This window comes from Oryzias latipes, chromosome 13, assembly GCF_002234675.1.
Source record: "Oryzias latipes chromosome 13, ASM223467v1".
NCBI classification, from domain to species: Eukaryota; Metazoa; Chordata; class Actinopteri; order Beloniformes; family Adrianichthyidae; genus Oryzias; species Oryzias latipes.
In genome coordinates this window covers 30,657,059-30,799,417 of record NC_019871.2, presented here as the reverse complement: position 1 = coordinate 30,799,417, position 142,359 = coordinate 30,657,059, and the positions used below count along the sequence as shown (strand labels likewise).

Sequence of the window (142,359 nt, the reverse complement as noted above, 5' to 3'; positions counted from 1 at the left end):
TCGCCCTCTTTTTGTCGCAGTTGTGTTCATGTCATCAATCCGAGCCTTTTAAGGGGATTCCAGGTCTGGTCAGAGAAAACCAACCTCAGAGGAACAAGCTGGTTGGGGCAGAAGCTGTAGAAAAAGTAGCAGGAGTAAAGCTGAAGTCCATCCTGATCCTGAGCTGCAGAGTGTTTGTGGACATCAACAGTCTGGGGTTCACTGTGGAGAGAAAGCGTGCTCACAAGAGGAAAGGCATCCCTCCTCCAGCTGGCAGAGGGAGGACCAGACTAACTCCAGAGCTGAACTGTGACAGCAGAATCACAAAGTGACCCAGTGAGAGAAGTCTGACAAAGGTCTCTAGAAGAATGACAGGTTCTTAAAACTTCACCTGAACGACCTCTAGACTTGTGGGAAGACATTCTGCAGACGCATCACGCCAAAGAGGACAAACAACGGAGAGGCACAGTGGTGGAGGGCTGATGATGTGCAGGAATGCACAGCTAACAGATTTACAAAAGACTGTGTGGCTGCAGATCCACGGTTTGCTGCGCTTCTGACAAGACGGACAAACGAAAGACAGACGATGCAGAAAGGATCCAGCTGAATGGAGCCGTGACAAAGACGTGCAACGCAAGGACTGGCTGGGTTGGTGGTCCCGCTACACGAGACCATTAACCTCACTTTTCCTCTGTCGTCATTCATCTGAGGCTGGTTTTCACAATTCCTGTCCTTGCAGGTCTCTGGAGAAATTGTGGAGTTGGTTTATCTCGGACTGTGTTCTAAAACCGCAGATTCACACTCGGTGCAGGACGCTCTTGCTTTCATTCAGCATCCTGACTCTGGAAGCAGAACAACATCCAAGGACCACACAACCAAACCCGTACAAGCTCAGAAGATCAATGTGCAGCAGAGGAAATGCTACCATCTGCTGGAGGAAGCAGACATCGTCTGCTGTTCAGGAAGATGAGAACACTTAAGAGGAAGCCGGTTCAGGAACAGGAACCATCTGATCATTGCAATAGCATTGTTCCAGGAAAGCGTTAATGCAGGGAGGGCAGCTCCCTCATTTGGAAAGTAACTGTGGGTTGTGATGCAGAGATGATGCAGTCAGAGCTGCTTCCTCCCCCAGGAAGGAAGGCGGCAGGTTCCAATCAGAGCCTCACGTCAGTACAGCTGGAATGAGGGCGGGGCCAGTCTGGACAGGAAGAACTGCAAAGGCACCACCCATGCTTCACGCTGCGTCTCCATGGAAACGTAGATATGGAGAATCTGTAGAGAGAAGTTATCACACAAGCTTCAGGACATCAGAGGAGACTCGTTGTCTTACCTCCCATCAGAACTTTGGATCAGAACTGAAATATTAGCACACGGCACATATTAGCACACGTCATATTTTAGCACACGTCATATTTTAGCACACGTCATATTTTAGCACACGTCAAATCTTGGCACATTGGAATTCCAACGGTTCTGGTAGAAAGGTCACTTTTTATTCAGGATTGTTTCAAAGGTCTCACTACGTTTAAAGGAAACCCTTCCTGGGGTAGGACCCCCCATTGGCCTACGCTTTCACCATCATCACTGGAGACACTTGACTCCCCCTCCCCTCTAAAGCCGTACTGAGTCTATGAGGAGGGCGGGGCTACTCACCATGACACAGGCTCCGCCTCCTCCTGAGGGTTGCTTCTTCTGGGCCGAGCGTCGTCCTCTGAAAGAAGAGCAGCGTTTAGCCTCACAGCTCCAACCGTGTCTTTCGTTTCCACCGTCATGCTGTGACACTTTTCACGTCAGAGTTTGTGTCGGGACTGGCTTCACGGCGCATGACGTGGAGCTTGGAGGGTCTCCTGAGGAGAGCGGCTCAGGCACAGCAGCTTTCCCCACCAACACACGTGAAGGTGAGGCTCGTGGGTCTTAAAGAATGCACTCCCCAGAATGCGGACTCTCTGAACTTGTCTTGAGGTGGAGGCAGAAGATGGTTGGATTTGCAGCTCCTTCCTCGTGTGTGGACAGAAAGGGAGCTGATAGAGAAACCCCTCGGGGACAAACTCAGACCCAGCCGGCTGATGCCAGGGTTGCCTCTGCAGACAAAGACTCTTCATCACTCCTGATTGCGGCACATGCACAAACGGCGTGGGCGTCAGAAACATTCCGGTTTGTCTCATCTGAGCCTTTCAAACCGTCTCCCAGGTGCAACAGCTTTTTCTAACATCCCAGCTTTATTGTTTGACTTAGCATGTAGAAACTAAATGATTGCAAAAAAACAGGCAGGGTGAAATGCTAATAGTGAATCATGCTAACAGCCTGCAGGTGTTAGCTTTAACAAGTCTCTGCCGTCTCCTCAGGAAGCCCAGACCACAAATCTCTACAGCTCCTCTTCTGCCACGGACCTACTACTGCACACATTCTCTATGGGACTGAAGCTTTGTGTGGGCCTGTCACTAACCTTGGTCTTCTGAAGGTCGCTCTTCACCAGGAGCGCCGTGGGTTTGGAAGACAAAGTGACGGCCCGGACCCAGTTTGGTGCCGACTGCTTGGTGTTTTCAAATTCTTCACGATTCCTCTCAGTTACAGACACGCTGAAGCTTCCCCCCACAGCATCATACTTCCACCACCATGTTTGGGTGTTCTTTGGGTTGTCCTCTCCCTTCTTCCTCCAACAGGTGGTCCTGTGGCTTGAAGGGGTCTTTTCTGCAGAAGGGCAGATTCCGGTCCAGTCCAGTGCAGAGCTACAGTGATGGTCTTTGTTGAGACTACGATTCCTGATTTGGCCAAGTCACTGACCGGTGTGTTGGCAGTTGTTCAGGGTTTGTAGACACATCTCTGACTGGTTTCCTTTCCAGAGTGCCGGCCTTGTTCTGTACTGTGAGGCTCTCACTCCAGTCCTTGACACTTGGAGTCACTGTGCTACCTTTCCTTCTCCTGCCATGTGAGCGTCAACACTCCTTTTTCTTTTTTTTTTGTTGTTTTCCCAGTGACAGTTAAAACCTGTATGAGGTTTTTATACGGTGTGTGCACAGCAGCAGTTACCGGGATGGACACTTACCAGACGGGTTCACCTCGACTTCCTCCAGAAGGTTGGCTGTAGAGTTGGCGGTTCCCAGTCTGCCAGCAGAGTTAAGGCAAGTTCATTCAGTGAGGTTTTCTGAACGGCCTCCACCCTTGAAGGTGGTGTTTGGTGAAGGATACAAATGATGCTTCAGGAGCAGCCGCTTCTTTGCCTTTCTCCTCTTGGTCCTCTCAGAAAAGGTCCTGGCGATTTCAAACAGCTTCTTCCGTGTTGCTGCAGGAGAAAGACAGTTGGATCACCACCGGAACGGCACGCCGCCGGGCCCCAGCAGAGGTGGCCGCAGTAACCCCAGCTTACATTTGCCCATGAGCTTGAGCTTGTCCCTGAACAGGGCGTCCTCTGAGGCAGCCTCCACTGACGCTGCAGAGCACTGATGCCCTGTAGACACACAACAGCACTGACTACACAAAAAACACAACCACACAAACCGAGTCGCAGCAGATCCGCAGAAACCAGAGAAAGCTGAATGAGCGATATCTACCTGGGAAACTCTCCAAGCTGGATGAGTGATGGGACTTTGCTTTCTTTGACTCATACTTCAAGCGATCTAGAACGGAGAGAGCAAACGTCATGGTGGCCGATGGCGTGATGCTACAGGGATGGGCAGCAGAACGGCAACATGCGTCTGAGCCTGCTCATTCATTCAATTGCACACAAAAAAGTCCTCAGAGCAGCAGAACACATTTTTCTGTTTCTGGATTTTAAGCTCCAGTTAAAGACAGACAAAAACCTAAAAACATTTTAAGAAGCCAACAGTTTAGCATCATCAAAGACTTCTGTCAATCTGTGTTTCTGAAAGTTTCTGTTATTAAAATAGTGTTTCTCAAATAGTGGGGTGCGCCCCCCTGGCAGTAGTGGCGGTTTTAGGGACAGGTAATGCGGGCAATTGCCCGGGGCGCAAATTTAACGGGGGGCGATGGTGACAGTGGCTCAGTGCTTGGAAAAAAATCTGGTCCACTATTGGTTTCCTATTATCTGTTCTATCACAGAGTTTGTAAAAGCCTGAAACTGTGAATTACCGTCCCTGCAGTTGCGTGTTCCCGTCTCCTGCGTGTGTGAGAACGAAAAGGGAGGGGTGGGGGGCACAGGCTGCAGGTGGAATGGGGCACACGGAGAGCTGGAAAGTGCAACACCAGGATCATCATGTGCCTTTAGATGACTCAGCTCATGCTTATATTGTCATTCTTTATGAACTATTGTAGACCTTTTGGTGACGTCTTTATTTTCCATCAGTGTATTCTTTGTCTGCCTGTGGTTTCGTTGGTGTCAGTACTTGACATACAGACAGCAGATAATGCAGGAAAACAGCTGCACTTTATGAGATCAGAAATAAACAATCCATTGTTTATTCATTTAGAAAGAAAAAATCAGCACATTGTTTTTTATCTATTTCTTCAGACTAAAAACATTAAATATATTGGTGCTGCTGTTTTAATGTTTCAGATCAATTTACATTTAATATTTATTGTTTGAATTATGTTTCTCAGCATCAAATGGTTCAGTTGGTCAAAATGTTTCTAGTTTAAATAAAAGACCGAAAGATTTTTTACTATTTTTACTATTTAAGCTTCTTTTCTGCTTTAGACTATTACAGGGTTTCTGTGTGGCTAAATAAAGTTAATATTTGTTGAAAGTAGATTTATATTCTGTTTTTCTTTTGTTAATGTTAAAAGATACAATTTTAGGTATACTTACACAATGTTTATAGATCCTAACCTATATATTGTCACCGTGCAAGAGTGTGGGGGTGTGTGCGTGTGTGTGTGGGGGGTTAGGGGGGGCGCAAAACATTTTCTTTTTCCTGGGGGGGGCCTTGCAAAAAATAATTGAGAAGCACTGTACAAAAGGGACATCAGCCTTTCGCTGCCTCCAATTCAAAGCAGGTGACATGTTACCCACTGCTGGAGTCCAGGGGGAGGAGCTGTCTGAAGGGGCGGGGCCTGGTCTAGGTAAACGTGTAAACAGGACTCAGTGAGGAGACAAACTGGACTGACTCAGGAACAGCTCTGTTTCAGCGCTACGGCTGCTTGTGCTGAAGCTCTGAGGCTTCGTTAGCAGACAAGCACAGGTGATGAAACCCCCTCCGTCGGCGGCGGCGGAGGCAGACTCCGTGACAGCTTCTCTGGTGAACAGCACATGTTCTCTGGTTTCTTGTGGATCAGCTGTCAGACTACAGGACTACAGGAGCTGCAGAAGGTCAGTTCTCAGACAGACTCTGCGGGGTTTTGGGAAACTATCAAAGATTAAAGCTCCTCAAGAAAAACTTCCAACAGCACACCTCTACCAAACTCAATCTAAAGGGGAAAAAAAAGTCTTATTTTCTGTCTAGCAAGAAATATAATCTTATCAAGAAAGTTTTTAATAGCAAAACATGTCTCAGTTCTATTAACCCTGAACCCTCCGATTCTATAGCAGAGAAAACCAGCCTTGCACTGATATGCAACACTTTAGAGTCACACAACCAACGTAAACCCTTTGTTAGAAAAGTGCTGCATAACGGCACAAAGCAGCTCTTCTCGTTTTGGATGTTATGTTTTGAAGAGTTACAGCAGCTCAAAGAGTGTGTGTCATTTTGGTGTTGCCAGCCAGATTTCCATTATTAAAGGGCTCAAACTTGTTGACATCCTGAAGTTCTTTCAGGAGCATCTCCAGACCCTGCAGAGTTAAACCTGTCGGAACTGCAACACCTCTGGGTGCTCAACCTCTGTGGTTTTTTCAGACTGCCGGTTCGGTGCTGAAAAAAAGTCTCCAACAGAAAACCTCCCCAGTCTTCCATGGTTGGACCATGAAGCTCCTCTTTCTACATCAACATGAACTCCGGCTGAACCTCTACCTTTCTCCAAGGCCATGAGGAAGTCGCGGTTCCTCTGCAGTTCTCTCATGAACTCCTCGTTCTGCAAGAACAGGGCGATGCGCTCGTCCTCCAGGTACTGCTTCAGTTTCTCGTCCTGCCCCACAGCTCCGGGCAAACCTAGCCCTCCAGTGCTCCCTGCAGCTCCAGACCCAGAGCGAGATGCCCGCTGGCTTATGGAGGACATCGAAGAGGAGGAGGATGAGGGGCGAGATGGGCTGCTTTGTAAGCTCTGCAGAAAGACAGACAAGTCACTGAGATCTGCAGTCCACAGCAACAAAGCTGCAAGACCCGAAAGACCTTCAGCACACCCGAAAAGACGGAACAATGTTCAACAATAGTGAACATGAACAGCAGCCATTATTTAGTACAACATTGCTGTAAACAGGATCAAAAATGAATAAGTCAAGTAGCTGCAGGCACATTGGTATTAACTCTTGAAAAACAAAGCCATAGCCATCGCATTATTTAAAAAATAGTTGTAAATCAGATATTCACTCAGTGAACTAATTCTAGTGTCTTTGTTAAAAATAAATGAACCATTTAGTGCAAATGTGGTGGAAACAAAAATCAAGTAGCTAGGAACTTTCCTTTAAGTTATTTATGAAATAAACTACTTTAAAAATAAATGACCAGGGATAAAATCCATGAACTTAAAGTGCATCTAAAAGCAGGGCTCCAGACTAACTTTTTTCACTAGCAGCACAGTGGCGCATAACTGAAAATTTTAGGGGCACAACCAGAAAATTTAGGGGCGCATACCGTAAATCAACCTGCTAACCAAATCTACTAATTTCCACTGTATTACTAATAAATACTTTAATAATAGATGCAGAAATTACAATGTGCCGTTTCAAATTCAGTGTCACATTTTATTCTTCACTTTTGAAAATGCAACAAGAAGGTAAACTGACAGCACCATCGCTGTCATGACAGTACAAATAAGTAAAGAAAACGGATGGAAATTTATCTTTGTGACACCAAATAGGTGCAGCCAAGATGCACAATAAGCGTGTTTGAGATCACCCAGGTGAACTCGACGCTGCACAGATCACCTGGTGTGAGACATATATTTTTGTTTTTGCTCCAACATCACCTGTCAATCATCACAAAGATATAGCGAGAAAGGGGTGGGAGCAAGGGGCAAACCTACCCGGACACAGCTGGAAACTGAACTGACTGAAAGCTGCCCTACAGACTACAAAACAATGCATTATGGGACATGTGTCCTGATGGTTTTTGTAGTGGAGTGATTAATTAAAATAATTTAAAATACCAATTCATTAAAAAAGGCTACATACATCACAAAACATTAAAATAATCATAAAATATATAATAACACAGATCATACTAAGGGGGAGAAGAATATTAAAACTAAATTGAATGTTAAGGACAACTCCAATTTCCTGTTCTCTTTCAGTCTTGCTGCAGATTCGCTTTCATCTCACAGCCCCCCCGCCTGGTGTCCCCAACGATCCAGGCGAGGTGCCGGTTCGTCTGAAACACGTCTATCGTTGCATTTTCCCCACGTATTTTCAGTGTGTCTAAGACTAATGTTGTTTTTGCTCGAGCGTGTTTAAAGTTCAAGCCCCGTTAGCTGTCACGCATGTACGCGTGGGACATTTATTCTCCTCAGCTGACCCGACTCCCGCGGGACGGTGAGCTGCCGTAACAGCCGTGCATAACCGTTTGATGCGCCGCCGTAACCGTCACCAAAACCTAAACCTTCCTCCGGTTCTGTGCGGCCCAGAGAAAAGTTCAGCACGGACTGCATGTATTTAGAAAATTACGAGCGAATAAATACGTTCTAAAGGAAAGTAAGGAACTCCTTAATGTGGTCCGGGGAGGGAGGGGGCTGTCAGGTTTCCTGCTTTCAAGCCCTGTCATTGTCACACCCCCAAGAGTCATTTACCCCACTGTGATTGGTTGGTCATCTCCGCACACGACAATGAAAAAGTGTCATTCATACAAACTGGCGGGCTGCAGTAACATTAAACCTTCATATTAAGGCGGGGACCGCAAAATATCATCTTGGGGGCAGCAAATAGCCTGCGGGCCGCGAGTTTGAGACCCCTGCTGTACACTCTGGCACTGGTACACTAGCTGCAGGTCGGAAGAACGAATCAATAGTTCGCTTGCTCATAGCTCAGACGCACATATCAGGTTGTGATGATATTTGTCTCCGTTTCCTTCCCACAGATGTTTACGCGCGCTCGATTATCTCTAGGCCCCTCCCCCTCCACGCATTTTAGCCACTCACAGTGGCTTTCCCTATTCTTCTCACACGCAGTGGCCGCCTCACACACAGGCATCACGCGAGAGTGTACGTGCTCGCGTTTCATAAGTATGTGCGCGAGTGTGTGTGTGTGTTTGCGTGCGTGTGCGCTCGCGTCTCATTGATTATTTCATTGATCATTGACGTGCCCCTTCCAAGTTTAATGTATCAAAAAATACGTAGGGTGGGGGAGGCAAATTTGCTGGTTGCGCATGTGCGACTGGATGTAAAATTCAGTCGCACACTCTCAAATTTTGGTCGCAAAATGCGACCAATTGCTCGCAGTCTGGAGCCCTGAAAAGTAAACATCTTTGTGAACAACACGTTTGGGGAAAAGCTGCATGTGATGTATGTTTATATGTTCATGTTTTTCTGGAGAACCACAGGCTTTTTAGCCTCAAGTCGCTCGTCTACCTCTTGAGGAGAAGGGGGGTCTAAGGGCAGGGATGCCCCTCTTTCTGCTGTTTCCATGTCAACCATAGCTCTGGTCTGGGCGTACAGTGCAGGGATCATTGTTTCAGTATTTCTGAGAGGGAATGTCAAAGCGTGGCTCTGATGCATTCAATAAAAACCCAAACCCCTGGTTCTCCACCTGCTGCAGGGACGGAGCCCCTTGTTCATGTAAACAGCAATCCCGTTTGTTATTGCCTCTGCTCTGGCAGAAGACGGTGGTAGCTTCTCCTGGATAAAGGTATCCATGCCGGGCTGTGTCGGATTCAGGCCAGCAACAACCACGGCTTTCTCACACAACTCCGTTGATGCAGCTTCAGTACTGCTGGCACGTCTTTTAACTTGCTGCTCTCAGTATTCTCCTTGTTTTTCCCCTCCGCCATCTTTGTTTGAATGTGTATTCTTCTTCGTTCGCCCGCGACAGCCAATCTCACAACAAGCGCCCCCTATCGACCCTCTGAAGAATCGTTTTACCAAAGGATGGTTAATGTAACGTTTTACAGGGTCTTCAAACGTAAATAAAAGGTCGATACTTGACGAAGACGCATCGAGAATCAATCACGGGACTAAATATCACGATATATCACCATATAGATATTTTGGCACACCCCTAATATTAGGGTAAAACATGTACAGCTTAACACATTAACATAAATACAAGTGGTCCGGACATGTGCGAACAGTCACTTTCTGACTGACATTAGTGAAAAGCAGTCAGAAACACAGAAATGTTCCATTTCTGTGAGGAAGGGACTGGACCAAATGAAGAAGCCCTCAGGATCGCCTGGTTTCCCTCCCACAAATGACCCCAGTGAACCCTTCCCAGCGGTTACCTTCATGCTGTCCAACTGCTGTGGCAGGATCCTCAGGAAGTCCTCTGGAAGGTTCCCGAGCAGGGGGGGGTTCCAGTTCCTGTAGCTCCGAGCCTGCTGATGGCCTTCTGCTTCAGGAGCTTCAAACCTACAAGAGTTCACAGACAACACTGGCAGCTCCTCACCAATCACCTTCATAGGTGGCCTCATCAGTAGTGTTATAGAAGGTCTTGCACACCAGTCAGTGCTGGTGTACCACAAAGCTCTATGCTTGGCCTCTTCCTTTTCAGTTTGTGAGCCTAAAGCTCTTAGACAGATCAACAGTTTATTGGAACTGGACACAAACAGTGAGGCCAACAAAGTAATTGGCAGTAAATAATTTAGTAAGTTCTCCCTCGAAAATGAGGAGGTCTGTAATGTCCTTCATAGATACACTACAACGTAGACGGACAAAAAAAAGAATCTGGTAAATCCCATTGTTAGATCGGTTTACATATTACTTTGTATAATGGTGCAGAAAATAAGCAGTTGGTTATCAACAAATGTTCACTTCAACACTTTGAAATGTAACTGGTTTCAGTGACAAGAGGTCAAATGTTTCCTCCAAGTCTTTACCAGACTATAGCTGCCATTGTGGTCCATTCCTCCATACAGATCTCCTCAAGAGCGGTGCTGTTTTGGGGTCATCGCTGGCCACAGATTCTCTATTGGATTGAGGTTCAGGGGCTTGTTGGGACACTGCTGAACCTTAAAATGCTGTTAACGTGGCCACTCCTTTGTCCCCCAGGTGACGTGGTCAGGATCATTGTCACACTGGAAGATGCAGCCATGTTTTATCCTCCATGCTCTCACTGATGGTTTTGCCCAGGATTTCACTATACATGCCCCCACTCATGCTTTACCCAACACAGATCCATTGTCCGGTCCCCCTTTCAGAAAAGCAACCCCAAAACATGATGTTTTCACCCCCGTGTTTCACAGTGGGAATGCTGTTTATTCTCAGCATTCTTCCACTTCCAAACACAACAAGTAACGAGTTTCACTTTGGTCTCATTTGACCAAATGTCCTCTGGACCATCCAGATGGTCTCTGGCAGACTTTTGCCGGGCCTGGACATGAGCTGGTTACGCTTTAGGACACTGTGGGAGTTTAACCCAGAACCTTTGCTACTGTGGTCCCAGCTCTCTTCAGGTCATTGACCAATCCACTTGTGTCGTTCTGGGCAATTTCCTCAAGGAAGTAGTAACAGGTCTGTGAGGGCCAGAACTCCTCCTCATATTAGCTGCTAAACAGTCTTTTTCCAGCAGCAGACTCTACTTCCTGAGGACACAAAGGTCCTTCAACGTGTGCAGCAGGATGCTAGAGATTTTCTACCAGTCTGTTATTCTCATTAATAGACTGAACAAACTGATCAGAAGAGCTGGCTCCGTAATCGGATGTAAAATGGACACATTTGAAGCTGTGATGGAGAGGAGGACTTTAAATAAGCTGGTATCCATCATGGATAATCCGGAGCATTCTCTCCATCCTGTTCTTGACAGTCAGTGGAGCTCCTTTTCATAGAGGCTTGGGCAGCTTCACTGTCACACCAACCGCTACAGGAGACCATTCCGACCTCACTCCATTGGACTCTAGAACTCGTCATCCATTTGCAATAGATAAACTCATTTAAGCCTGTCTGTTTTTCTCCAGAGCTGTCATGCAATACAACTGTTTTTCACTGATGTTTCTATTTCTGATCGATTGATCTGTTCTCTCTTGTCACCCATTGTTTGTGTGTTTGTATCTTGAGCCTAACGCTGACACTGCAACAACCCAGTTTCCCAAGCTGGGATCAACAAAGTATCTTTATCTTGCACCAATACACAGATCAATTCTTTAAAAATAAACATGTATTTTCCTGCATTAGAACTAGCACCAATGGGATTAGCTCATAACGAAGACAAGACCTCCTTCTCACCTTGGCGGCGGTGTAGGCGGAGCCTCTGGGTACTTCCTGTCGTAAATGTGCATGTCATACGATGGTGGGGAGTAAACAGGTGGTGGTTCTTCATCTGAACTATCAGGTTCCAGACTTCGCTCTAAAATCTGGGAAGAAAACCATCTTTGTTTAGTGCCATCGTCTTCAGCCTTAGGCCTGACATCCTTTGGATGCAGTCTTCTCCACCTTCCACCAGAGTCAACATCACACAAAACCACAATTAACCTTCATACAAGCTGCTTGTATCTCAAGTGGTATGCACTGCAGTGTGGTCACACGTCTTCCCATTGATACATTGAGAATTACTTGGAGGGTATTCATGGTTTCAATCCCTTGTTGACTTTGTCCATTTAAATGTAAGACTTAAAAACTTTGGGAAATGTTTTAGTCCTTCTTCCTGGTCTTCATTCCCAGTGGGCCCAGGAGAAGACCACCAGACCTACATCCGTCTGGACTTCTGCTGTCTGAATGCCACGAGGCAAAATGCAGTTCTGGTTTTAGAAACAAGAGGACCTTTTTGTTTATAGGCCAGTGATTTTCCGTGGTGCTCAACCCTGAATAGAAGCGTCACCAAGGAGCTCAGAGGGACTTCACCAGAACAAAGAGTCCATGATCAGCCGTCACAGCTGGAAGGACGACAGGTCTTCAAATATCAACACCTTATCTGCACCAAAACAGAAATGATATGGGGCTGCACTTCAAAGCAGATCTGGTTCTGTGGACCGGTGAGGTCCAGAGGCCAGGACGACGAGGCACTCACATCCAGTCCTCAAATGCCCCCTTTTTCTCTCCATACAGCGCCCACACTTCCTGCCTGTAATGGAATCATACAGGATCCACCGGGGATCCAGGTTTTACGGCAGAACTAACAGAGAGATGACTTAACCCTTGTGCTATCGTAGCCACTTTATCATTGGGAGTTGGGTCATCTAGACCCACTAGACAGTGCTCTAAACCTTTTTTCTTCAATGATTTGTGATCTTCACTGGTGTCCATGGATTACATGAAATCTTTCCACCTTTATCCACCTTTGTCATGGTAGGGAGAACACGTCAATGTAAGGGGGGGGGTCATCTGAGACAGCACAAGGGTTAAAAGTATTTCAGGAACTCGCTGTGTTCAGATCCAGATGGAACTCCACACTAAATGATGCTCCTAAAAGAAATCTGTTTTAAAGAGGTTTATAGGAGTTCTCTTCAGGTCAGAGTGGCATGGATTTTAAACTCTGTGCTTCCTCTAACGGGGATGAGGAAGACCTCTGCTATCTAATTTAATCCTGAACTCTCATTCTGAGCATTTTCCACGGTCTGTACTAAATGTTTGGTGGTCTGCCACAGATCCGCTGCGCTCTGAAGATCAGCCAGCGTCAGCAAAGCAACTTTATGTTTATTTTTTAAGGTGTAAAGTTGACTACGGGTTCTGATCAGTGTGGAGGGGGTCCCGAGCTGAAAGCCTTCCCCCTGACCTCTGCTGGGATGCTGTCATCCGAGTCGGAGCTGTCGTCGGAGCCCTGTCCGTCGATGCTCATCTGCAGCAGCTGGTCGATGGTTGCGTCCACGGCGCCGTTGTTGGAGCGCAGCACGCACTCAATCACCTCATAGTCCATGGAGGGGAACATAGTCTTGAAGTCTTCCATGGCCTGGTTGAACTCCAGCCGTCTGACCTGCCGGTTGGGCCTGCTGTTGTTGAGCTGTCCCGGGGTGCCGCCGCCCCCTCCACCCCCACCGCTGCGAGAACCTCCATTGCTGCTGCGCCTGAACAGGCTGGTCATGCTCTGGCCGTGGTGCTGCCGACCGACCAACAGGATGGCTCCTCTGACGTCTTCAGCAGAGCTCACGGCTGCTCGCTCATCTGAGCTCCTCTAACTTCCCCTGACGCTTTCCGAGTCCAGCATGGCCGTGTCCTGATGGAGCGCAGAATAAGGAGGACCTGTGCTGATGCTGGGTATAGTTGTCGAGCACGGCTCAGAGCCTAGCCAAAGGGGCGAAGCCAATAACACTCCAGTGCTGGTTAGAGGACAGCTGCATTCTCACCCCGCGGTCATCACCTGCAGAGAGAGCAGACAGGAAGTGAGGCAGGAAGCAGCATGTGGGCTACTTCCTTTCATCGGGGTCACCCACAGAAGCCCGGCTCTGTCAGAAAGCTGACCTGTTCCCAACATTCAGCAAAGGTTAGCCCACGTATGGCGGACCCGTCCTGCCCGGCAGGGTCCAACCGTCTCCAGCACCACATGTCCCGACTGAGCTCCTCAGGTCTGCACTCCGATTCTTTCTGTACGCATCACTACAGGGGCTCTGCCCCCCAACAAATGTCTGCTCATCACCTTCCTTAGAAAACTTCTATGTTCAGGCTTTCTGATTTTGGTAGTTTCTCTTATGTTTAAATGCTTGAGGTTTGCCTTTTCGATGTGAAATATGGCGTAAAGTTTCTTAAAGAATATAAGTCATTTTTCTTTTAAACAGGAAGGACTCCACATCCTCTGGACTGTGAAGAAAACAGTGTTAGCGCCACCTGTGGACAGATCTTCTGGGCTTCACAAATGTAATGAACAGAAGTCCACACAGTTATTTGGGACGCCTTCATTCAAAAATGGTCCTTACATCGGTTTAAAACAGTTAAACATCTCCTAAAAAAAGAATTGTTTCACATCTGACAGAAGCAGTCTGTAAGAAAATTCGAGATGAGTCACCAAAAGGTTAAAAACATCTGGACAAACATCTGCATCTGAAGCAGACAACAGGTCAAGGATCACCTGAAAGACACTGCGTTGCTGCTGTCACAGATGCCCGACTGGACCGGTGCTGGTTCAGAACGGAGGTTCTGGTGTCAGTGAGGGCAAAATGTTTTCCCTTCTTTCCGTGGGGCCGAGCATCACTGCTAAAATACTAGGGGTGTTATATATCGCGATAGTCCATTTGATGATACTTGTTTGGATTCCAAATTCTGTCAGGATGATATTCATTTAATTATTTCTGAGCGTCCTTCAGTGTCTGACTCTTGTCTTCACTTCAACCTCCAACCACTAGTTGGCAGCAGAGAACATGGAGCCTCTTTGAGCAGCTCTACACCACAAAACTACAAGACCTCAGAGAAGCAGCTGGTTCTGTTGCTATCAGACATGAACGACTTTGTTTTTACTTAGAATGGATACAGAACCCAAACTCTGTTCCATGTTGCTGTCAGTATCGTATGAAAACACGGATTGTGGTTCTTTGGACAAAATGCTGTCTGCAAAGCGGGCCAAAGTTCTGCAGAACCTCCCAGCAATAGATTCTAGTTCTGATAGATCAGAGTGATGTGTCCAATCGTCGTGGCGATGAGCGTTAAAGTCCGTGTTTACTTCCACGTGTGAGAAAGTGCAGCTGCAGAGCAGACTGTCATGGAAATAAAGCATCTTAGCCACATTAAAGCTCTTCATCCTGTCGTGCTGCCTCATCATCACTTTGTTTGTTCCCCCCTTTATATTTGAAGTTCCATTCAGACTCCTGAACTGTTTAAAAATATTGGAGAAGCTACATTAAGCGATACTGAAAATAAACAGCACTTTATTGACTCAATCATACTTTTACAACCTTATTGGTTAAGAAACAGTCATAGGAGAAGAAGAATTTTCTTGTTGAAATCAGACAATGCTGACTGTTCCCTTTCTATATTTAAAGTTACCAAAATAAAAGCCCTATGAGTTTGTTTGGGCAAAACTTCTATATGAGATACAGTTGCAGTGCTTAACATCGTTAAATAAACGGAATTTGAGAATTTTATTAAAATGGGAGACGTATTGAAATTCAGGTAGAGTTTTTCTAAGTCGTGTTTTTTATGAAAAAGAAAGAAAAAGTGTTCCGGTACGATATCGGGATACGTATCGGATCACCAGACTCTTGCCAGTTCACACCCCTATAAAATACTGACTTGATCCCAATTAGGATTCAACTGAATCTGGTTTGAATTTCAATGCAGAACTCCAACAAAGGAGAGGCTCTCTTGAATAAATGGACTCATTCTCACATCAGGGACACAAAAGCTGGTTGTTTCTGTCCAGTTCCTGAGCATTTTTGATCATTGATGGAATCCGCTATGATCGTGTTGGTTTTTTTCTGCTGGATGACAGAGCTAAAGTGGATCCTGGTCCACTTCAACCACCAGAACCTCCCATCAGTCTGGATAGAGGAGCACACATGCAGGGACGCCGTCCCACCTGCAGCAGCCCCTCAAACCACCACACCTCCTCTTTAAAGCGCCTCCTCCTGTGTTCACCACTATGGGGTCAAAGGTCAAAGTGACTTAAGAAGCTCCACAGAAATTCTGGTGAAGAAGCTCTGGAATCTTTCACTCTCGTCTCCTTTGGAATCCTCTGCACTTTCACAGCTCTGACCTTCAGATCAAGTCCTGCTATCTAGAACCGCGGGCTCCGGTTCTGCTCCGCACTAAACAAAGGACTCGTGGAAACGTCACGCACACGTACGCGCGCGCACGCACACACACACACACACACACACACACACACACACACATACATAATCACTGTTCGGTCATGTGTTCCCCGCTACGTTACTCCTGGACACTGGGTCGCGTTCGGTTTGATCATAGATTGGGTTCGACCCGAAGCACATTATGTTAGCGGGCTAACGGTCCGTTCCGGAGCGGCTCCAGACGGACCAACGGTCCGGTCCGGAGCGGCTCAAGGCGGGCTAACGGTCCGCAGGGGAGGAAATCCACGCACGTTTTTCACGGCGTTCAACATTATGAACTCCGTCGCAAGAACGGCTCCGGTGCCGCCGTGTTAGCTTCCGGCTAACTAATCAGAACCAGACCCGGCCGGTGCTCCGAGTCCGGTAAGGCCTTCCTACGTCCTCACACCGACGCACGCAGCGAAGCGATCCCGAAGGACGAAAAACAACCATTTCCGTTCAACAAAACAAGCTGACCCACTTTCCCGCCGCGGCGTCGTTGTGTTGACGGTGGGGGCAGCTGCCCGGACCGGACCACCATGACGCCGAGCCCCGCGCTCGGAGCCGGGGGGGAGCAGAGCGGCGTCCGTCCGTGTTTGTCTCACCTGCTGAGGAGCGACCAGCCACGGAGCCGCTCCCGGCTCGGGGGCCTTAGTCTTGCAGAAAGCGTTCAGGGAAGACCGCGAGTCGGAGCAGGACAGTACCGGGAGGACCCGCTGAGGGACAGTGATCCAAACTCACCAGCCCGGAAGTGCACCGGTGGCCTTCAAAATAAAACACCAGTGGAAGCTGTGATTGTTCACTTTCAAAACAAAAGTCTGTTTTTATGTCTTAATTACAAATTGTGTAATAATACAATAATCCAATAATACATGAAATATATATTTAAAAAATGAAATAAATACCTTGCATTTGGGATATTACTGAAGCTATAAAGTAGGAACATGTGCATTTTGTACATTTAGAGAAAAATGGACTATGAAAGATTATGCAAAAGTACCCAATTTCATCTCAAGTGCATTGATTTGTTGATTCAGCAGTTTGCTGGCACACTAAAGCAAAAGTGTTTGTTTATAGTAGGGGGGGGGAAATGTGGAATTCCCTGGAGAATCAGTTAAAAGGCTTTCAAAGTATTATTCAGTTTAAACGGATATATAAAACTAAACAATTAGATTGTACAAACTTGACTGTTGAATGGAAAGTTTGGAATGTATGTACTGAATGAATGGAGCGTATTTACCGTGTTTATTTAAAATGTATATGGTGACACTTGGGCACAGGTGATGGTGTGAGAAATGTTAAAATTACGCAATGTTTAAAAGGGAGTAGACAATTATAAGAATAGATTTCGTCAATTCTGCTACTTTCCAATCGTAAAAATGTTCAATAATGAACAACAAACGTGTAAACATATTTGACAATCAACAATTTTCATGAAAGGAACAAATAAATAAATAAACAACACTGTTGAATTCTTTCAGCTACAGGTAACTGCAGACCATTTTTTCAAACATTTTTTGTGTAAACTGCATTTGTAGTGCCGTAAAAGATAAACACTGGAACGTCTGTATTTAGACATTTCTATAAACCCCTTTTGTATTTGAGGCTAAGCCTTATTTATAACCATATCTATATACATCTCCCCCGTGAACCACCACCTTAACATGGTGGGGGAGTTTGAGAGCTTGAGTGATCCCAGGAGCTCAGCTGTCTGGGGCTTAAGACCCTGGTAGGGTCTCCCATGGCAGACAGGCCCCCTCCTGGCCTGTCTGCCACCAAGTTATGTTGCCCGGATTGGCGACATAACTGGAGTCAGGCCTGGGGTTGGGGCTTGCAGGCGAGCGCCTGGTGACTGGGGTTCTTCTCACGGGCCCCAGTCGGGCTCAGCCTGAAGAAGTGACATGGAACCACCCTCACATGGGCCCACCACTAGTAGGAGACCTCAAAGGGGGCCGGTGAAATGTGGTTTGGGTGGCAGTCGACGGCGGATGCCCTTGCGGCCCAAACCCCGGTCATGGAACTTGGCTTTTGGGACATGGAATGTCACCTCTCGGGGAGGGAAGGAGCCTGAGCTGGTGCGAGAGGTTGAGAGATACCGTCTAGATATAGTCGGGCTCACCTCCACACATAGCCTGGACTCTGAAACTCAGTCCTTAGAGAGGGGTTGGACTCTCTACCACTCTGAAGTTGCTCATGGTTGGTAGAAACATACTTTAGGATAATTTATTAGGTTCTTAAAATGTAAAAACTAGACAGTGGTTTCATAGATGATGTTTTGAAAACAAGACAAAAAGTTTTTCCTCTTTATTATTCTTATTGGATGTTTTTTTTCCTCGACATGATTGAAAACTTCCTCACAGCTTTGCTCTGAGGCAGACAGCCATCAGGTCAGGTGACGGTTTCTTCATCTACAGAATTGTCGGTGGTTAATGTTTTGAAAAATAACTTCATTTTGTTCAGATCTGATCCTGACCCACATTTCCTTTTGGGTGTCTTTGCATCAATGTAAATAAACAGAGGAGAGGTCGCTCAAATGTTAAGATTTCTCTTTTTATTGAGTCCCACACTGCAGCAGGAGTCGTCTAAGTATTTCTCATCAAACATTTTTCTGCCTTTTAAATGTTGGATTGTCTAAGTCTATAGATCCACTCACCACAACAAGACGCAGACCGAGAGAACACAGAGAACAAGACAATAAGAAAAAAATGAAAATAAGTTAAATTAAAATAAATGCTGTTGGAGTAGACTGAAGGTTTTCTGTAAGTCTACTTAAAGCATCTGGATCAGCTGAGTGACGTTTGTCACTTTATGAGATTCTGTGTTACTGTAGCTTTTCTGAATCCTGTCCTTATATAGTATGAACTCAACAAAAGAAAAGAACAAATTAAATACGGAAAAACGTCAATGTGTTAACATGAAAATAATAAAGATATTAATGTGAAGACATCTTGAAAACCTTTAAATCGAATTACTGGAAATAACAAATGACCACTGCATTTATTCATGGTTTATTTTATTTAAATATAAAGTCTCTTTAGTATTTACGGATAAAAACAGATAACAGGTTCTCCCAGTTTACAGCCCAACACAAATCAAATGAGTGTAGACGCTAAAGCCCACTATGAACTACATCAGCGGTCACTCCAACTGATCCAGAGACTGACGTGGAGCTGACATTTGCTATTGTTGTATTGTAAACGTGTTATGATAAATGTGGCGGTGGTGGTACCCCCCCCCCCCCCACATACACACACCACAAAGATGCACACTAGTCTTTGAATAGCTTTATTCTTTCCTAGTACATCTGTACAATCCACAAAGCAGCCGAGGACTAACAAAATCTCAACTGTACACAGCAGACGCCTTGGGGCACTCCTGCTTACAGCCACTTAAATAACCGGGCAGACGTCGTGGGGCCACACGACACCCGACAGCATCAGCTGGAGGACAGACATGGGGGCGGGGGGCTCAAGCCGAAGCAAAACTCAGTTCCCTTTAGAGCACTTTGTCATAGAAAAGTTCAGTCAGTGGTTTATTTACAAAGAAGGGGTAGGGCTTATCACAAGGTGGGTGTGGCTCTGGGTTTAGGGCTGGAGGTGAGACAAAAGACCCCAGTGGCGGTCAAAGCGAGGAGCTGATCTCCAATGTTTTTTCAGTAAAAGTTCAGCTGCCCTGAAACAGGTCCATGGATGCCCCTCCCCTAACCAGAGACGGGTCAGAAAGCTGCCCTCCTGCCCCCATCAGCAGGAACCATTTGAATGGGGGCATCAACGGTGTGATGAGTGTGAACTTCAACCCCACATGGAGGGCAAATAACTATCTGATGAGTTGGAAAGAAAATGAAGCACTGTAGAGAACGGAAGGCAAAGACACGCTGCAGAGACGGAGCGAGACAAGGACAGGATCGGGATTGATATGACAGATGAAAACTACAACTACTAGAATGCATTTATTGTGAGGAATGAAGACCTGACTAATGTGAAAAGTCCCAGATCCAGACGTCTGGATGAAAATGAGATTGTCATGTTTGCAGATGATGCCGTCTTCTGACTTTAAACATCCGTGTCTTGACTGAATGGATACAGATGCTGCCAACGGAGCTAAAACCAGAGGAACAACACTAAAGTGTGCAAACCAGAGTCAAAGCTGGGAAAGGATGGAGGGGCAGAAGGAAAGGACTCTGGGATATTTTGGTTCATGATTCCTTCTGCAGATCAAAAGCCACACTTCAATTCATACAAACTAGGTGCGGTTAGGTTCCTCTCGGATTCTGGTAAATGAAATGCCTCTGACAGACATGATCCCTTAAAGCTGTTTTCTTCTACTATCACCTGTGCAGGTGGCGTTTGTGGCCCCGCCCTCTGCTGGATACCCTGAGGTTGCACAATGTAGTAATGACTGAAGTCCTTCATCTGCCTAAAAGTCACAACAGCAGGTCATTGTGGTTCTGATCAGCCTGCTCATTGATGGGTCCAAGTGTGACACCCCCCCACCCCCAGGCCTGTCTGTGCTGTCCTTCCTCTGAAGATGTGCATCAGACCCGTTCAGGGCAGCAGAACTTCCACCCAACAGCCAAGTTTCAGCTCAGAACCAACCTGGCCCACTACAGCCAGTACAGTCAGGGCTGAGGGGGGAGGGTCACAGTGTGCAAAGGCCCAGAGCAAACATGAGCGCAGGACGGGGGCTAAAAAAATATTTGACCATCCTTTATTATGTTACAATAGAGTTTTTTGTAAAAACGACCTCGTCCCTTTTTCTTAGTGTTTGTGAACAACAAGGGAGAGCGGCCTCGGCAGGTTCTGCCCGAAAACAAAGTTTAATTTCTTTTCCAAAGAATAAGTGGGGAGGGGGGAGAAAACAAAAAAACAAAAAACAAAGAGACAATCCTCTCAGACCCAGTGGTAGTGGGGTCGGGTCCTCAGGACAGCCTGGACCCTCTCTGGTGACCACTGGAAGCAGCGGGAGGAGTGTGTGGAACTGGAACCACATCCCGGTTCAGAACCCGTCCACCCAAACAGCCAGGCCGCGCTCCGCCAACGTCCGGTTCACGGAGACCACCTGCAGGACACGCACAGCATCAGACGGGGGTCTGCATAAGACCTACACAACACAGAACCAGGGGAGCCGGGCTCATCCAGGAGTGTTCCTCCGTGTACCTGGACGAGCCAAAACTAGCTTTACCATGTCCGTCAGACGGCCTGCTGTGTGAGAAGAATGGCTCCTGTAATCCTCTGCATCCCAGAACCTCTGCCGAACGTCACAGACGGCAGGGTTCTGTCTCATTCTCCTTCTAAAGGAGGATCTTTCCTGTGTGACGTGACCCAGAAGTGTGTCCCTTTTGCTGACGCCATTACCTCCTTTAGAGCAAACGCCGTGCCCCTTCTCCAAAAGGAGAAAGTAAAGTCCGCTTCCAGGAGTCTTTCTGGTCACAACACTGAACACCGATGAGACAGAAGAATTGTAGACATGCAGACATACAAGCACACATGCTGTAGTCTTCATCGTATGTCTGGATGCAGTTAAGTGCTTCCTGGTCTAGAAGCTGTCAAAGAACCCCTTTACAATCAGGAGTCACTGATAACAGTTGTGTTCTGACTGTCTCACCTCCTGTACCTTACAGCCTGAAAACTATGGGAACTGTTACAGCTGGACTGAACTGACTGGTGAGGTTATTTTATACACTTTATATGGTCCAGGATGCCATATTTCCATGTTGCAGCTTTAAATAGTCCATCGGTCTCCATCGATAACGTATAGAGAGCTCATCTATCCACTGTCGCCCTGCATATAGCTGTGGGAAAGTCCCATTCTGCACACGGACCGGAAGACCTTCTTCAGGATCTCTGCTGACATTTACCGCTGGAGGCCAAAGGTCAGGAAACAGGACAATGTTTGCCTGACAATAAGTGGCAGCGGAGGGGATTTGGATGCAGCTGCTGCAAACTCTCCTCGTCAGACTGATGTCGCTTTTCTCCTCAACCTTAAAATATCTTCAGTCATTCAGACTCAAATTTAGCCTGGTGCTACAGGCCACCAGAGCATTGGTCCTGTGAGGACGGAGGCAGGAGCTAGGCGTGTGTGCACAGCCACACATGGCTCTCTGCCTCTATGGGAGGGCTCTCAGCATCACCTCAAGGAGCCATACCTCTTCTCCAAGCATGTTCCACAGGTGGACCAGCGGCAGCCCCGTGTTGTTGTCATAGTTGGATACCTTCACACAGAGCAGAGGATCGGGCCGTTACATGAAGCCGGTCTGGTGAGGCTTCAGTCGGGCGCTTGTCTCACCTGTGCCAGCAGGGCCACACCTCTGGTGATTTCCTCAAAGGCCGACGTGGCCTCTGAGGAGAAACGGTCCTCCCCTGATGGAGAAGATCACAAACGTTACACAGCTGGTGGTTCCACGAGAAAACAAGCTGCCTGCTGGGAAAACCACCAGCAGACGGCGAGGCTGAGGCAGCCAAAGAAAATGCCACCACTTCTTTGAAAAAGGATCGAATATGAACGTCCCGACTCCAATTCAGAGATTTGACTGAAGAAAAAAGTTAAAGTGACCAGCAAGGTACCTGGGAGAGGGGCGATGTTGTCCAGCAGCACCTCTGCACCTTGAAATGGTAGAGTCACAAAGTCGGATCTAAAGATAAGAAACACCACAGAGGTAGAGGTTAATGAGGGTCAGACTCTTTTGGACTTCACCTGCACACAATCACAAGAAGCAATGACACACTGAATGATGGAAGAACAAAAGGGGAACGTAATGCACAGTTCTGTCCCAAAACGCCATCCGTGCTGCTCTGTAGAGGACAGCTGAAGACCCAGTCCCATAACCTAACGTTGGCATTTTTCTCATTGATAAAGAAAATTCATCCTAAAAGTGCTTTTCTGACCATCTCTTCCGATGGTTGATGAAAAAGCCTTGTAGTAGAAAACATGCTCTCACAAAACTGAAGGGGGCGGGGTCGCTCTGTGCAAACCCAGAGGAATATCTAATGAACTCATACTGCTCTGCAGAAACTAAGTCCAAGAAAACGTTTATTATGGCTAAAAACGGCATAACCATAACTAAAGAGCACTATACGCTTTGAGATGGATTAAAGGTGAACGGAGTGGGATTCCTACAGCCTGTATATATGGCTGTTTTGGGAAACAGAACAGAATCATTTACCATAATTTAGGATTTTACCTTTACCTCATGTTTGCCTTTTTTAAAGGACATTTAAGGATTACACACATACACCCACAGTAGCACACTCTGTTTATGTCCATAAAGGTGCTCATGCATCCTGCTGACCACGTCTTAAAGTTGAGTCGGGGCAGCTGGACCTCAAGTCCAAGTGTGAACGGACCAGCCTCCTGGCCTGACAAAGGCCGGGGAACTGACCGCTTCACCTGCAGTCTGTCACTAGATGAACCTGAACCTGCTGACTCCATCAAGGTCCAGACCAGATGCTAGAGAGCAGAGGACCGCCCACAAACGGCCCGGTGGCACTCGCCTGATCTGCCGTAGAGCATCGATCTTGACTCGGTCGTAGCCTCCGTAGTCCACGTATCTGATCTCCACCTCGTTGGTCTCCTTGTAGAAGGTGATGACCTGAGCTCTCCACCAGGCTCCTTCGCCTGCAGGAGCTGCACAGATGACACCGACTGCAGGAGAGAGGAGAGCAGGTGAGCTGCCACAGGCACACTAGAGGAGGTCCGGATGCTGGGACAGGAACCCACCTTCAGCAGGGGACGGCAGCGCCGGCGTGCCGGGCTGCGAGTAGCACAGAAACATCTGCTGGTCCAGGCTCCTCAGGGCGTGGTAGGTGGGGTGGGTGTGCTGCTGGACAAAGATGTGGCCCGCTGACACGATGTTGACCACGATCACCTCCACCGTCACGCCGCTGGGCAGAAGCAGCTGTAGAGACGAGCACACAGGACAGGCCTCAACATCCCTCTTCAGCGTCCCAGACTGCCAGCGCAGAGCTCGTCCTTACCCAGGACGTCATGGGGAGCGAGGGCAGCGTGAGCGGTGGTGGAGGGGGCGCGTACAAGTTGGTCAGGTCCAGGTCTTTGAACTTTTTGCCGATAAGTGAGAGGGCTTTGTCCACCTGCTGCTGCTCACCTGGAGAGAAGTGAAGGGGTCAGAGGCTCATGGGGAGTCCAGGTGTGTCCCTGTAACACTGCCTCACCCTCAATGTGACAGATCTGGAAGTCTTGTGTGTACGGCAGGGTGGAGATGTAGATCTTTGCACCAGAGCTCTGCTTCAGGTAGCTTACGTATCTCCCCTGCTTTCCGATCAGCCGCCCCACAAAACGCTGGAAGAGAAAGTTGGCGAGGTCAGGACGCCGCTCCGTCTGCAGCCTTTAACGCCCGGAGGTTCTACTCACATTTGGCACTTCGATCTCCCAGATGACGAGTCCTGAGCTGGAGGAGGCGGCGCCGCTCGCCTGGCCCTCTGCAGCCCCCATGGTGCAGCCGCTGTCCACAGAGTCCATGCTGTTGACGTCAGAACCTGGACACAGAGACGCAGGAGAACATGCAGGCTGTCCTTCAGATCCCATCCTGAGTTTGTTTGAAACTTCAACTCTTAAGCTCTAGTTCTGCTGGTCTCATGAGTGGGAAGTTACAGGAGGACAGGTGAGACAAACGTGATCATCACCACGGCAACTGTCAGGGCAGCAGTTCCAGAGCCACAAACGCAGTCTGCTATTAGGAATCCAGGCAGAACTGGGCTCAAACGGAAGTTCTGAAGGGACGTTTCAGATCAAATGTCTGTCTCTTCATTGCCGACTCTGCAAATCGTTTGAAATCTCCCTTTTCTCCTGGACCCCACCCTTCTATGTCTTCTCTCAGACTGCATACCCCATCCCTTCTTTTGGGGTTTAACCCTGACCCGGGTCAGCACAGGTGAGCCTGGGTCATGCTGCTGTAACCTATTTGGTTACTACCTCTGGGGTAGTTTAGCCTCTGCTACCCCATGCACCACCTGCGCTACACCTGCCCTATGGATCCTCTGTTGCTCTCCCCAACATGACTTAAAATTACCCATCAGCCCCCAGCCACAGCAGGGCCGAGCCCTCCCCTCACCTCCGGACTGGTCCGTGTCTGCCTCACAGGTGATGTGTGCTCCGTTTTTGAGGCCGAGCCCATTCAGCCTCTTGATGGCGCTGTCCTCGGTGCTGCTGTCAGGCTGGGACGAGCCGCCGTCCTCTGACAGGTGGCTCACCTGGACGGCCTCGGCCGGTCTGTCGAAGGCGCTGCTCTGCAACTCCTCGCTGCTGACGCCGTCCTCAGAGTGGCATGTGCTGCAGGCGGAGTCCTCCGCCAGCGCCACTCCCTCTCCGCCTTTCTCTTTGGTGTTTAAAGGGGGAGGGGCTTGGTGGGAGGGTGAAGACCAGCCGTCGCTACGGACCTCATCTGTCCGAGGAATACTGGCCCCACCAGCGCCCCATCCTGCTGTTGAGGAGCAGCCATTGTGGAGCTGCTCCTCTGCTACGCCTCCTGGCGACGAGCTCGTCAGGACTTGACAGTGAAGTGACACCCCCGCCTCCTCCTCCTGTAGGCGTGGCTCCTCGCCGGTCCGGCCGCGGTCCGGCTCCCTGCAGCTGGAGACCCCGAGGACCTCCTGAGTGGCTGCAGAGATGACCTCGGTTATAAGTCCAGCTGCCAGGAGCTCCAGCTCCTCCGCGCCTCCCTGGAGGGCGTTTTCTGCTGAAAAGGTGGGGCACGTGGGCGTGCTGGTCAGGATGTGTTGATGTAAATTCTGCACAGATGGGGGGGGCGTCTCCAGAGGGTCAGCCTCTGACGGGGTGCCCCCGGAGCCTTTGGGGGGGGTGTGCGGGCAGATGAACTCGTGTTGCGAATGGACAAAACCCTGATGCTTCGCAACTTCACCCTCTGGCTCTGGTCGCTCCGCGTCAGTCAGAGGCGCCGCTGTGCACGAGATGCTGACATCACAAGCCTGGGGGGGCAGGTAGGCCCCCCCGGAGGCTCCTGAAGCGACTCCTGAGTCTTCATCTGGACGTCTCTCCAACGAAGCAAACAGGGAGCCCCCCTCTGGCTCCGTGTGCTCCTTCAACAGTCGCTCTGAGAACTCCTGATCTTCATGAGAAGCCAGAGGAGAGTCTGGGGCCTCAAACTCCCCCAGGCCTGTTCTGCAGGGGGGCGGCGAAGCATCTTCACAACCTAGGTCCAGTGAAGGTGCTGTTTTAGAGTCCTGGGAGCCCCCCTCATGCTGTGAGCTCAAGTCATTGACCCCTGCAGGTCTGAGGGTGGGGCAGTCTGCTTCCTGTGGGCAGTGCACAGTGCCTTTTTCAACCAAACCATTGCTGCCTTCAGCCTGACATGCTTTAAGGCTCACAGGGGTGGGAGGGGCCTCTGACGCGCCCTGGCCGACCAGCCGCTCTTTCTTCCGGGAGGTGAACCACCACCAGCCGATCAGAACCAGGACCCCAGGCAGCGTGTAGGGAACCACAGAGCGAAACCTCAGAGGCATTTCCTCGGTAGTCCGACAGCTGAAAGACAGAGAGACCCCCCCATCAGGAGAGCAAAGACACAAACGACCGCCATGCAGACGACGATCATGCAGACAACCACGCAGACGACCACCACGACAATCACAACCAAGCTGACGACAACCACGCAGAGGACAATCACGTAGCTAACAGACAATCAAGCTAACATTGGCAGTGCTGCAGTAAATGGAGATCTATCAGTTCTGATCCAAATTCCAGCTCAGACTAGAAAAACAAAGACGTTCATGGATCTATTGGTCTGCAGGTGGATGATCAGAATGGGGGAAGCCACAGAGAAGGTAGACTATGGCCCCGCCCACCGTATTTTCTACGTTACAAATACGCTTTTTTTTCTCAACTGCTCCCGATTATCAACAACTGGAATAGAAAAATACTAAGGAATGTCGTTTTTAATCTTTAATCATGTCCATCACGAGAAAAGGCTCCCAGAAGACGTTAAAAACACAGAAATGGTTTCCATCGGAGTCTGTAACAAGCTTCATTCTAACCGCTATCGGATGACAATTACGACTTTTGATTGACTTGTCCTCCCAGTGCGCTCTGGTCTCAGAGAGACTAGAGGGGAGGGGGCTTAGCTGGTCCAGTGGAGGCCCGTCCGGCCTCTGAGAAAGCCCACTCCGCCTGGAGGAGCTTCAGGGTGGAGCGGTTCAAGCCGGACTCGGACCCCCAAGGCCTTACATGAGTTCTGGGGCCTCACTAGACCACCACCCTGTGATCCAGTGTAGCTCGGTCCGGATCCGTCATGTTGGTTCAGTGACAGTCTGTAAGATCATGCAAAATCCTCCATCTGCTTTAAACTATCCAGTTCCAGGTTCTCCTCCGTGAACATCTACAGATGACCAAGTGAAGGAATCTGAATCCAGCCTCAACCTTCCAGCTGCGTTCAATGAGTGTTGTTTGCCCCCAAGTTAGCGCTGGACTGCAACAGGAGCTGCAGAAACATGGACAGCGCTCTAAAACCGGGTTAAGTTAGATTATTTATCCGTTTTACGACCAGCAGCCTTTGCAAGCCCATAAACATTCCCGATAAACTCCCACATCAGCTCCCTTCACCGTCAGCACGCTGGAAAAAGCACGGGGGCTGAACACCTCCTGCTGCGTTCAGGTGCAGCTCGGACAGAAGCGTAAAATGGTGGTGCGGCACAGGTTCACCTTGAACAAGGGTACGGCACACGACCGAAGCCCAGCCCGCCGTCACACCAACGTCTAGCTGCACTCCTCGTGACCTTCACACGAACACGCGCCGTGACTTCAGAGCCCCGCGTGGAGGCGTGGCCGAGCTCTGTCCTCGAACTACAATCTCATCATAGCGACCCGAACAGCCGAAGCGAAGGAGGCCGAGCCGTCCGTGAACGTTCCTCGTGCAGCAAATGCAGGTCACCAAGTGAGCAGCACGTGCAAATTAAAAAAAAAAAAAATACAAGCACGCGGGACTGTCCGTTTGACGGTCAGCTACTGAACTCGAACCACGAACCACACATCATCCTCTCACAGTTAAATCCCGCCGCCGCGCCAAGCTCGGCTGTCCGACACGGAGTCTAACTGCGGACACGGAGCCGCTGCTCGTGCTGCGTTCACGGACATGCGCGCCTGCTGGGTCAGTAGTCCTCCCTGCAGCTGCCAGTCGGGACAAAAATAAAACACTAGTGACCACATGTCCCGTCACTCGCCGTGCTGAACACCAGACCCACGGAGCCCGGGCCACAGCCGGCTCGCGACAGGCAGCCGGTGTCCGCCGCGGTGCACAGGCCCTGACCGGTTTAGCACTCACAGCTCGGCACCTGGTGAGAGGGGTTACCTGCTCGCTCCGGAGAACTAATATGACGTCACAGCGCACCTGAGAATTAAAATCTGCACGTGCTCTCAGCGGCATCCCCTCTGCACCGGGGTGACTGCTCCGTTACGTCATCGTGACCTCGTGTGGGGGCAGCTCCGACCCTCGCGGACCCCCGGGTCTGGAAGGAGCCCCTCACGGCCGGGAGCACGTGCGTGCGTCACGCACAGTCAGAGGACGTCTTCTGAGTGCGCCGCGCGGGCCTCAGTCCTTCAGGCTAGCATGCTAACGGTCCTAGCACCGAAGCCCCGAGCCTGCGCCCGCGCACCGAGACCGGACCGGGTTCGGTCCAGGTGCAAACGGGCTCAGTGCTCGATGGGTCCGAGCCGTAACGGGACTCGAAAAACAGCGCCTGCACTTTCAGTAACACAACAGGGACAAAGGCTAGCTCGCTGCAGCTCCGCCGGTGCAGCGAGCGGGCACGCGGGTCAATGACACGGGAGCGCCGCTGTCAAGCCGGAGTCCGCGCGCACTCCGGAGGGACGGACGGACGCCGGTGGTGCCCATGACCGCAGCACTGCCCCGCAGCCAGGACGCAAGCTGGAGCCGGACTCGGAGTGGACCAGAGTCCGACTCTGCGGATGATGAGAAGCTCTGGCCGCAGCTCCGCGCGCGTCCGTACTCACCGTTAGACAGGAGCGTCAGAGCCGCCACGGTGACGGCGGAGCGGATGGCAGAGCTATGTAGACGGTCCGAGTGCCGCTCTCCTCCCCACGTGCTGCACGACCTGCACCAGTCTGAAAACATCGACCAAACAGCTGGTTAAATCTCGCGATACTAGACAACGGAGTCTCACGAGAAGCGAGGGTACAGTCATTCGAGCCCGTGTCAAACACGCACGCGCATGTGTAAAGCTGCTCTTCCTGGGATTTCTGTCTATGGAAGCATTTCTGTAGCATAAATACAAATAAAAGTCAATGCCAGAAATACTTTTTCATTTTAACAATGTAACTGCATCAAATGACTCAAATGTAAAATTAAAGATCAATCCTTGAAACTTATTTTTCATTTTCTACTTCAACTGTGACAAAATTTAAGCGAAAATGCAAAGATGGGATTGCATTTTTGTTTTCACATCCAGCGTGCAAAAAGTGTAACATCATTCAATTGCAGTTAGCATTTCCATGAGGGAGGGAGACACAGACATGTCTCTGAGCGGAGCAGCCAGGCTTGTAGCTTCATGTTAGCGGCAGGGGAGGGTGCTTTGTTACTCTGTGCGCTCCTGATTGTTTACACTGTTTCTCAGTTCTGCGCAGCAGCATTTCTGCGTTCTGTGGCCCTGAGCTTCGGACCGCAGCTGGACGCCCCGTGGGTCAAAGCTTCCCCCGGACTAGCTTCATCTTTGGACGGCGATACCGTATCAAAGCACCCTTAAGCTAGTTCGAAGCTCCGGACCACAAAAGGGGAAATGCTGCTACGCAGACTGACAAACCATGCAAACAACCACATGAATTTGGTTTCCAGTGGTGTCCAGACAAAATAAAGGCTGATGTAATTCCCACATATTTACATCCAAGATGTTAATTGCTGCATTACCCGCATAGAGTTCAAGTTCATCCACGGCTAAATGTTGTTAGCGCGTATTAGCCTAATGCTAACCCGTCTTCTGGGTCCTTGCACCCAAGAATAAAGCACTGACCACATGGATTTAAAAATTATGAGTGAGAAGGTCCTTAATAATAATCATAACACCAATAAGAAGATCCTCTCCTGATATTTTCCGCTGATCTTGCTGTTTGAGGACAGCTGCAGCCCCATAAACAGCGCTAGCACATATTTCGCAATGCTGAACTTTTGCCGTTTGCTGGTTGGACCAACAACGCACTGACGTCATCGCCCCGCCTCCTTCCTGGAAATGCTGACTGGAAATTAATAATGCAACACTTTTTGCGTGGTGCATGTGAAAATGAAAACCCATCTTTGGATTTTTTCTTTAATTATGTCACAGAATCAGCAGTGTTAAAGAAAAAACTGAAAAAGTATTTTGGAGGATTTAATTTTCGTCTTAGTTTTGTGTCATTTGATGCAGTGACATTTTGAAAATGAAAAAGTATTTCTGGTATTAAATTTTATTTTTAATTATACTACAGAAATGCTTCTGCCTGGTTTCTATTGCTCTATTCTAACTGTCAGCTGTAACTGCCTGCTGTTGAAACTAGGGGTGTGAACTGGCAAGAATCTGATGATCCGATACGTATCACGATATTGCAGCGGAACACTTTTTCTTTCTTTTTTATAAAAAACATGACTTAGAAAAACTCTACCTGAATTTTAATACGTCTTCCATTGTAATAAAATTGTCAAATTCCGTTTATTTAATGATGTTAAGCACTGCAACTGTATCTCATTTAGAAGTTGGTTTTACCCAAACAAATTCATGGAGCTTTTATTTTCGGAACTTTAAATATAGAAAGGGAACAGTCAGCATTGTCTGATTTCCACAAGAAAATATTTTTCCACACCACTCGCAGGGCTAGCAGCGGTGGGGCTGACAGAGGCGGGGCTATCGGTACGGTCCCTCTGACCATTACCGGGACATTCATACACATTCACATACCAGTGGAGACACACTGGAGGCAGGGGAGGAGGAATTGTCTTGCCCAAGGACACAATGACAGAAGACTGGGGAGAGTGGGGATCGAACCACTGACCCTTTGATCATTGGACGACCTACTGAGACACTGCCTCCTATTATCTCACTGTGCCTGATAACGAACACAAAATTAACACTCAAAACATCTGTAACATCTGTATAGAATGCCTGACATTCTCCCAATACCATGAACTCACCATCAGTGCTGACAAATATTTAAAAAACTGGAGGCCTAATTGTTGAAGGGAAAAAATGCATTTGAATCAACGACTGAGCAGGTAAACCATCATTATTGTTCTTGAAAACAAGCATTTTGCTCAGAAGGTAAACATCCATTTTGTTATTTGTGGGTTACAAACTGAAAGTGATTTCAGTTTTTAGGCCAGAAAGCCAACCACAGATAAAATCTGGATTATACATGGGGAGATCCTGACAGATTATTGGGATGATCGGTGAGGAGACATGACGGTCTTTGGGACTCTAATCTTGGATGTATTCATGGCTCCCAGATCCACTGACAAGCTGCAAGAGTTTAAATCTGCAAAGAATACAACAGTACTGATAGTACAGAAAGTAAAGTAACTTTTGATCTCCAGGGGCCTCATTTATAAAACTTTGCGTAGGATTTGTGTCAGAAGTGGCGTACGGATGAAACATAGGATGTGCGTACGCACAGAAATATTCGGAGTTATAAAACCGTGCGCACGCACATCCTACGCATCTTTCTCTTAATAAATCACAACCAATTCTAAATGCAGTGCAGCTTTTGCGGCTTCATGACACGCCCATAGTTGCCCATAAATAGTCCGTGAAACGCCCACAAATTAATATTCATTGATTGGGAAACCATGGCAAACACAGAGAGGAAATCAAAAAAACTTCACTCAATGTGAAGTAGAAGTTATCGTTGGCGAGGTGGAAAAGAGGAGAAAAGTGTTGTTTGGAGGGCACAGCGTGGGCATTACTAATGCCAAAAAGGCACTTGAGTGGCAAACGGTGGCAGACGCCGTAAATGCTGTAGCCTCACAACCTCGGACCGTGAGTGCTCCGGTAACGCCGGGCCCAAAAGCCCGCAGAGGTCCAACAGGACGGCTCGAGGGAGTCGGAACCGGCTCATAAGGGACTACTTTCTATTCTTGTCCTGTTAGACCTCAGTGCAGCCTTTGACACTATCGACCACGGTATTTTACTCCATAGACTAGAGCAGGACATAGGGATCAGAGGATCTGCTCTCCAGTGGTTTAAATCCTATCTTTCCGATAGGTATCAGTTCGTTCATGTAAATGGCCATTCCTCTCGGTGCACTCGAGTCAACTATGGAGTCCCACAGGGCTCAGTCTTGGGACCGATCCTGTTTACGCTTTATATGCTACCCCTAGGAAACATAATCAGGAAACACAGCATTAATTTTCATTGTTATGCCGACGATACGCAGTTGTTTTTATCCATGAAGCCTGACCAGAATGACCAGATAGAGAAACTGAACGCCTGCATCAGTGACATCAAGACCTGGATGACAATTAATTACCTCCTCTTGAACCCAGAAAAAACTGAGGTCATTATACTTGGTCCTAAAAACCTGAGAGATGCTCTGTCTGCTCAGATAGTCTCCCTGGATGGCATAAGTATAGCCCCTAATTCCACAGTTAGAAACCTTGGGGTTTTATTTGACCAGGATTAATCATTTAAGGCTCACAAATCTCAGGCGTGTAGAACTGCCTTTTTTCACCTGCGGAATATTAATAAGATCAGAAATCTACTTTCTAAGAGTGATGCTGAAAAACTCATCCATGCATTTGTTACGTCGAGGCTGGATTACTGTAACTCCTTGTTAGCAGCGTGTCCTAAGAGTTCCTTAAGAAGTCTCCAGCTTGTTCAGAACGCAGCAGCTAGATTGTTAGCTGGAACTAGCAGAAGAGATCACATCACTCCTGTGTTAGTTTCGCTCCATTGGCTCCCAGTTGATTCTAGAATTAAGTTCAAGATCCTCCTGTTAACCTATAAGGCCTTACATGGAATGGCCCCGTCCTATGTTAAGGACCTCATAGTCCCTTACCATCCAATGAGAACACTTCGCTCGCAAAACGCAGGACTGCTTGTGGTTCCTAGAATTAGTAAAAGTACGGTTGGAGGTAGAGCGTTTAGCCACCAAGCCCCTGTCTTATGGAATAAACTCCCAGCTCATGTAAGAGAGGCCGACTCAGTTTCTACATTCAAAGCTAGACTTAAAACATTCCTCTTTGGACAGGCTTATTGTCAGACTAGTTAGTATTCAGAGATTATTTAACTTAATGTTAATTTGTTTAAATTAAACTTAATAATAACTATTTCTTTTAAAAGGCTGCTAGAAGTTGAAGCTGGGGTAACTATGGTGCACTGGGGTTCTGTCCTCTTTCCTTTTTTACTTCTACCCTTCCTCTCCTCTATTCTTGATCATAATTTATCATTTAGTTCTCCATGCCTCTGTCTGGTGCAGTGCGATTCATGTATTGTCCCTCTTTTCCTCTCCCCTCCTGGGGAGTGGGAGTGCTTCCAGACTCCTGTTGGTTCATCCGTGCTCCAGTTCCTGACCGTTTACCTCGCCTTTGCTCCTGCTCCTACACCTGGCTGTGGATCCTGCCTCTGGCTCATCTCTGGCTCGTCTCTGCTCTGTGCCTGACCGAGTACCTCGTCTCTGCTCCTGCTCCTACACCTGGCTGTGGTTCCTGTCTCCGGCTCGACTCGCGCCTTTGACTGTCCCCACAACCACGGCTGGATGAAGCTCGTCTGCTGGACTTTATATATGTAGCTGTAGTTTTCGATTAGTTAATTCTTCTCTAAGAGTTCTCATAAATTGCCTGTCCGTCCTGGGGGAGGATCCCTCATTCATGTGGGCACCCCTGAATTTTCTTCGTTTTTTCCGGAATCCGGTTTTTTGGAGTTTTTCCTTACCGCGAAGGGGGGTCTAAGGGCAGTGATGCCAGTATAGCTTAGTCAGTTTGTTAGTTCATTTTAGTATTTTCCTATTGAACTCTTTGTATTCATGATCCTTCTGAGTTCATGTTTCACTTCGAAGCCCATCGAGACGACTGTTGTGATTTTGGGCTATACAAATAAAATTGAATTGAATTGAATAAGCCACTCATAAGCAAGTCTTCTTGCTGTCTAAAGATGCGTTCACTCCGAATTCTTCCATTTGCCACATCTTCTAAGAGCGCAAGATCAGCCATTGTGCGTCATTACGCATTGTGATGGGGCATTTTATTTCCCTCCATTTAATTACATCTGACAAGCTACAGATGTCGGTAATAATCCACGTGGAAATGGGAAATTGTTCAGCGCAAATGTAATTTCTTGTTGCTTTCTGAATGGTTGAGACATACGCCATACATTGTTTTATCAAAAATAAAACAAACTAAAGGCATATGCATGAATACCATAATTCTGTAGCTTATGAAGAAATGTTTTAATATGAAAACAACTTTCCCCAGTGGACAATTAATGCATCTCTCTATCTATCCATCTGTCTGTCTGTCTGCACCTATATCTGCTCCGCCAGACGGACACATTGACGAGAATATCAGTTTTGTACATTATTTCGTTCTGTTAACTATATTATTTATGAGGATGAATTGCACAACATGCCAATACTGCAGAACATATTTCACTTTTCTTTTTCCAAATAAGTGTTCATTTGAATTTCTGTTGTAATTTTCGTTTGATTTTTTTTATTTGTTTCACTGCTGATCGATCAAACGGGTGTTCGTGTAGCTGTTAATTGTAAGACTTGCTTTGTGAAGTCTTCATGTTATTTCTGAGAGGCAGTATTGTCATTTTCACTTTCACGTGTTTCTTCCATCTGCTGACGGCGTCGCCGTTTCTCATTTCACCCGTTTTTGTGCGTACGCCTGGGTCAGAGCTTGCGTGAAGGACCGCACATTTTCCCGTCAAGTTAGCTTTTTATAAATCTCAACTACTGAGTAGAGAGTGGCGTACGCTTTTTTTTGTGCGTACGGAACCTTTATAAATGAGGCCCCAGGTAGTAGAAACAGCTGGGGGTGGAGGGTGGGTGCTTCCTGTCATGATAAAGACCCCTTAGAACAGTTTTTTTCAACCAATGTGCCGTGGGAAATTGCCCTCATTCACTGATCTAAAAACATTTCGCATCTCCAGGATATCAGATCTGTTCATCCAAACAGGCCCTGATAAAACACTGAGTAGTTAGGAATATGAAAGATCATAAAATACTTTTTACTTTGTGTTTATTTTATTCTATTAAAGACATTTTGATAAGAATGACGGTACCACGATTCAGCTGCAGCTTCAGCTCTTTTTTCAGAAAAGTCCCGCCCCCTTTAACTGTCTCCACCAATCATTCTTGGAGGTTTAATCACATGTCATCAGTCTGACCAATCAGAAGTGGTTAAAGTCTTCACTTCCTTGTTCCGATTCTACACATAAAGTCGTTCAGTTCCAACAAAAATACCAGCTACAGCTCGTCTATAGCGGTGCAGCTTTCCACAGAACCGGTATCAGACCGTGGAACAAGTGAACAAAACAATGAAGCTCCGAAAACCGATCTCCAGCCGTATTATGCACTACATCTCCCATGATGCATTGGGTTAAAGTGCGTCTTAGCACACAATGAGCCTTTCTTTCACGTCTTGAAACAACAACGAACACACATCAACCAGTTTTTAAATCTTCTAACTTATTTCATCTTTTAGAAAAAACAGCTGCAACTTCCAGCTTTTTCTGCCACAATTATCACAAAAATGTATGTGAGATTGTGGAGGGACTGTAGATCAATACAGACTATGAGTTTCTCCTTTTTTTAAATTTTGGATGCTGGTGTGCTGCTGGATTTTTGTCAAGATTAAAGTGTGCCGTAGCTTCAAAAAAAGGTTGAAAAAACTGCCTTAGAAGTCCACCACTACATGTTCTTAAGAGAAGCTCAGTGCTGGTTCTGGTTAAGGGGCAAACAACAGGAACATCTACAGGCCGGTTTTGACCATCTTGGTTCTGGTCGTCCGTCATGCAGGACCTCCCGCCTCCACACAGGTCAACACAGACTCAGGCCGAGGGGCAAAACATTTTATTACCAACACTGGAATAGTTCCATTTTGTGTATTATTATACAGAAACTAAGGGCTTTACAAAACCAAAATGATACAATATCACAGCTATGTACAGTGTAGTAAATATACCATCTCAAATTGTACACAAAGTATTTACAGTCGTCACACACGGCATTAAAAACAAAACGGACCAGAACTCTACAGACGTTAGATTTTGCATAACATCAAATAAAACATGCCACATTTTACAAACCAGACGGTTCTTAAATTAGTGCAAGTGGACCGCCTGTCTCCAGGCGTCCCGCTGTCCAACATGGCGAGCCTTCAGGCGCTGAACGTCAGTGAAGCCGCGGCGAGGAACCGACTTTCTACAAGCCCAAACTCAAATCTATCAGACCTGTAGATTTCCACAAGCCAATCCCCATGCAGCATCCCAGCTGAGTGGGCGGAGCTGTGGCCAGAACTGACTTCCACGTCTCTGAAGAGTCCTCCGTACGTGCTCTGACCTCCGACCTCCACGAGACATCCTCTCGGTCGGCATACTCCTCTCTGATTGGTCGAGAAGCAGGAAGTGCTCTGTAGACCAAACCCAGTCATAGGTCCAGAACGCCATCAGCTGTGCACACCTGTGGGAGGGCCGGCGCTGTCAGGTGAAGAATGGAAGATACCTGAAGACCGCAGACAGTGAGGCTCCTGAGGACGGAGGCCAAGGTTGTCCATGACGTGGTGACAGTTCTGGCTGCGGGGGTGGGGGCAGTCAGAGCAAATGAGAGACGTGAACACTCTTCTCGCCATCAGCAGCAGGCGTGTTTTACTGCAGCAGGAGTGATGAGCGCAACCGTGACGAGGTGTGATGATGTCAATACTTCAGTCACAGCATGTGGGTTGAGGAATAAAAAGGAAGTTACAACAGGAATTTACAGACAAATACTGCAGGGGGCGCTGCCGTGAGCAGGCGGGGGCGCTGCCGTGAGCAGGCGGGGGCGCTGCCGTGAGCAGGCGGGGGCGCCGCCGTGCTCCTGCCCGATCTTCCCATAAAATGCACACGTGGAAGCCCCGACACACCCACGGGGCGTGGACGTCCATCTATGTACACAGCCAGCTGCTCGTTGCTGCTTCCTGAGCTCCGCCCACATGTCAAAGGTCAGCCTCTGTCTGCTGTTGATTGGCCACCTCCTGGGTTCTCCCATCAGCAGAAACATTTACAGCGCGGCCTCTACACGCGCCGCACTGTCCCAAACTAAAGACAGGAAAGGAAAAATCCCCAGCAGAGCCACTCGACTTCGTCCTCTGCCACGTTCCTCGGCATAAAAGTCCCACCGCCGCCGCTTTTTCCAGAGCAACGACCACGAGGAACCAGAAGATGAAGAGCAGAGAGAGCCACGTCTGCTGCCCTTCACACCATCTTCTTGATACTGGGCCTCTTGAAGCTGCCGGCGCTGCGCTGCTTTTGCACCTGACTTGCTGAGCCGTGGCGAGTGCGGCCCCCGCTTGAAAGGGCGGAGCTGGGGGACAGCTGGACGTTTTCTTTGTCCACACCTGCAGAACAGCACAACAGCCAAATATTACTATGAGGCCCACCAGGACCGGACTGCTGGACAGAAAAAAGTCCCCCCCCAAACCAGAGTCTCTTTGGACCTGGACTGCAGGGTCTGGACGGGTTTCCCGATGATGAAGCTCTGCTCCGTGCATGAGACCCTCCTTTGATAAGATGTAGAGCATTTGCAGCAGAAACATATCACAGTTTAGCGGAAGAAGCTCTAGTCACACCTCCAAAGCAGTCAAGCAGGCGCTTCCAGCAAGAAGTCTGTGCTTATGCACAATTAGGGCTTTAGTTTTCAAAACTTTTGCATTTCTTACTGTGGAAAACACAAGTTTCTGCACCTGTTTTTGGGCTCTACATACACAGTTCGTTTTATTTTCAGGGTCAAGGGTCAGTGCCTGTTTTTGGGCAACATTGCTACTGAGAGATGCCGTCTGCTGCAGCAACAAACTAGACTGAGTTCATGTTGGCGCAGCAGAAAAGGGAGGGGCCGCCGTTCTTATTTTCTCATGATGGGGGGGGGGGGGGGGGGGTCCATCACATTTACGTTAACTGGTTAAAAGTGAGAGCCCTAGCTGCTACTAGTGTGACTAGCAGAGGACTGAAGCATGGTTTCAGACCCGCGGGACAGAGCGGCTGCACCTGAAACCAAAGCACAGTTTAGCATCAGCAGATAAAAATAACCACAGCCAACAGTCTGCCCCGACTGCCCCGACAGCCCTGATCAATACCCCTGTTCTGTAGGGGTCCCTCAGCATTTCGGTGCAGGAATGCACAAGCCCGCTCTCCTACTTTGACCTCTGCAGAAACGTTTCTGTGTAGGCCTCACAGACAGAACCAAGGGTCCCTCTGTTCTGGATCACTGAAACAAACACTTTAAGACTGAGGAAACACCTGGTGAGTGTTGGGACGTGGCCAGTGAGGTCATGGAGTTGGACAGGTTGAGGTTGGCAGTGATGCTCAGTTGGCTCTGGCTGGAGGGGGGGTAGGGAGAGGTGGGCGTCCTCAGTTGCTCCTCCCCTCGCTCCTCATCCGCTGCCGGCAGGTAGCTGTCGATCAGCGCCTCCAGGAACTTGACGATCAGCTCGGCGTAGTCTGGGATTTGGGTTTGCTGCATTGGAGGGGCAGAGCAGCCGTTTCAGAACACAAACGGGTCTGCGGAACCACGTCAGCAGGGAACAGCTCTCACCTTGGAGAAGGGTCCAGCAAACCTCCAGAGTCCGTTAAAGCCAAAGCCTGGGGACACAAACGGGTGGGTCAGAGCTGAGTCAGCAGAAACCCGAGTCCAAACGGGCTCAGCAGTACACTCACTCTGTAAGTAAGAAGGCTGGTACTGGGGGGGCGACTCTTCATGGTAGACCACGCTCTGGACGATGCCATGGACGGGGTTCAGGAGGTTGGTGTCCTGGCACATGGTCAGCACAGTGTTGATTTTGGAGTCCAGCAAGTTGTATCTGAAGAACAGACAGACGGATGCAGTCCTCACATCTGCACACAGCTGGTTCACACTCAGCAGCACGCCACAAAACCTCGCGTGAACTGGAAGTCATGGCTTCGGGTGCTCAGTCCTGACGGGTCACACGCCTTTGAACTTTGAGACAGTCAGGTGCACATCACCTGAAGCAGGTGATGTGCAAAGGCAGAGTGTGGAGTGATGAGTGCCACACCAGCAACACACAGGCGGCTGTGTGAATGCAGTGAACCGTGGAAGCAGAGGAATCAGGAAAGTGACTCAAAGATTCAGTGTTCAGAGCAGAATCTGCAGCATCTGTTCGTTTGTTTGCAGCTGGAGGACTTCCTCATGTCCGTTACAAGTCTTTGGGTTTGTCATAACAACAATAAACTATTACTAGATTTAACGATTTATCAATAATTCAACTTCAATTCCTACGATCCAACCAGATCGGTCCGTCTTTGGCCTATACCATGTGATCAAGTCATGTGACCAACCAGTGTGCTAGAATGTTCTAAGAATGTTCCCTTTGGATTCTTTGGATGTGGAAAAACTAACCATGACTTCAAAACGGCACAAACCGTACGCACAAACCCTTAAATAGAATGCACCAATCCTTAAATAGTACACACCAGTCCTTACATAGTACACACCAATCCCTAAATCTTCCTCTTCTTTCTCTTTCGGCTTTTCCCATCAGGGGTCGCCACAGCGAACGAGTCGCATGGTAAACTTGGCAATGTTTTACGCCAGATGCCCTTCCTGACGCAACCCTCTCAAAGCAACCGGGCTTGGGACCGGTGTAGAAGTAGAGAAGGGAACAGGGAGCAGCCCGGATTTGAACCCTGGTTTCACGGATTAAAGGCGCCGCAAACCAGCACGAGCTAAACCGGCTCCACACACCAATCCCTAAATAGTATGCATAAAACCCTTAAATAGTACACACCAACCCTTAAATAATACACACCATTCCATAAATAGTATGCATAAACCCTTAAATAGTATGCAGAAACCCTAAGATAGCACGCACAAGCCCTTAAATAGTACACACCAATCCTTAAATTGTATTCACTAATCCTTAAATAGTACGCAAAAACCCTTAAATAGTATGCACTAATCCTTAAATAGTACGTCTAATCCCTCAAATAGTACGTCTAATCCCTCAAATAGTACGTCTAATCCCTCAGATAGTAAGCACAAACCCTCAAATAGTATGCACAAACACTTAAATAGCATGCAGTAATACTTTAATAGTACGCACCAATCCTCAAATAATTCGCACCAATCCTTACATAGAACATACAAACCCCTAAATAGTACGCACAATATTTTACACAATATTATGTGACAATATTTCACAGACCAGGTTTTAAGACGTTTCAAATAAATACACCAAAATTAATTCATAGAATATTCACAACAGAAATATATTTCATAAATATCATAACAGAAATTGTTTCTCTTTTGGCTTTTTCCCCATCAGGGGTTGCCACAGCGAACAAGTCGCATGGAAAACTTGGCACTGTTTTACGCCGGATGCCCTTCCTGACGCAACCTTCTCAAACCGGGCTTGGGACCGGCACAGAGGTAGAGAAGGGAACAGGGAGCAGCCTGGATTCGAACCTGGGTTTCACGGATGGAAGGTGCCGCAAACCAGCACGAGCTAAACCGGCTCCCAAATATCATAACAGAAATTAAGTTTTATTAAGAGCGCCGGTGTGGTTCTGAAAAAGCCTCCTTGTTCCTTTACTGTCATTGACATAATGACAAGAGTCCACAACACTGATCTCTAGCTGGTTCAGACCACCACAGCTCTCCTCATGGGGGCCTTTTTCAGTAGTGCTGTGCTAAAGAGAAGAACAGTACAAGATGCTTCATAGACTATGTGAAAACACCAAGAGCAGAGAGCAAAGACGGAGAAGAAATCAATAAAGAAGTTAGAAACTTTGGCTGATAACAATTCTCTGCATGTCTAGTGTTTCTATCAATTCTCTTCATGTCTAGTGTTTCTAGCGTTTCTATATACAAATACAATTATTTGTAAGTTTTGTTAAAAAAGGAAAAGGGGGGAGAAAATATCAAGTTTGGTTTTAACAAATCTGAGATCTTATTTTGGGCCGTATCGCCCTGTCCTACTATTACACATTGGAAGCAACACTGTCCAGCCATACCTGCCAGAAGTGGCGTGTCAGAGCACACATAGGGTGCTCCAGCTATCATTTAAGCAAAACAGCTTTGGTAACATTTTTGTGAAGGTGAGGCCCCTGATCAGGATGAAGGAGCGGCACGACTCACACAACTGGAAAGACCTTCGGGAAGACGACGCTGGCTTCAGCCAAGTACTCGTACAGAATCCGCTGGTCAAAGTCGTCGGTGCTGTACTTCACCTGGGTGGCCTTAAAAACAGAGCAAAGCCTCGATCAACATTTGCACACGTGTCATTGCCTTGAAAAGCACAGAGGTTGGCGGGTTCCCACCAGCACAGTGAGCAGCAGAGCCTGAATCTTTGGGTCCGTGAGAACTTCCTCGTCCAGCAGGACATTGGACTCTGACACAGACACTTTGCGAAGGTGAGAGTTTCCGATTCGTTGGGTCTCTGGAAAAGTAGCGAGGACAGATTTCATAAACAAACCAAGCTGGCATTCAGGTCAGGACACCTGGACCGGGTCAGGTCGTCTCACCTATGGCAAAGTCGTTCTCTGCCACACGCCTCATCTTGGGAGGGGTGGTCATTCCAGACTCCATCTCTGGTCTCTTTGGTGCCTTGAGGTCAGACATAAGGTGATCGAAGCTCTTCCTGGTGCCTGTCCAACACACAAACCAGCAACCGGGTCATCTGGAAGTTCTCCTCAGCTGAGGCTACCTGATGAATGAGGGAGGCCCTTACCCAGCAGCTTCTTGGTGTTCGCCTGGGATGGCTGGCCCATGTCCAGGCTCATGGATTTGCGTGTTCGTGGACTGATTTGACCAACTGTTGAGTACTGATGGGCTGAAAGGTAGCAGCGATCTGACACCTGAGGCGACGGCCACGGCTGAGGCTCGTGTAGAGTCCTGCCAAGTCACAAAGTCAAAGGCTGTTGTTGATAGTGACCCAACGTGGCGTTTGTTCACAACCAGCAGTTTCCTTTTAGATATTCAGAACATGAGTGTTCAAAGGTCCAACAGCAGCTCCTTTGGCTTCGATCTGCATGCCGTTCCCCAGCTCACCTGCAGGTGGCATCTGGGATATGACTGGAGTACGTGTCCATTGGCACTGGATCCATGGAGAGGTCTGAGATGAGCAGGGACTTTCGGTGCTTGAGGCTGCAGCGGCTCCTCACCTCCTCTGACACAGTGAGGAGAGCTGCACACAGAGAAGGAGGATGTGAGAGAACCGGAACCACAAGAGGTTCGGACACCAAGTCTGCGCAGCTGAGGCTGTTGCTCTGACTTTAAACCGTCAGTCTTTTTGGGTGCAACGTCCGTGCTCCGCAAATCCATGAGACAAAAGTGTTCCCTCCATAGACATGCAGGGTAGCACTCCACCACATGCTGCAGGAAATACTGTGCTAAACAAGCTAGCTACAGAAGACGATGCATTAGCCACTAAACCTGCAATGGAAGTTGCGGAAAGGTTATTGAAATGACCCCAAAAAAGAAGCTGACAGTCATGGCGCCACTCGCAAAAGAAAAAACATTTGACCAAAATACAATCCTGAATGAATAAAGTTTACCGTATTTTCATGACCATAGGGCGCACCAGGTTATAGGGCCCGGTCTCAGTTACGGGGGATTTTTCAGTCTTTGACACAAACAAAAGGCGCAGTGGGCGTTAAGGCGTGGGCACGTCCTGTTCAGGGCCTCCAGAGTGGGTTAATAAAAGAACCAGTCTCAGTTGTTTTAGAAGAAACCTTTGTTTTTACTGTTCCCCCTAACTGAGTAGCACAAAGCTGATTGCGACTCACAGACTCAGTTGCGCTTAGTGCCTGACCCCCCTCCTTGTTCCTCAGGGGGGAGCGCGGGACGCCGCTCTGCTTTACACACACGCTGGCGGAAAGACAGCTTAAGCACACACACAAACACTCACTGTGTGCTTAAAAAATGCAGCAGGAGCAAATCTGAGTTAGTTTTAAATTATTTTTTTTTAGTCACAAAACAGCATCTAAAAATCCATCAATCCGCACAGCTGATAGCTGCAGTTGAAACAGGGCTTCAGCCATTTTGTTAACAATGCTGTGGGGACCCGGGACTTAGCCCCGCCCATGGTCACTAAGACTCATGGGAAGTGTTGATTCCCACACCATGAGTTAGGGAGCTGTGAAGAGAAGTGGGGCTGATGTTGTTACGGATTTATTTATTGTGTGTTCAATGGAAATGGACTGTACTTCTGTAAACAAATGTGAGCAAATTACTCCTCTGGTTTTCCAGAAAGCCTGCCTCATCTCCTGCTGATCACCTGGATCAGGTGCGTTTAGCCAATAAGGAGCTTCAATGGCCGGTTGGTTGGAAAACATGCTGGACACCAGACTCTGGAATCTGACGCCCCTGGGCTAAAAATCCAGGAAAAGACCAATTGCGTCTCCTATCAGTAACTCTAAATGCGCTTTAAAAACCAGCAGACAGAGGAAGAAAGCATTCCCAAAAGTCGAGGGAGTGTTGCAGTTTTGGAAACGAGATAATCGGAGAAGCTACTGCCCAAAAGCTGCAGACTCTTCCTCCGTCGATGACATTGCAAGTCAGCGTATCGCCGACCCGGCAGCAGCCACTCAGCAGCAGCTGTGCTCTGCAGTGTGATGAATCCACTGATGTCAAAAATGCTGCTGGTCTATTGATGGAACAGCAGTTTGACCGTAGACATTCTATTTTGTGGAACGCTACCACCATGAACTACAACCCAGGACTTTTTCCACCGCTTACACAAAAGCCTTGCTGCCGTGGCAACGATCAACACAGTTTTAGCTCCTTCAACTGTACAGAGAGCTTTCAAGACAGGAGTGATCAAACAAACTGGTGAAGTGGGTCATGGATCAGTAAAGTTGGGTCATGAGGTCAAAGGGTTAGGAACTACATCTGCTGGACTGAAAGGTAACGCAGCTGCATACCGGCGAGGTAAGCCACGCTCTGGGTGTTGACCTCAAACTTGTCACACTTCAAGTGTTTGCTGATCAGAGACAACAGCGTGTGCAGGATCCGCACAGTCCTCGCCACGGTGGTGGGGGATGGGTGTCTGTAGCCTGCAGAGACCAGAAAAGAGAGGAAACAGCAGTGAAGGGCTGGAGCACTGCTCCCACCTGGAGACCACCACGCAGCCTTACCTTTGAGCAGGTGGCCCACCAGAGCAAAGTTGAAGTTGGCTCCAAAGTTAAGGCCCACAAAATGATCCATTTGCTTGCAGTGCCATTCCAGGGGGCACCGGATCTCCATGAACACCTCCTCTGGACTCTGAAGGAGCAAAGGAGAGCATGTTGGTGTGAAGCTCCTGTGTGTGCAGAGGCTGAACATGGAGTCCCACCTCTGCAGGAGCTCAGGGTCCTCTGAGAAACTCTGAACGGACCCAATGTTGACCCCGAACTAGGAGTGTGACGATAACCACATGTATTCATTTCCATTACAAGTTGCGTGCGTTCTTGAGTGCGGCACGCGGCCGCTTGGGTGTGTGTGTGTGTTAACTACGACATCGCGCCTCCTGCTGCTTTATTACCGCGGTGATCAAAAATGTACGGGGAGAAACTTTCCAAAAGCTTTGATAACCCAACACTCCAGAGTAATCACATGAGAGGCACTAGGCAGCAGTGGCGCTGATCTTCAAAGGGTCAGCGGTTCCATCCCCGCTCCCCCCAGCCAACCGTCGTTATGTCCTTGGGAAAGACACTTCCTCCTCCTGCCTCCGGTGCGGCTCCACTGGTGTGTGAATGTGCATGAATGTCCGGTGATGATCAGAGGGACCATAGGCAGCCACGCCTCTGTCAGTCTGCCCCAGGGCAGCTGTGCTACATCAGTGGTTACAAAGGTTGCACGATAATATCGGATACCGATAATTATCGGCCGATAGTGTACAGTAGGACGTCTTGCCGATAATTCCAATAAGAAAGTAATTTGCCGATAAAATGGACATAACTAAAAGCTTAACTGACGTCTCTTCCTCACTCACCACTCTGTATTTAGTTGTGCCAGCACTGTGCCTGCTCACCCCTCATATTAGGGCTGGGAATCACTGGGTACCTCAGAATACGATACAATTTGCGATACATTGCTCACTTGATTGCTCACTCTGTTCACATTGATAACGATACTATCACGATATGGCGATAATGTGATAATCAATATATATCGTCTCTAACAACTCACGATATATCAAACGATATATCAAACTTTAAGAAAGAAAAACTTGGAAAACTGTTTTTTGGAAAATATTTCCCATTTTATATATTTCGTTTTTCAACACAATGATAATAAACAACTTGTGTCCTATTTGGTGTAATGAATAACAGACTTTTGTGTAATATTGCTGAAATCAGTTATACTCTGTCTTTGACAAAAAATGACAATTTTCCTTTGGAAATATCTATAAAATTCAGTGTAAACAATAGTGAACATGAACAGCAGCCATTATTTAGTACAACATTGCTGTAAACAGGATCAAAAATGAATAAGCCAAGTAGCTGCAGGCACATTGGTATTAACTTTTAAAAAACAAAGCCATAGCCATTGCTCAATTAGAAAAATAACTGTAAATCAGATAATTCTAGTGTCTTTGTTAAAAATAAATGAACCATTTAGTGCAAATGTGGTGGAAACAAAAATCAAGTAGCTAGGAACTTTCCTTTAAGTTATTTATGAAATAAACTACTTTATCTCCTGGATAAAGGTATCCATGCCGGGCTGTGTCGGATTCAGGCCAGCAACAACCACGGCTTTCTCACACAACTCCGTTGATGCAGCTTCAGTGCTGCTGGCACGTCTTTTAACTTGCTGCTCTCACTATTCTCCTTGTTTTTCCCCTCCGCCATCTTTGTTTGAATGTGTATTCTTCTTTGTCCACCTGCGACAGCCAATCTCACAACGAGCGCCCCCTCCTTACCAAAGGATGATTAATATAATGTTTTACGGGGTCTTCAAACGTAAATAAAAGGTAGATACTTGATGAAGACGCATCAAGAATCAATAACGGGACTAAATATCACGATATATCACCATATCGATATTTTGGCACACCCCTAACTCCCATCCTGCAAGCTTCTGTAGCGTGTTAGTGACATCACCTCTCAGCGCCTGCTCTGTCTGCAACATGGCGCAGCTCTCACCCATGTGGGCTTATTTTACCGTGTCTGAGACCAACGACTCACTCGCTGATTGGTAAATTTGTTCAACAGAAGTGTCACAAAGAGGGAAAAAAGGTAGAGCTTTAACACCACAAATCTCACAAGCTATTGAAAAATTCACCACCGCCATGTGTGGAAAGAATATGAAGCTGCTGTCTAAGCGCTAGCGCTCATTCTGGAAAAAAAAATGGGGGGCCTGCATGGAAATATCTGTCAGCGTCCTGCACTAGCATTGATAGTTTTTTTTTCTTCTGCTGCAAATGTTGGATGAAAAAAATCAACATCTAACCTGTCAGAAAGCAGGGATGCTACTTGCTGTCAGGATAAATGTCCCGTTGATCCAACCACAGTTAAAAACAAGAAATGAAATGTCATTGTGGTGGTTTATTTCATTTTGTCATTCTGGTTTGTAAAATGCTTTTGAAAAGTTTATTTTCTATGAGCAACCACTTATTTTGCACATCAGTTAAAAACTTTATAGTTATTATTCTGCACTTCAGTTTCAATCAAAACAATATTTTTTGCACTTTAAGATTAAACTATTTCTTTTGCAGGTTATTATATCAGGCATTATTTAAAAATGTACTTGTTACATTGCTATTTCAGTTAAAGTCTGAGTATTTGTTCTGACCATTGAAATGCACTTTCTCTGTTCACAGATGTATGACAGACGGAAAAGGCTAATAAAGTGTTTGTACAATCTGTTCTATTTCTTTGCAGGTAAAACTAGTTCTGCAAATTTGTTTAATACATAAGAGCCATTTGCTGTTACTTTGTACACACTAATATTTTTTCTTAAGTATTTAAAATTGGTATCGACTACAACACTAAAAAGGAAAAAGCTGATCCAACTTAATTGAATCACTTCAATTGGGAACACGTAATTGAATTAAGTTTATTCAATTCAATTTAATGTGTTGATCCAACTTAATTTTTTATTTTGTTTATACAACATCAGTTGACACATTTACCAAATTTCTACCAATGGGCCTTGTACTTTCCACATCAAAGACATGAATGACCCAGCAATGTCTCGCTTTACAAGGCAGGAGCTCACGTGTCGTTAATGTTGGGATATACGGTGCTTTTCCGCACAAGGGGGTTGGTCATCATCCTCTCCCAAACTAACTCATGGTGCAGAAATGAATAAACATAACTGTTGGAATTACTAGTTCAAACAGAGTAAACAGCTAGACAACAAAACACATGGATAAAAACTCACACTCAAACCCCAATCTGTCCAGACAGGCAAAGAAAATGGTATCCCATGATTCCTTGCGCCTCCTTACGTTATGACGTCATGACGCGTTAACAGCTTCACACCAAAGTTACACCAACTTAATTGAATTAAGTTGATTGAAAGTAAAATAACGCAGACAACTACGTGTTATTTTTTAGTCGAATGAACTAAAAAAAAAAAGATTAATTTTCACCAAACCATATAATTAAGTTAGATCAATGTAAAAAAGTTTATCTTTCCAACTACAGCCCAAATACTCTTTTTAGAGTGAAGAGCCAGGAAAATTAAGGTATTGGTATCTGTTGTAAACAGTCCTCATCGTGCAGCACTAGTAGTTACTATCACCAAGTATGAATGATTAATGGACACATCGGAAGAACTTTGAGAGAAATCCATTATTATTATTATTTAGATGCAGCGTGATAGAGTGCAGCGCTGCTCTCTTCCTGCAGGGGACGCTGTTGCCCTGCTTCAAAGCTGATCTCAGTCTAATGCACATGAGCACAGGTGAGTGTCGGTACCTTGTCATTGAAGACGCGCATGGTGTCCAGAGTGTGCAGGTTCTGCTCCAAAAGAGCAGTTCCAGCAGAGTACAGGTTCACCTCATCCAGCTGCAGGACGGCCACAGCCACCCAGAACAGAGCTTTGTGCATGGGGGAGTCCTGCAAACACAGGACACACATTCAGGAAGGCAAGGAGGCAAGCAGTCACTGCTGACAGACCCAGTCACATCGGAACCAAACCCCGGCAGAACGCCTCACCCACTTCCCATGATCCTCCTCAACAACTGCAGTAGCCTGTTTTGACCAGGAGGTGGTGCTAGAGCACACAGGGCTTGTCCCATCCCAGTGTTAGGCAGTTTTATGAAAACCTGCAGCCTTTAGGAACTCTGTTTGCTGCTTCACTGCTCAGATATCCTGAAATCTGTTACAGTGCCTAGTGTTCTAACCGAAACCCTTCAAAATACACACACGCTGTCTTTTCTGTAGGAATATAAACACAGAAACCTAGAGTCCTAAAACACGTCTGCAGATGAACAGGAAGACGCCGCCACGTATTCTAAAACAACCACACCTTGTCTGCCTGGTTTTGGGTTTGGAATTGGACCAGCAAATCAGCATTTACTGGAATATGGGGATTAGAATCATGGATTAGAACAGAACCTATGTTGGCAGTAACCGTCCCGGTACAGCAGACTGACGTTTGGTGTGAAAGCTGAGTGACAGGAGAACTTTTGCATGTTAGGAGCAGCGTCTGATGGGTGCAGGTCTCACTAGTTTGACTGTTTGGAAGCTGGAGCAGGAAGTCTGCAGGAAGGTTCTGCAGTGGTTCTGCAGCGGCTCTCACCTTGCTGAGGAGCGGCTGCAGCTTGGTCAGAGCGATGACGGTGGCCTCAATCAGAACCTGGCTGTTGTAGTTGTCTGGACCCTTCAGGCAGCTCTCCAGACCCTGAGGGGGGAGGACAGAGCAGATTTAGGCCGCTGTGCGTCTGACCTGAACTGGATGTGTTTAAAGAGTGGCTGCTGGTTTACCAGGGGGAGACCAACAGTAATTAAGGGACTAGGATGGTTTTCGTCCACACTGAAGGGGAGATCCAATCCTTTGACATATTTCACATCCAAAAAACCTTAGCTGGGTTTCTGAAAACAATCTGATCATTTTCACATGATTTCCTACTCCTTTGTTCATAACAGCCCAAGTTCCCTCTAAAGAGGAGCGACTTTTATTACAGTAAGAAGTTTAGGAACAGGAAAAGAGGGGAGGACTCCAAAGGGGCCCCTAAAGTGGCCCCTCACCTCACTCTACCTCAAAGTCCTCTTCCATTGGAGGACTAAGAGGTTAAAAAAAGAGAAAAAGAAGAAGAATGATTCATGACTTCTTCCTCTTCCTTCTCTCTGGTAAATCTAAAATGAGTGAACGGGGTTCAGGTCATTGAAGGGAGACGAACGTTTCCTGTTTTATGACACACAAACTTTAATGATCCTTAAAAAGTGAAATGCACCTTTATTTAGGATTCAAAGGTGCAAACATGCCTGAGTGAAACAGTAGCAATGATCCAAAACCTCAGAGAAAATGTCAATTTGGAATTGAGGATGGTTATTGCCTTGGGGAAGAAGCCGTTTTTGAGTCTGTTTGTTTTGCTTCTGATGCCTCTGGTAGAAAGGTGCTACACACCTATTAGTGCAAACCAATTACAAGAAAAACTGAAATCAGAACGGAATTGACTTTTTGGGATCAAGTAAGTGTGGTATTGACCGCAGTCAAATGCTGCTTTCCAAACAGGGCTCCAGACTAACTTTTTTCACTAGGAGCATAGTGGCCCCTAACTGAAAAATTTAGGGGCGCAACCAGAAAATTTAGGGGCGCATACCGTAAATCAACATGCTAACCAAATCTACTAATTTCCACTGTATTACTAATAAATACTTTAATAATAGATGCAGAAATTACAATGTGCTGTTTCAAATTCAGTGTCACATTTTATTCTGCACTTTTGAAAATGCAACAACAAGGTAAACTGACAGCACCATCGCTGTCATGACAGTACAAATAAGTAAAGAAAATGGATGGAAATTTATCTTTGTGACACCAAATAGGTGCAGCCAAGATGCACAATAAGCGTGTTTGAGATCACCCAGGTGAACTCAACGCTGCGCATTTCACCTGGTGTGTGACCTATATTTTTGTTTTTGCTCCAACATCACCTGTCAATCATCACAAAGATATAGCGAGAAAGGGGTGAGAGCAAGGGGCAAACCTACCCGGACACAGCTGGAAACTAGAGACTACAAAACAATGCATTATGGGACATGTGTCCTGATGGTTTTTGTAGTGGAGTGATTAATTAAAATAATTTAAAATACCAATTCATTAAAAAAGGCTACATACATCACAAAACATTAAAATAATCATAAAATATATAATAACACAGATCATACTAAGGGGGAGAAGAATATTAAAACTAAATTGAATGTTAAGGACAACTCCAATTTCCTGTTCTCCTTCAGTCTTGCTGCAGATTCGCTTTCATCTCTCAGCCCCCCCGCCTGGTGTCCCCAACGATCCAGGCGAGGTGCCGGTTCATCTCAAACACGTCTATCGTTGCATTTTCCCCACGTATTTTCAGTGTGTCTAAAACTAATGTTGTTTTTGCCCGCACGTGTTTAAAGTTCAAGCCCCGTTAGCTGTCACGCATGTAGGTGTGGGACATTTATTCTCCTCAGCTGACCCGACTCCCGCGGGACGGGAGCGGTGTGCTGCCGTAACCCGTTTGATGCGCCGCCGTAACCAAAACCTAAACCTTCCTCCGGGTCTGTGTGGCCCAGAGAAAAGTTCAGCACGGACTGCATGTATGTAGAAAATTACGAGCGAATAAATACGTTCTAAAGGAAAGTAAGGAACTTCTTAATGTGGCCCGGGGAGGGAGGGGGCTGTCAGGTTTCCTGCTTTCAAGCCCTGTCATTGTCCCGCCCCCAAGAGTCATTTACCCCACTGTGATTAGTTGGTCAGCTCCGTGCACGACAATGAAAAAGTGTCATTCATACAAACTGGCGGGTTGCAGTTACATTAAACCTTCATATTAAGGCGGGGACCGCAAAATATCATCTTGGGGGCAGCAAATAGCCCGCCGGCCGCGAGTTTGAGACCCCTGCTGTACACTCTGGCACTGGTACACTAGCCGCAGGTCGGAAGAACGAATCAATAGTTCGCTTACCCATAGCTCAGACGCACATATCAGGTTGTGATATTTGTCTCAGTTTCCTTCCCACAGATGTTTACGCGCGCTCGATTATCTCTAGGCCCCGCCCCCTCCACGCATTTTAGCCACTCACAGTGGCTTTCCCTATTCTTCTCACACGCAGTGGCCGCCTCACACACAGGTATCACGCGAGAGTGTACGTGCTCGCGTTTCATGAGTATGTGCGCGAGTGTGTGTGTCTGCCTGCGTCCGTGTGGCTTGCGTCTCATTGATTATTTCATTGATCATTGACGTGCCCCTTCCACGTTTAATGTATAAAAAATACGAAGGGTGGGGGAGGCAAATTTACTGGTCGCACATGTGCGACTGGATGTAAAATTCAGTCGCACACTCTCAAATTTTGGTCGCAAAATGCGACCAATTGCTCGCAGTCTGGAGCCCTGCCAAACGTTTTTTTCATATTTGGATGGATGTGGCGCAGATGGAGGAAGCCTTCGTTTAGTCTGGGAACAAACTCCTATGCAAAATAAACATCACATTGCAGGAGAATATGGGTCGCTTCAGACTGTTAATGAATCATGTGATGCGCTACTCTCTCATTGGTTCGAGACCACACAGAGCGTGTGCGTCACGGATGGCGTCATGGGTGAGAACAGAAGCGACTCACCCGGTCTATGCTGAGCAGCGGGCTGGCTTTACTCAGGATCCGGATGATCTGCTTGATCTGGCTGTGGGTCACCCTCTTGCTGATGCAGCCAAACACCACCAGCGCTCGGGGCTGCAGGGACGGGTTGTACTGGAAGGCAAACCTGCCGTCCAAACACACACATTTGTAGACCTTTGGCATATGCACTGCAGAAACAGAAGATGAGGGAGAGGTTCGTACTTCTGAGCCAACTCTGTCCACTGGTCCAACCACTTGCAGGAAGGGATGTCCCGCATACAGGCCTGGAAGACATGGACACATCAGAAACCAGAGCAGTGGACACAGGAGACCAGGAAATGTCGACGTTTGGACAAACGGGTCACAATCGGCTGTTCTCTGATGCTTCATTCCTGGAAGAGCTGCTGTGTCTCCGGCTCTCAAACCAACAAAACACGTCAAATCTGACACATTGACCTCTGGTATGACCGCCCACGCCAGTGACATCACAACATGAGGGAGGGGTTACAGACCTCCATGATCTCCAACAGGGCCTCGGTGACCGTCTCCAGTGAGGACAGAGCAAACGTCTCTCTCTCGTAGGACCCCGGGGAAAAGGAGCGGTCTCTGTAGCTGGAGCGGAAGGCGATGACGGCGGCCGACTTGACTTTGCTGATCCCAAAGAGCAGGTAGAACTTGGGCAGCGAGAACTCGGTCAGGCTGAGCCTCAGGACCTGCTTCGTCTCCTCTGTGACCATCACAAGAGCAGAAAGCATCGTCAGACAGAAAAGTCTCCAACAAAGAATTGTGTTTGATGCACGGACAGACTTGGACATGAGGACCTGCTGAACGTGGTGTTGTTGAGTTTTATTGAATGTGTGTCTGTGCATTTGAACACAGACCTGGACACAATGCCCTTTTGTGACTGTGCTGCTTGTCCTTCAGCTTAAACTGACTCATTCCACGGACTGGGTGAATACTTGATTCTGATTGGCTGCTGGGTGTGCATTAAAAAGTGATAATCCACAGTGATAACCGCATGTCTAAAAAAAGAAGTTCTGGTCACATATCTTAAATGTTCTGTATCACCGCTACGGCTTCTTTAGAACAACCTTTATCTTCATCATCTGGACAAAAACAAGTGGTAAGAGAAGAACTTTCTCTCTGAATGATGCTTTATTGAACCATCGTGACCGTCAGCATAGATATCGCGTTGCTTTGTTGCTGCAGTCCAGGTCCGTGCCGGCTCATTCGGCGCCTTGTAGTGTTAGCGTGACACTACGCCGCACCCCCTAACAAATAGTCCACTTTTTGTGAAAAAAAAGATCCAAACAAAAAAAATAAATAACAAGAATAAAGGACTAAAAACTGGCTAAATACTTTTCTCTTTTGTAAGTGATCATGGTATAAGTAGGTGTAACCCTGGTGCTATCCTAGGCACTTTAACATTGGGAGTTGGGTCATCTAGATCCACTAGACAGTGCTCTGAACCTTTTTTCTTCAATGATTGTGATCTTCACTGGTGTCCATGGATGTCATGGTAGGAATAACACGTCAATGTGAGCATCGGGTCATCTGGACCCCATAGAATAGCACAAGGGTTAATGGCTGACGAAGTGTGCATTATTAGAATGAATGCATGCTGTGGAAGCCTGAACCGTCCAACGTTAATTCCTCATAATGAGCACTTCGTGGCCATTGAGCATTACTTCAAGCTGTAAAAGGCTGCCTGGCTGAGTCCTTACCACTGAAGTTGAGCTGTGAGCACGTGCAGAGGGAGTGGATGATGTTTATGACTAGGCCGTGAGTGGACGCCCTCAGGGACAGCGGCCCTGTGGCTACGAGCAGGGTCACCACGTGGAACAGGTATGGCAGGTGTGCTGCCACATCCAGAGAGTTGTTGAAGGACAGCATGAGCATGTAGCGTGCAAGGATGGCGATGTCGTCCCACATTAGGTGCTGCTCCAGGGTTGGCGTTGGCGACAGGCAGGTCTTGTCGATGATCTTACACATGCGCCCGATAACCTGTCCCGGGCAAGAGCACAGGAGCACAGTTTTAGAGCCAAGCGCTTGGCCCTGAAACACTGAATGATGGGGCCGTATAAACGAATAAGACCTGCATCTGTAAAAAAGGAGCTAAGCAAGAATACAAGCAGGCTGCTGTAGTAGGTCTCACCAGTTTCTCAGTTCAATAAAAGCCTCCAATAAAGGAAGGAAAAGGGTTTGAATACAGTTTTGTACTATAACCTCTGTAACAGATTTCAGGATATCTGAACAAAGAGAAATAATGCATTTTCAGAAGTACACTCCAGTATGACAGGAATTCTGATGTGGCCAACTGATAAGAGCACCTCAAAAGCCAAGAACGGCTACCTTCTTTTATTTCCCTATATTCTCGTGAAAACGACATCTACAATGTCGTTATCAAAAGAAAACACGTCCTTTTCCCAAGGACACGCAGTCCTTCCAGCCAGATCCTTCTGTAACCGTGTAGACGGCCTGACCCCGTCATCTGGTCACTAATGGATTGACACCAACAGCAGGACTGAACTGCAGCCGTCTGCGCAGCTGCAGCTGGGCAAACCTCCTCAAATGACGATTCTTCTGTTATTCGACTCTTTCTCTGGCAAACTGCTTTGTTTTGCTGCAGATTGCAGGCAAAGCTGTGTGGCTGTTGGGGTTTGCTGATGTTTGTGGTTCTGGAGCTCAGTGGACGAATCAGGCAGAGATGCTTGGTGGGCCTGGACTCTGTCATTCAACCTGTGGTCAGGGGTTTGGGCTTATAGGGTCCAGTTATGGGCGGAATAAGGGAAATGGGCGGGACAAATTCAATTTTTTCGTAAAACAACATCCACCATCTCTTTATCATGAGAATAAAAAAGGAAGGAAGGCCATTCTCGGCTTCCTCAGAGCACAGAGGACGCGGTTTGAATTTGGCTCCTGTGTCCCAACATGAGCATGGGCAGACATGTAGTGGTCAAATCCATTGGGATACCTTTATCCCCTTTCAGGCCATAATTTATTTCCAGGTGTGCTAAAATCCATTTCATTTATGTTTTGGCTTTGACATGGATGTTAAATTAAGGCACATTGGTTGAAGAAGTGGTTTGATGCATATCTGCGTCAACATGGCAAACAGTTAAAAACTGTAGAAATTGACAGGAAACTCAGGAAACATGATGGACGTCATTTTGGGATCAGCAGCAGGTGAGAAATATAACCTGGAGTGGAAAGATGGCATCATTTGCCGTCTGTTTTGATGAAGACGTTTGACCTTAACGCCTCATTGGCTGCTCATCTGAAGCCCCACCCATGAGCAAGCAGACCCCAGCAGGTGTAGGGCTGCTTTAGGGCCAGCTGCTGCGTGCCGTCGCTGCCACACCTGGACTGCAGTGCAGATGTCTGGTCAGTGAGAGGAGCACCTCTGAGGCTGAAATGCTGCGCGTCAGCAGCCTCCACAAAGACCTGCATTCATTGGGAGCTGCCATAATCGGAGCCAGGCCCTGGCTATTCTATTGTGCCAGCCTGTCTGAGTTGTGTTTGTTTCTCTGAGCAGCGGCTGGACTGGGACCAGCGCCTCAGATGATGGATGGTGAGTGGATGAGTCCGTCTCTTCAGAGTCTCTACGTCAGCCGCGATTCGTAGCTTTGGAGTGTTTTCCTGCACTAACACGTAAGTAAAGTTGACCATTTGTGCAGATTTATTCACATTAGTTTTAATCCTACAAGCCAGCTGAACCTGAAGAAAAGCCATGTTTTCCTTTGGTATCCAGTGTGTTTGTCTTTGTGGCTTTTCGTAAGTTTTTCAGAGAGCCTCTTGAGAGTTTAGAAGACGGTGTTTTGCGTCCCAGCTGATCCCATTGATGGTGACTCTGACCAGTTAGACGTGTCTTGAAGGAGCGAGTCTTCAGCTAAGCAACCAGACAGTCATAACTCAACACTCCAGTCTCTTTAGGAGAGCTTCCAGCCACAAGACTGCTGCTGAGGATCTGGAGATGGTTCTCCAGCAAATGTACACAGTCCTGATCCTATTAGTACTCCAGAGTGTGATGGTCTTGGGGGAACCACAAAAATCAGAGGAATTGGACCTACACTCAAATGTTCTGTAAAATCAGGGCTAACAGAGGACTGCAACATGTTTCCTATAGAACTGCAAAGAGGAATGCTTCATCAGAGGGCTGATGGGTCCAACAGGCCACCGATGGAAATGTGTAATGTACAGAATTAAAGATTTGACTTAAAACCAACAGCAGCGGTACGGATGTTTGGAAAGTTCTAGAAGACCGGGATGTTTGTCTTTAGCCAGTTGCAGTTACTTATGGTGTTCACAAGTCTGAACGTTGGCCTGTGGTTTTATCTATGACTTGATGGTATTCAGCGCTGTTACCTTCTTTGTTAAACACGGAACCAAAGAAAACGGAACACGTGTGTGTTGTGACAGGGTCATGTGTAAGTATGTCAGAGACCAAAGCGTGGTTAGCGTCTTGTGAGGTTTTTCTTTTTACTGACTGATCAGACCTGAGTGTTTCCAAGCAAAACAAACATCCCTGAGGGAAAAAGGCAGAGGGATTCAACAGAAAAAGAGTTTTAAGAAAAACAAAAGAATGAAAGGCCTTCAGACGGTCTGACCCACAGATGACCTTCAGCTTGGTCTTCCACTGTGGACAGCCTTACCTTGTTGGAGACTAGTTTGACATTGCCTGAGGCCAAAGCCACAGCAGTGTCAGCCATGACTTCTGCTTTGATGGAGCCCAGACCTCCGGTGGCACTGGTCTTAATGAAGCTGTCCAACACCACATCCAGCAGGTCCGTTATCTGAGGACAAGAGCAGACGATTGCAGGTCACACAAGCCCCACTGGTCTTGGTTGCATGTGTGGGTCTGGAGGACTCACCTGGCCCAGGCTTCCCCAGATCTTGGCCTGAATGGAGGGATACATCTGTTTCTCATTGATTGTCATGGTAATGAGCTTGTCGAGGATGGCAGTGACACGTTGGCGCTTGGCGTCATCGTTATGTTTGCAGAAGCGGACGAGGTTTAGCAGCCAGGGTGTCATGTACTCAAGGCAGAGGTGCTTCAGTTCAATACCTGTAGGAGGAATACATCTGAGTGCACAGCTCCAATGGACTTTTGGCTACACAAGTGCTGCTCGCAGGAATTCTAGGATCCTTATTGACTCACAACAGTCTTTTAAATGGTTATGAGGACACTGAAAACCATTTATCTTCCTTTTATTACGTTTTTATCAAGCGTCTCTCCCCTGCCACCAGTGCAATGGAAGACTAGCGTCTTTGAGGTGGTGCAGAAAACTTACTGGACTTGCTGAAGCCGGAGATGCACTCCTCCAGAAACTCAAGCGTCAGATGGGGCTCATTGGCTGCCAGAGTCTTGCTGATGGAGACGATGAAGAGGGTGTTGTTGGCTGGGATGCACAGGCCGGACGTCTCCAACAGCTGGCCCTCAATCTTCAGGTTGAAGGTGCAAGTCAGAGCGCACAGCAGATTGTAAGCTGCAGATCTGAGTGTGGGACACGTGACAGGTCAGAGAAGTGAAAAAAAAACCCACCAGGTCCTCAGGTTCATCCAGACTAAACCAAAACAAAGCCCTTCAATTTGAAGAAATAGGTCAATCAAAGAACAGAGTTCATTCATGTGTTGAATCTCCACATGTTTTGGTCTTCAGAGAGAGATGCTACATGGACAAGAGCATTTTCCTTTTCTTGCACCCCCTTCCACCCCCCCACCAATGAACTGGAGCTTTTGCTGGTAAAAGACCAGTACCTGCCACCTTAAAGGACTGACCTGAGGCTGGGGTCAGAGCTGCCCAGGTTGAGTAAGGCGATGTTGAGCAGAGTCCCAGGTACATCTTTGGGTCGAATTTTCGTGTGCTGCGGGATTGAGTCGGGCTGAGACAACTCCCAGCGAGTCCGGATGTGAATTATGGACTGCACGATGGCATCGCACTCCTGATGCATGAAGGTGAGAGGCGTGCCCTGGTTGGCCATGGTGAGGGTAAACTGGCTCTCATCCACCAGACAGATTTCCTCGATCTCTGAGGCGTAGTAAACGTCGTTGAGGAAGACCGGTTGACCGAGTACCCGGGTCCGCTCAGCTGAGGTCACCTGAACTGCCGTGGAGCCCACCTGATCAGAGACAACCCCTCGGTTTATAAAAAACAACTACGCTCGCAGACCTCAACCATCTCTTTTGAGGAGAAACCCTTTCAGCTTCGTCCTCACCTTTATTGACACCTTGGTGTCTTTGTGAGCCAGCTTGAGAGCATTGTGGAACACTTTGAGGTCTTCTTCTAGGGTCAGCGTGGCTGCAGGTAGTTTCTGCTGCTCCGGCTCAATGTGCTCAGCCAGCTTTGCAGGGGAGTCAATAAACTGCAGCCGCTTGCTGCCTTTGAGCCCCGTCAGAAGACGTTCATGATACTTGGTGTATTCTCTCACCCAGGTGTTGCAGTTGTAGACATAAACAGCTGCCACATTCTCATATGCAAAGCCAGGAAACACCACAAACCATTTGGAAAGGAAATCAGTCTTGAAGCGATTGCTGGGCCCAACATGAGTCAAATCCACCACGATCTCATAGGGTTTGGCATAATAGGGTTTGAGGGTCAGGAGAACGTGGTAGATGAGAAGGTCCCCATTGATCTGGCCAGTCTTAAACCTATAGATAAGAGACATGCAAAGACAGAATGAATGAAAAATCGTGCTGTGGAAAACTTAAACTACCAGCATATTATCATCTGTTTTGAAACATTTCGTATCTGAGAAATGACGCCAGCTCACTTGTTTTTTCTGTTTCTCTTAGAGGTTCTCAGCCTCTCTGGTCGCAAAACCAAGCAGCTGGTTGAGAAAAACGTCCCAGAAAGGTGTCAGGACTGAGTTCAGAGCAAACCGTGTCCTTTCCCCCAGCTCTATCCCACCACAGGTCCAGGTGACTTCTTCTGGTAAGGCTTTTACATGATTTAGTCTCCCTCTTCTGTTCCTTTGGGTGTTTCCCTTCAGGGGCCGCCACAGCCAATCAGCTTCCTCCATCTAACCCTGTCTTCTGCATCCTCCAACGCCAGCGACCTTCATGTTTTCCTTCACTACATCCAGAAACCTCCTCTTTGGTCTTTTCCACAATTAAGTCTATTTAGGTTTTTCTATGACCAACCAACAGGTGTTTGGAGGAATGCAAAAATAAAAACTTGACTCTCTACAACTCAACTGCTAGCTGTAAATGTCCAAGCTGTACGTGATGTCTGGTGTATTTTTTATTCCAGACATGATGGACACCTCAGGAGTCCTCCTCCTGCTACTGCTTCTCGACCCTCTAACCCTCACTGTCATAGATGCAGACCATCAACCTTCTACCGAGCAGACCTACGCAGCCATGTCTGATGACCACGGTGTCCACACAACATCTGTAGAGTCCAGCCCAGCGACCACGGACCACCCAGACTCCATCAGCAGCACTGAACCCTATCGCGGTGACTGCTTGATTGACACCGAGATGGGTTTGATAGCTGTTGGGTCAGCGGGGGGGTTGATCTTCTGCCTGCTGGTGGCAGTTATGGTGCTGACATATCAGGTCTGCGTCCTTCAGCGCCGTGTTTACGTCCCCCGAACCTCGAGGTCCAACATGGACCTGGTGAGCTCTGCAGGGTACTGGGCCACAGATGGAAGAGGGGACGGAGGCATCGTTGGGCCGTGTGACACCAGCGTCATACTTGAGGAAGTCCGAGCTGACAGCAGCACTGAGGAAGAGCGGCAGGCGGATGTACAGGCGGCTGGACACAGCGGAGGCTCCACAACAAAGCCGCTCCTTCCAGAGGAGGAGGCCCTGCTGACGCCCACCTCCAGGGATTCCTGCTTGGAGATCCCCCGAGATTTGGAAGACACCCCCCTCGTTGTTTAACGGGGGAACTTCCTCCTGGGGAGACCTAACCGCCCTTCTGTTCTGATGCCCCTCTATGTTAACCTCGCATACCTCCCTTTCTGTTTCCAGCCGGTTCATCTCAGAGGATGGCTGAAGTGGAGCTACACACTAAACCAGTGTGCACACAGAAATGTATTCATCTACTGCGAACAGCATTCACACACCAGAAAGGCTGGATAGAATTGCACAGTTTAGATCAGCAAATGTTTGTCTGAGACAGCGATTAAATGACATTTCTGATGTAAGATGAGCAAAGACATGGTTTCAGACCTGGAAAAGTCCTGTTTACTCCTTGTTTACACAAGTTTCATTTAAAAACCAGATAAAAATCCATGTCTGTCACCACTGACTGAAGGTTTCTGCTGTGAATATGACATCTGCGTGTTTTGAATTGATAAAAGAACAAGAAGCACATTTCAGAAAGTGCAGTTTGATCAGGATGCAACAGAAAAACAGTGTTTTGCTTGTTGCACATTGTTGTTCCAGCACAGCTGAAGTGGCAGAAAACAACAGGGCCCTTATGAGCCACGGAGCTCCATTCACAGAGTGTCTTCACTGATGAGCTGAGAGCCAAAGCCTGCAGGAAAACAGACCTTCAACAAAGATCCTCTCCTTACCGCTGCCTTTTTTTAACATCTCTGCTCCTCATAACCTCACAAAGGGCCTGTTGCACCATCAGGTTTCAAATAAATGCATTTTTTTTAAAATGGTATCTATGCCTGCTGCTTTGAATCACCATCACACACAGTTTTCATGATTGATCTTTATAAAATGACAGCAAGCATGTTTGAAGACGAGAAATCCAAGCAACCAAAGCTGACTGAAGTAAAAAGCTAGACATTTCCAAAGGTTTCTTAGATCCGGCCTGCTAGCGCAGTCGTCACGACCTTAAAATAAATCTAAAAGCAGGAGACGGGTTGCTGAAAAAGGTTTGCTTGTGCCACAAAGCAGGGAGCACCGTTACCAGACAAACCCGAAGACGGGATTCTCCAGCCAAATGTTTCTACATGCAGATCAGGAAGGTTCGTTTCCACGTCCTCGTTTCACAGGCTGGAAATCTGCACCTTTAAAGCGGCGCTGGGACTTGGTTCGAGATCTCTCGACGGCCACTAAGGTTGTGAAATAATCTTAATCCCAAAGCAACGTTAAATAACCTGAACGGCTCACGGCCTTTGGGCTGTGGAGGTTCTTCCTAAAGTGCTACACTTTGATACTTCATCTGACACTAATTGTGAAATCCAGTCTGCACACGCATGACCTCTACTTCTTTTTACAGTTCATAGTTTTAAATTTAATGAATAAATTCAGCATTTTTAAGGCTTATTATTAATGTATCAAAAAACAAATGTAAGTTACGTTGAGATTCTTATAAGTTTCTTTTTGTCTCTGATGGCTACTTTTTTATTTTACATGATCTATGTATAAAAAATAAATTTAAATAGATTGCAATCCTTCATTTTAACAGCTGTTTATGCATGGCTTAATGATAACAGAAACAGGTCTCAAACACATTCCCTCCACCACACGGATCCCCTTTTGCCAACATTTGGACGTTTCATCAATGGTCCAAGCTGGTGGCTGAATCTTTTCACCATTTCAACCCCAAGAATAAATCAGAGGTCCAAATTAAATGGCAACATCAGCACTGTTTTGTGTTTGTACTGATGTTTGAGTGTGTGGTTGTGCACAAATATCCTCCCCTCTTTAAAGAGAAAAAAGCAAATAAAACTAGCCTCAAATACCAAAAAGGTGAATGCAATTATCTCCTCTTTCAGCCAAAGACAACGCACCCTCTTCTGTGTTTGGACAGACTATACATGGAGCAAAGATGTGTCGACCAGTCTGGATCAGTTGAGTCATTGACTTCACAGATTTGACTTCCTGTGAATAAGACGAGAGGCGGTTTCTGCGGCACTTCCTGCTTTCACTCCTTTGAGAGGAGAACTGCAGCAAACACACCCTGGAAGGTGGCAGCGCGACCACTCAGCCCTGGACCGCTACCAGTAAGTCTGTAGAGTTTGTTTAGACCTTTACTAATGCAATCCATTTGTTTAAGCGGAGAGGGGACGCTCACAAATGTCTAACACATTTCTAAAATATAGCCGCTGTCTTCTTTCTGAAAAGGTCGCTTTTAAAAGTAATCTGAAATAAAAGCACATTTAACAGACTTAATGTGCTTCTAGGCAAAATAAATGAATGAACGTTCCCTTTGTCAATGGATGTTACTTGGCTAAAAACCAGAACAACCAATATAGAAGGATGGAGTCATGTCTATTTGAAGGTGCGTTTTGAGGAAATGACCAAGCAGCAGAAAATATTTCACAAGTTTAGTTTTTTTTGTTTGAATTTGAGCGCGACACTTCCTCATCTGAGGCTTAAGTTTCAAGAGCATGGTTGGCATCTTTGCTAAAACAAATTTGAATTTTACAGCAACAACTAAAAAAAAAAAAAGCTGAAGGACAGAAGAGGATGAAGACGTTGGATTTCAACAGCCTGGTCTTCGTGTGGCTACTGCCTCTGGCAGCTAGCGATGCTCTGACAACTGGTTGGCACAACATGGTCACTGACTACTCAACCAATCAGAGCCAGCCGACCACCCACACGCCAGTCTCACTGACCCCCACAAACCCACTGGAGAAGAAAAGCCCTCCTTCACTGCAATCAGTGACAACCCCAGAGAGCACGAGACCCTCGGCCCCAGAGAGCTCCACGAGCCAAGAGTCCAGTGGCTCACTGAAGCCTGAGATAGCATCCACAGCAGCACCTTCAAGCAGCCAACCTCCAACTGCCCCACCAATGCAGAGCACGTCCACCAACACCCAAGACGCAGAGACGTCCCCCACCTCTCAGATCAGCACCTCTAACACGACCTCCTCACTGACGCCCCCATCAGAGATTTTCACCTCCCATCTAACCACATCAGTCAAGACAGAAGACAGCAATTCTACAAGTACACAAGCAACTGCGAGTACTAAGACGCTACTGCCCTACAGAACTTCCACTTTCAGATCAACCAGTCAAACCACCAAGAGGGCTAAACTACAAGAAAAGAAGGAGTCCAACTCTGGCCAAATCGTAGCAGGGTTGATCGGTGGGGCTCTGGCTCTGATGATGGCGGGCTTCTTGGCCATCTATATCACGAAACGGAGGATTCAGAAGCAGCAGATCATGGTGACAGACTGGGCTGGCCCTTCACCTTTTCTACAGGATGAAGGAGATGGTGGCCAGGTCACACAAAGGCCAGCCAACCGCATTTCCATCGCCAGCTTTCTGCCTCACAGACTGTCCAAAAGACTGTCCCTGCTTCATGACATGGACCAGGAGTTGAAGGACATGGCTCCCGCCGTCACATTTGGTCATGAAATGCAAGTAAAAGATGCAAAAGACAGCAATAGCTTATCTGCTTCAGACGCTAAAAGCCTGAGTGAAGCTGGAGCGCCTACAGAAAGCCCATCATCTGTTGTCTCTTCAAAAGCCGACAAAGCTGCACCTGAAGATCAGGCGGACGACCCTGCTACCTCTGCAAACGCTTGATCAGAAAAAAAAAACAGACTGAAAATGGATGGGAACACCTCGTGGCACCAGAACCGAGTGAATAAATGCCCATGTCGTCGTCGTGCTTCTCTGCTTCTCGCTGCCAGAAAACAGGAAGTGGACTCGTGGTTTTAATGAAGAAATGGTGATGAGACATTGTGACATTTCCCCTGGAGTCAACGGATACCATTTACAGGCAGAGCTAATATATTCTAAACGTGCTTTCTTCAGACCGGCACTTCCATACAGCTGCAGTTCAAGGGAAGCTAAAGCTCACGGCTTCATGCAGAAACTGCAGACTCCAAGGACTTTTTGAATGTTTGTTAATGTATTTTTGGATGGGAATCAGAGCTTGGTTTCAGGTTCATTTGGGTAATTTCAATAGAAAAAACCTCCGGATCCAAGGGCACGTGTCTTTATTCATTTAAGGTACCAGTTGTGGTTAAACCTAAAGCTTTAGGGTAGGTTTATGTTTGCCTGACATTGAACCTGCAATGGTTAAAGAGGGTAGCTCTGCTGCAGGATGTGAGGTTAACCACACGTGGCTCCCAGGGGCCACAGACAAATGAAGAACTTTACAAAGCTGCAATTTCAATATTCTGTGCCTCAGAAAAAGTACAACGGTCTCTGTGAAAACGGTCATTTAACCCTTGTCACGTGGTTTACTACAGAACTGTTCAAAAGTCTTAAGCGTGTCTCTGTTTAAACATCCCGTTGAAGTTTCTTGTAATCCCTAAAAGATTATCAGTTCTGCAGGTTTCTTTCAAAGTTGATCACAGATTTTTTTCACTCTTTTAGGCTGAGCATCTTCAGAAAGACTTAAGTCTCTTAGCTTAATGCTTCACGTGAAACAAGCAGACTAACAAAAGGGTCAAAACCTTGTTCTTGAGGAGAACTGAACCCAGTCTCAAAGGCTCTTTGGTGAGCCAGCTCTGAAACTGTAATCGTCTGGCAGCCATAGGTCCTGAACTAATCAGATCAATAAAAATGTAAAATATGACCAGAAAGTCTAAATGTTTCAATGACAACTACAATAACTATTTGAATGTGCTAAACTGTGACTGTGGCAGCAGCACTCTTCTCTGTGCTCATCGGTCATGGTGTCAGCGGTCCTTCACAGAGACTCAAACCTCTACGGTTGGAAGACTGGCTCACCTGTCTGCTGGTGGTCAGAGTGGGTTGCCATACGTGCAGAGATGGCCTGAACCAAAGCATGCATGCATCTCACTTCCTGTTTTCACCTCGAGACCTTTTATTACCACTGTAATAAAAGAGTCCTACTTTCTGATCTGCATACATGTGCAGAAAGGATTCTGTTAGTGCAGCTCGCACCATCTTTCAGCAGGACGGAGGATGTTTCTCCCATTTGTTTTAGCACATACGGTCAAGCTGTACAAGAAGGAAACCGCCAAAACAAAGCTTGGTTTTATCACACTATGTATCCGTCATCCTTCACAGAAAAAGGAAGAAACATGAAACACTTAGGAGTTTACGCTCAATTTTAACCAATCAGACTAATCTTTGATCATTTAATATTTTCTGAGGTAAAACGAGTAGTAGCAGTCTTCCTCAGTTGTTTTTATGAATGTCTATCGTACGGGGCAGTTGTGATGGGTAGAGCGGTCGACCTCTGAACGGAGAATACAGGTTCGGTTCCCGCCTTGCCCGCCCGGTGTTGAAGTGTGACACTGAGCCCCACGTTGCTCCTGGTGGTTACGGGTTGGCGCCAGTGTACAGTGCTTTGGGTCTTAAAGGAATGTAGTAACGTGCTACGTAAGTATACGCCATTGGTTAGCCCGATCCAGGGGGCTCATAGTTATTCTCTGAGAAAGTCGTGAGCTCCTCTTCCAGCATCTGTCCAGACTGAATTCTTCCAGCAGTTCTCCTCGTCTTTGGGCAGTGACAAAGGTGCACATCTGATTTAAAAGCATCATGTTCCTGTTCCCAACATGATTTGGTTCTGCTGTCAGATCGCCACCAAACACCTCTGTTATTTACAGACAGAAACTGACTTTTTCATGGGAACATCTACATTTGCATTACAATGTGCTTTAATCCAGGGTTGTGTGTTCTAGGAAGGGAAAGCTGCTTGTGCTGCATACACACACTAACAGAAAACGCACACACACGCAGCTCAGATCCTGCTTGCCTCATCAGAAGCTGCTCTCTGCTGCAATGCTCTCTCTCTCTGTTCATTCTGCCTCCCTTCACTGGGAGCTCCATCAGAAGCCTGCAGACCAGCAGCTGGTGGGGAGCATGCTCACACTCTCAACCGGACCACCAGACACCAGGAGATGCAGCGGCAGGGAGGAGGCGACCGCGGAGCACAGGGACGAACACAAACTCAGATCAGAATAAGGTGAGCCATTCAAAAGGGACAGTGTATACAAATATAAAAGGGAGAACAAAACTAACGCACAGGAACGTGCTGTAAACGGACCAGCTGAGCAGATTTTTCCATGGAGGAAACCAAAGCAGCCTTTAAACTATCCGAGCCAACAAAGGGGGCATCGCATTCCTTAGCTATGTTTATGTGAAGGGTGGCGCTTCTGGACATACTGAAGTCCCCGTGTTACACCTGCAGACTTCATCTGCAAATATCCATCAGTTCAAAGCCACATGTCCCATGTCAGGGCATGGAGTACAGCAGCTCATGATGGGGCCAGCAATCCAGCTGTTTGATCGCTTCATGGCACCCCTGACCACTGCACCAGCTGGCGCTTGGGGTCGGCATGCCACTCTAGAACTCCCCTCTTTTCTCATCAATAAATGAAGCTGCTCATTCACCATTGTAGTCTCCCTGCAGAGCCAGGACCATGCCTGTGAGTCCAGCCCCTCTGCTTGTCCTGCTGCTCTGTGACTTTCTGGGATGTGGGGTGCTGTCCGTCTGTCCATCGGTGTGCTCCTGCAGCAGCGGTCACCGAGTCGTGGACTGCTCCTCCAGAGGCTTAACTAAGCTCCCGCCTGGTCTGCAGCACAACATTCACTTCCTCAATCTGTCCTTCAACAGGTGAGCGGGTCGAACTGCAGCAGGATTTTCCAAAGGAACACTAAGTCTTGGTGTTGACACGCTGGGGCTGTAACACATGAGCTACAAAAAATGTATGATGAAAAGAACTCAAACTGAAACTCCATCCTCTTGGATTTCTCCATCCTCCAACACAAAGACCTTTTAGCTTCTGACATTGTCAAGTTTTTTTCTGTTAGCTGCAAATGTTGGCAGATAAATACTAACAGCCTCTTTTCCTCCACCAGCATGCAGAGCCTGGACAGCCATCTAAGCCGCTACGGGCACCTACGAACCCTGGATCTGTCCTTCAACCGGCTGGTGCGCCTACCGTCTGCCTTACCGCGGTCCCTTTGGGATGTCAGAGCAGTGGGGAACCACCTGCACTCGCTGGACAAGAATGACACGGCGTACCACTGGAACCTGAGAGAGCTGGATTTGTCTGACAATGAGTTGGAGAGAGTGGTCTTCATCAACAACACCCTACTGAACCTCAGAGGTCTGAACCTGAGTCACAACAGGTTTTGGACTGTGCCCACTAATATGCCACACAACCTGGAGGTGATTGATCTGTCCCATAATTATATGGTAAAGATCCTCCCAGGATCACTGGACAGGCTCCCCCGGTTGCTCCGCCTCTACATGCATGCTAACCGCTTCTCCTGGTTGCCTAAGGGCATTTTTGACAAGCTGAACAGGCTGGAGATCATAACGCTTGGAGATAACCCCTGGGCATGTGAAGAAGAAGAAAACATCACGGGACTGCTCAGATGGTCGGAGGAAACGCGAACGACCGTCTTTGGTTGCCCCTGTTATACCACAGCAATCTGTGGACGGACCCGCCTGGTACCAACAGGGAGGGAGCATTCCTCTGCTTTGCTGACAGAACCTCCACTTTGGGTTGGTAGGGCTGATGGGGGGTACGGTCAATCCCCAGCAAGGACTGCAGCCGTCACTTCAAAGTACCAGGCTAGACCTGCCCTGCATGACACTGCCATCTACCGGGACAAGGGGGGGGAGGCGACAGAGCCTGTCGACTGGGAATTGCTGCTTTGGACCTCGTCTCCAGGTTCCCACAGTCCAACTCCCCACACAAGCACAACTGCTCGCCTGCAGGCTTCCAGACAACCCAAGATGGATAGCTCCCAGAGCGACGGCTGTGCGGTCCAGACCCACACCGTTGTGCTAACGGCTGCTTTTATAACCACTTTCACCGTCTTCTGAGCCCCCCCAAAGCTGCATGGCTGCACTGTACTTACCACTGATGATGCTTCTAAAGTCTGGCTGCATGTTCAGAACCACAAATGCTGTACACACATAGAGAGGTGGGGGTGGGGAGGTGAGAAAGGTGCTGAACTGGGACCCCTGGAAAACCTGGACTCGGCAGAAACGGTAGGATTTTGCGTTTATTTCCCACTCCGGCAGGACAGTAGATGAGCAGTAGAATAACGTTTGACTGATTAGTAGAGCACATGGCTTCACTGTGGGCGTCAACAGCTTTGGCCGTTAATGACTTCAGCAAAGACAAAGACAGTAAACAAAGGACTATATCCAGAGATGATTTTCTACCAAATGTACATCAAAGCTGTGGTCACATCGCCGCCCTCCTCTGCACCACTAGATCCGGTCACCCGACGGAGAGGCGCCATAAACTGAGACTGAATGGGCGTGCTGCTTGGATGCCCTTTGACATTGTAAAGGAAAATGCTTCCGGTTCAAAGAAAACTGTAACCGTGAACCCCACAGAGCTGATGAAAGGCCCACAGCTTACACGGGAGGCAGGTATGGCTGATGTCCATTCAGACTTTCAAAAGGCCCAAGATTCAATCGTTCTGTTTGACCACCTGCTTCAGTATGACAGAAGAAGTCCTTCAGTCTCTGAGACCAGAATCTTTGGGCTCTGCAGACCGAACTCCACAGAGGAGTGACAGAAGACCTCTGAGTTGTTGTGCTGCCGGTCTGTATGGAGGAACTTTACTGCCTTAAGAGGGAGGATGGTTCAGACTTGACTGTGTAATTTTAATTCTTACCTGACTCAGACTGTTCACAAAGTAAAAGTCAATAAACATATTGATGCTGAATGCTTGTAAAGGGTGTAGACATGACTTCCAGGACAATCACAGACATTTTTCTGGTAAAACAAAAACATGCAGAGTTCATTTACACCCAAAATAGTTTAATCCTCATCACGCAAAACTTCAGGATTCCGACAGAGTCCTAGGCTTAATGCAGGCACAGACAGGAAGGAGCCTCGAGTCCTGAACCATGGGAGGATGTTTGACGCACACAAACGTGGACAAAAGCAAGCAGTTCAACAAACCTGGCTGGGTCTGAGCTGAGCTCTTATAGAGAACCCTCAAGCCCATTTTTAAAGCTGGAGATTTCATCCGACGGCTAATCAGGTGGACGATGATCTGTGCAAAGCATTAAAAACTACCTGAGAATGTCTGAAGTGTCAGTGAATTCATGTTGCCACGGTCCATTAAGGGATTTTTCAGACCGATCTGGTTACTGTTTGGTCAGAAATCGGACTCAGTACCGGTTTCAAGGATTTTCACTTCCACTGAATCCAAGCTCTTCAGAGTGTTTTTTAACCGGGACATCTCCATGCTAGGCCAGAATGGATGTTGGGGGCGTGGTTACATGGCCAAATACAGAGTGCTTCCAGTTCCTGTCGGAGCACTTTCCATTCGTTGTTGTTGTTGGTGGTGGCTGTCAAACTGATCAGAGGTGGTGAACTGCCACCTTTGATACGCCGGCTCCAGGGTGGTACTGCATTTGCTTTTCAAAGTGTGTTTGGTTTGACATGAGATGAGGCATTTTCTGCTGCATCTCTGGTTTCAAATCAGAACAGATCACCTAAGAAGGGGTTTTCTTTAGAACCAGTGCAGGACTACAGGGTCTCCTGGGACTCAAAGTCTTTGTCCCTGGTTCTTCAGTCAGATGTCATTGTTTCCATGTGTCCACCCCCCTCTAAAACATGACCACAAATCAGTTCTCATTACACGCTGCAGACAGCTTTCCTATCAAACAAGGGCAGGCAGTCCCTGCAGACTGCAGCCACCTGCAATGCAGAGCAGGTCCTTCTCAGGAAGGACAGTAGCTCCTCCCATCATGCTTTTCTCAGGAGCTACTATTCTACCCTGTGCATGATCTGTGGAAGCACAGCTTTGTCTAAAGCAGGGGTGTCCAATGTCTTAGAAACCAGTTTAATTTAAATAAGAGTCAAAATACGTTAAATTATAGTCCCAATGACCCTAGACAACATAGTAGGCGAGCATCTGACATAAAAGGGCTCCATCTGATTAGTCCAGTGGGCAGGAGTGGTCTTCTACCGGGGACTTGACGTGCTGTGGGGCAGGTAGCGACTTTCTGATGACAGAATTGGCGCTCAGTGTATTTAAACACGCATGTGCAGTGACGTATGAATAAAGGATGTTCGATTGGCCGTTCTGCATGTCAATCAAGTCACGTACTTCTTGGTGAGGATTTTGATTTGCTGACGGATCTTTTAGAAGTACATTTTTATTTTTTTTGGTTATTTGATTGATTTGCTTTATTGTCATTGTCCGTTGAACAATGAAATTGAAGCATCACCATTTCAGTGCAAGAATAGCAAGGAATAACGATATATATACAAGTGTTCAAATATAAACTGTAATAAAGAATGTGCAAAATGTGTGTGCAAAATTGCGTATAAAAATTGTGTGTAAACATGTCAAGACATGTCAGATGTGCCAGATTATTTATCTTTGCTGGCCTGCGATCTACCCTCATGTCCTTGAAGATCGACCGGTGGATCGCGATCGATGTAACGAGCACCCCTGCTCTAAAGGAAAAGGCCTCGCACACATGCGCAACTTTCAGCCCCGTACCTGCGAGCTACGTAGTAGAAGACCGGGTTCCCATTCTTGGAGGTTCCCGCCTGGTAGAAAATATTGAGCGTCTTTAACGCCTTGAACTCCTCCTTCTCATGGACCTGGTGCCTGTCGGACAAAAACATGGAAAGCTCGTTGAGAACCTAGTGCTTGGAAAACAGCAGCCTTGTTTCCACAGAGCGGTCCGGTCCAGTCCAGTTTAGAACCGTCCAGACAATTCAGGTGAGCGTTTGCACTCAAAGATGGACTGTCGTGGTGCATGCTGGGTGAAGCTAACAACAACGGAGGTTGTCCAGCAGCTCGTTTCCTTCCGGCTTTTGGTCTCCTGACCAAAGCATTTCATGTTGTTTGAGAGAAGACTGCAGGCGGAGAAGAGGAAAACAGACGCTTTCTTTTGTGGTAATGACCTTCAGCCAATCAACGGGTTTCAACAGTAGCTCCGCCCTACAGTCAGCTAAAAGCTCTCCTTACTTCTTCTATGCCTGAGTGTGTCTTAGTGGGTTTTACCTGGGTTAGACACCTTGTGCCATGTTATTTCTCTGATTTTAGATTGTTTTAAGAATGTGAAGCACTTTGTGAGTTCTCTGAGAAAAGTGCTATGTAAATACAGATTTACTTACTTCCATTTTTCTATGGACCTACAAAAAACGAGGACCCAGACGTTGAACGGTTTGGTCCGGCCTGATGGGTCCATTTAATAATGCTCAAAATACCGGACAGGTAATAGATCAGACTGCTCAGTGGAGAGCATCAACTTTCCTCCTACAGCTGTTTCAACTAAACATCCAGTCCCACATGGACGACCCTCTCCCGGTCAGAAAGTCTGCCTAACTTTGGTCAAACTAGCAAAGCAGGTAAGTCAGTTAAATCTGCGACTTGGGATGCAATCTTAATCCTCTCAGAATGAAGTGTTTCTCAGCCACTGCAATATTTGTCAGACCCAAACTGTTCCTAAAACAAATTCAGTGTCAGTGGGAAAAGTCATTCTCTTCATTAAATGGATGTTTTCACAGACACACACCAGTCTGGCCCTTCAGCAGACCAGCAACTTTCTTACCTGGTCATGAACTCCTCAAACTTAGAGCTGGTCAAATTGAGACTGGACCAGTGAGTGTCTGCCACCGGTTTGTGCTCTGGGGGCCCCAGATAGGCCAGCAGGGTCGCCATCTTGTCAAAAGGTCGCCTGCCGACAGCCTTGTGGTCTCTGCAACAACATAAGGGTTAGTTCCCTCAGAGAATGGTTGGGGCAGGAACGCTAACGGGACCACTCTGACCTGTTACTGGAGAGGTACTGGCCAATCCTCTCCTGGTTGTTCCACAGCAGCCGGTGGAGGGCCAGCACGTTCCCGTCGCTGATGAAGGACAGGCTGTGGTTGACCGAGTCGCTGGGTGGAGAGTCCGAAGCTATGTCTAGGAAGAACCTGCAGACAGAGGAGCGCGGTCACTCCACCTGGCCGCAGCAGCCTCAGGCACGTGCCCGCTCTGAAACAGCCAGAGCTCGCCGTTACCTCCTTGCTGAATCAAAGTTGCTCTTCACAAAGTCATTGAAAGGCCTCATGTGCTCCTCCTTCGTGAACAACACGTGGTTGGCAATGCTCTGCAGAATCTGGAGGACACAGACACTTTTACTGATCATCAGCTCTACACCTGACTGTTCATCCTAACAGCTGGCAAGATGGAAATCGCTGTGGAATTCCAAGATTCACAGCAAGAGGAAGGTTTGGTTTAACAGCAAGTCAGCTGTAAATGTTGGGGGGGCTAACAGCGAGGAGCTGATCTGCCTCAGTGCAGCCCTCAGATCGACACATCCTAATGTAACCTGCAGTCTTTCCAGGAGAAATCAACCCTCTGAGATAGTTCCTGAAGTCCACTGGACTCACTTCTCTGATCTGTAACATTTACAATGAATCCACGTTCTTTGTAACTTTATCCTAAAAGGCTAAATGTTCATTTCTCTAAGAAAACAATTGAAAAAAACCTTTAAAAGTGCAGTTGAGTCTTGAAACTTTGTACACTTACATTACCTTTCAGGTCTACTCTAACATTTGTGTTTGAGTGAAAAGCACAAATGTCCAAACATGAGGCAAACAGGAGGTGAATGTTAAGAAACAGAAGCTGTGAGGAAAGTTTGCTTTAAAAAGCCCTCAGGTCTCAGCAGGGGGGGGGGTGCAGGTCAAACCTTGGACATGAGCTTCAGGCCTCGCTCTATTCTGGGGGGGGGCTTCTTGTCCAGGATGCCGGCCTCATAAGGAGAAACGATGGCGGGGTTGACAAAACGCAGGAACATGGCGCTTCCCACGGCGCCGATGCTGTTCTGAGGAAAACGCTGACTCACCACCTGTGAGAAAGGGTGGGGTGGGGTGGGGCCAGAACAGGGGGGGTGACGAACATTTTGAAGAAGAGGAGGTGAGAGGAAGACCAAGTTTGAGAGCAGGAATGTTGAAAGTGAATTTGAGCACACAGCAGAGCAAAGGAAGGATGAGGACAAAACAAATGTGCCAGGATGAGGAGCAGAGTGGTGGGCGGAGTCATGGTCAGTCAGAGACGGCGTTCAGGAGGAGCAACAGCAGAGGAGAGCTCAGGAAGAGACCTGCACACAATGCCAGGTAATTCTTGGCTGTAGGAAGAGCCTAACTCTGCTTACAGCCTCAGAAAGAGGGGGAGCAACCCGCAGAGCCAAATGACACCTTCCTGCTGGTCCGAGATGTTTCGGAGGATTTCTGATCCAAAAGAATGCAAATGATGGATGCTGAGGTCAACTATGTGCCACATCATCTTGCTCCATAGCAAAGCATTATGGGGATCAGGCCTGTTGTCACACTGCTCGTCTGCTCAGAAGATCAAGCACAATGCCAAAGCTGATGTCTGGTTAACATGTTCCTGTGTTTGTTCATTTGAAGGGTTGTGTTTTTGCAGCAGCATGAATCATCACCACCACTCACTGACATAACAAGCTAAGGCCATTCATGCATTGGAAACCCCAATGAGGGTTTTAGGCAAACAGGTGCTGCTCTGCAGAAGGAGAAAGAACAAACACTCATGTAGGGACTGTGTAGCCTCACATCTACTGACCCAGGAGGACTCTGTTGTGTGGAAACGCCAGTGGTCACAATCTAGTCCCGCCTGCTCTGCTCAGGTGAGTCTGAAGCAGGTAGGTGATCACAGCCCTGAATCTGCTCGCTCTAATGCATTGTGGGAAAGTGGCCGTGCTCACTGAGCTGATTCTCTCTCCTTGAAACCTGAATGTCTTCATCCTAAATCTATGAACTTCTACAGCTCTTCCCTGCAAGCCTCAGTAGGAGTTTCTAGAAAACGTCCCCTAAATTCTTCCTGTGATCTTCTCAGGAGGACGCGGGTTTCATCCCTTCAGAGTGGACCATAAGACGTGGCTGATGGTTAACTCGTCCGTCCATCTTTGTGTTGTCGTCCTGACCAACATGCGCGCGCACACACACACACACACACACACCACTCCGAGAAGATGTGGCTTCCATTGTCTGATTCTAGAGGAATTTTCCTTTTTGTTTGTAAGCCAAAAAAACCTTTTTCTATTAGTTTTTAGCTAGTTTTGATTTTGATAAGAAAGCCTTCCAGCTTTTTTTGTTAAGGTCTGAATGTTTAAGAATGGTTTTTAACATCTAAACTCTTTTTAAAGTTCTTCCACTTTAACTAGCGTGTGGATCTACTCAGATGCTGAGACCCGGTCCTACTCTGTCCCTCTACACGTCTAACCAGAAAAAAGCCTGCCTGTTTCAATTATGAGGGAAACTGAGGACGCCTGTAGAGAGCAGTTTGAACAGAGTTTCAAGAAGTGAAACCAAACACAATAAGGCCTCTACTCTACATTCCAATGAGGCAGGAATAGAAATAGAAAGACAAAGGTTTCTCTGCTCACTAAGTACGGTCAAAACTGTTAAATGATGTTCTTCAGAGTTTTAGTCTTTTGCTTGATTTAAGCTCTTGCTGCTTCAGAGTCTTCGTAGAGGTCCATATTTAAACTGAAGGTAGCAGAACATGCTGCCGTCAGTCATTATGACAACTGATGGGAAACAGAAGGAGCCTTTTCTTTCTAGTAGACAGATGTGATGATAAACTGAGGAGGTGCTGCCGCTGATCTAACCACAGCAGCAATCCCTAACCGGCATTGGCCTGAAGTCAACAACAAAGCAGCGCCTCTGAAGAAGCAGACTGCAGGGCCTCTCCTACCACCATCTGTTCTGGACAGAGCTGCTGCTGCTGCTGCGTTGGACATTCCTTCATGAAGAACCGAGTCATGGCAGAGTGAGGCAAGATTAACCAGAAAATGTCCTCCGAGCTGCAGACGTGTGAGCAGGCCAGACATGCGGCTGCGTGAGGTTAACCCGATGGTGGAGCACATGGAAACTGATGGGATGTTCTGTGAAGAGTCTCCTGTGGGACAACATGGTCCAGAGAGGAGAGAGAGGCTGCTGTCCCCCCCAGAAAACCCGGCGTGAAGCCCAGATTAGTACAGTGATCCCAGACAGAGTATGGAGGACAGAATGAGACATTTCACCATGTACAAAAAACATTGATCAATTATGGAAAATAAAAAAGAAAATCAAATGGATTAAATGCAAAAAAAAAAGCTTTTTTTTTTGCTTCAGGGGGAAAGTGTCTGTATGAAAGGAGATTCTCCAAACTTACGGATTTTTTGTTTTCCTTTTTTTCTTTTACTGTTGCTTTATTCAGTAGAGAGTGGCAAGTAGCCTACAGAACAGAGATGAGCACAATCATGGTCACAGCACCGGCCGCACACACACAAATACACATGCACACACACACGCACACACCAGGGTATAACAAGCGCACACATTGAGACACGATAAGCGCACAAAAACAAATGCAATCATTGATCGGGGCCTCACAGGGAGCTGATGAAACAGTTGCAGCTCCAAAAGGGACATGAACCCGACATCAGATGAACAACACTGGACTGCCTCTCATTACCCAGAAGCACCAGCTGGAGTCTAGACCCGGTCCAGGCCGCCTGCAGAGCTCATCATAGCTCTGACGTTCTCTTCTAGTCGCTGTGCAGGCATTAAACAGTAGAGGAGTAGGTGGAGACAGAGGACAGGGACAGAAGGTCCCAGCAGCTGAGGGAAGGACACTGGGCAGGAGGCCGTCCACGTGAACGCCAAAAACCATGACTGAAAACTGATCAATAAGAGCACCAAGTAGAGGAGGCCATTTCTTTAAGTTATGACATTTTACCAAAAACATTTACTTGATCAAGACGGGTGACTCCTGAATTCTCACACAGAGCAAATGTTAATTCCTTTAACCTAAAGCAGTGCAGTCGCTTATTCACATAACTGGGCAAGAATGAATGAATGATGGTCTGGAAAAGCAGATCAATCTGATCCATTATTGTTAGGAACCAAAGCGACTCTGCTGAAGGCAGAAAGAGGCCATTTATTCAATAGCCCCCTTAGGGAGGCATTGTTCCAGACCCACATTCCCCTGCAACACCCCTTTGTTTCCTGGTAAAACTCAAATCCAACCTCTGTAGGCTGGAGAGGGATTCATCCTTTAGAGCAGTGCTCCTCAAACTGTGTGTGTGTGTGTGGGGGGGGGACCAACGTGTTTCATGAAAAACGTGTGTGCATGTGTGCGTGTGTGAGACCGTGTGTGTGTGTGTGTGTGTGCACATGTGTGTGTGTGTGGGGGGGGGACCAACGTGTTTTATGAAAAACGTGTGTGTATGTGTGCGTGTGTGAGACCGTGTGTGTGTGTGTGTGTGTGCACATGTGTGTGTGTGTGAGAGACAGTGTGTGTGTGTTTGCACATGTGTGTGTGTGTGTGAGACCGTGTGTGCGCATGTGTGTGAGAGAGAGAGTGGGTGTGTGCACAGGTGTGTGTGTGTGGGTGTGTGTGAGTGTGTGTGACCGTGTGTGTGTGTGTGCATAAGTGCGGATGTTTGTGGGTGTGTGTACACATGTGTGTGTGTGAGAGAGAGTTCTTGCACTTACTACTTACTGAGGACCAGCGAGAGTTTTTAACCAACAAAGTGAGGTCAATTTCTGGAAGTGAGGACATTTGCCGGTTCTCACTTTTTTTTTGATTGAAAACTGCTCTACTTTGCCCATAGATGCTTCCCTCTCATTTTCCCAGAAGTCCCCACTTTTGGCCAAAAGTGCATTTTTTTCACCTGAATTTTCACACAGACTTTGCTCATGATCTCCCCCTACAGTTTTTTTAGGCACTGCGTCTAAAAGCGTACTTTGGGGCCAACTACAGGTCTAATCGGGAATTACATCAAGATGGTCAATTAACTGAAAAAGGCATCTCTAGAAAAGCATGCTTTGCATAATATTTAATAGTTTAAAAATATATGTAAGTTTAATGCTTTTATATAAATCAAATTTTGACTACATTTATTTAAAATGTTACTTAATGTAACTCAGTTTTAAAATTAAAATCTAAAGATTTATTAAATATCGCTAATTTTTTTAATTAAATCGCTAATGTAATGTATCCTCTTTACACTTCTTGCATGGGGTTTCACATTTATTATTATTATTATTATTATTGGTATTTATACTGTAGAATTTAAGAAATTTTGTAGGCATCTTTTAGACATTGTATATTCAAAGAGGAGGTGCAGGACTGCATTTTGCACTATTAACAAAAAAGACTTAGTGGCCCAGCCAGTGCTAAAAGAAGCCAGTGGTCAAATTGGTTGAGACTTCTGAAACAGGTCATTTGTTGTAAATATCTGTTGTCATATTCTTCAAGAGTGCTTTTTGATCAAATCAAAACCATTTCACATATTTTGATTTAGTTCCTCAGTAAATACTCTTCTATACATAGCATTGATTCATAAATTGGTTGATGTGAAATGATTAAAGTTTACAACTATTTTCATTATTAGAGCTGATTGTGGGAAAGAGGATGGATACACCATAATAGGGAGATAATCCATAACAGAGCATTATCTTTACAACTAAGTGGTTTAGAAACAGTGTCATCAGTCAGAAGCTTCAACAGATTTCCTGCAATGGGGATCAGTGTTTCCTTCAGACCCGACCAGAAGAGTCTCCACAAGTCTACAATAGATCTTTTCTGTTCAGAGCAATCAACTGTTAGAATAAATCAAATTACTGAAGCAAATCATTTTCTATAAGGAATTAAAAATAATTTTTACATTTTTTTTTTAATCTGAATTGACCACTGACCAAATAGTCTGGACGCTTTTAACAATTGTAAGTATTAAGTATTAATAAATGCATGATAAATGCATAATTTTTTAATAATAATAATATATTTTATTTATCAGGTGCCTTTCTTCAAACTGATGAAGAGAGAGTGAGTCCATTATCCGGAGGTCAGGGAGGAGGGGGTTTTAGAGTTATGGGGCAGAGCAACTAAATGCCCATCTCCCCATGGGCGGGAGTGGGATCTTGAGGGAGATCTGAGAGCTATGGGGGGGGGGGGGGGGGTATGAATGGCTTTGTAGGTTAGAAGTAGGGTTTTGTAGGTGATCCAATTGGAGACATGTAGCCAGTGAAGCTGCTTGAGTATGGGTGTGATATGATGGAAGGGGGAACACTGAATGATGATGCAGGCGGCAGAGTTTTGAACCAGTGGAAGTTTGTGGGGAGTTTTTTGCATTAGTCTTTACCTAAGTGAATTACATGAGATGTAATGAAGCTGTGAGCCAGTACGGCAGTGGAATGAGGGCTGAGGGTAGGGCAACAATGGTGGGTGTTCCAGAAGTAGAAGTGAGGAGTCCGAGTGACCTTAATTTGAAAAGTGAAGCAAAGAGGACTGTCCAGGATGACACCCAGGGACTTAACTTGAGGGGAGGAGAAAAGATTTTGCCTTTTTAGAAGATTAAGGATGTGATTATTGTAGTATGAAATAAGTTCATAAAGTGTATGAAGACTGGCATGAGCCATCATGTAAAATCCCTTGAGGTGGGGTTTGAACCTGGGTATCCCCAAACAAGGTCAGTAATATCTGCAACTGAACTTTTATTAAGAATATGGAGAGGATTAAGGGGAACTCTACTATAGTGGTACAAAATGGGTCAAAATGTTTTCAACTTTTGATCATTCAAAAGGAAATAAAATAAACTAGTGCATATAAACAAATGCATATTGTAACAATTTCCGCCACACTCCAGCAGAAAAACACACATAAGTAATTCAATACTAAGTTGATTAAATGTGCGAGTAACACGTTTAAACCTAATGGTTAAAAAAATCAGCTGCCTCAAATATAATAACAATAATAATCCCACCCTCCACCCCTCAAGCAGTTCATCAAGCAAAATATACTACACCATATATACACAACCAATAACATCTTAAATTTGGATATTTACAAAGCTCTGTCGAGTTAATATCTTGGTACCAGCATTGTACCGCTCATAAATAAACAAAATAAACAGGCTTGATCTCACCGTCTTTTTTCCAAGTCTGTGACGTTTATATCCAATGGAAAGGCAAAAAGTGAAGGGAAAAAAAACATGCAATAACCCATTCACTGAGAGAACTACAAAAAAGTAATCCAGTAGTGTAACGCTTGTATTGGAGTGGCCCTGGGACGTCTAGCATAATCCTAAAACATGGCTAACCCTTGCTATCTCAGCCAAACATTTTTAATTTGCCCAGGCTTCCTGTTTCTGGTCATCTGGTCTGTGAAGCTCCGCCCCCTTGATGATCCATAGAATGCTTCTTAAAGGTGTAGCTGATCTTGTGGCATATATGTCCACAGGATCAAAACCATAATACCCTGTTATACTTATTGTGGTTGTATTTCTTTAACTTGTCAAAAACATGTTTGATATGGTGACAAATTTACTAGATAATCAACATATTTTCCCCTTGTAAGGTTGTACAAAAGAAAATGTTTATTTATTTTAAACCCACCCCCTACATTTTCAGAGTGATTTCTGAAACCTCATATTTGACTTATGAAAATGTAAAATAGGGTAATTGTTGTAAATTCCCACCTGTTCAGTATAATTTGTTCAGGCACTGTTGTGAATTACTCTCTGTTTAGTACATTCTGTTCAGGCATGGATGTGGACGAGCGTGGTCCTAAGGAAAAAACAGAGGGAGGGAGGGGAGCAGACAGGCTACATGTAGCCAGGCTGTGAGTTCTGTAAAAACTGAAGAAAACTGAAGATAAAAGTTTAAACCGCTCATCTTGTTCTGTGCTCTGATCGGAGTCCTGATGCGGATGTAGAAGTGACAGTCTGAGGAATATAGTGCCTCCTTTATTCAACATTATTTATATATCACATTTTTTACACTCAGACCATCTACGACCAGGTCCAGTCAAAAACTGCAGGAACTGAATTGTTCCAACCCTTTATTAAATTGTGTCTAAGATAGTAAATAACCTATAAAACGCAAAAAAAAGCAAGTGTCTTAGAGATACATATTTTTATTTTAGTCTAATAGTTTGCACCACAACTCATTATTCCTTTGTTTAGAGTTTAAATTTGCCAAAAAAATAAATAAAATAAACCCCTTTGAAAATATCTGGAGACTTGATAAGGAATTTTAGGTTTCATGACTTGGGAGAAAAACCTGCTGATCCTCCCCCTCCCCCACCATTCAATTAATGGTTGCCCAAAAATCAGCAAAAGTGCTGCAGGGAACAGTGAGGTCAGGAGTTCAAGTAGTTTGCCACAAATTGGAGAGTACAACCTTTACAGAGAAGATGGACCAAATCCATCTATCGATCGATAAATAGATAGCAATTAATTGAACGGTGGGGAGGGATTTGGCCCAGCAGGTTGTTCTGCAAATTCAAGAATGTTGAAAACTCTCTCATGAATCAACACCTGATCACAATAAAAATGTGTAAATAAGCTGTTCGGAATACTCTGACCTGATCAGACTCATTCGGATCAAAATTTCCTCAAGATAGGTGGGTTATGCCAATTGTTTTTCTGAACGTTGTTTATATAAACAATTAATTACGACTGTGGGTCACTTCTGCGTTCGCTTGTACATCGTGCATAGACGTTGTGGCGCTCCAGAGGAGGCTTTGGAGGCAAACAGGACCGACTGGTTGCTCTGAGCTTGCAAACCATGTCTCTGAGCAGAGCAGACAGACTAGTAGCTTCATAAGTGTGGGCAGGGAAAAGTGTGTGAACTGCACTCTGTAACGCTCTGCATGAGCGAGCTGCCAGACTCAGGAAAACTGTATCTCCCGGGGGAACTGTGTCTCAGAGCAGAGGAGCGGCTTTGACATGGTTTCTGAGCTGGTGGAAGTGGCACTTGAATTTAGATATTTCGCTACGCACAGTCCTGAGAAACTGTGCTAATAATCATGTGGATTTGTGTTACCATTCGTGTCCAGACAAAATAATGGCTGATGTTACTCCCACATAATTAAGTGCAGCCAAGAAGCACATTGTGCCACTGACCGTATAGGTTTGCAGTACATCCGAGGCTAAATGTTGTTAGCACGTACTAACCTAATCCTATCCCTTCTTCTGGGTCCGTGCGGCCAAGAAAAAAGCACTGGCTGCACATAATGAAATGGCACTAAATTAAAAACACAAAAATGATAAAAGAATGTTTAGAAGATCATCTCGCTCTATTCTGCAGATTTGTTTGTTTACATTGTAACTCCAATTTCTTCTTCTATATTTGTTTACGTTATTACGGTATTTGACAGTAGAAAATGATTTATTCCGATCGAAAATGTGGCATATGTATACCATTGTTATTATCAGATAAAGTTTTTCTGGGTCAATGTACACAATTCAATTGTAATACGATCTTTGATCCGATAAAAAGACGTTTTGCACATGTAACCCCAGCTAGTATTGGACTGAGAGTGACTCAGAAGTTGCCCCTTCACCCTTACTCTATATATATATTCATACTTACTTAGGCCTACTTTATTTACTGTCTGTCTGTCTTTCTCTCTATCTATCTGTCTGTCTATTTATCTGCTCATTACGTCGATCGCGAACAACCGGTCGATCTTCAAGGACATGAGGGTAGATTGCAAGCCAGCAAAGGTAAATAACAAATAAAAATAAAAAATATATATTTATAAAAATTCAGTCAGCGAATCAAAATCCTCCAAGAAGTACAGGACTTGATTGACATGCAGAACGGCCAATCGAACATCCTCTGAAACATACGTCACTGCGTCCTGATGGACCCGAGCTCACAGAGGAAGCATTGTTATCCATGGCACGCACTTCCAACGGTGCCAACAGTCCTTTAGAAATGGCATACTCCCCCCAAAACAGTTTTCAGCAGAGGATGAAATATGATAGTCGCTGCTTTCTGTTATTGTACTAAAATGCCTCATCTGTTAATACTAAAAGTATCTCCTCACATAGATATGTGTACTTTACTGTTTTTGAATGATCAATGTTATGTACTAATATTTCATAGTACTATATTTCTTAAACAGTGTTTTAGTCTTAAAATACAAATATATATATATATATATATATATATATATATATATATATATATATATATATATATATATATATATATATATATATATATATATATATATATATATATACACACACACACATAAAAAACGATCTGGTGCTCTGTGCAGCTGTTCCTGGCACTGCGCTTTTCTGTACTGAGAGGTCTGAGGTCTTGCCAGGGATCTGCTGTAGCCACTCCTCCAGCTTGGGGGTTACTGCCCCGAGTGCTCCAATTACCACAGGGACCAATGTCACCTTCACTTTCCAGGCTTTTCTCCAGTTCTTCTCTGAGTCCCTGGTATTTCTCCGGTTTCTCATGTTCCTTCTTCCTGATGTTCCCATCGCTTGGCACTGCCACATCCACCACAACGGCTTTCATCTGTTCTTTATCCACCACTACAATGTCTGGTTGGTTCGCCATTACCATCCTGTCATGTATGCTTTCCCTGCCAACATCTTACACACTGCAGTTATGTACTGAATTGTTTCCGGGGCCTCTTTGTACAGCCTACACCTTGGGTCTAGTCTGGTGTTGTAGATCTGAGCCTCTATTGCTCTGGTGCTCAGGGCTTGTTCCTGAGCTGCCAGCATGAGTGCTTCAGTGCTGTCCTGTAGGCCAGCCCTTTATAGCCATTGGTAGGACTTCTTGATATCAGCAACTTCAGTTATGGTCCGATGGTTCATCCATGCAGGGGTTTGTCCTCCCATGAAGATCTGTCCTCCAGCACTATATCCTCTGCTCTCCATTGTCTGAGACATTCACTAAGCATACTGTCAGTTGGGGCCTTGAGCTTGATTTACTCATGCTTCTTGGATATTTCATACTGGATAGTGGCTATCTAATAACTGGCAGTGTGTAGCTGTTTATTGCCCGGGTCTTGTTCTTGGCATTGAGCTGGCTTCTCAGGACTTGCCTTACTCGTTGGAGGTATTTAGCTGTTACTACTTTACCTGTTTCCTGCTCCAGGTTGCCATTTGCCTACAGAATTCCAAGGTACTTGTAACTGTCCTCAATGTCTGCTATTTTCCTTCTGGGAGTGAGACCCCTCCTGTGTGGACTACCTTGCCTCTCTTTGTCGCCATCCGGCTGCATTTCTCAAGCCCGAATGACATCCCAATGTCAATACTGTAGATCCTGGTGGTGTGGATCAGGTAGTCAATGTCATGCTTGTTCTTAGCATATAGCTTGATGTCATCCATGTAGAGGAGGTGACTGATGTTAGCGCCATTTCTGAGTCGCTGTCCATAGCCAGTCTTGATTATTTGGCTGAGGGGGTTTAGACCTGTACAGAACAGCAGTGGGGACATCACCTTAGTATATACCACATTTGATGGACACTTGTGCAAGTTTCCATTGGCTTCAAGGGTGGTTTTCCACAGCTTCATGGAGTTTCTTATGAAGGCTCTTAGAGTCCTGTTAATGTTGTACAGCTCCAAGCATTCAATGATCCATGCTTGTGGCATTGAGTCATGGCCTTTCTTGTAATCAATCCAGGCTGTGCACAGGTTTGGATGTTGTGACCTGCAGTCATTAGCGACTGTTCTGTCAACCAGGAGTTGGTGTTTGGCTCCTCTGGAGTCTCTACCAATGCCCTTCTGTGTGTTGCTCATGTATTGATCAATGTGCCTATTTATCTTGGTTGCAATGATGCCTGACATGAGCTTCCATGTTGTGGAGAGACAGGTTTATGGCCGGTAGTTGGATGGGACTGCACCCTTTGAGGGATCCTTCTGGATCAGGATCATTCGCCCTTCCGTTAGCCATTCGGGGCAAGTCCCATCTCTTAGCAGTTAGTTCATTTGTGCTGCCAGGCGCTCGTGGAGTGTGATGAGTTTCTTTAGCCAGTAGCCATGTATCATGTTAGGGCCCGGTGCTGTCCAGTTCTTCATACCTGAGACCTTATCTTGGATGTCTGCCACTGTGACGGTTACTGGATTCTGTTCAGGGAGGTTGCTATGTTCTTTTCTCAGAGAGACTGGGCATTGCTGTTATGTGCTGTCTCTTTCTCCCATATAATTTTCCAGTACTGTTCAGTTTCTAGCCTTGGTGGGTCTGCTCGGCTGTTTGACCCTGCCACTGAGCGTACACTTTTGCAGGTTGAGTTGCAAAGAGCCTGTTTATACGTCAGGCTTCATTGTCTCTGTCTCAAGGCTAGGAGCCTTTGTTTGGCAGTTTCCAGTGGTTCAGGTATGGGCATCTGGCTGTATCTCTTAGGTACTTGCTTTCTTATTGTACCTCTTTGAGCCTCTGTGAGCTTACTCACATCCTTCCGAGTTGCCTTGATTTTGGCCTCTAGCCGCTTCCATGGTGGGTACTGTTTTCTTCCATGGTGGCTCTTATAGCCAAGCATCTCAAGGATCACTGCTGCTTAAGTGTAAACCAGTTCATTGGTTTCTGTGATGGTTGTGGTAGGAATTGCCCTCAATGCTTTATTCACAGTTTCCAGTAGTCTTTCGACCTCAGACCTCTCAGTCCAGAAAAGCGCAGTGCTAGGAACAGCTAAGATACTCCGCAAAACCCTCAAGCTCCCAGGCCTCTGGTAGAGAAGCCGAGCTTGAGTGAGAAACCACCCACGGAAGGGTGAAAGGGACAAGTTTTTTTTGTTTTTTTTTAATATATTAGCTCACATGCTAAAAAAGTATGAGCAACCGTGATCATTTATTTTGAAAAGAAAAATAAGGCCAACAATATCTAGAGCAGGGGTCTCAAACTCGCGGCCCGCGGGCTATTTGCGGCCCCCGAGATGATATTTTGTGGCCCCCACCTTAATATGAAAGTTTAATGTTAATGCGGCCCGCCAGTTTGTATGAATGACACCTTTTCAGTTTTGTGCGCGGAGCTGAAGAACCAACCAATCACATTGGAGTATATGACTCTTGGGGGCGGGACATTGACCGGGCTTGAAAGCAGGAGAACATTTAATTCAGGTAACCTGTCAGCCCCCTCCCTGGACCACATTAAGGAGTTCCTTACTTTACTTTTTAGAATGTATCTAAATCCATGCAGTCAGTGCTTAACCTTTCTTTGGGCCGCACAGACCCGGAGGAGGGCTGAGGTTATGGTTACGGTTAAGCGCGCGCGGCGTATAAATGTCCCACACCTACATGCGTGACAGCTAAAGGGGCTTTAGCATTAAACACGTGCGCACGACAACTTGATGTAGTCTTAGACACACTGAAAATACGTGGGGAAAATGCAATGATAGACGTCTTTAAGATGAACCAGCGGCTCGCCTGGATCTGCAGGGGGGAGGGGGGGATGAAATGGAGGCGAAGCTGCAGAGACACCGAAGGAGAACAGGAAGTTGGAGTTGTCTTTAACATTCAATTTAGTTTTAATCTGCCTCTCCCCCTCAGTATGATCTGTGTTGTTATATCTTTTATATTTATTTGAATGTTTTGTAATGAATGTAGCCTCTTTTAATCAATAGGTATTTTGAATTATTTTAATTGATCACTCGACTACAAAAACTGTCAAGAGATATTTCCCATAATGCATTGTTTTGTAGTCATTTGCGGGTTGCGGTCAGTTCAGTACTAAGTTTCCAGCTGTGTTCGCTCAGGTTGGGGCCTTGCTCCCGCCCCTTTCTCCTGATATTTTTGTGATGATTGACAGGTGATGTTGGAGCAAAAACAAAAACATACGTCACACACCAGGTGATCTGCGCAGCGTTGTGTCCATCTGGGTGATCTCAAACATCTTTTTGTGCATCTTGGCTGCACCCATTTGGTCTCCAACATGAATTTCCATCCGTTTTTTATGAAAATATAGGAGTGGCTGACCGGCTGCACTACAATAACTTGTGACCGGGATTTAAATGTGCAAAAAGTCATAAGAAAGAAAATCCAACAATGGTTACTGAATTTTGCTTCGCCTTTACTAATTTGTGTTTTAAAAAATAGCTTAAAAAAAAGAATTCAACACAGATTCAAAATGGGGAGCAGATCCTCTCTGACTTCTCAACCTTAAACTTCTATCAGTCCAAGTCCAGTCCAGATTTACAGACAATCATCTTTAAGCCACACTGAGGGTCTCAGCTCTTTGGGAGGAAGTGCTGCCAAGTGTCCAGCAGTGAGAAGAAGACAAAAGAAGAACCATTGATGGATTTACAGAACTGTAGAATCTGAGTCTTCTTTTGTGTTTAGTTAAAATTCAACTGTGTTAATAAGGAGGTTTAAATTAGAAAACAGCAGATAAAGAAGACTAAATGCACAGAAATGTATTATGATTTATTTACTTATTTACTTTTTTATTTATGTATCTTATTTGATTTTTATAATAATAATAATAATAACAATATTTTTATAATAATAATAATAATAGAGTATAGTTAATAGTATAATACAGTACATTGTCCGTACAAATTTACTGGCTCTCAGACACTCACTGGTTGCGTGTGTGCGTTGAAGTTGCGGCCCTCCCTCAGCTAGTGTCCGCCTTCAGTGGCCCCCAGGTAAATTGAGTTTGAGACCCCTGATCTAGAGAGTCAGTGAGGTATTATCAAATAATGTTATGTATTAATATTCCATAATACATTTTATTATTTATTATTATTTTATTATTATTCTATATTTATTAAACAGTAATTTTTTATCAAAATACTGATATATATAGATATATATCTATATATATATATATATCTATATATCTATCTATATATATATATATATATTAGCTCACATGCCAAAAAAGTGTAAGCACCCCTGATGTATTTAATTTGAAAAGAAAAAAAAGGCCAACAATATCTGGGGACTCAGTGAGGAGTTTTAGGCTTCATGAAGTAGCAGGGTGTCACCCCTCCTCCACTGTTCAATTAATGGGCCCATCAGAATCAGCCAATCAGAGCGCTGTGGCAGAGAGCAGTGAGGGCAAAAGTCCACACCTGCATGGAGCTGCTTAGTGACAAGATGGAGCATTTTCAAAGGAGGATAAAGAAGTTGCGGGCTCACCATGAAAAGTGTGAGAAGAGGCATGAAAAGGCACAGGTAAGAAAACAGTTTATTTCATGTTTTTATATTTGTAAAGAGTTTGTTCTTGTTAATGTATATTTTAATGTTAAGTGAAACCCAACAAGCTAGGAAGAAAAACCAGTGCATGTAGATTATTGAATCTTTTGAACAGTTCATTTATGTAAGAAATTTGACTCTTTATGCTGGGAATCTTTATTTTGTTCCTTATTCTCCCACTGAGAGTTTTATAGTTCACAAAAATGCTAAAACAAGCTCATCCAGTGGGGGAGGAGAAGTAAGCCTGCACGGCAACAGCCAGGTGCAGGGTGGGGGTGGGGGTAGGGGTGGGGTGCTCAATCATCTTTCTGGAGTTATAGTCATGAATTTAAGTTGTTCTATTTGTTATAAATGTTCTTTCGTTAAAATGTTTCACCGGAATCTTTTGCATGGAGCTTCAAAGTAGGCTAATATGTTTCTTATTGAGTATAAATAATGGGTTTCTTGGTTACATTTTGTTACTGTATTAGAGTTTTTTGATTATCTCATACTAGTTTAATAAACTTATTTTTAATCACTTCTGACATGACACTACATTTAAGAGGCCTTATGTGTTTTCTCCATTTTCCAAAATGCACTGGTCAGATGATTAATGATGATTAAATCTATTATCAGAATTGTTTATATTTAGATTAGGTTTAAAGGACACATTTTTATTGTATGCTGCACAGCAAAACCTGCAGTTTCTGTTCTAAGAAAAGTTCTTAATTGAGAGGATCGCATTATAACAACTGACAATGAATGTACTGCTCTAGAAGGATCATTTTTGACAATTTTATTTTGAAAGGAACATGAATGTGCTCCTATCAGATTAGAATATCTAAAAATTGTTATATGGCCTTTTTTTTATTTTTTTAGATTTTTCAGACCCCTGGTTTAGCTGTTGTAGATTTGACTCCATAAGAAAAGCCATAAATCCTACACACAGCCAAATCACCATACCTTTATGTACAATGAATGTTAATTCATATCTTTATTTCATATAGGCCTATGACTAATACATGACTATTGGAGCTGACAGTCATTAAATGTGTAATACTCGTACAGTTACTGTAATCACGATCTATTTGTACTATTTATTTATTTTTACTGTAGAGAGCTTTCGTCACTTTATTATATATTAGTTTATTGGCTTTGCAGCAGTTTCATCAGAATATGAAAAATATCTTTTGTGTATGTATATAAATTGTTTGTTAATTTTTAAGTTAATTTGTGTAGTTGTCAACCTAATTAAGCTTTGAGATCCTCAGAATTCATAAAGGTCCACCTTTATGTACTGCTATTGACTCTGTTTTCATGTGTTAAATATACCAAATATAAACCTCAGAATGGGAGTTAAGTGGTGAACTGAAAGTAGTTCATCACTTCATGGAGTTCATGGTCTAAACTGTATTTTTTTATTTGCAGCCTATATTAATTTAGGCTGCCAATAACAATTTAATGTAGTATTTTTTTTTCTGTCCTCCAGTTGGAAGCTGCTACAGCAGATCTGGATCGAACTGAAAATCGAACAGCAGCTGAAGGATGTGTCTCAACAGGTAAGACTGATGTTTGGAGTTTTTTTTTGTTTGCTTTTTTACATTCACTTCCTTCTATAGATTTGATGCAGATAACCACTGGTCTTCATGTAATGATATGGCAGTATTAAAGGGCCTATACGGTGGTAGACAAAATTGTTGGTACCCCTCAGTTAAAGAAAGAAAATCCATAATGCTCACTGAAATGACTTGAGACGTAACAATAAATTAAAATTTAATGAAAATTAAGCAATCAAAATCAGCCATTACTTTTGAGTTGTTGATTAACAGAATTATTTAAAAAAAAACTAATGAAATAGGGCTGGACAAAAATGATGGTAAACCTTCATATTTTGTTGCACAACCTTTTGAGGCAATCACTGCAATGAAACGGTTTCTGTATTTGTCAATGAGCCTTCTGCACCTGTCCACAGGTATTCTGGCCCACTCCTCATGAGCAAACTGCTCCAGTTGTCTCAGGTTTGACGGGTGTCTTCTCCAAATGGCATGTTTCAGCTCCTTCCACAGATGTTCAATGGGATTCAGGTCTGGGCTCATAGAAGGCCACTTCAGAATAGTCCAACACTTTTCTCCCCCAGCCATTCTTGGGGTTTTTGGCTGGGTGTTTTGGATGGTTGTCCTGTTGGAAGACCCATGACCTGCGACTGAGACCAAGCTTTCTGACACTAGGCAGCACATTTCTATCCAGAATGCCTTGATAGTCTTGAGATTACATTTGACCTTGCACAACTTTAAGACACCCTGTGGCAGATGCAGCAAATTAGCCCCAAACCAGAACTGAGCCTCCTCCATGTTTCACAGTAGGGACAGTGTTCTTTTGGTTGGATGCTTCATTTTTGAGTCTACCAACATGGAGCTGATGTGCCTTACCAAAAAGCTCCAGTTTGGTCTCATCATTTTCCCACAAGCTTTGTGGCTTGTCAACATGCATTTTTGCAAATTCCAGTCTGGTTTTTTAAAGATTTCCTTCCAACAGTGGTGTCCTCCTTAGTCGTCTCCCATGAAGTCCACTCTGGCTCAAACAAGCACGAAAGGTGCGATCTGACACTGATGTACCTTGATCTAGGAATTCACCTTTAATGTCTTTGGAGGTTGTTCTGGGCTCTTTGGATACAGTTCCAACTATCCGTCTCCTCAATTTGTCATCAATTTTCCTCTTCCGGCCACGTCCAGGGAGGTTGGCTACTGTTCCGTGGGTCTTGAACTTCTGAATAATATGTTCCACTGTGGTCACAGGAACTTCAAGCTGCTTAGAGATGGTTTTAAAGCCTTTACCTTAACAATGTTTGTCTATCATTTTGTTCTGGGACAATTCTCTCCTTCCCTTTCTGTGAATGTGGTTCACACCTTTTCACCAAACAGCAACGTGACTATTTGTCTCCCTTTAAATAGGCAGACTGACTGATTATGGGTTTGACCACAGCTGTGATGTCAATCAAAGGACATACCTGAGTTCATCATGACCCCCTGGGCAATTAGTTCTCAGTCTTTTATGGAGGTCCCATCATTTTTGTCCAGCCCTATTTCATTAGTTTCTTTTTTTAAATAGTTCTGTTAATCAATAACTCAAAAGTTATGGCTGATTTGGATTATTTAATTTTCTATAAATTTTTATTTATTGTTACTTTTGAACGTTTCAAGTCACTTCAGTGAGCATTGTGGACTTTCTTTCTTTAACCAACAATTTTGTCCACCACTGTAAGTGGGTATGTGTTAGCCTGGGCAGGAGGGTTGCTGGAAGCTCAGATTCTTACTGGAAGGGGCTGTTCTCACTGGTCTATGTCAGTTCGTGAGAACCTGCTCATTTTTGTGGGTAAGGAGGGGCTGATGCTCAGAGCGCTGGTTTTTAGAGGAATACTCAGAATTATGTGAATGGATCAAAATGCTATTTTGGAGATGTTTATAGTGAGGAAATAACATTATAAAACATTTAAATGCTCTAAAAATAGAATCTGAATGGTATAGGCCTTTCAACTTTAACAAATATTTGAAATAAAACAAGATTAATATCTATTCAGGTCATAATGATGACTTACAAGAGACAGTCAGGTGGTGAATCTGATCCAGAATACCAGCCGTCATCTTTCCCATCATCATTGTCATATAAATATGAGGTCATCTTATTGAGGACATATAGTACCACAGAACCAGTAGTGGTGACTTGCCGCTCAACAAAAAAGATCAGAAGAGACAGGCAGGCCTCAAGCTCTGGTAAAAGAAAGCAAAAGGACGCATCGAAACATCATGGTGGCGATGGTGATGACAATGATGTTGCGTTAAGCTTTGAAAACCTCAGTTATTAACTGTAGTTTAAGACCTGTATTAATTACATCTCTCTCAGATGGAGACGGGCAGGTCTCAAACTCTGGTGGACGAAAGAAAAAAGGACGCACCAAAAAGGATGCACCGAAACATCGTGGTGGCGATGATGATGACAATGATGGAGGTTTGTCAGCTTTGAAAACCTGTTATTAGCTGTAGTTTAAGACCTGTATTAATTACATCTCTCTCAGATGGAGACGGGAAGGCCTCAAACTCTGGTGGACGAAAGAAAAAGAAGTTAATTTCAAAGAAAAGAGGTAAGATTGGAGATCTTAACTCTTAAATAAGATCTTCAGAGGAGAGATGCGGGTAGTCAAAAATCCAGGCAAGGGTCGGGCAGGCGGAAGGCAAACAGAGTCAAGGTCAGGAGACAGAAGATGAGGTCCAGTATGTCTATATAAACATATTTGTAATTGCTCTGAAAAGGATAAGTTTAAGAGAACATTTTACATCTAAAATTTTAAATTTAAAGTTTAAATTTAAGTATTCTCAAATTTTACAGTAAGTCATCAGTTAAGTGCGAGAGGTCCTGCAGATTTAAGCGTCGGCCACAGCGCGTTAGTCTGACAGCAGCATATTTTTGAGCGTGGCTTCCTCCAGAAGAGGCCAGGTTCATCCACCATTCATCCTGATGATAATTATTCTCCACGATTATCTTCCTCATCCATCAGGATATTTTCTGACCGCTTCTGAGTCAGCTGATACCATTTCTCCATGCAGGGTCACAAAGTTCGGCTATAGCGACTCAGGAACCAGTGGAACTAGCTGTTGCTCGCTATGAAATATTTTTTAGCAGTCGGAGGGGAAGCCGAAGGGCCGTAGTGCTCTTAATCACCGTGCCCCTTCCTCAGAAATTCCCGCAGCACCTTCCTTGGACACAAAAGAATACGAATACATGAAACTGCAAATATTGGTTTGCTGTCTAACCGAAAATGCTTCTATTTCTGAAGAAAGGGAGAACTGCTTAGCCGGGCTGCTTATGCCAGGGCTCTAGACTGCGACCAAATGGTTGCATTTTGTGACCAAAATTTGAGAGTGTGCTAGCCGGAAATTTGCCTCCCCCACCCTCCATATTTTTTATACATTAAATGTGGAAGGGGCACGTCAATTATCAATGAAATGAAATAATCGCATTTGACTGAGTGATGCCTGTCTGTGAGGCGGCCAATGCGTGTGAGAAAAATAGGGAAAGCCACTGAAAGTGGCTAAAATGCGTGGAGGGGGAGGGGCCTAGTGATAATCGGGCGCGCGTAAACATCTGTGGGAAGGAAACAAAGATAAACATCGTCACAACCTGACATGTGCGTCTATGAGCAACTGAACGATTGATTTGTTCTTCCGACGTGCGGCTAGTGTACCAGTGCCAGAGTCTACAGCAGGGGTCTCAAACTCTTGGCCCACGGGCTATTTGCGGCCTCCAAGAGGATATTTGGCGGCCCCTGCCTTAATATAAAAGTTTAATGTTAATGCGGCCCGCCATTCTGTGGGAATGACACCTATTTATTGTCTTGGGTGGAGCTAACGAACCAGCCAATCACAGTGGAGTAAATGACTCCTAGGGGTGTGACAATGACAGGCCTTGAAAGCAGGAAACCTCACAGCCCCCTCCCTCCCCGGACCACATTGAGGAGTTCATTACTTTCCTTTTTAGAACGTATTAATTCACTCGTAATTTTCTACATAAATGCAGTACGTGCTGAAGTTTTCTCTGGGTCGCACAGACCCGGAGCAGGGTTAAGGTTATGGTTACGGTTAAGCGCGCGGCGTCGCATCAACCCCGACCAAACTCATGCACGGCTGTTACGGCAGCACACCGGTCCCGCGGGAGGTGGTCAGCTAAGGAGAATAAATGTCCCACACGTACATGCGTGACAGCTAACGGGGCTAAACATGTGCGAGCGGCAACAAGATTTAGTCTTAGACGCACTTAAAACATGTGGGGAAAATCCAACGATAGACATGTTTAAGATAAACCAGCGCAGGGCCTGGATCGTTGGGGAGACCATGGCGAGGGGGGGTGGGGGGTGAAGGTGAGTCTGCAGAGTGACTGAAGGACAACAGAAAGTTAGAGTTGTCCTTAACATTCAATTTAGTTTTAATATTCCATTCCCCCTTAGTATGATCTGTTATTATATATTTTATATTTATTTGAATGTTTTGTAATGGATGTAGCCTTTTTTTAATCAGTTGGTATTTTAAATCATTTAAATTAATCACTGAAATACAAAAACCCATCAGGACACATTCCCCACGATGCATTCTTTTGTAGTCATCAGGGCAGCTTTCAGTCAGTGCAGTATTAAATTTCCAGCTGTGTTCGGGTAGGTTTCCCCCTTGATCCCACCCCTTTCTCATGATATTTTTGTGATGATTGACATTTGATGTTGGAGCAAAAACAAAAATATATGTCTCACACCAGGTGATCTGTGCAGCGTTGAGTCCACCTGGGTGATCTCAAACACGCTTATTGTGCATCTTGGCTGCACTTATTTGGTGTCACCAAGATAAATTTCCATCTGTTTTGTTTCTTATTTGTACTGTCATGACAGCGATGCTGCTGTCAGTTTACCTTGTTGTTGCATCTTCAAAAGTGCAGAATAAAATGTGACACTGAATTTGAAACAGCACATTGTAATTTCTGCATCTATTATTAAAGTATTTATTAGTAAAACAGTGGAAGTTAGTAGATTTGGGATTTACGGTATGCGCCCCTACATTTTCTGGTTGTGCCCCTAAAATTTTCACTTGGGGGCCACAGTGCTCCTAGTGAAAAAAGTTAGTTATGCTTAATGTTAAGTTAAGTTTGCTTAAAGAATGTGGTGAAGGTATTTTAAGACGTGAAGTATTTTAAAAAAATGTTTTCTATATACTGTCACTACTTCACAGATTTTCACCTAATTCAGGAACTCCAGGAGCATAACTACCACCGTAGACAGTGTTACAAACAGGCAGGCAGTCCGATGAATCCAAATGCAGCAGGTTTATTAACTGGAAGTTTTTACAGCAGTGAATCACAGGTAAGTCCATGAAGCTAAGTCAGGGTCAGGCAAGCAGAAGTCAAACACAAGCATTGGAATTTCCAAGATCAAACGTTGGGTACATAACAATTTAGGCATAGGTCATTTTCAACGACCGTCAGTTGAGTGACATCGGGGACTGTGCGTTGGGGTGGCTGGAAGATGTAGTGTGTTAGTAAAGCGGCGATGGTTCCCGCCAGTGACCAGAGAGGAAAACAGAGGTCTAAGTCCTTACAGACAGGGGTTTAACTGTATTCAGACAAGGATAAAGGTCAGGAAGAAAAGGAACATGTAGACGGCAAGAAACTAGACAAGGAAACAAGGAGATGCAAAGAAAGAGGAAGTTAACATAAAATAAATGTCTGAGTTGGTTTTTATTACATGAAAGAAGATGAAATCTGCTGAATGTTGGGTTCTTAAGACTCAATCATTAGTTTTGTTTGATTTTTTGTTTTTGAAAAAATGTTATCAACATATTTTGTCACCTACTGTAGTCATGTATTTACACAATATATTTTGAGAATAATAGAGATTTGAGAAAAAAAGAAAATGTGACCTTTCAAACTATAAATTTGTTTACAAATTTTGCAAGTTTTTTTCTTCAATTCTTTTGCTTTTTGTTTTATTTGTAGACTTGCCAAAAGCAATCATCAAGAAGCCATGGAGCCAAGAAGAGAGAACTGCAGTCAAACAAAAGATGGCCGGCTTTAATGGACTTAGAAGGGTACCAGGTAAAACAGACTACAGCATTTACATCGAGGAGTCTCCCAAACTAAAAAAAAAAGGTCATGGAAAGATATAAAATACTTTGTCTACAATAAAAGCATTAAAGTGTAAAAGAGAAAAATGATTTAGGGTTAATCTGTTTTGCTCTTTTAATTTAATGTTATTTAATTCAATGCACAATTCTGATTACTTTTAAGTGCAATATATGTTTCTGGATTTTTTTTGTTAAAAGGTTTCTGTTTATTTCTAAAAGATTTTTTTTCTAAAGGTTTTATATTGTTCTAAAAAATGTATGTTTTTCTAAAGTATTTAAGTTTTTCTACTATGAGCAGATTTGTTGTTCAAAGGTGTTCAATAAAGAAAAAGCCTGAAAATACTGTAATTGAATTTTATTTTTCTTTGAAAGCATGCACAGTCCGTTTTACAATCAATTGTTGCAAAATCAATTACTTAAAACAATTGTAGAATTGATTAGAAAGAATTTTTGTAACATAACTTTCTCCTGGAATTAAGTTTTAACATCAATATTTCATCCACAGGAAAACTAAAAACTTTGAGTGTGTTTTCCATGCTGGTCCTCACTTGCACAGTTGAAAACTTTTATCAAAAACTTAATGTTACCCAGAATCTAACCTCATATTGTTAAAAAAGGCGACCTCTGGTGTCCAAAAGGGCGTTTTACACTCATGTAAGTGAACCAGAAAGGCTGGTCCTCACTTCTCTGGCGATTTCCCTGGACCTCACTATGTAGTATGTGCAAGAATGTGTGTGTGTGTGTGTGTGTGTGTGTGTGTGACCGGTGTGTCTGATCGTGCGCTGCAGGAAGGGAGGGGGAACAGCGTGTGGTGTGAGGAGGACATCCACGCGCTGTCAGTCGCCGTGTCTGGAGTTGATCAAAACAGTGATGCAGAAAGTTCCTCCTGAAGAACTGAGACCGGTTCTTTGGGTCAAGCCGCTCTGGCGGCTCCGAACGGGGAAGTGGACCCTGAAGGAAGATCAGGCTTCGGCCCTGGAGAGGATCTTTGTGTCTTCCGACCACGGTCAGAGAGCAAAGCAGCAAAGGCTCCACACATGTATGATGAGTGTAATGCTCCAAAGGGGTCTTTCTGAACACCAGCAGTAGCTGTTAAAACGGAAGGCAGATCCACAATGATATCCCATAATAGCTCTGCCATAAGACATTCCTTCAGAACATTCCTTCAGTCTGTGTCTGCAGCCCACCGCTCCCCCATGGGATGGGTCAAATGCAGAGAACAAATGTCACACACCTAGGTGTGTGACAGACAGTGGGTCTTAACAAGAGGACTATTTTAGCTTATACTGGTGGACCACCAGGAGAAACTGAATTCCATCACCGCAACAAGGCAACAAATAAATCGTGTTCACCTGGTTAACCTGTGGCACTCATCTGTCATGATAATAGCTAAGGACTAAGACGTTCTATCTGCTTCTTTGTGTTTTAAAAGGCACTGAAACAACACCTATGACAAACGTCTTTGACATTCACCCTGGAGATGAAAGCTTCACAATTATGATGCATGAAATGGGAAGGCTAGAACAAAGGGCTCAACAAAACAGTCTGAATAGGAAATCATGCAGTCATGTGTTTAAAAAGGTTTGCAAGCAGACCAACCACGTCCGGCTTCATCTCATTGGCTAAGCCTTTTGCTAAGAGGTACCGCAAAGCTCGACTTAAAAAGGACAATGGCTTGATCTTCAGTGAGGAGTTGCCTTTGCTGTAAACGGCTCTCAAGTCAAGTTTGATCGAAACCAAGCCAAGTCCAAGTCAGGGTAGTGAGACGCTTACACCCTTCCTGACATCGAGGCTGAAGTTCAAAGTCAACTTGGCAACACTGGCCCACATCATCAACCCTCCCCTGTCGTGCCCTGTGGGATGTTCTGCTGACAGAGTCTGAACTAGCTGGTCCTTCATCAAGCTTGGGGTAGAGTGGAGGTCAGGTCCAGAAGACCATCAACAGGTGCTGCTGTTCTGGTTTCTGAGTGTATCTTGCTGACAGCAGCTACCCAAAAAAAACAAAGAGACTTTTTTGACATGGATGGTTTGGTTTAGCGTTGTTCATCTGATGTTGTTCCTGCATCATTTAAGGCCAAAGGGAAGAAGTTACAGCATCCGTTAGAGTGCAGCCGTCTGCTCCTCAGGTGTTTGTGTCTGCGTGTGAGCCAAAGGAACATGGAGGAGCTTCAGCAATAACACAACCCATGTGTGAGTCTGTGCTCAGCTCTTAGGTGTTATCACACCTGAACCTGAAACCACACACCTGTAGAGCAGAAGATGCTCTTGTGCCAAATCACTCAAAGGCAGGAAACCATTTATCCACAAAAATAAGTTCAAAAACATTCAGAAGTTTAAATGACCACAAAAAGGTAACCAATCCTCCAAGTGGGTTTCTTCTAAGCTCAATTGTGAAAAAACAACAACTAGAAGCCATGAGAAAACCTAAAGATGGTGTAAACCTGGAGAACAAGCAGAAAGTCTCCTCATTTGAAGCTCCCTGCCACTTTGAGGCTTCCTTAACACCTCATCACACCGCCCACAGAGGACAGGGTGGACCTGCAGCTCTGCAGGCGCAGACGGCTGCTGCTGAGCACAGCTTCGCCTGAACCTGATGCAGAGCAGGCCGCTCCCAGCAGCCCACACCTGAGAGGGAGAAGACCTGAACCCTGGCATCAGGCAGAGCTGACAGAAGCTTCCAGACCATAAGCTTCATGAAGACCAGCTCTGAGCATGTGCAGACTTCACCTTAGCCAACATCTGCTTTGACGTTTAGCAGGTCAACGGGAAGATGAGAGCTGGCTGAACCTCTGCAGACTGTAACTTCTGATGATCATCGTCCCGCTGATGCTGCTTTCTCTCTGTTTGCTAAAAGAGGACGGCTGAACTGTGAGGATGACAACACGTCCTCTTCATCTGAAGCCTCACAGTAATGAGTGCTTTCAGGGGTGAGTGTTGGACCCTTGACCTGTGGACGCGCCGCAGGGGGGGCCCGTGTGATGTCAACCCTCTGCTGTTGGATACAGCCGGATGCAGACGTTCACTCGGCTCAGGCCTGTTCAACTTCACCAGCAGTTCCTGCAACCACAATGGCTCCTGCTGTCGGTGAGACCAGGGAGCAGCAGCAGATGATTATCCACCGTCTCTGACTCAGAAATGCAAAGAGGCATTGAAATCTAAAGCTCCGCCTTCTTTTGTTGTTGTACCACCATAGCGACCTTCAGCACCCTCCTTCCGGTTTGTTCCTCACTGAGCTGCAGGTCAGAGGATGTAGGCCGAAAGCTGCAGAAGCTACAGCACAGATTGGTCCCATGACCTCCGTGTCCTCACAAAAACAGATGCGGGGTCTCCTGCCATGGACCAACGCTGCAAATGAACAGAGGCAGCAGTGGAGGCTGTCTGTGGAGATGTTGAGAGAACACCTGAAGAGCCCCGCCCCCTTACAGAGATAATGCCCAGAAGACTCCCAGTCGTGTCTGATGAAAGCTCAACCCATCACTTTGATGGGAATTTGGAAAGCTGAAGAACAAAACGTGACAAACATGACCAGTGAGCGTGGAGTAAAACTGCAGCCTGTATGTTTCTGAGTGAGGAACTGTGCAGAATAAGTAAGGGTTAATGGCCGACAAAGTGTGCATTATCACTTTTTAACACGCCGTGGAAGCCGTCGGACGGTTGCTTCTGCGAGCTTTGTTCACCGCTGGACTCAACACGAACATGGAAGAAATCGTCAGCAATATCAACAGAATTTACCAGCTGCCACAGTGATGACTCAAAACATCCGATCATCACCATATTTCATCATTCCAGTGTTCAGGAAGGTTTCTGGTGCAAATCTGTGTGTGGGAGCAGCTCCACCTGTCAGCTCATGAGCAGCTTCCCCATCAAGCTCCCATCTTTTGTTGCGGTGATGGCAGAAGCAGGTGAAGCCAGGTGACCTGCAGGCTTCACCGCTCAGCACTGACTGAGGAGAAGCAGGGGATGCTTGTCTGGCAGCTCACACACACACACACACACACACAAACACGGACAGGTGAGGGCAGCAGCTGGAGGCGCCATGGGGGGCGCCATGGCGGTCCCTACCTGATACAGGCAGTGGCAGACGCTGCGCAGCTGAGGGGGAAACTCGTTGGATGAGCCGATGATGGCCTGGAAGAAGCGCTCTGTGATCTGCAGCAGGTTCCCCTGGTTCTCCTTCAGGTTCTCTTCAGGTTCCAGCCTACAGAGACAGCAGCAGCTCAGCCCCCCCCCTCGGTTCTCGCTGGGGTCCAACAGCCCGCATGCATGAAACACAGCTGCTCACCTCTAAACCACATTTGCTAGATCAGATCAATAAAGCAATTCTGAAAGTTTAAATGCTCCAATTTATGGTGTAAAAGCCCCCAGTCTGTAGGGGGCACTGTAAACACAGTCAAGTCTAAAACTCTGCATTTTAGCACCAGAAAAAAGATTTGATCCAAAACAAGAAGGACCATCTCGAGGCTCTTGTTCCAAATCCTTCCACTCGGGAGAAGAATGACAAATCCTCAAACCCTCCGAGCACCTTCATGCTAACGGATGTTCCTCCAGGCCGTCGACGCAGTGCTGACTGAAAAGTTCTTACCTGGTGGGGTCCACCTCAAAGCTGATGTGTTCTGGGGTGGTGATGACTCCTCTCAGCAGAGGCTCCAGGAGCTTCTGAAGGTACGCAGCGCCGTACACCTGAAGAGATGTGGAGGACAGGGTCAGGCAAAGGCAGCGGGTCCGCAGACTCGCCTGATACGGACGCCGTCTGCCTCACCTTGAAGCAGAAGGTCATGATCTTGCTGGCCAGGCTGTTCCCTCTGAACAGAGTCTGCATGGAGTCGGCCAGCTCCACCTCCTTGGAGAACATGTTCCACAGAAGCTGATAGAGCAGGTGGCGCGAGTCAAAGAGTGTCACCAGAACTCTGGCCAGCTCGTCCTGCAGGTCAGAGGGACATGAGTGACAGCGCAGACCCAGAACCAGAGCAGGAGTGGAGATTCTTCTGCCACAAAGGCCTTTTAACCCTTGACCCACTCCCATGAAAACTGTGTTTTAACATGTTCTTGTAGCATTTTCTATTGATGGGGGCATCTATAAGAAAAGTAAGACGTTTCTAAGTATTTATTTCTTCAAATCACGGTGACTCTGGAGCAGATGACAAACATGAAACAGCTTGTAGCTGCAATAAAGAACCTACGTGGATCTTACTGACTCTATCCGGAATTGAATGCAGAAGGAGCCCCGGCGGGTCAGTTGGGTCCTGACCCGAGTGACTTACCCACTGGGAGCCAGGAACCACGTTGGCCAGCGCCATGGCAATGGGCAGCTCTCCCTGGTCCCCCATCATGGTGACCAGCTCCACCAGCCTCTCAAAGCGGTCTGCCAGCACCGTCTCTGCCAAAGTGTCAAACTCCGTGCCTTGCTGCAGGATCTTGGTCAGCACCTCCATGAATGTGGCTCGGGTCTGCAGGTCTTTGTGGTAACCCAAACCTGCAGAAGCAGAACTTCAGACCACTGCTCCAAAAGTTCCTTCCATACAAAGCCCTCAGGTGCAGCAGTGGCTCACTGACCAATGGAGTGCATGAGGCCGCTATCCACGTTAGCGTTGAGCAGGTTGGACATGGCTAACACAGTGCAGTGACGGAGAGATGCTAGGCGTCGGGACATGCCCCTCTTGCGTCCTCCAGCTGTCTGGCCTTCATCCTCCACCTCGCTGCAGTCGTTCAGCAGGTTCATGAACAAGGTGAAGTACCTGAGGGAGCAGGGAAACCTCTGAGCAAAGGAAGCCAAGATTAACCTCCTAATGACAAACATCCCAGTCAACAGAAAAGGCCAAGAGCACCACTGCAGTTAAGGGACTCCGACCTAACTAAAGGAGATTGACAGATGCAGCCCTTCAGAAAAAAACAAGAAGATCTTTGGCCATAACGCTTACTTCAGGAAGAGCTGAGACTTGGCCTCCATGAGCTCCACGCCGTCGCCTTCCTCTGGCTGCAGAGGCAGACCAGCTAACAGCGACACTACTGCCTCCATGCTAGCCTGGTCCAGGTCTCTGCGGATCAGAACCACAACTGGATAAGGCAAACTCAGGCACTTCCTGAGGAGACTCCAACAGTAGAAAGACGAGAGCCTCACCTGGTCAAACACTTGATGTCATCGTCAGCAGCTTGGTTGGAGGTTCCCATCACCCAGTCTGTCAGGTACTCCACCATTTTGTTCCTGCAAGGAAAGGGGAGAAAAGCCTTCAAGACTACCACGGTTGCTTCCGCGAAGTGCGTTAATGCTGATAATGCACACTTCATCGGCCATTAACCTGCTTGGTCACTTACAAAAGAAATAAATATTCAACCAGTTTTCAGTACTTTATTCTTGTTATTTGTTTCCAGTTTGGATCACTTTTTTCACTAAAAGTAATGCCCAGTTACGAATGAGTCATCGCCGACCTGGACTGCAGGGGCAAAGGTAAGTGATATCCATGCTGATGGTCACGATGGTTCAATAAAGCCTCATTCAGAGAGAAAGTTCTCCTCTAACTGCTTGTTTTTCTCCAGATGATGAATATAAAGGTTGTTTTAAAGAAGCCAGCGCAGTGATAGAAAGCATTTAAGGTAGGTGACCGGAACTTCTTTTTTAGTCGTGCGTTATCACTGTGGTTTATAACTTTTTAATGCGCACCCAGCAGCCAATCAGAATTGAGGATTCACCATGGTGTAAGTCAGTGATGTGCATTTGGATTGACATAAAAACTGAAAACAATGTGACGGCGTGGAAAAAGGTGACTCTGAATGCGATTGGTGTGTCAGAGGCGTCCAGTTTCAATGTTAAGTCAATGTTCAGATGTGGTCAGAGGTCCTGCACCACGATTTGGGCATCACCAATCTGAACTTTGCCTCATCCAATCAGACACTCCGCTTTGGAATGTGACATGTAGATAAGATGATCAGTGGGTGGAGTCCAAAACCAACATGAAGGAAAGTCTGATCATTCTCCTCCTGAACTTCATTGTATTTTTTTTTTCATGGGGAACACAAAAAAATCATCATCAGGTGTGATGACACCATCATCATCTAATTTCATTCCTTCTTTTACTTTTCCCCCCTCAGACTATTAAGAGACGATAGCAGGTTGTCAAACTGAGAGACACAGAAGTACCGCTGAAAGCGCCATCATTCAGGTGTGAACGCAGCATAAGGATGTCCGTCTGCTGGGTACAGATGCAGGTCTGACAGCTTTCCTCTAGCATCTCTTTTCTCACTAGCCAGAACAATAGCATCCCCAACAGAGCAGCTGCTGGAATTGCAGGATTTCTCCACACATTTTAGTCTGCTTCAGACTTTGCTTCTGAATATTTTTTATCGACATTCCCACCCCCTCCAACTTAGACCTGAGCTATGGAAATGTCCCACAAAGGAAGTGGTCCAAGCGGCGGATGACTCACCTGAACTTCATCTCTTGGCAGAACGACAGGTCGTCCCGTCTCTCCATCATCACTTCCACAAGCTGGCAGAGCTTGGTTTTGATCTGGATGGCATGGACCACGTTACCCAGGATACGCACATACCTGAGGACCGGCACACTGATCAGGCTAGTTCTGTGTAGGTGTGTCTCCCTCCTCCCCCCTGATGGGAATACCTGCGCGGCACGGAATGCTTCACAGCAGGAAACTACATTCTGTGGGACCTGGAGTCCAGGGCTCACCTGGAGTCCAGGGCTCACCTGGAGTCCAGGGCTCACCTGGAGTCCAGGGCTCACCTGGAGTCCAGGGCTCACCTGGAGTCCAGGGCTCACCTGGAGTCCAGGGCTCACCTGGAGTCCAGGGCTCACCTGTGTGTTTGCAAGTTCTGTTTTAAATGCCGCTGAGCACATTTAATCTTTGCTAATGTTTTGCGTTTGCAGTGTTATGAAGAAATGCTGCAGCCTTTTGTTGGAACCAGCTGCTCAACAGTCAGGAATCGTGTCTACTTTCTGATCAACATTAATCAGCCACACAAACACCAGCCGTGTACTCAGCTGCTCCAATGTCTTTCATTGTTTGGGGCTTAGCTCAGACATTTTTCTGAACTAGAGAGCCAAAGCCTACAACGGCCTTTCAGTGAGACAGCAGCTGCTATGACGTCCTGCCAAACAAAAAGATGACCTTACTGTTCTTCTTTTATTTAAAAATGATGTTACGCAACAGTTTGAACATAAAGTATTATTTCTTGACCTGGTCTTAGGTCCAACTGGAAAATGATAAAATGATTCTTTAAATCCACAGTTTTGAGGTGCAGTAGTTGAGTTTGTGTCGTACCTGACCAGGTTCAGCATCATGGTCTCAATACTGGCCTGCCCCAGGTGCTCAGAGCTACCCTCTGTGTGGCTGTCCAGCAGGTTCTTCATGATGGCAATGGTCTGCTCCACAAACTGGGTGTTGGTGTCATTGATGGGAACCTGGACCCAGGAGAGCAGAGTCCAGCTCAGGAAACGCCCATTTGACTACTTCACCTCAGATGGATGGAGCCGAAGAGCAGCGCCTGCAGACGGTACTCACCGGTCCCTGAGTGTCAAAGAACTTCCCGATGCTGTTCTTTAACTTGTTGAACAGCATGGGGTAGAGGGCAGGGCTCAGCTCCAGGCCCAAGAAATCTTTAACGTTGGTTCGGACGTGAAGGCCCACCCTGTCATGGCCACACACCAGCAGGGCAAGCAGCCGGTCCAGGAAGCGGCTGACCGGCGTCTCGCTGGAAGCCGACGATGAGCAGGAGGCGGCTGCGGCGCCGGACATGTCACAGGGTGTTACGGAGATCATGGAGGGCTTCCTCTCATTCAGCGGGCCCATGGGCGGGCTGTAGGTGGCGGGACCGGGGGTGCTGCGCTGCTGCAGGCAGACCCCACCCAGAGCACACAGGAAGCCTGTCATGTTGATCCACTCCTGCTGTAGGGGACGCACATGAACAGCAGCATCAACTCACACTGAACCTCCGTCATACACCGACTGTCAGTGCTGCTGGGAACAGCCATGATGCTCTAGCTGGCAGAAGTCAGAGCCTCTTCAGATGTGAGCCCAGATCCGCCAAGTTTAGATAATCACTAGAGTGAACGAGGGCTGAAACATTTACCAACTTTCTGACGACAGAATGAAACATTTAGGATTCTTAGCATGTTACATTATAAACCCGCTCTGTGAACATACTGTAAAAGAAGAAATTATTCTGCTAGCAAGCTTGGTACTAAGCTTTCACACAGAGAAGAGGAACAGAACTGGACTGTAAAAGAAGGTTCAACACCAACAACAGATCAATAAATGTTCTATTAAATTGATGTCGTTAGAAAAAAACACCAATTTAGAGGAGCTCTTCTTTCTAAAGAAGCTGAATTCAGGCACAGTGTAAATTCACCCATAGGATAAATTCACACAGAAGATAAATTCACACACTGTAAATTCACACATGTGGTAAATTCACACAGAGGCTAAATTCACACATGTGGTAAATTCACACATGTGGTAAATTCACACAGAGGCTAAATTCACACATGTGGTAAATTCACACATAGGGTAAATTCACACACAGTGTAAATTCACACATGTGGTAAATTCACAAATGTGGTAAATTCACACAGAGGCTAAATTCACACATGTGGTAAATTCACACATAAGGTAAATTCACACATAAGGTAAATTCACACACAGTGTAAATTCACACATGTGGTAAATTCACAAATGTGGTAAATTCACAAATGTGGTAAATTCACAAATGTGGTAAATTCACAAATGTGGTAAATTCACACACAGGGTAAATTCCCACACAGGGTAAATTCACACAGAGCGTAAATTCACACATGTGGTAAATTCACACAGAAGGTGAATTCTGACCTCCCAGTTTTTAAAAAAATCACTTAAAACTCGTATTTTTAAAATAGCTTTTAATCTTTAATCTGTCTTCTATTTCTATTGTATTAGCTCTTTTTCTTATTAACCGTTTCTCACGTGTTGTAAAGCGTCTTTGTGTGCCATTTAAAGCGCTATTCAAATAAAATGTATTATTATTATTATTAATTCACACAGAGGGTAAATTGAAACAGAGGGTGAATTCCCACACGTGGTAAATTCACAAGCGATAAATTCACACATGTGGTAACTTCTCACAGTGGGTAAATTCACACATGTGGTAAATTCACAAGTGATAAATTCACACATGTGGTAACTTCACACAGAGGGTAAATTCACACATGTGGTAAATTCACAGAGGGTAAATTCACACGTGGTAAATTCACACATGTGGTAATATCACACAAAGGGTAAATTCACACATGTGGTAATATCACACAAAGGGTAAATTCAAACAGAGGGTGAATTCACACACGTGGTAAATTCACACGTGGTAAATTCACACGTTATAAATTCACTGGTGGTAAATTTATACACGTGGTAAATTCACACGTGGTAAATTCACACAGGTGGTTAATTCACACAGGTGGTAAATTCACATACATTGGTAAATTCACACACAGGGTAAATTCTAGGGGTGTAACATTTCGGTGGGTGTAACCGGTACATTTCGGTTCGGTACTGCTGTTAAACAAATCTGCCTGATATGAACTGCTATTTTCTGAACTTTTATTTTATGTTATTGATTCATTCATCCTTTTTCATTCATTCATTTTATTGAGTCTTTTTGTGTTTGTTTTGCTGTCTGCTTCATTCTGATCATGCACTGTCAGACACACAGATCCGTGAACGTCTTTGTTTTCCTGGTCTGAGGTGGAATCTGGATCAGAACTGGACAGATGGATGAATCTGATGTTGATCACCATTTCTGTTGCACTAGTTATGTCAGGTTGGGGCTGTGAGGGGCAGTAAACTAGCAGGAGAAAGTGAAAACAAAGGAATGATGGGAAATGAGTGATGGCTTACTCCATGTCAACGGTTCCACTAACAATTCAGAGGCGATTTTAATTTTAAACTCCTGCTGCTCTGCAGAAACTATGTCCTAGAAAACGACACTGCATTTTTGGGCTTTGGCTAAAAATGCCCTAACCACAATTAAAAGACCACTGGAAATGCTTTGAACATAGGTCAAAAGGTTGGGTGGGACCAATGATTTCTATCGCTAGAGGAGACATCACGTGATTCCTCATGGGAGGAGAGCACCGCCATCTTGGTGAGGTCAAGTTACTGTTGCAGGAAATGCATGTCAACACATTTTTTGCCAAATTCCAGTTCATTGTGTGGGTTTCAACTGCCAAAATCAGAGATGTGAGTCCACGAAGGAGGAAGGCAGTACATTTCACAGGTTAGTACTATAATTTTTTTTCTTTTAATGCTGCAGGGCCTTCATTAATACTGTAGTATACATGTTGACATGTATGATGCTGCAGGGCTATTATCAACATGCTGCATGATGTACGTATAATTTGCTGTCGACATAAATGTAAGCTTTATTTTGTTAAACCTGTATACAGTATACTAGGACTAGGCTGTTATAGTAATATAGATTTACACATTTCTGACTCAGTGACTGAACTTTTCTTGCAGGTTTCCAATGGATTCAGACTTAAGGAAAAAGTGGGCCTTAGCAATAAAAAGAGCTAACCCAGATGGATCAATGTGGTACCAACTAGTAATACAGTCTGGATATGTTCAAAACATTTTGAAACCCGGCACCAGACCATCTGTGTTACACAAATTAATCACTCACATGAACCAGTAGTGTAGATCTATTGTTTTTCTTTGTTTTTTGTTTTTTTAAAGGAGAAAATCTGTTGTTGACTTTTGGACTTATTGTTGACTTATTATTGATTTATTATCATCATTTATTATTATTATTGACTTACTATTGATTTATTATTATTATTATGTATTATTGATTCATTATTATTATTATTGACTTATTTATATATTGTTATTAATTATTATTATTATTGACTTATTGTTGGGCTTTTCTAAATAATTTAAATTATATGTCAAAGAGGTCTAAAACTTCGAGATGTTTAAAAATTATTCTTAAAAATTATTTGTAATATTTTGTTTATTTATAAGAAGTCCTGCAACTATGCATGTTTCATTAAAGTTTGAGCTTATAAGGTTGACTGTTTCTCTTATTTGACAGCAACAAATGATTTATATATATGTATAAATTATATACATATATTATATATTTATTTATATGTATAAATAAATAAAAATATGAATAAATATAAATTATATAAAAGCTACTTAGATTCCACCAAAGTCTATAGAAATCATTGTCATGTGGGCGTTGTCGACCTCACCAAGATGGCGTCGCGCTCCGCCACCGTCAGCGATATAACTCATTGGGTGGGACTTAAGTTATATGGTGTATGGTGTATAAGCCCCATGGTATGGTGGCTAGGTATAGTCGCTGATGTTTAAAGACAAGTCAACCACTTGGCTCAGAGTTGGAACAGCGTTTGGCTTCCATGCTTCTGGAACAGCTAGGACTTGCAGCTGCATGCCTTGTCCGCTCTGAGGAGCTGTTAGACTGAGAAGAGAGGTCATTTCTGACTGCGATACTAGAAGGTCTACACCGCCATCTGCCTGATGACCAACACTGACACAGTGGGAGAAAGCTTCAGTGGACAGCAAACACGCGCACGCCTGTCTTACTGGTTCCAGCATGTGTGGTAAGACACCAAAATGAACGCTGAAAGAGAACACGGGGAAGCACATACAGACACATAGACGCAGCTTACCTGTCCATCATCAGCTTTGTTTTTGGGGAAGTTGAGTATCTGTTTGGTGGCCTGGTCCCACTTTGCATACGTGTCCTCCCACGCCTGGCAAAAGAAGCAGAGTCCAAAGTGAGAACCAGTCAGCTCAGCATGAGGCTGTGCTGCTTCTGATTGGTCCACAGTGCACCACTGAGTACAGACTAAAAGAGGGTCTCCAACAAAGGCAAGGCAGCTGAACCGTACCTCCATGTTCCCCGGTGTGGGATGCTCGATTCTTCTCAATAAGGCCATCACTCTTTTCTGCAGGGTGGAGCGACCTGTGGAAACAAGCAGGGCTGTTTAGACGAACTGCAGCATCACTGAGTGCAAAACAAACACAAGTCAACAGGACTGGAAACGGTTTCGTTCCTACTCGTATGTAAACACAGTGACGGCAGCAGAGAGCCCTGTTTTTTCAACTACAGTCTTTGCTCAGGGCTAACACTATGGAAACTGTTTCTACACAAATCAAAGTAAAAAAATGGGGGGGGGGGGGGGGGGGTGTCATAGTATTGTTCTGATGTTGGTGACGTAGATGTATACCTTGGAGAACTTAGTTTTTCTAAACCTTTTTAAACTCAAACTATGATAATTTTATGTCATGTCATTTCCTGTTAAGAATGTACTTTTTTATGTATTTTATCTACAGTCTTTTGGTGGCCGGCCATGGTCAGTAGTGGACAGAGAAGTTTTAGCTAAGGCGACAATCCTGCAGATTTACAGTGTTTGTCTTTTTTAGAGCACTTCTGTTTTTGTCGGTGTTGTCCCTTTATTAAAGAAACACAAAAGCTTAGGACAAAGGGAATAGGGGTCTCATTTAGAAGCAGTAAAGCTGCAATCCATTAAAGATGACGTAGTAATGTTGTTGTTTGGGATACTTGATCACAAATTTGTGATGAGCTACAGGCCTTTTAGGTTCCTTCCTTGGTAACACCTGCAGAAGTCGAACATCAAATCCACAGAACGTTTGGTTTCACCATGACTAATGGGGTTTATGATTAGTCAATTGAAAAAAGCCAAAAGAACATGTGGGACCAACACTTGTCTTTAGGTTTTTAAATATGTATATTTGTATGAATTGAAAATGTAGGGGAGCTGCACAGTGGAGTATCAGTGGTTAGCACTCTTGCCTCACAGCAAGAAGGCCCCTGGTTCAAGTCCCGGCTGGGGGACCTGAACTAAATTACCAATGGGGGGCCTTTCTGTGTGGAGTTAGCGTGTTCTCCCGTGCATGCGTGGGTTTTCTCCAGGGACTTTGGCTAATTAATCACTCTATATTGTCCATAGGTGTGAATGTGAGTGTGCATGGGTGTATGACTGTGGCCCTGTGACGGATCGGTAACCTGTCCAGGATGACCCCTGCCTTTACCCACGAGTGGCCGGGATAGGCTCCAGCAGCCCCGTGACCCCAAAAGGGACAAGACGGGTTTAGAAGATGAATGAATGAATAAAAATATAGATTTTTATTCTTATACTGACTGAAAGCAGATAAAAAGAAAGGAAGTCATCGTTTGTGGCTTTTCAAACAGGACAAAGTAGTTACATTAACCAGGTGTAAAAGTGCAAATGCAGTCATTTGTCAGGTATTTTTGTCAAGATGTGCTCCTTTGCACATATTTTGCTAGAGCCGTGTCTGAAGGGGTTAAATTAAAAAAATGACTAAATATTTGTCCAGAAATTTTGATCCAATAGTTTGGAGGATCATGTCAAATCCTTAGTGTTTCTGTTTCTATGCCAACTGTGTCGCTCTCTTCATTCCTGGAGCTGCAAACAAAATCCTTCCCCATATTTGTGCCCCCCCCATCGCTCTGTACAGGGATCCACTCTTTAAATGTCTGAGCACATGTCCAAACATCTTCTGAAATTCAGGCAGGTTTCACGTCTTAATAGAGGAGGAGTCATTCTAAACTCATAGAAAGGCATCCAGTGTGAGTCCACCTCTACAAAAAAACATATCGGCGTTCCAGACAAGCAGTAATAGATTACATGCTCCCTATTGGTTCCTCTCGTGGTCCCGTCACAATTGTAATCAAATGAGCCCTACAGGCCATGACCGATGGCTGAGGAACATCTGACCTGTTCCCATCATGGTGCTGACAGAGGCCAGCTCACTGAAGGTGGCGAAGTTGGGCAGGATGTTCTGGACGGCCACCTCGTCCGCGGCGCTGCGGATGTCCGCCTCCTCACAGAGGTGGCGGAAACAGGACATGGCCACCAGCACGGCCTCGGTGTCCGGGCTCCACAGGAACATGTAGAGACAAACCTCTAGCTTGGTCTGCGCCTGCCGGCAGATGGGAATGCCACCTCCCATGGTGGCACACTCCTGGAGGAACAGAGAGGGAGCTCAGCACAGACTCACTGGTCTCTGCTGGCCTGAATCACGACACCATCCAGACCCTGACCGTGCAGGAGGGTGGAGGGTATACCTTGTTTTTGAGCAGAAACTTGTTCCTGCAGATGAGGATTTCCCTCAGCCACTTCAGCACCTCGGTCCCGTTCGCCATCTGCTGGTCGATGAGTTTGCGACAGATCTTAAAGAGCACCTGTGAGCTGAAGAGCAGAAGCAGACAGATTTCTGTGAACTTCTGCATTTGGACCCGTCTCAGTCTGGTCCTACTACAAACAATCGGAGAAGTTAACCTGATCCAAATGTCTTACATTGTGCATACACAGAGGCACCCTTTCTCAATTTCTTTGTGGAGGAAAAACGCTGAATAGAGAAGTATAAAGAGGAAAGACATCTACTAAAATATTCAGACTCAAGATAGGCAAGAGAACTGTTCTGCAGTCAAAACAAAGATCCCACTCCACCAAACCAAGCAGACTCCCTGCCATCCCGGCGTGTCTATTGTAAGCTTCATGATGTCATACCTTATGTCCCAGAAAGTCTCCATTGGGGCATCAGGGTTCCACAGCTCAATGGCCTCTGGCTGATGTAAAACCAGCAGAGCCTAGAACCAGCAGGACAGGAGGAACCAGACAAGAGAAGAAAAAGAACGTTTTGTGTGAATTTCATATTATTATCATCTTGACGAATGTTAGATAACTTCCTATACTTTATTCAATTTATCTGCACTTTAAAGAAAAATAAGCACAATTTTAATAGATCACTGCTGATGAAACCACAAAGTATGAAGTCTTTCCAATTGAAAAGCCTCAACTCTGAGTTTGATAAATCAGAAGCCTGTTGACTACCTGATAGTTCTATACAAACTAGGAAAACAGATAAGGAGCTTTGGACACTGGAGTCAGTCCAGCAGACGCCGCGGTCAGTCCTGCAGATGCCGCAGTCAGTCCTGCAGTCACCGCAGTCAGTCCTGCAGACGCCGCAGTCAGCCCTGCAGATGTCGCAGTCAGCTCTGCAGACCCTGCAGTCAGCCCAGCAGACCCTGCAGTCAGCCCTGCAGACGCCGCAGTCAGCCCTGCAGACGCCGCAGTCAGCCCTGCAGACGCCGCAGTCAGCCCAGCAGACGCCGCAGTCAGCCCTGCAGACGCCGCAGTCAGCCCTGCAGACGCCGCAGTCAGTCCTGCAGACATTTCTGCAGATATTCCTGCAGATGCTGTAGTTAGTCACTCCCGCAAGCGGAAAGGGCTCCCACCTCCATGGCTTCCTGTGACAGCTGTGTGGTGCTGTTGAGTGGGACGAGTTGCACCAGGCCTATGATGAGCTCTGCCGTGCTGCTCTGAGTCTCTGGAGTCTGTCTCACCACTGGGTTCTAGAACACAAACAGCAAACAAAGGGGGTCGCATGTTCAGACAGACTTGGGACATGGAAAACAGCAACAGTGCTTGTGGGTGTAATGGACTACAGGGACTCACATGCAGCAGGAGTTTGGGGTCTGCATGGATGAGCTTGACCAGTGCGAGGAGGAGGCACTTGTTAGTGTCGAGGTCCGTGGCTTTGTCCTTACTTTTGAGGCTGGGGGTCTTCTTCCCTATGAAGGTCAGACTCTGCAGGAGACCACACATGGCCATCACTTTTCTGACTTTGTCTCTAGGTAGCCATCAATTACACAAATAGACGAGGAGTTGCTGCAGCGCTTTGGATCGCTCTGACAAACACCCACACTTGTTTGAGACATTCCTGGAGGCTTGCTGCCCTGAGCCCTCCCATCAGCAGGGCCCTTCTCTGGGCCAGTGCCTGCAGCTCTGAGCTGTTCCAAGTCTGGTTCTGCTGGAGGTTTCTTCCTAATCTTCAGTTTATTAAAGGTGGGGTTTCTCTCCACTGTTCCTGTTTCCTTTGCTCAGAAAGGGATAACCCTGAAACGCCAATGATGTCCTCCTTTTTTCTAAAAAACAGAAACCCCAACCATGTAGCCCGTGGGAATAAACATCTGAGCGTGGATGGACCCACAGCTCTGAAGCTGCAGAGCTAAAATAAAGAAACAATCCAATCCTGCAGATGATCAACACAGCTGAAATCTCTACAGAAAACATTTTGGAGAATGTAATAAACTCAAGTTTCATTTTTAAATGTTTGAAAAGAATGAGTGTGGGGGTTTTGTGCTGGAACCTGGACTAACATGGTTGACTTGTTCCAGTAAAGACGTAGCCAGAGCTGGACCTGAGTGTTGTTCATCACAGCCATAACATCATCTGTGCTTTTTAAAATGATCAGCTGTTCAGGAAAATATCTGCCTCAAATATAGCGTCTTGGCGTATTAGCAGGTCACAGGTTCAGAGAAGAGAGGCGGCAAACTGGCAGCCTTCAGAAAGAGTCTGACCCCTGACAGGACCGGCTCTGACCATGCGGTGCTCATGCGTGTCATACAGCAGCGCCTCACCGGGGTGATGCGCACAGGCGGGTGCGCTCCGGCGGCTTGGATCACCCGGGACTTGGTGTCTGAGAACATGAAGCGAAGCTCTGCAGAGTAGCAGTACACCGTGTCGATCTTCGGCCACCAGTCCAGATGAGACTGAAAGCGCACAGTTAGGTCAGAATCAGAGAAAAGACCCAAACAAGATCAAGACCAGGGGCAGACTTACGTTGGTTATTATTCTGTGCAGCGAGTTGACCAGGACAAAGTGAAAGGTCGACGGAGAGGACGAGGCCAAGCAGACCTGAGGGACACAACCAGGTCAGAACCAGAGAAGTCAGAGAAAGTCGGATGAACCCGCCCAGCTGCCTGACCACCACTCACTGCTGAGGGAATGCTCGCCTCATCAAGAGTCGGCACAAACAAAAGAGAAGGAAAACACCTTAAAGTGCTGGTTGTTGTGAGGGTTGATGCGGAAACAGGAGACGAAGCAGTCGGTCATCAGCTCCACGTCGGCGTTCTGGCTGCCCGTCCCCCTGAAGAAGGGCTTGGCCGGGTTGAACAGCATTGCCTGGAGAACCAAGAACAGATTTACACTTTCATCTGTCTCCTCAGAGATCAACATGGGTTCAATTTGAAATATATACTCAACCGGGTAAAAATCATTTTCTAGGAAATGATCTGCTTCTCCAACAGTACATTAGCATGAAAAACGTCAGCAGAAACCTAAACTTTCCAAAGGCAGCTGGATGCAGTGGTATCCCAGTGAGACCCAGTTATACAGGCTAGCGTCGCTCGCTAGCTCGCTGCTTATATACGCTGGACGCCATACTGGATAGGTCCAGATGCCGGCTCACTGCTGTGCTACAAACAGAGCTGGAAAACAAGAATGTGACTTTCCACCAGTAAATGATTCCTGTCAGCTAATAAAGGAGAACGTCTAGAAAACGTTTAGGAAGATCTGAGTGAGTTTACTGTCAGAACAGTGAACGTTTAGGCTGATCTTGTAGTCCATTCAAAGTAAATTGGTAGCACGAGACATCACACTATCTCCACGTTTTCTGGCAGGACCACCGATCTTTTTATGCCTTTTGGAAGATGATCGGGGGATTCGTATGAGGTCGACCTCAGCTTAAATCACATTTGCTTAATGAAATACAGTGATCATTAACTAAAGGAGTGGGAAGAAGTGACCTTATATAACCCCCCCCCACTGATTTCAATCATTTGATAGTTTTACATAATTTGTATAATCCGGTTCCGATTTGATAGATTCTTTACAGGTCACAAAATCCAGTGTCTAGTGATGATTGATTATCTTCAGAAAACATTCATTCATGATTTCAGTAAAATAACAGTAACTATTATGTAATAATAATTGATTATCATTAGGACACATGATCACAATAAACCAGTAACTATTGCTACAAATTGCAGATCAAGTAAAGAAAATCAATAGTTTAATGATTGTAATTTAAACATGTCAGTAATCATTATTGCACATTACAATGTAAAACTCATTGGTTGTAATAGATAGATAGATGATAGATGATATCTTTATTAATCCCACAATGGGGAAATTTCATATATCTGTGGCAATTAAAAAGAGCTTTGATTATTTCACCACAAATCAAGTTCACACATTTTTGAAAATCATTTGGAATTATTTAAACATCCGTTGATCCTTAACTCTTATCTTCACATCATGAAGTCAGAGTTTCTTTTATAATTTTTCTTTAATTGTTGGATATTTGAACATTGTTTGAGCTCATTACTTAAACCGTTCTAAAGTTTAGTTTCACACACCGACACAGAATCTTTTCCTTGTGGTTCTTATCAATTTGATCTTGAAATTCCTACATCCCCTCAATTTGTTCTTCCTTCATTTTCTAAGAATTGTTTCTGGATGTTGAATGGTAACGATTTCCCACTGACTCTGTATAGAAGTTGTTGGTGTAAAAATCAACAAGGTCATAAAGTTTTAAAAGTCTAGATTGATAAAATAAATTGTTTTTACGATCAAGATATCCGGCTTTATGTCCAATTCTGACGGCTGGTTTTTGAAGTAAAAAGAGAGAACACTGACTTTGAGGGGATTTCTTCATTATTCTCAGGTGCAGAGGAACAAGTCAGAGTCAGAATCGGTTCGATTTTTCTTCGTCCAAGGACACTTGCATACATATAATTTTGGGTGTTTTTAACATGTTCTAGGAGCATTTTTCTGAGGATGGAGGACATGTATAAAGAATTTAAGATTAAAACTGCCTTTCTAAATATTTCTTTATTCAAAGTGTTGTAAATCAGGAGCAGATGAAGAAAAAAAACAGTCTTCCTGCTCTGCTCCTTTCTGATCATCCACTGTCAGACAACAGATCCATGAACGTCTTTGTTTTCCTGGTCTGAGCTGGAATCTGGATCAGAACTGGACGGATGGATAGCTACGATATCGCTGCACCGCTAATGTTAGGTTGGGGGGGTGAAGGGCTGTAAGCCAGCAGGAGAGAGTGCAGACAAAGGGATGATGGGAAAGCTTACTCTGCACCAACAACTCAGAGGTGAATTTCTAATGAACTCCTGCCGCTCTGCAGAAACTAGGTCCTAGAAAATGACACAGGCATTTTGATTTTGGCTAAAAACATTGCAATCATAATTACAAGACCACTCAGAAAGCTTTGAAAATGGATAAAAAAAAATGATTAGAGTGGGACTTCAAGACCCCAAAAACCTCCTTAACAACATGTAAACCTATATTCTCTCAGAGGTGCAAACATTCCTGCAGTGTGATTTGCCTAAGTTTCATGACAAAGCAAAGTCAACACTTCCTCAGGTTTCAACAGAAAGTCTCAGAGAGACTGGGCTTACCTTAAGATCCATTACAATGGACTGGACCAGGAGGAAAATGGTGGAGTGGTCTTCCCAGTTGATATAGGTGGAGGCCTTGCAGAGCTTCACGCAAGCGACAGCGGCGCTCTCCATCAGCTGCTTGTTCCCGCCTTGACCCGCCAGCGCCTTCCTCATGTTATCCAGAAACTGTTTCTGCAGAAGAGCAGCCCATGTGAGTGACCCGCCCTCTGCTGGGAGCGTGCTGGTGGCCTCACCCCCCACTTTTGACTGCACCACACTCTATACCCCACAACAATATAAACTCTCACACACACACACATTACACAAGGAAGGTGAGACCTCTGATTTTCTGTCCCTTAACCCATCCCTGGTGGGGGGGGGTAGCTGGCCCTCAACTACGGCGGCCGTGTCCCTTGGGTGCAGGGTCCCTGGGCCTGGTGGCCCTCTCTCCATGCAGGGAGAGGGATCCCTGAGCTGGGGATCGCATTACATCTGAGCCTGGGGGTGTCCGTGTCCCGTAATGGGGGTCTGGTCCTAGCCCTCTTGCGTCGGCCTTCTCCAAAATTCCAACTGTGGGTGAGCCCGATCGGGCCATGTTTACAACGCTCCTTGTGGACCCCCACCTCTCTTGGGCGTCCTCCTCCTGGGCGGGAGTGTGCAGCCCCTCCTTTGCTCTCTTCTGCCCCATCGTGGGCTGCGTGGACTGCCTGGAGTGCGGGGCGGGTCTCCCTTGGGGGGCCCTGGCTCGTGCCTGGAGTTGGGGTGGGGGAATGCTCAGAACTGGGGGGTTGTTTGGGGTTGGGCTTGCTGTGGCGGGGCCCCGCGTTGGGTTTTACCGGCAGGGCGGGAGGGGCTGCTCTCCTGGTTGGGTTGGACCGGCACTCTCTGTCCCCCGGTGCCTCCCCACTCTCTGGCTTTGGGGGCCCCTGTGGCGGTCCTGCTGGCCTGGGTGGCGGATGTGATCGCCCGGGGGGCGGTTGTTCTCTGTTTGCTACCGTGCAGCGGGTGTTGGGGGTGTCCTGGTGTGGGGATGACTGGACACTCCCCCTCCTTCTTTTTACATTCCATCATCCACCGTAGAAGAACATAAAGATCCACCTGAGCACAGGTGCTATCTCACCTTTGCACAAGTTTGAGTGACTAAATGAAATATTTCACGTTTGTCCGAATGCATAAGTTTGTGTGCAAACATTAGTCGCACTATGTAAATATTTAGTCAACAGGTATGTTTGAAACATTTGAGTGTGTGTGTGTGTGTGGACAGGCCCCACCCCTTTTACACCAACATTTGCACCTAACAGGAATGATTATTATTATTATGATTATTATTTTTTTGTGCCCTTACCCCCACCCCCAACATCCCTCCTCTTCTTTTCCGTTTAGTCCAACATAAATAATTACAAATATATTTAATACAAAGATAAATCTAGTTTAGCCTAAATTTTAAAAAGGGTTTATTCAAATATACCTCTCATGTGTCAGAAGATTCATAACCCCTATTGTAACCCCTATTGTGTGTGTATTGTGAACAGTAAAATTTGTCAAACACAAGAGGCCTTCAGCTCTCATCTGTCTGCTCATCTGTTGGACGAGTAAAAACAAAAACGCTATGTCCAGCCACCTTGTTGGCTTTGCTGTCCTCCACTGTGTCTTTGGAGATGGTGTGGGTGATCTCTGGACAGAGGACGAGGAGAATGATCTGCAGGGGCCACACCGCCGCCTTCCTCTTGGCGCTCTCAGCAAAACTGTCCACCAGGTCGAACAGCTTCTCTGCAGCTTCTGTGAAGACACAGACTCACATCAGTAAAAACATTTGGAAAAGCTCAGGAAGAACCCGTCCTGAGGGAGCCCCAACACTGCACTTGCTGTTCTTTACAAATATAAAACAATGTTTGACACCCAAGAGCTGGTTCTAAGCTTAGCTTCAGCTAGTTTAAAGGGCCTATATCACACACAATCAACTTCTTCAGCTATAGTGGTATAATAAGGCTGATTCGTCACAGAAACAACCCCAAAGTGGTACTTTGATCCGTTCAAGCATTCCTCTAAAAACCTGCTCTCTGAACACCAGCCCCTCCCAACCCATGAAAACCAGTTGCCCCTGCCAGGAAGAGTCTGCGCTGCCAGCCCCGCCCCCAGGCTATCACACACACGCCCACTTTCTCGTGGAGCTAGCGGTGACCGGCTAAACACTTTCATTTATTATATTATATTATATTGATAAATCATGTAATAAAATGGTTACAGTATAATCGGGGTGGGATTATATAAGTTCGCTTCCTCCCACTCCCTTTCAAGCAATATTTATTAATATGTCTAATTATCCTAAGTTTGATTAGTTACTGTATGAATGTATAACTGATGTTTATATTGCTGTTGTGTATTATTTCTACTTAATTGCTTGAAATAAACCATTTCAAAATCAAAATCAAAAATTTATATGAACACTATGAACATCCATCATTGCATTGCAGCCGAGGCTGGCTCTAGGATGACGTCATAAAAAGGGCGGAGCGAAAGGCGGGGCCTCAAAGATCGAGTCGTCTGACATCCAGGTAGGAAAATGAGCTGTAAAAAGAACTCATATTTTATTCAAAAAATAGTTCTTTAGTGTGCCAAAGGTAATATATGATCATATATGGATATAGTTTACTATAAAAGGCTTAAGAATAGCAGGATACAGAACCTTAAGCTGGTCAAGCCTTTACATTGAGAATCACTGTTGTTTAACAACATGTACGTATTTCTTTTTTGTTTGTTTTAGCTGGAGCTGCTGCAACTTCTCATACTGAGGAATGACAGGTGGAAGTGAAGCGGAGTTGATTCCTCTGTCCGTCTAGACCGTTTGGTGAACTTCAGCACACACCGACTAAAAGTCTCATCTTGAGATGGATCCTATCAAATCAGAACTGTTAGCTTTGCACAATAGGCCGTGGTGGTGAAGGAAAAGGCCGGTGAGAGGAACCCAACACAGTCATCGGAGTCATCTCAGAGGTCTGTGTGCATACCTGCCATGTCTGCCTGTGGACGCTGGTACAGCATGGTGAACTCATCTGGATAGTTCTCCACCCAGTTCCAGAAGGCCTGCAGGGACAGAGCATCATGTCAGCACAGCATCTTCTTTGGGAACATTTCCACAGAAAAGTGCAACTCATTCCAGTCAACAGCAGAGATCTGCTTAAAGGCTGGACAGAATAGATTTACCTTCTCCAAACTGTTGATGACAGTGAGCTGGGCAGGCTTCTTCAGAGCCCGAAACTTCAACGCCGTTTCTGGGACGAATAAAAAACAAAACCCATCATAAAACCGAGTTTCTGAGTGTTCGTCCAAGACGGGAAGAGTCGCTTCTACGTGGAAGCAGTGGGTGGAGGAACGTGGAATAACAAAGCAGCGTAGAAACTAAGAATCCTCAACAGGGTCCACATCTGGAGGTTAGACTGTGAAGGATTCATGGGCAAAGGACTAAAAAGGTCCTGCTCCAAAGAATCAAACTAACCAATGACTGTCTCCAGAAATCAGGTAAAGCATCAGCTGGGACAGACCTGCAGCGGGGGGGCAGGTCTCTTAGCCTCTGAACAGAGACCCTGTGGCTGGAGTAGGGTGCTTTGATTCCCTGAGAGTAGCTCTCCTGATTGTTTTCAAGCTAACCCTGCCTTTGCAGCTTCACCAGATCCAGGTTGTTAGCAGCTGGCAGGGGAGGAATTTCTGGAAAACAAGGACCCTGGAGTGCGACTGCCCTTTGCTTCAGCATTTAACGCTACCCAGAAGCCAAAATGTCATGGCTGAAGCCCCACAGTAGAAACGTGGTTTCCTCACTGCTCTGAGGGCGCCATCATCAACCTGCTGCAGAGATTCAGGTTCCAGACCGCCTGCTCTTTCAGAAACTCCAGAAAATGTTGGAAGGATACCGAGTGCCCCAACATCTGCCTGGATTGTAAAAAAGTGGACACCCAGTTCAGTGTTTGAGGAGGCAGCAACTCAGTGAACCGTCCCGTCACAGCGTCTCTTCCTCCTGTGCATCTCAGACCCAGAGTCCATTGGTCGTGCTGTTAGCGGGAGGAGATGAGGGCGAGTGGAAACAATCATCTCTGGAACGCACCTTGCAGCAGCTTCTTCAGCTTGGAGCAGTCCACATTAATGTACTGCATCAGCTCGATGTCATGAACGTCCACGTTGTCCTCCGAGCACACGGTCAGCTCCTGCAGCCTGCACAGACGCCACAGGAAGTCAGCTCCTGCAGACTCAGAAAACGGATGAGCAGGAGGCGGATCTGTACCCAGCAGCCCCTCCCAACCAGACCCTCCCAACCAGACAACATCCTTCACTTCACCTTTAAAGACTACACATTTAGGAAAATGTCTGATCAAAGCTGTGTGGACGTCACAGTTTCCTAACAGTGGCGTCCGTTAAACCTGCTTTATTTGGCTCTATGTTCCATCTCTAAGGGCGTCGTCTCTCCTCGTTTCATGGGATTCTTTGTCAGCAGACGTTTAGGTCTGCGCTTCAGCCAGAGTCAGCAGATTCCTGAGGATCCTGACACAGAGGTCATTCAGAGGAAGACGGTGTGACAGGATCCTCAGACACCTTTCACTGCTGTTCAGCTTCCATGCCATTGCCATGAACACCAGGACGTTTCTGGGTGGAGATCCCCAAAGCGGGTTACCTGGTGGCGATGCGGCTGAAGACGGCGTTGAAGTTGTTGCAGCTCAGAGAGAAGAGGACGGCGGAGGCGGAGGCCCGCAGCTCGGCGGCGTGCTGGTGGCCCTCTCGGTATGTGTGGATGAAGTGGCAGATCTCGGGCAGTAGCTGCTTGACCAGCATGGTCTCATCCAGACGCAGGCAGTCCTTGGGTTGCTGAAGAAGAGGAGGGTCAAATGGAGGAATGCTGCAGGATCAACAAGCTAAACAAAAGTCCAACTGTGGTGACTAATATGCTCCTGATGGATGCTGCTCAGCAAACGTCAGCGTGACCAACCCCGATGCCGGTTGTTCTGCCCGACTGAGAGCAGAATTCTAACTGAGGGCCCAGATGGAACCTGCAGACATTAACAAGCTGAAGCGAGAGGAAGAAACTTCCAAACGACAAAAGATGCAGTAGGCATTCAGCTACAAACGCGCTCGATGTGTAGACCGCTCAAGAACGCGCTGAACGTACATTTTGTCAGCCCTGGTGGTCACAGGTCTGTCGCTACCCAATTCTACCCCATGGACTCACGGTTGGAAGAGTCTTGGTGTAAATGTCATTGTGGTGTAAATCTGGTGAATCTGGCTCCAGGCTTTTTCGGTCACAGCTCTATTCCGATGCATGAAAGACTTGGGGCCCTCCTAAAATCAATTTTTAAACAAATCAGAGTCCCTGATTGGTCAAAGTTTAATTGGTTTAACTTTTAACGCCTGTTCAATGGCCACAGAGCCTGAAAACAGACTAAAAACTTGTGTGGCGACGTGTGAATGTGAGAGCCCAAGAGGCTAAAGAGGTCACTGCCCGCTGTGAATGTAGCTCACGGTGGACCTCAACAACCTTTGACAGAAAGACACAAAAGGACTTTGGCGTAGAATCCGACAGAGTAAAAGGAAGTTAGATTCAGTTAGATGTGGTCAAAGACTCCACATGACTGGATGATGGCGACCTTCAGAGGTCAATCTACAGTGAAAAAGAAGAAATCCTGTGGAACTTTACTGAGATCAAACTCAGAAAGAGAAACGTAGAGGAGCTGGTTGATGAAGTCTTCGGAGCATCCCGATTAAAGCTGAGGGTGATCCGTGACACGAGAGCCAGCAGAGGCCTCTGGCTGCTCACGCGTGAAGACGGTCAACCTGAATGCTCTGAATCTTTCCATACTGATTTATTTAAAGTTGTAGTTCAGTATTTTAAAGTAAAGCCAAAAAGAATATAACTCAAACATTTAGCTTACTAACCCACAATCCTGAATTTTAGATCCCTCTGTATTTAAATCTGCTTTTTCCAGGACTTTTCTGGCGACATGTTTCACTAACGTTACTCAGAGCTCTTTTTCGCTCCAGGAAAGGCCGTAAGCAGACCAGCTGTTATTTGGATTTACATGGCTCACTTCACCTGGAAGTCAAACTCCAAGCACAAATCCAGCATGTTCCTGCCGTGGAGCTGCTCCTGCAGATGTCATCAGGAGCAGCTCCACGGGGAAAGCCGTCAGGCAGGAAGCTGGAGCTAAGCGCTTCACCAGAAGCTGCTTTTAGGCCTGCCTCAAAGCCACACTGACTCAGGAATCTGCTCAAAAGCTTCTCATGAAGACCAGTCGAGATGAAGAGCTTGTGTGTAAATCATAGTCCATATAAGTCCTAGAAGTACACTCACCCCGGCCAGGCACTTGTCTAGGGTGTCCAGGATGATGAGCTGCGACAGGTACAGGTTCTTCTCGGAGGCTTCTCCAAAGATCCGCTGGAGACAACATCATCAAAGCATTACTACCAGATCAGATCAGGTCAGAAACCTCCTGATGTCCCTGAACCTCTTCAAGTGACTGGTTCTTCTAAACCAACATGCACATCTTATTTTCACAGCTCTATGACGACTAGATCCACGAACGTCTTTGTTTTCCTGGTTGAGCTGGAATCTGGATCAGAACTGGACGGCTGGATGGATCTGATATTGATCAACATTTTTGTAGCACCGCTAATGCTAGCTTGGGATCTTATGGGGCTGTAAGCTAGTGGTAGAGAGCGTAACCAAAATAATGATGGGATATCAGCGTGGGGTTCCTTCCACGCCATCTGTCACGCCCACAACCCAGAGGGAAATTTCTAATGAAGTCCTGCCGCGCTGCAGAAACTATGTCCTAGAAAACGACACAGGATTTTGGCCCCTGAAAACACATTACAATAGATCAGAAGATGATGGGGGAGGGACTTTAAGACTCCATGCGTTTCCTGTTTTTATTTGGTTAACGTCCTTTTCTATCACATAAAGGTGACAAGAGTGCTCGTTTAAATTCTGCTCTTTTATCCACTTGGTGAAATGTTCCGGTACCAGAACCATCGCGGACCTCCACCCAAAAGCATGCAGCTCCCGTACGGGTCCGCCCCCATCCTCGTGCATGTGCCTAAGGCTCGGCTGACCCGTTTCCTCTGATGAGGCCGTGCCATCATCAGGCGCTTCCACCTACGTTGCAAATCTTTGTTCTTCATTTTGGTGGACCTCTCAGGCCGTCTGGGCTCAAACAGCTGACTGTCAATATGAGCCCACTCACCATGTTGTTGACATTTTTGAGGATGGAGGTGAGCCCACTGATGACCAGGGAGAACTTGTACTTGGAGATGTTGATCAGACACTCCTTGTTGTGCTCGGTGCTCACTTTACTGTGGGTGTTCTGATGGCCCACTTTGATGGGAAGCTGCAGGAAGAGGAAACAGACCGGTGTCAAAGCGCAGACAGACTTACTGATGTGGACCTGCAGTCCAAACATCCAACTCTGTGCAGCACATGCATAACATGCTCCTTTTGTGTCAATCAAACGTCTAGCTTTGTTTGATTTCACAGCTCCAGAAAACTCCTGAGTGTGAGGAAGGAGTTGAACCAACACCTCCTGTCTGCTGCAGGAATGGAGTTCTCAGCAGAAAACAAAGCTGCAAGCGATGCGCGTGAGGGCGGAGTCTGCAGCTCCGTGAAGGCAGGCGGAGGTTTCACGCTTCTCCTGGCTTTCTGTCGCTAAGGTCTGCATGAAGGTCAGAGGGGAGGAGCTTCACGTCCTCAGTCGCCCCTCCCCCTGAAGCTTTTCCCAGCTGTGAGGAAGAAATGTGCTGGGAAAACTGGACCTTAACTTTGGATGTCACAAATAAGATGTTTGCTGTTTCTGGTCACGTTTCCAAGCTTAAAACACCAACGCTGGCTGGCCGTCTCCACCTAAAGCATCAGGGTCAGCAGCACGTCCCGCTGAAGGCGAGACTTTGGTGGTTTCTCACATCTCAACTACCGCCAAGCAGCCGTCTGCTGCGTTTGCCTCCCCTTGTTTTGGCCTGGCTTAGTCTGTCGCCATCTTGACCAGATGTGAAATCACCTTTGACCCTTTTGCCAATCTGCCATTTGCCAGATTGGTTGTTGGGGCACGCCCAGTTTTTTCCACCAAAAATGAACACTCCCTCCCTCCATCCATCTTATCCATTTTTTCCCTTATGGGGTCACGGGGCTGCTGGAGCCTATCCCTCCTCAGAGACTGAATCTAAAGGATTTTTGGACCCAAACTGCCGGCGCCTTCCCCTCTGACCCCTGGTGGTTCCCCTTTGAACCCTTCTGGCTCCTTGGCTTCGCACTGCTTTACTTAGAGAGCCACAAGAGTCCCGTCTAGTCTGACTTTACAGCAGCTGAAAGCCTTTGACAAATGTGTGAGTGAGGAAGAGGAGGGAGACTTAGGTCAATGAGGAACAGGGAAGGTGTGACTTGCTGGTGAAGATGTCTGGAGCAGCAGCTCTACCCCTCAACAAGTCTCCTGTCGTCATAGTAACTAGTTGGAACAAGGGGTGTGACGATAACCGCATCACCGGAGTTTTTTATTATTTTTTTGAAAGTTTTTTTTTTCAAGTTCTGCATATGGTGGGTTGGAACTATAATAAACACATGAAACACATTCACCTTTGCTGATAATTTACTTTTTCTGCTAGTCCTGTGTTCAGACTTCAAGGGTTTCTGGGAGAAACCTTTTATTACTGTTCTCCTTCACTCTCTGCACCGTGCCTCTCTCTCCCTTGTGCTGGCCGTGTGGTTAACCGCGACACCACGCCCCCTGCTGGTTCATCACCGCAGTGGTCAAAAATCCCACACCGTCACAGCTCTAGTTGGAACAGATGTTGGGACAGCCCAACCTGTGGAAAACACGCATCATCGATAAAGACATCCGATGAGTCTGGCATGAGGGGTTTCTGTTGAGGGCCAACGACTGGAGCTTCACAGCTTCACCGTTTGACACAACAAGTACACATGCATGGATGGATCACCGCAACATCAGCCGTGCAAACTGTATCGCAAAATTCTGTGTCAACTTCACGTGACCAATCAATTAAACCCCTGGGTGTAGAGCTGTGACAGTTTTTGATCACCGCGGTGATGAACCAGCAGGGGGTGCGGTGTCACGGTTAAACACGATCCCCCCCCCCAACACAAAATCCCCCGGCGGCCACGTCGCAAATGAATACAATTACAAGGCAGTTATCTTTTTTAACAAATAACAGTAACTACTACCTATCTAACTAATTAACTATATAGGTGTTGTAGAATGACTGTGTGTATGTGTGTGTGTCAGTGCTGCGTGTGTAGGAGGAAGGAACGCACACAAGTGTGTTGTGGGTGCGGTACAGACATCTTCTCGGAATATTATATATTATTGCGCAGTAATAAACAGACTGCAAACACTTTGTCACCTTTCCGTTAGCCATGAAGCCCGACACCTATGAAGAACACGGGGCAGGAGGCTCCGCCTTTATTTATACAGACACGTAACTCTGCGCTGCACAAAATAGTTCCCAAACAAAACATGTAGTGATATTCATCGCACTCTAACAGTGTGTGTTCACGTTTGGTGTTACTAGTGAAGGAGAACAGTAATTCCCCCCCCCCCCCCCCCCCCAACACAAAATCCTCCGGCAGGCGGCGGTGTCGTTCACTCAAGAACGCACGCAGCTTGTAATGGGAATGAATGATTAGAACGCAGTAAATTTGTCGTATTTCCTCGCGAGACGGAAACGTCTGTTGTAGAAAGAGGATGTGTGTGTGTGCTGCTGAAACGACACAAGTGTGTGTGAGTAGAGGGAGTGAAGGAGAACAGTAATAAAAGGTGTTCCCCAGAAGCCCTTGAAGTCTGAACACAGGACTAGCAGAAAAAGTAAATTATCAGCAAAGATGAATGTATTTAATGTGTTTATTATAGTTCCAATCATGCACCATATGCAGAACTTGAAAAAAAAAATTAAAAAAAAAAAAAGTGCAGTGATGCGGTCATCGTCACACCTCTACCTGAACGCCATCGACCAATCAGATGGAGCCTTTTTAATGTTCCATGCCCGCCTCCCACAGAGATGTGTCCAGTTATGTTGATTTTCTTCAAGCAAAACTGTTGCAGTGCAGTGAAAAGGATGTGTTGGTTGTTCTGTGCTCATTTTTCCTCATACTGTGGATTTTAGGGTCAATGGTGAGATTAAACAGTCTGTTAAAGACAAACGGTTTCAAAGAACTACTAACTCAGATCGAATTTAGGATTTTACCATAAAACCATCAACCTGATTCCTTTACTTAAAAAACACACGAAACAGCTTTTGAAAGAAAACAATTTCAAGGACACGATGCATCGTTATTTCTCCCTAAAATCACTGAGTTTTATGAATTCTTTTTTCAAACCCGGCCCAAACGCTGATTCTCATGGTTCTGGTTCTGATCAGAAAGAAGATGCAATAAGGTCCAACTACAAACGCTGTGTGACGTTTGCATGGTCTCCCGTGCACGTTTCTCCGGCTTCCTCCCACCATCCAAAAACATGCTTCATAGGTTCATTGGTAACTCCGAATGGTCCCTAGGTATGAGGGTGTGTATGTTTGTGGGGGGGGGCTGTCCAGGGCGTCCCCTGCCTTCTGGCGGGATAGGCTCCAGCAGCCCCGTGACCCCGATCGACACAAAAAGGATTGGAAGATGAATGAATGAATGAATCTGCATTGGCTCTGATGAGGTCACAGGGTTTTACAACCTTGGAGTCACAGTTTCTGTGACATCTCCACCTTAAACAGGCCCTTAATGGAGGAGGGGGGTCACTGTGGGGGCCTCATCAAGTCTGCTCCAGAAAGATAACAACCTAGAAAGGAATCCAGGAATCAATGAATCCATGTTGAGTTTTTATGGCTTTTCATTCATTCCGTGTCAGAGAATGGATGGTTTGAAACCCGCCCTCAAGTGCCATGTATACATGCACACCGCATGACGTGTTATAGCCCATCAGCTGTCCATGATTCTGACATCAGTCCGACTTGAAGGATGAGGATGGCTTCCACTGCGGGGTACTTTTATGATCACATGGTTTCACTGATGCCCCTCCCTCAGGTCAGGGGCAGGACGCCCAGCACAGTTTGAAAAAAGGTTGTAACAGGGCCAAGACAGGGCTTTCCCGATGTGTGTTGTGTTTGTGTGCTCCGAGTAAATATCACATCCTCCACTGGTCTCATCCTGAATATGGATTACTGACCCCGTTGTGACGAAAACGCCGCTGTTTTATTAAGAAGAGCTCATAGTGGACGATCAGAGCAGAACACGAGAACACAGCCGGACGCTGAGCACCACAGAGAAGGCAGAGCGTGTGCCCACATGAACCTGTGATTGGTCACACGTGTTCATGAAGTCCACACCATGATGGACTGAGATCCATGTGGTGTTGGAGCAGACGGAAAACCTTCAGTCTCCACCTTTGGAGTTGATTTGAATGGACGCTCTGCATGAAACCACATCGGATTTCTGAGAATCAAGCAAAGTTTACCAGGACTAAGAAAGATTCTGAGGCTTGGGCGGAAACGGAAAAACCCAACGCTTTACCCCTGCACCTGTGCACACGCCTGCTTTTCTAATGAGAACATGACGGCGCTCCCATCCAGACCTGCTGCTGCTGGCGCTGACCCATTCTAACACGGCCTCACACCTGTCTGTCCAGCACAGGTGTGACGTCTGTGTGATCAACACTCTTCATCCTGAAGCTGCTCCGTACCTGCAGCCATGTGGAGACAAGTCCTACAAGCACTACAGGTCCGGTTTTCACCATGAAGCTTCAAGCAAAACCTTGTGGCAGTGCGTGCTTTGGAAGCACACGCCAACATCTGTGCAGACGCTCAGGTGCTGCTCACCTGACCGGCAGAGTCTGGTCTGCTCTCAACTTCATCACCATCACAGGCTGGAAGCTTTGCCTGCAGCTTAAGGTCACAAAAACCATCAAGTGGATAAAACTCCTAAAGCCACTTTCCTGCAGCTGCAGTAATCCAGGCTGAGCTGCTGAAAGCAGCAATGAGCCCCAATCTGTGCCAAAAAGCTACAGAGAGCGGGAGCAGGACGGACCTGCAGATCCAGGAGCTCCAGATGAGGACCTGTCGGGTGGGACCGGCCCGCCTCCACCTGCAGCCCGGACCTCACCTGCGCTCTGTAGACACGGAGCAGAGGGCTACGTAGCCGGGCTAGCAGGCTCGTCCACGCGGGTGTTTTCCGCGCGAGCGTGGCTCAGCTGACTAATGCGTGGAGTGTCCTCGCGGACGGGATGTGGATTCCAGCCGAGATGCGGGACGGTCAGGATCGGTACAGCTGAGGACGGCGCGGGCTCGAGAGCCGAACCCAGGTTCTGGATGAGCCCCGAACCTGACGATTCCGCTTGCAGTTACTTCCGCTGACCGAGCGGCCGGAGCTCCGGAACTCGCCCTGGCCGGACCCCGCACGAACCCATCTTACCTGCTCATCGAATCTGTTGATCACGGCCTGGACCCACTCCACGGGCTTGTGGGCCGCCATGGCCGGCCGGAGCGACGCGGGCGGCGGCGCTGCTGAGTCCTCGCGACGGAGCCGGAACCGAGCGGCTCGTTTCTACATGAAAATGGGTTGTGGGCGAAGCAGAGGTCGCGAGCGGGCCGTAAAATGTTGGCTTTCGGTGGGATTCACCATGCCACCGCCATGACACACCACCGGAAGTCTTCTTGGCTGGAGCCGATGGGAGGAGGCGGTCAAGTTAGACTGAGGCACGCGCCCGGGAAAACAGGAAAAACACGACTTCCAGCTGCGTGCTCCTCCACATTCACGAGCAGGAAAAACAGCCTTTCTCTATCAATCAGGGGGGATTATTTGCCTGCTGAATACAAATCCTCTCTGTTCTTTTCTTTTCTTTGTTTTGACTTTTGGAGCTTTGAGCAGCTTCAGAGAGGTCCCGACCTTCGACCAGAATCGGGTAGAAATCCTCCCACACGGCGGTAGTAGCCTTCATCAAGCCCCCACCGCCGCTTTCTTCTTTCGGTGCTGCCAGCAGCAGACACAAATCTCTTATTTTGAAAGGTTCTTGGAAGGTTTTCCGCCCTGAATCCCAACAGCCAGAATGTACTGATGCGCATGCGCGTGGCGTGGTCAAGCCCTTCAGCATGTTTTCAGTGGAAGAATGGATCCAGTTGTTTTTATGAACCACTCTCGGCTCACACGCACGCGCCGACTGAGAGGAAGCTGGGCAGGGCCACGGCCAAGCCCAGCGGCCGCACGCGGGACTCGAACCAGCCATTATTCTGGCCTGCTTACATCCGGTCAGCATAACAGGACAGTTTTTTTTTTTTTTTTTTTTTTTTTTTAACAGGACAGTTTTAAAGGGAGTCTCGTTGATTTCCAACATGAAAGGGGGAGAAAGCAAAACAAACAAGCATGTCTGTGGAGCACATGCATGTTACACAAGCAGAAACTATCATGATTGGAATTGATTTATTATTCAAGCAATCAAACAAAATACTAAAAAAGAGAAAGCTACATCTATACATACATCATGTTTAAAGGAATTAGTCGTGATTTGATTCGCAGTAAAAATAATTAAAAGTAAAGGAAATCAATGTATGTACATCCACACATGTAAAGATGCCATTATAATGACTCTTACCAAGCATACTTGCTCATACACTATTCATGATGCATGGGATCCATGAGTTGTGAAATTTGTTGAAGAGGTTAATTGCTCGAAAATGAGTGGGAGGAAGCAAAGTACATAATAATCCCTCCCCTCTTATGCTTTAGTTAACTATTTTACTACTTTTTTCACATATATAAATATATTATTATTCTGTTTATAACTTCAATTAAAGATATTATCAGTATACTGTACATATCAAATGTCTACCATAAAAATAGTATTTAAAATTCTCTATGTTGGCCATAAGGCTCTTCATTAAAAATATATAAAGCACCAAACGGTTAGAAATATAAGTAAGATGAATAAAGTTTAGCCTAAACTTCAAAGGAGTTAATTCAAACATACAACTACTGTGTCTGAAGATTCATAACCCCTGTTATAAAAGTAACATATGTCCAACACAAGAGGCTTTCAACTCTCATCTATCTATCTATCCATCTATCTATCTAAACACCCCTCTCACCCTTCCACGAGTGGTCTCTCCTCCAAGCTCGAGTCCTCTACCAGAGGCCCAGGGAGCTTGAGGGTCCTGCAGTTTCTTAGCTGTTCCCGTTCTTTTCTGGACTGACAGGTCTGAGGCCTTCCAAGTATCTGTTGTAGCCACGGGTTACTGCCCCAAGTGCTCCAGTTATCAGAGGCACCACTGTCACCTTCACTTTCCAGGCTTTCTCCAGTTCTTCTCTGAGTCCCTGGTATTTCTCCAGTTTCTCATGTTCCTTCTTCCTGATGTTTCCATCGCTTGGCACTGCCACATCCACCACAACGGCTTTCCTCTGTTCTTTATCCACCACTACAATGTCTGGTTGGTTCGCCATTGCCATCCTATCGGTCTGGATCTGGAAGTCCCACAGGATCTTTGCCCTCTCATTCTCTACCACCTTCGGAGGTGTTTCCCATTTTGACCTTGGGGTTCACCAGTCCAGGCGCTCAGGGCTTGTTCCTGAGCTGCCAGGATGAGCGCTTCAGTGCTGTCCTGTAGGCCAGCCCTTTCTAGCCATTGGTAGGACTTCTTGATATCAGCCACTTCAGTTATGGTCCGGTGGTACATCCCATGCAGGGGTTTGTCCTCCCATGAGGATCTGTCCTCCAGCACTGTATCCTCTGCTCTCCATTGCCTGAGACATTCACTGAGCACACTGTCATTTGGGGCATTGAGCTTGGTGTAATCAGGCATCTTGGATGTTTCATCCTGGATAGTGGCTTCTACGCTCACTAGTCCTCGGCCTCCTTCCTTGCGGCTAGCATACAGTCTCAGGGTGCTGGATTTGGGATGGAACTCTCCATGCATGGTGAGGAGCTTTCGTGTTTTAACATCCGTGGTCTGTATCTCTTCCTTTGGCCATCTTATTATTCCTGCAGGGTATCTGATAACTGGCAGTGTGTAGCTGTTTATTGCCTGGGTCTTATTTTCGCCATTGAGCTGGCTTCTCAGGACTTGCCTAACTCGTTGGAGGTATTTAGAGTACCGTAAATTCCGGACTACAAAGCGCACCCGATTACAAGCCACCCTTTTTGACGTGTTTAATTAGTTTTATACATACACAAGCCGCGTCAGAGTACAAGCCGCGCATGTGATGGGCAATATTGTCATCCTGACAGATCACGGCCAGCATCCCAGAGTGAGTGCATTTCATTAGCACATTGTAGGTGGTGCCAGCTTTGCATCTGGCTCATGTATTTGAATGTATCGACATCTGTCAAACAGCATGGACCTCTATTCTGTTCACAAGTTCCTCAGTTATGGTGTTTTTATTTCATCAAGTGCGGCGCTTGCGTCAGAATTCAGAAGCCTCTGCGCTCCGCTCCCGCCCCGCGCGCTCCTTGTCTCCCCTTCCTATCTACTCCGACACCTCTGGCCAGGGCGGCTTCAAGGAGGAGCACTTCGTCCCCGTTGCGCCGGTGGATGGAGCAAATCGTTTCTGTGCAAAGCAATCGGACTTAATACTGTACGTTTTGTGTATGAGGGGCGGGTGCGTTGTTACGTGTGGGAGCCTTCAGACTGCCATCGGCCCCGCAGCGCAATCAGCAGGAGAAGATGTCTCCAGCTCACACGTAGGCTGTGAGTTTTTCAAAGCAAAATTCCGCTTTTACGGTTTCCTTAGAAACCGTAAATGGAGTGTAAATTCACTCCATGCGCTGTTCTCTCCGTCACGCAGCAAACCGGCTTTTCCAAACCCGTTGGTGGTGGACTTTTTTACGCTGCTTTTAACGATTGCTTTTAACTTGAAAGCTTCATCATATTGTAGCGGCGATCACGTGCACGTTGGGTCTAATGGCACCAAAGGATTCTGGGATGCGGCCGGGCATGCGTGTTTCATTTTGTTGAACCATGACTGAAGTGTCTAAGACCTGAAGTCATGTCCATGCTGTTTGGCTGCTTAGAGGTGTGTTGAATATAAATGCCTTGTGCTTGGTGTTAGATAAAGAATTCAAACTATTCACTGAGTTCGAAAGTACGTACATGGCGGCCGCTAATTAATTCCATAAATTAGCCGCGTCTCTGAATAAGCCGCAGGGCTGTAAGCGCAGGAAAAAAGAAGCGGCTTGTAGTCCGGAAATTACGGTATATACATGTATATATATATATAGAGAGAGAGAGAGAGAGAGAGAGAGAGAGAGAGAGACTATTTAAAATTTAGTTAAAAAAAAAGAAAGTTTGTGCTATTTGCGACATCTTTCTACAGTTGACAGCGTTTAATGACTAAACTAGCTAATTATTTAATGTACACAGATAACAGCTGAAAGGAACAACTTTGAATTGAAGTGAGCTTTTCGATTGTTTTTTACATTGATGTTTCAGGACCAGTGACGTGCGGTCAGATGAGACAAGGGAGGCTCGGCCTCACCTGTCATCATGATCAAATAGAAAAACGTACATTAAGTAAATATTATTTTCCACTGATCTGTGTTACAGATACATTTTCAGTTGACCTGCCACATTTTCCACAGTTTCTGAGGTTAAAATCGTTGAATTTGAGTGTTGCGCAATCACATACAGAGCGTAAACTCTGGGTGAGGCTCTGGAGCTATGCCTAATGTCCTACTGCAGGACTCAGTTTAAACAGAGACGAGCGGTCAGAGCGCTGCTGTAAGGGCGGAGAAAAGGCAGCTAGCAGGGGGCAGACGGGAGCTGACAGCTGCTTCGTAGCTACACTGGTGCAGTAGAAACAGAACAGAAAGAGGAGACGTCTCCATTGAGAGCAGAGACTTATTAAACTAAAGGAAAATAAGGAAAACTTTCCAACAGATCATAGAGCTTTTTGTGGAGAAGAATTGGCGCACAGACTCAAAAAGTAAGGCCAAACATGGTTTTCAATGTTTGTTTTTTAAAAATTAAATGAGAGTAAGTGGAAAAAATGTAAGTAAAATCATTTATTTTATTTTTCTGATCATTTTCACAGATAACATTTGATAACTGATTAAAACACCAGAACTTGAAGTTGGAAAACTACCAGAAATAGTTACTGAGGGTCAAATGTGTGCTGAACACATCTGTATACTTTAATTTGTTTTTTTAGTATAGATGAATAATTTATACACAAGAGTGTTCTATCCATGTCTATAAAAAAATATTCTCTGTAGGACAAATATGTTCTTGTGTGTATCTTCTATGCTGTTAGCTGCTGTTGGATGGATCCTGAAATATTTAGTTCTCTCATTGTGAATCTGACTCCAGAGGAGTCGGCGCCTCACCAGCCATCAACCTCACCGCACGTCACTCCTCAGACTGTTGAGACCCAAGGCCTGCACTTCCTCCATCTTCCTCTAGCTCTTTGACGTCCTCCAAGGGGGTATTCCAGAAAGCAGGTTTAAATTACCCTGACTTTAAGTCTGAACTCTGGCTGAAATCCGCTTGAACTTGCTTACTCTGGGTAAGTCGATTCCAAAAGACTGGAGTCACCATGGAAACGCGTGGGGAAAAAAAGAGAGCGCTATGCTTCAGTGAGACGGAGTCAGAGATTTTAATAACGGCGTATGTCAAAAAAATTAAACGGCTGCATCACCAAAAAAAAGAGTTTCTGCTTGGAGAAAAATAACGGACAAAGTAAACGCAGGAGTTTCTGTCTCATATCTATATATTTATATATATATTTATTTATATAAGCTGGTAAGGTGCAGGACTGTCATGCAGGAAACCAGGGTTCAATTCCCAGGGGCGGAATGAACAATTAATGGCAATGGAAATGGGGCAATTACCATTACAATGGGACAATTACCATAACAATTAACATCACCCAGTGAGGGTCCTTGGACAAGATGCCTGACATGCCTAATAAAATGACAGACAATGAACCACATGTCATACCGGCTCGGACGTCGCCTGGCCAAAGAAAGTCTGCGTCAGGTGCTTGGGGGACCACAGTACCCTGATGGAAAGTGGGCTACTGGAACAAGACGGAAATTGACCAGATGTGAGAACAAAGTTCCGTAAGAATGCTACTACTCAAGTAAGAGGGATTACATACAAGGATGCTTCGAAACCCACAATCAACGCTAACTGCCAAACAACTGGAAGCCTAATGCTCGAACATCCACAAATGGCAACTCCTATTACAACTTGAGATTGAAGCGATACAATACAATTGCAATACTACGGGAGAGCCAGAACAGCAGGTCAGAGAGGAAGCTATACTACACTCCCATCCTGAGCTTTGGTACACAGCCCCAACAACTACAGATATGCTGAGCGAGGCAGCAACTGACCTGAAAGACAAGAGGCAACCCCGATACCAGCCACAAAGATTATGGTTAAGTCTTCTGGAAACTGTGAATGAAGCATTGAGGGCAATTCCTACCACAACAATCACAGAAACCAATGAAGTGGTTTATACTTCAGCAGAAGTGATCCTTGAGATGCTTGGCTATAAGAGCAACCATAGAAGAAAACAATACCCACAATGGAAGCAACGATTAGAAGCCAAAATCAAGGCAACTCGGAAGGATGTGAGTAAGCTGACAGAGGCTCAAAGAGGTACAATGAGAAAGCAAGTACCTAAGAAATACAGCCAGATGCCCATACCTGAAGCACTGAAAACTGCCAAACAAAGGCTCTTAGCCTTGAGCAGCCGTCTATAGAGGTAGAGAGGCAAGGTAGTCCACACAGGAGGGGTCTCACTCCCAGAAGGAACAATAGCAGACATTGAGGACAGTTACAAGTACCTTGGAATTCCGCAGGCAAATGGCAACCTGGAGCAAGCAAAAAGTAAAGCAGCAACAGCTAAATACCTCCAACGAGTAAGGCAAGTCCTGAGAAGCCAGCTCAATGGCGAAAATAAGACCCGGGCAATAAACAGCTACGCACTGCCAGTTATCAGATACCCTACAGGAATAATAAGATGGCCAAAGGAAGAGATACAGACCACGGATGTTAAAACATGATAGCTCCTCACCATGCATGGAGGGTTCCATCCCAAATCCAGCATCCTGAGACTGTATGCTAGCTGCATGGAAGGAGGCCGAGGACTAGTGAGCGTAGAAGCCACTATCCAGGATGAAACATCCAAGATGCATGAGTACATCAAGCTCAAAGCCCCAACTGACAGTGTGCTTAGTGAATGTCTCAGGCAATGGAGAACAGAGGATACAGTGCTGAAGGACAGATCCTCATGGGAGGACAAACCCCTGCATGGGATGTACCACCGGACCATAACTGAAGTGGCTGATATCAAGAATTCCTACCAATGGCTAGAAAGAGCTGTGCCAAGTGCCAAGCGATGGGAAGATCAGGAAGAAGGAACATGAGAAACTGGAGAAATACCAGGGACTAAGAGAAGAACTGGAGAAAGCATGGAAAGTGAAGGTGACAGTGGTGCCTGTGGTAATTGGAGCACTCGGGGCAGTAACCCCCAAGCTGGAGGAGTGGCTACAACAGATACCTGGAAAGACCTCAGACCTCTCAGTCCAGAAAAGCACAGTGCTAGGAACAGCTAAGATACTGCAGGACCCTCAAGCTCCCAGGCCTCTGGTAGAGGACCCCATCTTGGAGGAAAACCACCCGCGGAGGGTGAGAGGGGCGTTTTAAAAAAAATATATATATATACATATAACTTATCCAACTTAAATGAATTACTTCAATTGGTAACAAGTAATTGAATTAAATTTATTCAACTTAATTTCTTATGTCTATCCAATAGAATAACTATTTTTACAACTCAAATTTACCTATTTATCTGTCATTTTACTCCAATTCAATAAAATGTTTTTCCATCTTAATTTATGGTATTATTTGAACTCTCATATGTCTAAGTTTAAGCCTGCAGATATTCTCCTTTTTACAACAATAAAATAAAAGTAACAATGTTGAGCCGCAACATGAAATCATTAACCTTTCTCCAACTTACACTTACACTACCAAGCACTAGTGGTGCTAAATAACCTCATCATCCTCTCCTTCCCTCTCACTCATAGTGCAGAAAGTATTAAACATACCAGGATAAAATAACTAGACAAAACACAGTAAAACAGCTAAACAACTAAACACATTTGGTCAAAAACCCACACTTAAACCCAAATCCGTCTAGACAGACAAAGGGAATGATGTCCCACAATTCCTTGTGGTCCCGATATTACAACAGCACCAAAGTTACACCTACTTAATTGACTTAATTTGAATGAAGTAAAATAAATGTCTGATAACTAAGTGTTATTTTAAAGCTGGCTTAACTAAAAAGAATTGCTTAACTAAAGCAAATAATTAAGTTAGATCAAAGTAAAATAGTTTATCTTTCCAACATCCATATGTGGTCTTATCACCCTCTTATGGTGGAAAAAGTATTATCTGAGGTTCTTCATCCACTAAATCATCTTCAAATGGACACGCCATGCTGCTTCACCTCTCTGAAAACAAACTAACCTTCAACTAAACCTGCTCCGGACCAGGTTATGTTCAGAGCATGAGTTGCTATGGCAACTTGACATAGCCTGAAACATACCTCCATTTCTGGAACCGAAAGCTGAGGTTATCCGCTTCCTTAGCCTCAAACTTACTGTGGTTACTCACGTAACCTGCTTTTTGGAATATCCCCTGGATGAGTCCTTGTTGTGATCCTGGCCTCGTTTTGGTAGATCGGACCCCCTGGGGAGCTTCTCCTCTGTGTGTCGAGCCTCTGGAAAATAGCTGAAACTGTGGTTCCCTGACGCCTAAGTACCTTAGAAATGTCTTAATGACCGTTTTTCAGACCATAACAGGACAAGGACTTGTTTATTGGTTCTACAAACGTTTTAGTTTAAGGTTTCTGAACTTATCTCTTACTGTGGTTCTCATTTTCCATGGTTAACAGGTCACCACCCAGTTTAGTAAAATTAAAACAAATAATTATGTTATATCTCGGAAATGCACCATTTATTTTCTAAACTTTTATTAACATGACAAAGAAACTGAGGACATTTATGACATCTGCATGTGCAAAAAAATTTCCCCTTGTGGGATTTATAAAGTTTATTGATTGAAAAAAGGATGAAACAATTATAAGAATACCCAAGTGTGAGGTGGATTTCCTAAAGCTTTGCCTCTGGAACAACAAGAGCAAACCTAGAGCATGCCCCAAAACATGCTTCCAAGTAACCAGATTGTGTGTTACATAAACACAATAGTTCAACCATTACATTGTGTGTTTGATGTAAATGCAGTGTGGGCCTTCCCGGAAAATTTATGGAGTTAGTTTGGTGCCATAAACATTCAAGGAGCGTTTGAGAGATTGGACATATATACATTCCAAAACGAAAAATATAGTTTTGCATAAATATGAGGAACACCAGGGGGGTATTCCAGAAGGCATGTTTAAACTACTCTGACTTTAACCCTGAACTCTGGCTGAAATCTGCCTGAACTTGTTTAATGTTAGCTGTTTTCTGCATTCTTGTTTGTTTTTATGAACAGCAACTTGAGCTGGTTTTTCTTTTTTAACATGAAAGGTGCTTTAGAAATAAAATTAATCTGAATTGGAATTTTGCTATGGCAACCTGACATACCCTGAAACATACCTCTGTTTTTGGAACCAAAAGCTGAGGTTATCCACTTCTTTAGCCTCAAACTTACCGTGGTAACTAGCATAACCTGCTTTCTGGAATACCTCCCAGAGAGTCTTTTTAGTGTAAACGCACAAACATCAGAGAGGTTGTTTGTGCGTTTACTTTGTTAAAATATAACGATGTCTGGTTTTTTGGGGTAGTTTACTTGTATTTTAAAGTTTTTTTATTTAAAGATGGGGACACTTGTTACAGTTACAGATATTTTTTGTTACGTTCTTTGCTGGTTGTTTGTTCATCCATTCATCAGTTCATCCATCCAATCCATCAATCTATCCACTCATACATCCATCTATCCGTGCATCAATGCATCCATCCATCAGACCATCATTCTCTCCATCCATCCATCCATCCGTTCACTTTGTTCATCTATTCATCCATCCATGCTTCTATCCGTCCCTCCTTCCAAAATCCATCCATCTCTCCCTCCTTCCATCCAAGCCATCAGTCCATCCATGCATCCTCCCTTGCTGCATCCCTTTCGGGGTCACAAGGTCACCCGAGCCTGTCCTGGCTACTGGTAGACCCTGGCACTCAGACCAGGTTTAGCAAACGCCAAACAGCTGCAGGCCCTGGTAAACACCAGATGGGAGGGGTACTGGGGTTTCCAGACTGACCACTCACAACGGAATCCACCGGATGACTGGAATGAGAGACGACCGCTGCAGGTGACTCCGCCCCCACCACGACAGCTGCCAGTCAGGAGAATCTTTGAAGTTCCTTTCACTGTCAGATTTTTTGAGTGCCGTCTTGGTTGAACAGGCGGGGAATGATACACTAAACTCTATCTAGAAAAGGAGATCAGTTCATGATGATGGAACATGACTTTTCAGATGAGCTTGTGCACATTCTGACAAAAAGCTCACTTTGAATGAATGCTTTGCAGTAATACTTCTGATAATTTGATGATTAGAATCACTATTATTTTACCTACATTTATTTAGTTGATTTTTCCTTTTTAAATGCTTCAAAAAATGAAAAAGATCAAGCAAAGGCAATGTTTTAGCTCCGAGGATCACGTCACACACACAGCTCCTAGAGCTGCATCATACTAGAGCAGCAGGCAGAGCCCCAGATCCCAGCTCCTAGAGCTGCATCATACTAGAGCAGCAGGCAGATCCCAGCTCCTAGAGCTGCATCATACTAGAGCAGCAGGCAGATCCCAGCTCCTAGAGCTGCATCATACTAGAGCAGCAGGCAGAGCCCCAGACTGCAGAAGAGAGGCCATCATAAAACAGAGTTCAGGAGAGGGAGGGCAAGGAAGTGTGCCTCAAATGTTCAAGCTTGATTCACACTCAAGGCCAACAGAGATGTTCACCCTGGATAAAGTAAATCCTCTGTCAGGGTAATTAGGTCTGAACATATTTCTGTGTGGTAGAATTAAGGGCCCTCCTAACTGTGGGCCCCAGCCTGAGGGGCTTTAGGGCCCTGCTGACATTACGACTTCTCCACTTGACTTTTATGGCTTCATCACATTCATTCCTTGTAGTCCTAACATTACTGTATTCAATTCTACCTCTAGGGGGCAGCATCCAGTGCTTTGGAGCTCTCAGGGTCGTGATCCAAAGAGAACCCGACATAAAACCAAAGCAAATTAAAAAATGCAAACCATGAACAGACGAGGCCCTGAAGTGACCCTGAAGAGAGCAGCCGAAGACAAAGAAGACTGTAAAATGTGGACCCCTCAGTGCTCCTGCAGGGACCCGCTGTCGGGTTCTGGAGGTAAGAGCAGGGACCCGCTGTCGGGTTCTGGAGGTTCTGGATCTTTCTCCAGAGTGACGGCAAACACACACACTTTGGCATAAAGCAGCTTTACTGATTGTTCAGAAGCGTTTGGACACATAAGGCACCAGGAACACGGCAGCTTCCTCCACCGTGGAGTCAGAGCTGATGCAGCAGCAGCTCCGTCTTTGGTTTTGGGGGGGGGGGGGGGGGGGGGGGGGGGGGGGTCCTCTATCAGTAGTTCACACTGACTGAAGTTAGATGGCTGTTTTCCTCTGGGGTAAGAAGGCACTAGAGTCCTGCCCCGGCCTCCAGGGGGCAGCAGTCACGTGACCAGGCTCATCCTTTGGTCATTGGACGGCATCGGGCCGGGTGGCCACGTAAACGAAGACGACGATGAGGAGCACCAGCACCAGCAGAGTGGGCAGCACCACCGTGGCGACCTGCTGGCGGGCCTCCTGCATGGCCTGCTTCCTCTCCTTCTTGTCTCTGGACGTCTCCTTCTTGGGTTTGCCCTTGAGCTGCCTCATGGCGCCGAGCCTGCGGGGAACACAAGCACGGACAGGTCAACCGCTCTGCTGCCGGTCCGACATCCAGACGCTTCCTCCGGCGGGCCCAGCACCTGAAGACCGCCGCTGCAGGAGACCCCCCAAGAAGCTCCTGGACCAGAACTACTGACAGCACGGCCCAATTCTGTGAGGCGGCATCAGGAAAGACGCTCCGGTTTCCCAGAACGCCGTGAAGTCGCGCTCCTCATCCTCACCGGCATGCAGGCGTTTGAAGATCTTCTGGATTCACTCACACCCCCCCAAAAAACGGATCATTGACAGATTTATGGCGTAATCGGACTATTGAAGGGATCCCAGACACTTAAACAGTAATCTGATTACCAGAACTACATTTATTTAGCAAGCATGGCTATACATCTGTTGGTTTTGGACTGTGACAGGAGATCCGTGACAGGAAGTGGAGGATGACGGAAGTTTCTACATTTGTGCACAGGAGGATTCTGGTGCTGGGCCCGAATTATTGGACCTCTAGCCAAGTGCCAGCTTTGCTAATAAAGACAGAAACCAGCAGAAGGGATTCTACAATGTGCTTCACTATCTATGTTTGTCTAACATTTTCATACTTGAGTGGAATTTGTCAAATAATGAATAGACTAGTTAAAATAATTGAAATGAGTTTGTAGTTTTTAAGAAATCCATGAAAAGGTTTAAGGAATTCAAATTCTGTTTTCTGCATAGAAAACGAGTTACTGTCGAGTTCTTAAACCAGAGCAAAAAAAGCATGAAAACATTCAAATCTGACCAGATTACTGCAGTAATCAGATTACTGAGATTATCCTCTCCGGGGAAAGCCGCACAGGCAGCACCAGCACCACCTTCTGCAGACTGCCCCTTTTTTTCGGCGTTATACTTTATTGGACTCTTCGGAACCGGTGCAGGCTCTTATTTTGAAAGCTGCTCCAACCCCGGTACCAAACCCAGCCTTCAGACCGTCCCTCTTAAATTCTGTTTAGAGGAGACCAGCTCGCTCCAGAACCAGAAAAGGTCCGTGAACGTGACGAACTAGCGTCCGACCGGATCAACTTCTCCCGAACACCAACGACGGTTCGATCCCGCTGACTGTCCCGACGGCGGCGCACAGTCCATAGTTCACGCGTTTGATCGTTTCCCGGCTCCCGCAAGACAGGACGGTTCTGGAAATACTACAGGAAACACAGCCACAAACCTGCTGATCCTCCTGGGACCCACGCGGCGGTCGGTGGTTCGGCAGAGTTTCTGCAGCAGAAGCACAAACTTCTGCTTCTTCTCTCTGCAGTCTGTCCTGCTGCCGGCCGTGCGGCTGCCCCCTGCTGGCGCCGAGGGGCACTGCAGGTTGACGAGCGGCACGCGCGCACGTTGCTGCCCCCTACCGGGCACAAACACAGAAAGGACCTGCACCTCGAAAAGCTGTTGTGCTATCTTAGATGACCCCACCCTTACATTGACGTGTTCTCCCTACCATGACAAAGGTGGATAAAGGTGGAAAGATTTCATGTAATCCATGGACACCAGTGAAGATCACAAATCATTGAAGAAAAAGGTTCAGAGCACTGTCTAGTGGGTCTAGATGACCCAACTCCCAATGTTAAAGTATCTAGGATAGCACAAGGGTAACGCCAGAGTAATAATGACTGGTATGGAAGCGATTCTGTAGCATAATTAAAAATAAAAGTCAAAACCAGAAATGCTTGTTCATTTTCAAACTATAACTGCATTTTTTGACTCAAAATTAAAATGAAAAAGCAATCCTACAAAATGCTTTTTCATTTTCTTCTTCAACATCGCTTATTCTGTCACTTAATTAAAATGATAAAGAAAATGGTATGTGACATTTCATTTTCAAAAAGTTCTCTGGTAAATATGTAGCAAAATTCATTTAGAAATGTCTAATTTGACAATTAAATGGATTAACAGAAATGCTTTTTCATTTTCAAAATGTAACTGCATCAAATGACTCAAAATTGAAATGAAAAATCAATACTTCAAGATGCTTTTTTATTTTCTACTTAAAAACCGCTTGTTCGGTGTCATAATTAAAACGCAAATGCAAAGAGGGGATTGCATTTTTATTTTAACATCCACCCTGCCAACATTGTCGCATATTTCAATTCAAAGTAATAAAGCTTCGTGCTGAATTTGCTGTTCGATGACAGCTGGATCCATCAACAGCTATAGCAGATTTCATGCTAAACGTTTGCTGGTTGGACGAACAAACACTCAGCGTGAAGCTGCAGGAGACTATCTTCTAAATGTGCTTTTTTACAGTTATGATTATTATTAAGGGCCTGTTTGCTCATTATGTTTTTAAATCTGTGTGGTCAGTGCTTTTTTCTTCACTGCACGGACCTGAAAGACGGGTTAGCATTAGGCTAATATGTGCTAAAAACATTAGCCGTGGAGGAACTTAAAACTCAGGACGGGCAATGAGCATCTTGGATGTAAATATGTGGAAATAACATCATCCTTTATTTTATTCTGGACACCACTGGAAACACAAATTCATATGATGGTTTCTCAGATCGTAGCAGCATTTCCTCCTTTGGCGATCTGGAGCTTCAGGTTGCCGGGCTTCACGCTCCGCTATGCGAAGGCGGTTGCCAGTCCGAAGACAAAGCTAGTCCGGGGAGAAGTTCCGACGAACCGCGGTGCATCCGAAGGAGGACCGCAGAAGGCAGAAATGCTGCTACGTAGTCCTGAGAAGCTGTGTAAAATCATCAGAAGATCACAACCAACACAAAGCCCTCTTCTCTGCCGCTAACACAAAGCTACACTGCTCCTAGCATGAGTCTGTTAGCAGCCGACACACAGAGAAGCACTGACGTCATCGCCCCGCCTCCCCTCTGGAAATGCTAAATGGAATTGAATAATGAGACACTATTCGCAAGGTGGATGTTAAAATGAAAATGCAATCCCCTCTTTGCATTTTCATTTTGATTTTGACACAGAATGAGTGGTTATTAAGTAGAAAATGAAAAAAGCATTTTGAAGTATTGATATTTCATTTTAATTTTTAGTCATTTGATGCAGCTATATTTTCAAAATTAAAAAACATTTCTATTAATCCATTTAATTGTCAAATTAGACATTTCTAAATGAATTATATTACACATTTACCAGAGAACTTTTTGAAAATGAACTGTCAAATACCATTTTCATCATCATTTTAATTAAGTTACAGAATAAGCAGTGTTGAAGAAAAAACTGAAAAAGCATTTTGAAGTATTGCTTTTTCATTTTAATTTTGAGTAAAAAAATGCAGCTTCATCTTGAAAATGAAAAAGCATTTCTGGTTTTGACTTTTTTTTCTAATTATGCTACAGAATCACTTCCATAGACTAGAGTCTTTCACCAAGCGTTTGCAATGTGAGATTGCATTGAGATTGAATTGGGAAAACGTTCTTCCTCAGAAAACTTTATTGCACGAATCAAACCTCTCCGTTTTGGTTCCACCGGATTCTTAACCCTAGAAATCACTGTTTTTCAACCAGTGTGCCGTGAGAGATTGGCAGGTATAGAGATGATTCAGTTTCACATTTACATTTAAACTGCCGAGACCTCCAAACAGACCTGGGGCCTCATTTATAAACGTTGCGTACGCACAAAAGAAGGCGTACGCCACTCTCTACGCAATAGTTGAGATTTATAAAAAGAAACTTGACGGGAAAATGTGCGGTCCTTCACGCAAGCTCTGACCCAGGCGTACGCACAAAAACGGATGAAATGAGAAACGGCGACACCGTCGGCAGATGGAAAAAACACGTGAAAGTGAAAATGACAACACTGCCTCTCAGAAATAACATGAAGACTTCACAAAGCAAGTCTTACAATTAACAGCTACACGAACACCCGTTTGATCGATCAGCAGTGAAACAAACAAAGAAAATCAAACAAAAATTACAACATCAATTCAAATGAACACTTATTTGCAAAAAGAAAAGTGAAA

The 142,359-nt window shown here is 45.9% G+C and overlaps 4 protein-coding genes and 1 long non-coding RNA gene across 14 annotated transcripts in view; 2 read left to right on the top strand and 3 right to left on the bottom strand.

Moving 5' to 3' along the window:
- The window catches only part of cuedc1 (CUE domain containing 1), a 17,529-nt gene extending 888 nt beyond the window's left edge, over positions 1 to 16,641 (bottom strand). For 2 of the 4 annotated variants that reach the window (XR_002291593.2, XM_020708517.2), the window contains exons 1-11: positions 16,472 to 16,641; positions 12,884 to 13,465; positions 11,398 to 11,525; positions 9,459 to 9,585; positions 5,883 to 6,132; positions 3,531 to 3,596; positions 3,347 to 3,427; positions 3,169 to 3,262; positions 3,026 to 3,084; positions 1,633 to 1,690; positions 1 to 1,334 (exon numbers count right to left, since the gene is read on the bottom strand). The exon at positions 1 to 1,334 is cut by the window's left edge. Coding sequence is in view for 3 of the 4 variants with exons in the window: in XM_020708517.2 (XP_020564176.1) it covers positions 1,316 to 1,334; positions 1,633 to 1,690; positions 3,026 to 3,084; positions 3,169 to 3,262; positions 3,347 to 3,427; positions 3,531 to 3,596; positions 5,883 to 6,132; positions 9,459 to 9,585; positions 11,398 to 11,525; positions 12,884 to 13,189 (1,188 nt within the window). In the remaining variant the exon portion in view is untranslated. Of the gene's footprint in view, positions 1,335 to 1,632; positions 1,691 to 3,025; positions 3,085 to 3,168; positions 3,263 to 3,346; positions 3,428 to 3,530; positions 3,597 to 5,882; positions 6,133 to 9,458; positions 9,586 to 11,397; positions 11,526 to 12,883; positions 13,466 to 13,566; positions 13,860 to 16,471 lie in introns of those variants that run through there. The other 2 variants (XM_011483025.3, XM_020708518.2) reach the window with 2 other exon arrangements.
- Positions 16,642 to 19,135: 2,494 nt separating this feature from the next.
- Positions 19,136 to 29,056, bottom strand: akap1 (A-kinase anchoring protein 1). Of its 4 annotated transcripts, none has more exons than XM_023961967.1 (11): positions 28,842 to 29,056; positions 24,934 to 26,360; positions 24,234 to 24,358; positions 24,035 to 24,161; positions 23,840 to 23,967; positions 23,583 to 23,760; positions 23,357 to 23,507; positions 22,430 to 22,497; positions 22,152 to 22,225; positions 22,012 to 22,077; positions 19,136 to 20,924 (listed from the first exon to the last, which is right to left on the bottom strand). In XM_023961967.1, exons 2-11 carry the CDS (start codon positions 26,339 to 26,341, stop codon positions 20,862 to 20,864), a joined length of 2,388 nt encoding a protein of 795 aa, XP_023817735.1. In that variant the 5' UTR covers positions 26,342 to 26,360; positions 28,842 to 29,056; the 3' UTR covers positions 19,136 to 20,861. The 4 variants fall into 4 exon arrangements, with proteins under 4 accessions (XP_023817735.1, XP_023817737.1, XP_023817738.1 ...); XM_023961969.1 differs by lacking the exon at positions 28,842 to 29,056 and adding an exon at positions 28,180 to 28,755; XM_023961970.1 differs by lacking the exon at positions 28,842 to 29,056 and adding an exon at positions 28,219 to 28,755.
- Positions 29,057 to 35,866: 6,810 nt separating this feature from the next.
- nf1 (neurofibromin 1) lies at positions 35,867 to 127,638 on the bottom strand. 2 transcript variants are annotated; one of them, XM_023961964.1, is made up of 58 exons: positions 126,912 to 127,638; positions 121,699 to 121,842; positions 120,807 to 120,890; positions 119,136 to 119,326; positions 118,572 to 118,678; positions 117,677 to 117,744; positions 117,481 to 117,556; positions 116,094 to 116,251; positions 114,491 to 114,664; positions 112,071 to 112,199; positions 111,858 to 111,932; positions 111,656 to 111,787; positions 110,691 to 110,822; positions 110,471 to 110,587; positions 109,743 to 109,822; positions 109,298 to 109,421; positions 108,948 to 109,194; positions 107,076 to 107,149; positions 106,854 to 106,937; positions 102,691 to 103,074; positions 102,451 to 102,590; positions 101,599 to 101,721; positions 100,296 to 100,379; positions 100,096 to 100,212; positions 99,731 to 99,912; positions 99,439 to 99,650; positions 98,937 to 99,098; positions 98,760 to 98,857; positions 98,240 to 98,375; positions 74,756 to 74,818; positions 72,270 to 72,428; positions 71,599 to 71,696; positions 71,365 to 71,511; positions 71,148 to 71,294; positions 70,088 to 70,198; positions 57,982 to 58,414; positions 57,545 to 57,885; positions 57,058 to 57,260; positions 56,638 to 56,831; positions 56,419 to 56,559; positions 53,491 to 53,770; positions 52,279 to 52,493; positions 51,989 to 52,050; positions 51,770 to 51,911; positions 48,750 to 48,851; positions 47,924 to 48,064; positions 44,156 to 44,282; positions 43,943 to 44,074; positions 42,069 to 42,204; positions 41,749 to 41,912; positions 41,543 to 41,665; positions 41,339 to 41,457; positions 41,157 to 41,257; positions 38,720 to 38,862; positions 38,598 to 38,644; positions 38,303 to 38,519; positions 37,504 to 37,566; positions 35,867 to 37,404 (listed from the first exon to the last, which is right to left on the bottom strand). In XM_023961964.1, exons 1-58 carry the CDS (start codon positions 126,969 to 126,971, stop codon positions 37,262 to 37,264), a joined length of 8,388 nt encoding a protein of 2,795 aa, XP_023817732.1. In that variant the 5' UTR covers positions 126,972 to 127,638; the 3' UTR covers positions 35,867 to 37,261. The 2 variants fall into 2 exon arrangements, with proteins under 2 accessions (XP_023817732.1, XP_023817733.1); XM_023961965.1 differs by lacking the exon at positions 37,504 to 37,566 and having other exon boundaries at positions 126,912 to 127,634.
- Positions 52,522 to 68,656, top strand: omg (oligodendrocyte myelin glycoprotein). Of its 3 annotated transcripts, XM_023961966.1 has the most exons (7): positions 52,522 to 52,889; positions 55,302 to 55,417; positions 58,559 to 58,697; positions 59,016 to 61,674; positions 62,102 to 65,564; positions 66,001 to 66,215; positions 66,461 to 68,656. In XM_023961966.1, exons 5-7 carry the CDS (start codon positions 65,250 to 65,252, stop codon positions 67,434 to 67,436), a joined length of 1,506 nt encoding a protein of 501 aa, XP_023817734.1. In that variant the 5' UTR covers positions 52,522 to 52,889; positions 55,302 to 55,417; positions 58,559 to 58,697; positions 59,016 to 61,674; positions 62,102 to 65,249; the 3' UTR covers positions 67,437 to 68,656. The 3 variants fall into 3 exon arrangements, with proteins under 3 accessions (XP_023817734.1, XP_011481322.1, XP_011481320.1); XM_011483020.3 differs by lacking the exon at positions 52,522 to 52,889 and having other exon boundaries at positions 55,107 to 55,417; positions 66,012 to 66,215; XM_011483018.3 differs by lacking the exon at positions 52,522 to 52,889 and having other exon boundaries at positions 55,107 to 55,417.
- LOC105355528 lies at positions 89,736 to 95,009 on the top strand. The gene is made up of 3 exons (XR_002291591.1): positions 89,736 to 90,524; positions 90,592 to 90,657; positions 94,050 to 95,009. It is a non-coding gene; the product is annotated as an uncharacterized LOC105355528 (long non-coding RNA).
- Positions 127,639 to 142,359: the final 14,721 nt, after the last annotated feature.

What these genes read in the sequence shown, in the direction of transcription:
- akap1 (XM_023961967.1), bottom strand. Translation starts at nt 26,341, where the DNA reads ATGCCTCTGAGGTTTCGCTCTGTGGTTCCCTACACGCTGCCTGGGGTC. An exon ending in CCAGATCTGTCACATTGAGG is followed by an intron (nt 23,968 to 24,034) that starts GTGAGGCAGTGT and finishes ACTTCTCTCCAG; the next exon opens with GTGAGCAGCAGCAGGTGGAC. An exon ending in GTGTGGCCCTGCTGGCACAG is followed by an intron (nt 22,078 to 22,151) that starts GTGAGACAAGCG and finishes CTCTGTGTGAAG; the next exon opens with GTATCCAACTATGACAACAA.
- nf1 (XM_023961964.1), bottom strand. Translation starts at nt 126,971, where the DNA reads ATGGCGGCCCACAAGCCCGTGGAGTGGGTCCAGGCCGTGATCAACAGA. An exon ending in TGCCAAGAGATGAAGTTCAG is followed by an intron (nt 100,380 to 101,598) that starts GTGAGTCATCCG and finishes CTTTCCTTGCAG; the next exon opens with GAACAAAATGGTGGAGTACC. An exon ending in CTCCGGCTTCAGCAAGTCCA is followed by an intron (nt 56,832 to 57,057) that starts GTAAGTTTTCTG and finishes TTCCTCCTACAG; the next exon opens with GTATTGAACTGAAGCACCTC.
- omg (XM_023961966.1), top strand. Translation starts at nt 65,250, where the DNA reads ATGTGCTTTAATCCAGGGTTGTGTGTTCTAGGAAGGGAAAGCTGCTTG. An exon ending in CAAACTCAGATCAGAATAAG is followed by an intron (nt 65,565 to 66,000) that starts GTGAGCCATTCA and finishes TCACCATTGTAG; the next exon opens with TCTCCCTGCAGAGCCAGGAC. An exon ending in CTCAATCTGTCCTTCAACAG is followed by an intron (nt 66,216 to 66,460) that starts GTGAGCGGGTCG and finishes TTCCTCCACCAG; the next exon opens with CATGCAGAGCCTGGACAGCC.